Here is a 138,902-nt window from a genome sequence, read left to right as displayed (position 1 = left end):
ATTAAAGTCCAAAGTCCTCCAGGGTTAGAAAGGGGTATGGCAACTGTTCAATGAGAGCATCAAGGTCTGATTGATCATATGTCTCTCCAAGTGACAGGTAAAGAGAACAAACAGTGATGGTATGACCCAAGGAAACACGGATGGCTATGGCCTCCAAGGGTATGTCGAGTGGCAAAGAAAGGTTGGTCACATGCTGATCAACTAACAGTGCCATCCCTCCATGCACTCATCCATGATACAGCCTGTTATTTCTGTACAAAAAAAACGCCAAAAGGTGACTGTATCAGCAGGTTTCAGAAATGTTTCCTGTAAGGAAAGACACAGAGGATGGTAGGAAGCAATCAGTGTTTTGATGTTATCCAGATTAAAACGTAAACCTCGACAGTTCTATTCTATCTAGGAAGCCATTTTTATTTATGTGTAGTTGAACTGGGTGGAGAACCCTTCTGTTTACAACATCATCTTTTTTCTTTACTGTTTTTATTCGAGAGAGGTCTATTGACCTCCATGGATACTGCCCTGGGTCAATTAAGCTGGTCTTTGATGTTGGAAGAGGATTCCAGTGAATGAGGACGTGAATGAATGATCGTTTTGCATCTTGGGGTGGGAGATGTATCTGAGGAAATGCTTGTACCCGGAAGTGAAGGAAGTGGATCTTGGGATTTGTTGGAATGTATGTCAGGGACAGAGATGGGTGTTGAAGTTGATTCATCAACTTTTTTAACCATGGAGGCTAAAAGACTTTTCATTTGTTTTGAGAACAATTCTTTTGGAGGCAGAGAGAGATCTGTCTGCACTCCCACTGTAGTAATGGAATGAACTGCAGCAGCATACATCCAAGTTGAAATGGTGAAGACCAACTTTCGAGCCTCAGGATAAGTAATCATAAAGAATTGTTTTCAAATGCTGTACCTCTTTTTCCTCCAACCATTTAGGGCAAGAATGAAAGTAGGATGGGTAAGAGCCATTGTAATTGACACAATGAGGGTCTGTTTCACACTCATAGGCATCATGGTCCTTGCCACTACAACGAGCACATCAAGGAACCATGACATGAACTCTTCGAGTGACTGAACCACTGACACTGGAAACATCCGAGAGGGTTTGGAATGTATTGCCGTACCTTTCAATTAAGATAACCTGTCTTGATGGTGGCAGATGGACGTAGTGACATAAATGTGAGAATGAGGACATTGGTGGGCATCATAATTCCATCTTTGGGAGTAGAGATACGCCTCACTGCAGACACTCGTTGAGTGAAGAAACCAGTGAGAATCTCTGACTCAGGGATGTTCTTCAAATACTTTGCAACAATAACTCCTTGTGATGAATTCAAAGTAGCATGAGGTGTAACCTCAATAGGTATATCCCCAACTGCCTTTGAATGCAAGAGGAATTTAGTGTTGAGATGTGGATGTTTCCACCACTATATCATTAGAGTGAAGCTTTTTGACTGACTTTGGAGAGCCAACAAGTCTTTCTAGTCCTTTCTGAATAAAAAGGAAGACATTTGTCCTAAAAATTTGTCTGAAAGAGAAGGTAATATAAGAAAATGAAGTGTTACAGATGTTGAAGATTGCTGCTCAGAATCTTTAAGACGTGGTCCTTTACCTATGGACTGTTTTTTACTATTTAATTTAAGTTTTTATTTGGAGGATCCATAATAAAAAAAAAGAATATTTCAGTGCCCACTGACCCCACCCACTATGGAGCCCTGTGAGAGGTTGCACTACAATGTCAAACAAGGACACTGCAGCAACGCCAAGGTTTTGTGAGTACTATACCCAAACACCAGCATCAGATACAATGTCCATAACACCTGTAGAAAACATCCAACACTGGTACTTGGTTGACCATAGCCCAAGTGCACCAGCAGATTAACCCAAGGGAGGCTGCCCCAAGGCTGCCCATCTAGAGGAATTCAAAACCAAAGTGGTGTGTTAGGGTTGCACCCCTCAACCACCATGATCCTCTCCTCCCCTTCATGGGTTACTACACACAACAAACACATGGGTGGATGTTTAGATCCCAAAGGAGGTAAACTGAAAGAACAAAACCTTCCCTGAAAGGTCCCCTTACTACATACAGGAATCCACACAGGGTAAAGGCGTGAATGAATAGTTGTTCTTCATCTCAAGGCCAAAGAAGGTAAATCCAAGCACACACCAAAAACTGGAGCCAAAGGAAGTGGATTCAGACAGTCAATGGAAGGAGTGATGGAGACAGAGACAGGAGCAGACATTTACTTGTCAACTCAATTATCTAATGAGGTCAAAAGACTCTTTATGTAATATGAAAAATACTCTTATGGAGGTACAGAAAGCAATGACTGCATAACCACAGTAATAACGGAATGTAGTAATGCAATGTATTTCTGAGATGGTGTAGAGACAACAACTTCAAGCCTCTAAATAAGAAATGTTTTTAAATGCTGTATCTCTTCCTCCACCACTCACCTAGGGCAAGAACTAAAGTAAAAGGGACAGAAACCACTACAACTGATGCAGTCAGGGTCAAGTTGACACTTGTAGGTATCGTAGTTGAAAATATCTGGAACTAACTTACAGTTCAGAAAACTTGTCTTTACAGTGGTAGGTGGATATGGCATTATAAAGTGAAATGAAAACTGGTAGACAGCATAATTCCTGCCTTACAAGTGGAGATACATCGTACTGCAGGAACAACTTCTGAGGAATTCAAAGTAACATGGGGAGTAACATCAATGGATTTATACTCTATGGCTTTCATATTCAAGAGGAGTTCACTGTAATTTAAGGTAGATGTTTACACCAAGATTTCCCGAGATGTAGCTTCTTGATTGATTTTGGAAAACCAGCAAACCCCTCTAAGCCCTTTTGAATAAAAAAGGAGAGAGAGAGAGCCATTTGTCTTAAAGGTTTGTCATACAAAAAATGTAGTATAAGAAAATAAGGTGAAGACTGCTGTTCAGTCTTCAAGATGTGGTAACTTAACAAATAAAATGTTTTTTTACAATTTTATTTTTGTGGAGGTATTTAGTGGATCCATAATGGAGATATATTTAGTGTACACTGACCCCACCTACCACGAAGTCCTACTAGAAAATGCACTACTATGCCAAACAAGAACACTGCAGCAACACCATGGTTTTATGAGCACAATACCCAAACATCAGTATCAGACACAATTTCCACAACACCCATTGAGAAAGTCCAACACTGCTATTCAGCTGACCCTAGCCCAACAGGACCAGCTAACTGACCCTGGGTGGTCACCCCAAGGCCACCCATATAAAAGGAATTGAAGGTCAAAGTGGTGAGTTGGGGTTGGATCCTCAACCATCAGGATCCACTCCTTTGCTTCATGTGTTGCCATTCATCGCAAACATGCAGGTGGATGTTTATATACCAGAGAAGGTAAAATGAACCTTCCCTGAGAGGTCCCTTCACCATGTATAAGATTACACCTCAAGAGGAAGTACACTACAGAGAAAGAATATTCTGTGAGATTCTCTCAAGATATATAGGAATTCAAGTCAAGAAAAGTAATCTCAACCAAGTTTATATCTGATGATTCTATCACTAACAGGGACTAAAATTTGAAATGTTATTGTTAAAAAAGAAATACAAAACTGTTACTTAATAAATATGAATGTTAAAATTGTTGCTCTTCAATTCATAATTGTTCAATATGGTAAATATTATGTCAGACAGAATGCAGTTTATGAGAAATAAAATGTTATTGAACATCTATGTAATGTAAACAATTAATTTATTATTTATTGATGTTAAAAAACTCATTCTAATGTAGATATTTTAGTTATGAGTATTATATCAAACTATAGTAGCTGAGAAATAAAGATTTTATATTTATATTTAAAATAAAACTATACATGTGTGTGTGTGTGTGTGTGTGTGTATATATATATATATATATATATATATATATATATATATACAAATACTATCTACTCTATTTACTTATGCTGATATTTAACTGACTACTATATTCTTCCTTGATGTGCATAGCTTTATGAGTAGAACTGTTTGCTAAATGTTTGCTCAACATTTTTGCTGCCTGGGAAGCACCATTATCTGATGTGAAACTCCTAATCCTATCTGGTCTAGACCTTTAGGTAAAAAGAAAAATCATTAAAGAAAAAAAATAAAAAAACAAACAAACAAGACTCACAAAGTCCAAACAGTACACAAAGGTCATGCCGCACAAATGAACATAGATCCTAATAATACTGGATGGTGTGCTATCTTTAAACATTAAAATCTAAATTATTAAGCAAAATATCAATAGATTCTGAAACTTCCTAAATGATTGTCACAGTTCAAGAGTTCTATCACATTCTGTTTTCAAAAATCAGTAAAGAGAAAACTGAGATGTGTGTGCCATTTAGAATGTGACAGTTTTGTTTTCAGAAATTCTTCAACATCACATTAAGAAATGCAAAGTATGCCTAAAGTAAAATATGTAATGTTAGCTAAAAAGGTTATTTAAATAAAATATTATAAATGATTCAGTAAATAAATCCAAAGTGGCTGTTCCATGCAAAAAGTTAGTACAACTTCAGTACTGCAAGAAGAGTTGAGCATATTTTGTGCTTTCTTAATATAGTTCCAGCCACAACATTTCATATTATACATAGGCTTTCTTAATTCATAAAACTTTGAACTGGATGAAGGTTTCTGTACATTTATTTAAAAATAAAACTGTAGCTAATGTTTATGAAAACAAATTATAAAATCCAAAAATGAAATACTTTTGGACTTCTAATTTAAAAACAATTTAAATAGCATATTCTCAATTTCCTTATTTTAAAATACACTTTATACAAGTTAATTCTGAATTTTAAATGGAAAACTAACAATTTATTCCTCAATTTATACTTTTAATCATAATAACTTAAAAAAGTTGTTTTCCAAATTTTCTAAAATAATAATTTAAAATGGATTAACTTGAGGTTTACCAGTATAATGTTACATTTAGAAGCACAACTTTTAAAATAAATGATAATTTACAATGAATGCAGACAAACAATTTAAAAAAGTTTCAACAATTTCTAATAAATTGTTTGCTTGGTCCTGTGTTATTAAAAAACTTTAACTCTAAACCAATGTAGTGTTAGCTACGTGTGTGTGTGTGTTTTCTTATAGCAAAGCCACATCAAGCTATCTACTTATCCCACCGTAGGGAAACAAACCCCTGACTTTAACATTGTAAATCCATAGATTTACTGTTTTATCCAGTGTGGGAGTTAGTTATGTATTACTTTTAAGTTATAATTGTAAAGTGTAACACAACAAAAATAAAACAAGGATATATACATGTTTATGAAACACCTATATCCTAGCTAATGTAATATCGTATGTTTAGGTTCAACCAAGTTGAGTGACTTTACTTTTTGCTCCTTTACTTTGAAATGTTGATCAGGTCTAGAACTTAGTACGTATTACCCGTTTTACATATTTAGTTAATATGTACTCATACTTTATTGAAATATGTCCAAAAGATTAGAGAAGATGTCCTATATACTAGTGACCTTTTTGGTTTTGACCAATGACTTTTAATTAAGAGTTAATCAGATAAGAGCTATTGTACATGGTACATCAAAATCATCAGTCTAATCTTGAGATGTATTCCTACAAAATCAAGGCAAATGGAAAGGTTGGTTGATTTAGTGTTTTATGGCACAAAGCAGATAGGCTATCTGCACCAAACATCCAGTAAAAAGTTAAAAGTAAATTTAGTAAAATTCATAAGATGAAATTAAGGTAAAACAAAACAGTTTAAAAAAAAACAAATAGCATAAAACCACTGTTTACATCTAGTCTACAACATTAAGAGAAAAACTACAGAAATTCAAGTTGTAAAAAACATTCTGTAGTGTAACTGTAACTATCATAACTCACGAGGAAGACTAACAGGTAAGTAAAAAACCACCATCAGTCACCTGAAGTTGGCCTTTCCAGTCCTGCTTCAGAGTTATTTGACATTGTGGCCATTTTCAAAATGAAAAGCAATAAAAAAGGTTTTAAACAATTTGTAGCAAAATTATAATAATAACTCGCCAGGATGACTAACAGGTAGTTCAAACGGTTAGTTCCAACAGCAGCATGAGTTGGCCTTTCCAGTCCTAGTTCCGAGTTATTTAATGTTACAACCAGTTTCTAATTTCAAATCAAACTAGATGAACTGTGATTTTTAAAATGTAGCAACATTAAAAGAGGTGTAATGTATACATTAAAAAACTTAAATGGCATTAAAAAGATTAATGGCCTTTAAAAAACTAAAAACATTACCAAGGTGGACAGTGTCACCATCACCAATAACACTGTCTAACATTATGGACAAATCTTGGGACAGAACATGTTTAAAATGGTGCCGTCATTGAGAGTCATAACAACAGCAAGAAAGTAAAAGGTGGTTTATTGTGACCCGAGTGTTACACAAACTACACACTGGTGCATCAGTTCACGAGTTGCCACACAGGGCAAACACGTGGGTAGATGTTTAGATCTCAGAGGAGGTAAACTGAAAAAACAGAATCTTTCCTGGGAGGTCCCCTCATCACGTACAGGAATCACACCGAGGGGTACACCAAAGAACATTGTTCATTTTCCAATTTAATTTATTACTTTAATTTAATTGGCTAGATAGAATTGTCAGCAGATATCAGAGGGTACATAAATCTGAAGAAGCTAAATATAGTCACCCTCTTACATACTGATGACACACTGACCTCTTATACCTGCAAATTAAACAAATGTATAATTTTGTATTGAAAAATAAAATCAAATTACTTTGTTGGTTTCACCCTGTTTTTCTTTAGCATTCATTTCTTAATTACTGGAAAGCTACACAATGGGCTATCTGTACTGTGAGTAGTCAAACCTCACATTTTAACACTGTTAGTCTGCAGACTACATCATTGATATTTGTATGATAATAAAACATTTACTGATAGACTAATAACAATAGCCATTTAATGGCCATAGTTCACCATCTTGCATAAGCTGGTAGTTTACCAGTATTATTATTGATTTACTAAGCATTTGATGCACATCAATAATAAACAGAAATATGATATTTTTAGAGAAAATATCAGGAAAAAATAACACCTGTATTTCTTAACAGATGTGAAACACTAAAACAAATAATAATGTATTATTACAAAACTACAAAATGTATTTTACCATACACAAAGTCACATAACAAATAAATACAAAATGAACAAAACTTTTATTTATTGTTTTAGGCCAAAAAATTCTCAAGAAAGTTACTATTATATCTAGACATCAATACTATACATTCAAGTGCATCCATTAGGAAAATGATGCACTGATAAGAAAATTTAAAAATAAATCCAAATACATTATTGTGGTTGTTATTATTTGACTAAACTGTACATGAAAAGATGACTAGTGTGGTTGCCATTAAGCTCAAAGCTACACAATGGGTTGTCCACCATATATTGAAGCTCAATTTTAGCATTGTAAGCCTGTTGACTTACTACTGAGTCATGAGGCTGAAAAGGTTAAACATGAAGTTTATAAAATGAAAGATTTTTTTCTCTATAAAATGAGAATATCATTTCATTTCCTAGGTCAATGGAAAGGAGAAAATCAATATGCCTTGCACTGCTTTAAAGTAAGGTTATAAAAACTAATGCGGGAATTCAACATGGTTGATTGATGTCTAACTACATTACCTAACAATTACTCAATCAAACAAATAAAAAAATAACAACAAAAGAATTAAATCATTTACCTTCTTTCAGAACTTAAATGCAACAGCTGGTACACTTTCTGAAGCAGCATCTATGATGTTATCCTGATTGTTTCCAAGCTGCAAGAATTATTCACCAAACTGCACATTTTTACTATATGGCTGGCAACAAATAATTTTAATCCTGTCCCACTTCTCCTTAATGGCAACTTTATCTAAGTGCTCTATATAAATAGTTTAAGGAAAATTTTGGTTACTAGTTAAAATCAAATGTTGATGATTTAACTGAGACAGAAAGCATTATGATATATTTAGTTATTTAATTAGTTTGAATCAGAGAAGTTAGTTTAATTGTTAAGATTTTACAGATAGTGATATAGAATTATTTGTCATTATAAACCTTGAAATATATTGGAAAATAAACAAAATCTAAATCTACTAAATGTTACTTGTTTTTGGACTACATCAACATTCTTTATACAGCTATAAAAGAAAAAAGAAAAACAAGCTTGAGAATAAAATCAACCACTTTCTGTAAACATTCGAACACCCATATTATTTTTTCCATTCCTACAATCAGTTGGGGTCATAAATACTACAGTTGAAAGAAAAGTCAAGTGCTGTTTATTCCTGGGCCACAATGATCGTCCCACCAAAACTTCAATTGTTGCATATCCAAAGTTTCTTTAGAAAGCATAATACAAGCTCTCAGTCATTTCAATAAATAGTTAAAATTTCAGTTTAACTATACACTTTTTGCCTCATTTGTTCATTATAAGAAATTTTCTGCAGTAACAGCAAAAACATTTTAGTAAGATAATATTTTTTTATTTACTTAAAATGTTTTCAAGGAAGATAACATTTCTTAATATTATAAAAATTTTCAATAGTAAGATGAGATGTTTTAAAACTCTTATGACCAGAAATTATTTTGTAACCTTAATTTTTAAATCAAACAATGAACATACTCAGATAAGCAACTGATGCAATAAACTAAATTACATTGATATCTAAATATTAAATGAACTACAAATTAATATATCACTTGTTTAAAGAAGTTTTACAATAAAATTCATTTATAAGAATAAACTTAGTGATTAAAAGTTAAAAAATTACTCATTTATCAACTGATATTATCAACCACACGAATCACCATTATTTCTGTAATTTCAATAAGCCCTACGGAAGCCAGTTCTCTATAGCAAATTCATACATTTGGTCATTTTTACACAAGAGAATTCTCAGAATTATCCTCTACTCTTTTTATTTAGTTGAGTTCATAAATTGACATTGCAATGAAAAAAAACATTAATAACTTTTAAAATATGTCATGGATTTACTTTACTTTTGTTTTACATTCTTGCATACTACATACCATTTATGTTAAAAAACTATTTTAATAAGAATATAACTTTCAAAATCAACAATTATTAAAAAAAAACAAATTTAGTAACTGAACAACCAAAATTAGGAAAACGTTTTTTTTTTAGAACCACCCCACTGTTTAACAAAATAAACACTTTAGTCCTTTGACATTCTTTTCTTGTTAGACCAGACTTTCAGTTTTATTTCTGTGATTTTGTTCAAGATTTCATTGCTGGTACTTAATATAATACATTTACCAAGTTGAAAAGTTTAGTTATTTAATATACAAGTCATGACAACATAATTTTCCTTTAAGACTGACTTACCAATATCAAGATAACTGATAAGGCTAGCCTTTTCCAACTGAAACTCTGCTTCAAGTCTCCAAGACTTATCTGAAGAACCAATCAACCATCTGCTGGTTGTTACATCTGAATAACCATGAAGCATATTTTCAACTTGATACTTCTCATCCTGGAAAAAAACCCAACAACAACAAGAATTATATATATATATCAGAACTGTAACAAAGGGTAGATTTTGACCTTCCAAGGTTTGGATCACATTATCAAATGAAGGTTCAAACCTTTGATGGTACTAATTTGAATGACGCATTGATGATATTACCACAATTATTAATTTATGTTTGATTGAAAACCTTTTCATTTCCTATATAAATGAAATAAAACATTCACATATAGTTTAAAAATACATACTTTTATATCAAATACATCAAAAGACCAAATTTTCTATGTAATCACATAAGTTTAACATTAAAACATTAATAGTTTCAAAGGAATAGTATAATTATTCTTAGTTTTTTAATTCATTATTAACTGCTTCTCTAATTATACTTTATACTGAACTGTACATTTGTCCTTACCTATGTATAATAGTAGAAAAATATTCACAACAGATAAAATGCTTTTGTACAAACTGATATCATGTGACGGTTACTCTTTTACACAACAAAACATTCCTAATGTAATTTTAGTACTATTAGTATTTTCAAGTTCTAGTTCTACTATCGTACTAGAACATGGAACTTTGCCCAAGTTTCATGCATATTAGTTTATAGATCTTCTGCTTCTCTTTATTTTTGGTATAATACAACGAATAATTTTTACATGCCTTATTTCCTAAAATCGTGCAGTAGTTTCAGATAAGTAAAACAATTTTAAATAATACCCGAGAACTGAAAGAAATGACATAATGTAAACGTACTACACCCATTTCCTGAATTTTGTGATCGAAACTTTTCAATTTTTCGCGAAATTATCATTACTACCCTCTTACAAACACAACTATAAAACACCAGAATAATTAAATGATGATAATATTATTTTATAATACGTTTTAATCCAATTTAAATATAACTATTTACATCTATGCACGAATCCAACACAATGTTAAAATGATCGAAATATATTGTGCAAGCCACATAATGAGATAAATCATTTCACAAGTTCTCAGTTACAAGTATTGAGGAAAAAGTCTGTGCTTAAACTTTCAGAACATATTTTCTCTAATACTAGAGGTCCGACATGGCCAAGCGTGTTGAGGTGTGCGACTTGTAATCTGAGGGTCGCGGGTTCGCATCCCTGTCGTGCCAAACATGCTCGCCCTGTCAGCCGTGGGGGCGTTATAACGTCACGGTCAATCCCACTATTCGTTGATAAAAGAGTAGCCCAAGAGTTGGCGATGGATGGTGATGACTAGCTGCCTTCCACTGCTAAATTAGGAGCGGCTAGCACAAATAGACCTCGAATAGCTTTGTGCGAAATTCAAAACAAACAAACAAACTAATATTAGTTTGAATTCGCATTGTTTTTATTCCAGCTTTTAAACATATAACCCTCTTTCTAATACTTTGTTGGAAAAGAAAGTGTTAAATGCTGTTTAAAACTATGTTTTACGACATCTCATATACACATACATCTAACAACAGCAAATCACAAGTTATTTTAATAAATAAAATCAAGTCTCCATGTGTAATTAACCATTTTTATTGTTAAAATATGGAAAAAAGACCTACAGGAGGTAAAAATTATAATAATCTAGGCATTTAAGGTTTCTTGTTTCTCTATCTGCTTTTTAGATAAAGCCAAATTGAGCTATCTACTGTATCTACGGTGGAGAACTGAATCATGGAGTTCAGCATTGTAAGTGCGTAGATATGTCGTTGTTCCAACTAACGCAGAAAAAGATAAGAGGGTATATACAGTAACGCACATGCCTTATAAACGATGCGTAATAGTTAATTAAAAATAATATAATTGTTTATTTCTTTAATTACTAGCTGGAATGCCCTTTTCCTGGATGGAATTAATCTAAATTCATAAATAATGAAAGGTCATCTTAGGGCATGAAAAGTTGCTTCCATTATATGTAATTGTAAAAACACAAAAGGCCCATAAAAAGTGCAAAATACAAAATATGAAGCCATAAATTTGCATGTATCTCCACATAGATCTAACAAATGTCATGCCAAATTTGGTGAAGATCCCTCAAGAGAGTGCAAAGTAGTGATAAATGACGCCCATAAAATTCACAATACTCGATATGCAAAATTCAAAATTTGTATATATTTCCGCATGGGCTGAATTAACCTCCATACCAATTTTGGTAAAGATCCATTCACACCCTTCTTGATGAGAGAAACCTACTTTAAATAAAAATGAACCTCATAACGGCTGGTATGGGTATTAAAACTGTTATTGATAAGCAGAGAACAACGTTTCGACCTAAGACGTTTCTCTACTTATCAGTAACGGTTTTAATATCCATACCAAACGTTTTAAGATGCCCTCACACCCTTCGAAGTAGTTCATAAATGTACAACAGACAGTACTATTATACTTACGGTATATAGGCTAGCTGGAGTACCCGTCCTTGGAAATTATGCAAATTCATAATTAATAAAGGCCTGGCATGGCCAAGCGCGTAAGGCGTGCGACTCGTAATACGAGGGTTGCGGGTTCGCGCCCGCGTCACGCTAAACATGCTCGCCCTGCCAGCCGTGGGGGTGTTATAATGTAACAGTCAATCCCACTATTCGTTGGTACAAGAGTAGCCCAAGAGTTGGCGGTGGGTGGTGATGACTAGCTGCCTTCCCTCTAGTCTTACACTACTAAATTAGGGACGGCTCGGTGCAGCAGGCTAACAACCTACTCACTTAAATCCCTGTTGAAGAATCCGCAAGCGATTGCGGCCCTATGTTCCTTGATGGAATCTAATGGTGATAACTAATAATTAATAAAAGATTATCTTCAGACAAAGAAGTGCCAAATAAAAGCCACCGATAAAGGCATATTTAGAAAATGTATGTATTCCCGCATTAATTTAATGAACCGTCATACCAATTTTGGTGTAGGTCCATGTATACCTTGCGAAATAATTACATGGATGTATAACAAACAACAGACTGCTACAGATAGTACTATTATATATATGACATTACAAGCAACTGACGAAAAGCGGTTTCTCGAAACTTCATTGTTAAATATATTTAAAAGTATTTCTTTGACACTTTAAATTGTACAGTAAGACAGGCTTCAACGTTCTGCAGACTAATACTATACAAGTACTGTTTATATTCTAGTAAAGGCCTGTCTGCTCTATCCTAGATTACACACTGCTGATGATCAGTATGAATACTAAATAGTTAATTAACATTAAAAAAATAGAAATCACATGTTTAAAACTAGTCACGGAATGTAATTCATCCATCCAAAATAAGACTCTATTACACTTCACAAGCCTCAGCAACATTACAGAACACCAACGGTACTTACAAACAAAATTCTTCATTAGGACCTTGAAGTGCAACGATTTTTAATTTACCTTTTGTTATTGGAATATTTCAGCTTCATAATACCCCGCCAATATAACCAGACAGGGGAATGCCTACAAGGCATCCTAGGAGAAAATATTGAGTAGGTAGGTGATATACAGCGCCAACAAAAATAGTTATTCACAGCCAAGTTTCAGACACACTTTTACAGAATAAAGATATGGCGTCACCGGAGATCTGTGTAAATCATCCTGGACAAAAAATGTAAGAGAAATTAAAAGTTTAATATAAAGCTGACGAAAAGCTTTATAATATAAAGCGCCACAATCATAATATTTGCAAGTGACTTACAATTTGTACTGCATAAAATTCAAAGTGGATGGTCATCAGATTGATGTCGGAAAGCGAAGTACAACATGATAGTTCATTACCTGAATGGGTGTGCCAGGCCATGCAGAAGTAAAGCAAAATGAGGAAGTTGCAGACTATTTTAGTGATGTAAACTAAGTTATGTTTATGTGAATGTTCGGCATCTGCTTTCTGCCAGTTGAATAATTACTTGCAGAATAAAAACCAAAGAAAGACTGAGTGCTCTTACTTTAACACGTAATCTTTATGACATTGCAAGCAATCTGAAACTGTGCGTAAGTTATTTATGGAGCAAAAGAATGGGGTTTGCTAATATATTGTTTTAATACTGTTTTAGAACGTAAATGATAGCCAATGGTTGAAACTGATAATAAGCTATCTTTGTATAATTAATAACTTCTCTACATGTAAATGATAGAGTTTGTTTTGAAGTTTGCGAGGGCTATTTGCACTAGTCGTCCCTAATTTAGCAGTGTAAGACTAGAGGGAAGACAGCTAGTCAACAACACCCACCGCTAACTCTTGGACTATTCTTTCACCAAAGAATAGTGGGATTGACCGTAATATTATAATGCTTCCACGATTGAAAGTGCGAGCGTGTTTGGTGTGACGAGGATTCGAGCCCGTGAATCTCAGATTACGAGTCGAGCGCCCTAACCACCTGGTAGAGTGCTTTGTTATAATAAAACAAACATTCTTATGCTTATTTTAGTATATTTCCCAGTGCAATGATACAACATGGGGTGTTTGTGGATTTTACGGGGACAACTATACTAATGTTTAATCTGTATTTCATGCAAAATTACTTCCAGCTTTAATCTAATAACACCTATATTTTACAAATTTTCTGGGTGGGACATGCCTCTAAACTCCCATAGCACTAGCATACTTTATTTAGTTTAGTTAGTTATCATCATTAGATTCCATCTAGGAACATAGGGCCGCAATCGCTTGCGGATTCTTCAACAAGTATTTAATTTAGTAGGTTGTTAGCCCACTGCACCGAGCCGTCCCTAATTTTGCAGTGTAAGACTAGAGGGAAGGCAGCTAGTGATCACCACCCATCGCCAACTATTGGGCTACTCTTGTACCAACGAACAGTAGGATTGACGGTCACATTATAACGCCCCCACGGCTGGGTGGGCGAGCATGTTTGACGCGACGCGGGCGCGAAACCGCAACCCTCGGATTACGAGTCGCACGCCTTACGCGCTAGGCCATACCAGGCCTAGCATACTTTACATGTTTATTTTTCTTTGTACAATATGTTTTGGCTTTTGATCTCAAAAAATAAAACCCCCTATAGAAACATTCCATGTACGGGCCTAGATATATCTCTATCTCACAGTTGGCACAACTCTCCTGACAAGATATGAACCTAATAAAGCGAAGATGGCAACCATGAAAGGTATTTATCAACAATAAACATGTAGAACATGAGAAGATTAAAATCTAGTACAAACTCAACTCGGATATTATTAATCACTTTGGTCTATTTGCATCAGCCAAACACAATCAAATGAAATTTCTACAATATATTCACAACATGTTATGATGTTAACACCTTTTAGAAGCTGGCGAAGCACGATATAAACCTCTTCACACCATCCTAGCACACCCACAAAAAATGCCCAATGCAGCCCACTCTAATCATCGATGGCTTGAAAATAGGTTTTCTGGGGGGTACTCTCTTTCCTCCCCAACAGTTAAATATAATTATTTATGCTTCTATCAGGCTTCACATCTACTTGGAATTGTTGTTTTTCGGGACAGCCTTGGTTACCTCTCCACGACACCTTTCCTCAACATCTTCAAGAAGAAACTCCAGCTCTCTCCGCAAATTACAAGTTATTTTAATAGCTAAAATCAAGTCTCCATGGGTAACTAACTATTGTTTGTCAAAATACATAATATTTCATTATTACTATCATTTGTCTCTACGTGCAGGACGAAGAGTAACAGTATTTTCTAACCATCCCAAGTTATCTTTCAGGCTTCAATCCCTTGGAGTTTTAAACCTAAATGCCTTCTATGGTTTGGAACTGTTAGGAAATTTAAATGATAAATGCAGTTAACTCAAATATTTTATTAAAAAGTAATTAAAAACGCGCTTAGTGTGAGTGGTGTAACCATTAATATTAGTTGTTGTTTTTTAATCCAAAGCTATGGAATTGTCTATTTGTGCTCTGTCCTCTGCGATGAAACGAACTTTAACTTTAACATTAAAACTCTGTAAACTTGTTGCTGATCCATTGGAGAAAAATTGTTAATGTTGTTTAAGGAACGCGCATCACTAGGTGACACTCTTGTGGGATAGGAGAAATTAAAATGTATAATATCTAAATTCTAGAAGCATTGCAATAAAAAGAGGTTTTTGCCTGATGAAAAACAAAAAATAACATGTTTTGGTTATTTTGGTTTAAAATGTTATACGATCATATAAGCAGCCCCAAGTAGAAATGATGTTATGTAAGTTACCTTGTTTTTTATTGTTATTATTATTTAAGGCTACATGGCCGATGTCTTTACAAAATACTAGCAGAATGTCGCCCTATGGACAGCTCTTCAGTCATGATTTTGATGAGCTGACCGGTGTGCTTCTCCGTCACGAAACTGTTCCTGCCTTATAACTGCAGCTACACGAGGGCTATCTAGTGCAAAACTGGATGGAAAGACAGCTACTTATCACCATTCACTACTAACTCTTGGACTACTCTTTTACCAATGTATAGTGGGATTGATCGTTACTTTATTACGTCCCCACGGCTGAATGGACAAGCATGTTTGGTATGACAGGGATTCGAACCCGTGCCCCTCAGATTACGAGTCGAGCGCCCCTAACCACCTGGTCACCACGAGCCACTCGAGCAAATCGATGTGTTTCTCTATTTCTGATTCGTTCCTGGCTTTTCATTCGACCGTGCTTCATAACTTTGTGAGCAAGTCTATCTCTTTCTTTAACTTGCCTCCTGACATTTGATTTTCTTTCATAAAGTTTCAGACTTTTTTTGTGATAAATAATTCTTTCGTTTGGCAAATTTTGACTGCATTATTTTCGATGTTTTCATCGCTTTATACTAATAGTGAAGAACAGATCATACTCCTCCAATAGAGTGTGTTTTGTTTATAGCAAAGCCACATCGGGCTGTCTGCTGAGGCCTCCTCTAATAAAAAAACTTAAGGTGAATTTTCAACAAAGTTAATAATTGCCTTAGAAATTGTACTTTGGTTAGGTATAATTCCTGTGTTTTAAACACTTTAGTTTTTGAGTAAAAAAATGAAACAAAATATGCGGGTCCTCGAACTCAAGTTCCTCTCGGTCGTTCAGCTGTTTCCGTGACGTATTACATCTATGACGAAATAGTTGCCAAACACGCTTCGTTGCGCGTCGACCATTTTTTTCCTTTCTGTGCTGGTGTTTTATGTAAATCTATCGGTGCTTTTTTCGGATTACATACTTTGTGAGACTATTTTTTGTCTTGATATTGCTACTTATGTTTGTTTTATAATAACATGGTTTACTGGTTGCTTATGTTTGTAAAAACGGTTCGGCATCTGGTAAAAGCTTTTTTCGTTTCCGTGCAACGAGAAGGAACTGGCAAGGTGGCGACAGTGGGTGCGGATGGTCAATAGGAAAAACTGGACTCCTTCACACAATGCAAAGCTTTGTCAAGATCACTTTAAACGTTCATGTTTTGTGTCGGATCCCACTGTTTTGGATTCCGTGGGTTTCAAGCTAGGCAGGTTGAAACTTAAAAAACCATCGGCAGTAGACAGAATCGTCCCCACCATCTTTCCTCGTATAGAGCTGAGGACTGATCTCAGCCTGCAGCGTATAGGCTCTACCCCGCTGAAGCCATCCCTTTCCATCAGGAAAAGAACAAACTTAAAGGTATGTGTGCAGTATAAAGCGATAAACAATAACTAGTATAGTATAATAATTTAAAAAGTACAAGTTTTTGAAGAATGTAACTAGACATACACATTTCACATTCATGAGCGTGTTTTGCATTTGTAGCACCTGAAAGTTAGTGAAACCTTGATTTCCTAGTCTAGACAGTGGAAAAATCTATCCCAGATAGAGTATATTCCACGTTTAAAAGCTGGTAGATCATTTTATAAATGTTTTTGTATCATTTTTACACATAGAAAAGTTTGAAAAATACCATTTTTCAAAGTTAACATTTCAAGATAAATTGAAATAAGATCATGTCTCGAACATGTTGAAGTAATCAAGTACATTTTATGTATTTAAAAAAAAACATTGTAGACTTGTAAACAATCAAATACAAACTCCATAGCATATTGCCATAACTCATCATAATAAAATTAATCTTAACACAGTACTTTGACATTGTCATATTAAATGTAAATCTCATAAACCTCATAAAGCATGTTGTTTTAATATATAATCTTATTTCTTCAGTATCACTCACAGTTCCACTACTCTCGCTCGTGGAACTGTCCTGATCACTAGAACTTGTCAAATCTGTGTCAAAAGTAACTGTTCTAGGTTCGTTCAGAGTAGGTTTGAATTGATATGGCACTACTCGACACTGTTCAGAACACAAAGTCAAAACAGACTCTGCCTCTGTTTCTCCGTATGCGCTGGCCATGTTTATTTACATTTAACGCGCTGGCGTTGGCAGTTTGTTTGGCAACTATTACGTTACAGTATTTTTCCTAGCGGCAAACGTAAAAACTAAAACATTCGGATTGTCGCTCAGAAAGGGCTCTTTCTGCACCAAGTTCTAGGTTTCATTTATTAGCACATATGTTTTATAAAAAAATGTGAACCTGCAAAATTAATCAGTACGAGTAGTTCTTTTGACTGCAAAGTTTTCTTTTTTCTGTAAAATTCACCTTTACTTTAAAATTCTGCATCAAGTGCACTTTACCACAATTTTAGAAGTTTTATTAAAAAAATAATTTAGTCGATAATAACAAATGTACAAAGTCAATATACATCATTAAAAATGGAAAAAAAAACATTATTTCTTCATTAAGGAAGGGATTTAGGAAACAAATGTTATGAAATAAGGTATTTATTTTATAATTTTAGCGAGGGTCTATTTTATAACATTTTTTCATTTTAGTGCGATATAAATTTATTATTGACTTACTTCTTTCAAAAAGTGGACAAATGCACTAAATGAACTTTTAATAAGAGACCCAACTGTAACAAAACTTTATTAGGGACTTCCCTTTATGATGTTGAAATATTGTACAAACTGTGGAAGGTTCGGTTTTGAATTTTGCACAAAGCTACACGAGGGCTATCTGCGCTAGCCGTCCCTAATTTAGGAGATTAAGACTAGAGGGGGGCAGCTAGTCATCACCACCCACCGCCAACTCTTCAACCACTCTTTTACCAACGAATAGTGGGATTGACCGTGACTTCATAACGCTCTCACAGCTGAAAGGGCGACCATGTTTGGTGTGATGGGGATTCGAACCCGCGACTCTCGGGATTAACTGAAATAAACAAATTTTACAAAATCAAGTTTTACCAACAAAAAAATCAGAAAAGTGCAGTCTAAAGTAGGTAAATTCCTTTGTGAATTAATCGAAATTAAGATCATTCATGAAATTAATTTATGGAGTTTTCATATAATAACTATTGGTAAAAATCAATTAGATTAACAACTTATAATACAAAGAAAAACCAACGCGTTCTGGTAACACTATGCTCCAACAATGGTTTTTATGTCATATCGCTTAACAACAAAACTAGAACATAATATTATTGCTAGTATATGTGATGAATGTATAGAATGTAATATACAGAAAAAAAGAAAATATTTGTTGACTATCTGGAGTGTCCGTCTCTTGGAAAGATGTTATGTAAATTCATGATTAATGAAAGGTTATCTTAGGATTTGAAAAGTTGCTTCCGTTATATGTAGTTGTAAAAATGCAAAAACATCCATAAAAACTATAAAGCACAAAATATGAAACCGCAAATTTGTATGTATCTCCCTATAGACTCAACAAACCTTTATACTAAATTTGATGGAGATCTATCAATATGGGGCAAGTAGTGATAAGAAACACAAAACTAAACATTTGTACACATTTCCTTATGGACCTAATGAGCATCTATTAATAGGAGGCAAGGTAGTGATGAAAAAAAAACAAAAATGGTCATAATACCCGCAAATCTCAAAATGCAAAACTGAAAATTTGTATGTATCATTGCGTGGGCCTAATGAACCTCCATATCAATTTTGGTGAATATCCATCTACATCTTGCGAAGTAGTTACATAGATGTACAACATACAGTCCTATTATATTTATATATATTTCTTAATTTAGAGTCTCCGTTGATTAAAGAGGTTTTTTTTTAAATTTAAAAAGTTGGTGGTATAACAGAAGATAATTTAGAAACAATTTAAGTTTAATATTGAATCGACAGTTTTAACTTTTATAAATGTTATGCTTTTGGCTAGGTAACTCCACACTGTCTTTACTTTAGGTTTATAATATCAATACTCACTACACTCGCCACTGAAATTTCGATGAGTTGACATTAATCGAACTATTCTAAGTAAATACAATTGGGCCTTTGTGATTCATATTTCTGGAAATAAGCGTGACCTGACAAACACTCGCTTTTATATAGACTCGATTGGTAGTTATACACAATGGCCGAGTATGAAGAAAATCGGCAACAAAGGAGTTGCTGTAACTGCCACCGAGATTTATTATTTTTAACATACATCGATTTTCACTTTCAGTGTTACTTCTTTAGGATAAATATATCACTTTTAATATATTACACAAACACACACACATGCACCAAAAATTTCCCAAAATTATCTTGATGTCTCCTACGTAATACAATCAAATGGTGAGTTCCACAAAATAATCTTAAAACCGTGAATGTCATTTCTACTTCTTATTGCTGTTTTTCAAACAATACTCAAAAACTAAATTAATTTGTTTGTTTTTGAATTTCGCACAAAGCTACTCGAGGGCTATCTGTGCTAGCCGTCCCTAATTTAGCAGTGTAAGACTAGAGGGAAGGCAGCTAGTCATCACCACCCACCGCCAACTCTTGGGCTACTCTTTTACCAACGAATAGTAGGATTGACCGTCACATTATAACGCCCCCATGGCTGGGATGGCGAGCATGTTTGGCGCGACGCGGGCGCGAACCCGCGACCCTCGGATTACGAGTCGCACGCCTTACGCCCTTGGGCCCCGAAATAAATTAATTAATAATGTTATGTATGCAAAGCTTAAGCTTTAAGTGTGTTACTTTGGACTTCAAGTTGGGATACTTTTTGTACTCAAGTATGCTCATAAAACAAGATGAATTATTATAAAACAAAATTCACTCATACACCAAAGATTGGTTGGTTGATTTAGTGTTTTATAGCACAAAGCAGCTAGGCTATCTGCGCCAAACGTCCGGTAAAAAGGTAAAAATAAATTAAATGTAGTAAAATACATAAAAGGAAATGAAAGTAAAACAAAACAGCATTGAAAAACAGAAAAAAGCATAAAACAAATGTTGACACCTAGTCTACAAATGTTAAGAGAGAAAGCAGAGTAAGAGAAGTTGTAAAGGACTTTCTATAGCATAATGGTAATGATCATAACCTGCCAGGAAGACTAACATGTAAGTACAAGAACCACCGTCAGTCACCTGAAGTTGGTCTTTCCAGTCCTGGTTCCGGGTTATGTGTCATTATGGCCAGTACCAAAAAGGTAAAGTAATAAAAGTGTTAAAAGACATGCAGCAAAATTGTAATAACAACTCGCCAGGACGACTAACGGGTAGTTCAAACGGATAGTTCAAACAGCAGCGTTAGTCACCTGAAGTTGGCCTTTCCAGTCCTGGCGTCGAGTTGTTTAATGTTACGACCATTTTCTAATTTCAAATCGAACTAGAGAGATTGTGACTCTTAAAAGGGAACCACAATAAAAAAAAAGGTTTTATGAAGAAATATAAAACACTTAAATGGCATTAAAAAGATTAATGGCCGTTAAAAAACTAAAAACTTTATCAAGGTGGACAGCGTCACCGTCACCAATAACACTGTCTAATGTTATGGACAAACCTTGGGACAGAACACGTTTAAAACAGTGCCGTCGTTGAGAGTCGTAACGATGGCAAGAAAGTAGAATGTGGATTACAGTGATTTGAGTGTTACACAAACTACACACTGGTGCAACAGTTCCAGATAAAAGAAAATGATGAGTTAAAAAACTGTGACAAATGCGATGTCTAGTTAGAACATCTTCCTCCTTCCGAACCTTACGGAAGCAAGACGGTCAAAGCCCAATATGGGGTTTTATTTGGAAAAGCTTGTTGTCGCGTTGCTCACTCCAAATGGACTGCCAGCTGGCACGGAGCAGAGTTTTGAATATAGGACCATAGTCCATGTACGGAATAGGCAGAATGGTGGTAATGCCAGAGCAGATAGATTTAGCTGCCATGTCTGCAAGCTCATTCCAGCGAATACCAACATGGCCTGGTATCCAGAAAAAACTGGATAGAAGTAGATGTTAATGAGAAATGGGCCAATCGGTTCTGAATATCAGTGAGAACAGGGTGTGAGCAAACGTGAAGCGATTCCAGGGCCAGTAGAGAACTAAGCAAGTCAGTGTAAACAGTGCAGTTGGAGTACTGCTTAGCTTCACTATGATCCAGTGCAAGAGATATGGCATACAATTCAGCAGTGAACACAGAAGCTGTAGTTGGTTTGTTTTTGTTTTTGAATTTCGCACAAAGATATTTGAGGGCTATCTGTGCTAGCCGTCCCTAATTTAGCAGTGTAAGACTAGAGGGAAGACAGCTAGTCAACAACACCCACCGCTAACTCTTGGACTATTCTTTCACCAAAGAATAGTGGGATTGACCGTAATATTATAATGCTTCCACGATTGAAAGTGCGAGCGTGTTTGGTGTGACGAGGATTCGAGCCCGTGAATCTCAGATTACGAGTCGAGCGCCCTAACCACCTGGTAGAGTGCTTTGTTATAATAAAACAAACATTCTTATGCTAATTTTAGTATATTTCCCAGTGCAATGATACAACATGGGGTGTTTGTGGATTTTACGGGGACAACTATACTAATGTTTAATCTGTATTTCATGCAAAATTACTTCCAGCTTTAATATAATAACACCTATATTTTACAAATTTTCTGGGTGGGACATGCCTCTAAACTCCCATAGCACTAGCATACTTTATTTAGTTTAGTTAGTTATCATCATTAGATTCCATCTAGGAACATAGGGCCGCAATCGCTTGCGGATTCTTCAACAAGTATTTAATTTAGTAGGTTGTTAGCCCACTGCACCGAGCCGTCCCTAATTTTTCAGTGTAAGACTAGAAGACCGCCAACTCTTGGGCTTCTCTTTTACCAACGAATAGTGGGATTGACCATAACATTATATGCCCCCACGGCTGAAAGGGCGAGCATGTTTGGCGCGACGGGGATGCAAACCCGCGACCCTCAGATTAGATTACGAGTCGCACGCCTTAACACGCTTGGCCATGCTGGGCCATGAGAAGCTGTAGAGGAGATTTTGCACGCAACCACCGAACCGCAACAAACCATGGCAGAGCCCACAGAGTTACCTGATTTGGAACCATTCGTATAAATTGGAATGGAATGATTGTTCAGTAAATAAAAGACGGTACTTCCAATCGGGAGTATCTGCCTTTCTCAGATGACTTAAAGAAAGGTCACATTTGGGGACTGAAATAAGCCATAGTGGGATGAGCTGACCAGTGGATTCTGCAATGTTATCCAATTTCGCCTGGATGCGAAGGCCAAAAGGAGTAATGGCAGATCGTCTGTTCTGAAAAAGTATGGCCCACTGAGAAAGGAAAACACATCCCCAGGTGGGATGCTTTGGTAAGGAACAAACATTTAAAGCATATACTAAAGACAGTAGCAAATGGCAGAGGTGCAAAGAAGGTTCCTGAGACTCTATACATAAGCTCTGAACTAGAACAGTAGATTTCAGAAATGCTTCCTGTAAGGAAAGACATACAGGATGGTAGGAAGCAATCAGTGTTTTGATGTCATCCAGATTTGAACCTAAACCTCGACAGTTCCATTGTATCAAGGCTGGAGAACCCTTCTGTTTACGACCACGTCTTTTTCCCTTACTGTTCTTATTCGGAGGAGATCTATCGACCTCCATGGATCCTGCCCTGAGTCGATTGGGCAGATCTTTGTTGTTGAAAGGGGATTCCAGTGACTGAGGACGTGAATGAATGATTGTTTTTGCATCTTGGGGTGAGAGAAAAAGATGTATCTGAAGAAATGTCTGAATTTGAAAATGGGTGTAGAAGTTGATTCATCAACCTTTTTAACCATGGAGGTCAAAAGGCTTTTTATATGTTTTGAAAACGATTCTCTTGGAGGCACAGAGAGATCTGTCTGCACTCCACTGTAGTTGTGGAACGAAGTGCAGCAGCATATGTCCGAGATGAAGTGGGGGAAAGCAATTTCCGAGCCTCAGGATAACTAATGTTATGAGTCGTTTTCAAACGCTGCACCTCTTTTTCCTCCAACCATTTTGGGAAATAATGAAAGTAGGAAGGGTGAGACCCATTGCAGTTGACACAATGTGGGTCCGTGCCACACTCATAGGCATCGTGGTCCTTGCCACCATAATGAGCACATGTCAGGGAACCACGACATGACGTCTTTGAGTGGCCGAACCTCTGATATTGGAAACATTGGAGAGGGTTTGGAATGTACGGCCGTACCTTGCAATTTAGATAACCTGCCTTGATGGTGGCAGGTGCACATGGTGATGTAAATGTCAAAACGAGGATATCTGTGGGCAGTGTAACTCCATCTTTGCGAGTGGAGATATGCCTCACTGCACAAACTCCTTGAGTGGAGAAACCAGCGAGAACCTCTGACTCGGGGACGTTCTTCAAATCCCTCTCATCAATAACTCCTCGTGATGAATTCATGGTAGCGTGAGGGGTAACCTCAATAGGTACATCCCCAATTGCCTTTGAATTCAAGAGGAGTTCACTGTGTTGGGATGTGGATGTTTCAACCAATATGTCTCCAGATCAAAGCTTCTTTACTGACTTTGGAAAGCCAGCAAGTCCCTCTAGTCCATTCGGAATAAAAAAAGGTGGGCATTTGCCCTAAAGGTTTTTCTGAAAGAGAATGTAATATAAGAAAATGAGGTACGTGTGTTACAGATGTTGAAGATTGCTGCTCAGAGTTTTCAAGACGTGGTCGTTTACCTATTGACTGTTTTTTCTCTATTTTATTTAATTTTTTTATAAGAGTATCCATAGGAAAAAAGGAAAATTTCGCTACCCACCGACCCCCCCCCCACCATGAAGCCCTACGAGGGGATGCACTACAATATCATGCAAGGACATTGCAGCAACGCCAGGGTTTCGTGAGCACTATACCCAAACATCAGCATCAGACACAATGTCCACAACACCCATTGAGAACTTCCAACACTGGTACTTGGTTGATTTCTAGCCCAAGTGGACCAGCTGATTGACCCAAGGGGGCCACCCAAAGGCTGCCCGTCTACAGGAATTCAAGGTCAAAGTGGTGTTTTAGGGTTGGACCCCTCAACCACCAGGATCCTCTCCTCCCCTTCACGGGTCGCCACAGACGTGGGTGGATGTTTAGATCCCAGAGGAGGTAACTTGAAAAAACAGAATCTTTCCTGGGAGGTCCCCTCATCACGTACAGGAATCCACACCGAGGGGTACACCAAAGAACATTGTTCATTTTCCAATTTAATTTATTACTTTAATTTAATTGGCTAGATAGAATTGTCAGCAGATATCAGAGGGTACATAAATCTGAAGAAGCTAAATATAGTCACCCTCTTACATACTGATAACACACTGACCTCTTATACCTGCAAATTAAAAAAAAATATAATTTTGTATTGAAAAATAAAATCAAATTACTTCGTTGGTTTCACTCTGTTTTTCTTTAGCATTCATTTCTTAATTACTGGAAAGCTACATAATGGGCTATCTGTACTGTGAGTAGTCAAACCTCAAATTTTAACACTGTTAGTCTGCAGACTACATCATTGATATTTGTATGATAATAAAACATTTGCTGATAGACTAATAACAATAGCCATTTAATGGCCATAGTTCACCATCTTGCATAAGTTGGTAGTTGTACTGGTAATATTATTGATTTACTAAGCATTTGATGCACATCAATAATAAACAGAAATATATTTTTAGAGAAAATATCAGGAAAAAATAACACCTGTATTTCTTAACAGATGTGAAACACTAAAACAAATAATAATGTATTATTACAAAACTACAAAATGTATTTTACCATACACAAAGTCACATAACAAATAAATACAAAATGAACAAAACTTTTATTTATTGTTTTAGGCCAAAAAATTCTCAAGAAAGTTACTATTATATCTAGACATCAATACTATACATTCAAGTGCATCCATTAGGAAAATGATGCACTGATAAGAAAATTTAAAAATAAATCCAAATACATTATTTTGGTTGTTATTACTTGACTGAACTGTACATGAAAAGATGACTAGTGTGGTTGCCATTAAACACAAAGCTACACAATGGGTTGTCCACCATATATTGAAGCTCAATTTTAGCATTGTAAGCCTGTTGACTTGCTACTGAGTCATGAGGCTGAAAAGGTTAAACATGAAGTTTATAAAATGAAAGATTTTTTTCTCTATAAAATGAGAATATCATTTCATTTCCTAGGTCAACAAGGTAATATTCCTATGAAACCAATTTGAAACTAATTTATATATATATAATGTATATATTACTGTCACATAGGGTTGTATTAGACAGCTACAGCTACATTCAAAATAATTATCCTTGAAATTCTTCAATACTTGTATGCCAGATGCACAAGAACAGGCAGAACATGGTCAAGTCATTATGAGGTAATTACCAAAAATATGAAAACAGGTAATGCTAAAAATTTTATAAACTATAATCATATTAATAACCAATAGATATGATTAGTTTTGGATGCTCTCTATAAAAACACAATATATACATAAAAGAAAAATATTACTTTTTATCAATTGTCTGTTTAATGATCCCTGTTATTTTAAAACTAATTAATTATTTATAAATCTTTTTTGCCTCTGAAGCAGGAAAGTAAATAATGTCAGAAGGATTAAAAGATAAGGCAGGTTTTTTTCAATCAATCTTAATTTGCTGGTGAACAAGAGTTCTGTCAGCACACCTTGATTGAGTTAGGGAAGGCAGTTTTACATCAAAAGATTTAGTGAATGTGCCATTTCCTATAACTTTTGGAATAGAAAAACAAAGACTGCTCTGATATGGAGAACTTCTTCCCCTTCTTGATTTATCAATAGATATCTCATCATTCTCTAAAAAATCTTTGAAAGAACTGTCTGAACTTTCACTGGATCTTCTGGTGAAGCCTCCATATGTATTTGACTTATTCTTTCCTGGGTTTCCACTGGACATGTGTATTGGAGAAAACATTTTGCCATTTTCTTCTTTAAATGAACTTGCTTTATCAGAAGAACCAAATGCTTCTGGATGCATCCATTCTCCTTTAAAAATGCTACCACATTTGGGAATATAAGATTTTCTTAGAGAGATACGTTTGAAGAAACTACCCTCCTTTAGCTGCTGCAATTGGGTTGATAGGTAGGAAATAGTCCCACATTTTAAGTCTAATTCTTTTTGGAGGTTTAAAATTACTTCATCTCTAGCTGCGAGCTCTCGATAATACTGTGATTCTTGGGTTTTTAACTGCTGCTGCAGGGTATCATTATGCTGGAAGGAAGCTTTGAGCTCTTCTGCTAATTCCTTGTTCTTATCTCGCCATTTTATAACTGCAGATTCTAGAGCTTCAACATTACTTTCATGAAGAACTAAACAAAACATAAAAACCACTATTTTAAAATCCAGACACTTATTCACACAGACATTTTTTCACTCATGGGGCAGTCGTTAGGGTTTTTTGACCTACTTTGATGTTACTTTGCTCATTTCTCGGATATTTTATTATACATAGAATTTTAAAAAGAGAAATTAAAAAAAAGATATATAAAAAACTACTTTGTGTTCTTTGCAAGTCTTTATTAATATCTGACATGGTCAACTTTTCTAAGTGAATTTACAGCATAAAAATTTGTTAAAATGGGTTACTAAAGTTTGAGGGTGTAAGTAAGGGGATGAGAAAACTGCCTTACAGATAAATATTTATCCAAAATTTATGTTTTTTTTATTGACATAACATTTTAGAACACTTATAAATTGCCTTTGATAAAAAAAATCTACTTACATGAATCAAACTTAAAACATGAACCTACTAAGTAATGTAACTAACTTCATAAACCAGTCTAACAAAGAGCATGAAATGTTGTAAAACAAAACCTATTACAGTTATAATTTGCAAATTCATCAGTTGGGTAACCTCACTGTTATCAATACTTTTTGCCATAATTTCAAACTTATTTTCTTTTAAAGTAACCAATCAACCCACTTACACACTTCTATTTCTCTTTCTCCCCACCTGCAACTGAAGCTACTATAAAACAATGACTTTTTTTCTTACCTTGACATATGGCAGGGGACTCTTGTACAACCAATTTCAACTGCAGCTCTGCAAAGAAGCATTAAGTTCATTCACAGTGCTATTCTTATAACTTTTATTGCTATATAAATTACTAGTGACTGATGTGTGGTGTATTCATTCAGTAGGTCTGATACAAATACATTAGAAAGAAATTATTCATTTGAATTGGTTCTGGAAGATTTCCAGTGAATTGTATCCATGATAAATCTCTACACGTATACACAGATTCCTTTTCTTATTTTTTACTGTGCAATGTAAATATTCTTAAAGTTGGTTAATACTTGCAGTCATATAACTTCCTTCTTTGATGTATTGGTCTAAATATTCAAGCTGATCTGAAACATTGTACATGTATGTTTCAATACATAATCATAATTTTAATGAGTAGTATGATGAATATGTCTTTGCCTGACTTGTTAAATAAGATTTTTATAGAATATCCTCAAGCAAACCTACCTACAGAATTTGTTCTCCTCCACATTTTGGAAATTGTTCCAACATAATTGTTATGAAATCTCTTAAACAGGGAGTTTATAAAAAGATATTGTTGTATGTACCAGTAACCCAATAAACAGCAAGATATTATTTAAAAATCAGGAAAAGATTGAAAGTTAACTCCTTTTCCTTGAATAGACTAAATTTTATTGTGATAGTGTTGATGCATAATATCTGTTGTTATACACTTATAATACTTAAACAAATAGTTTTGGTGACTTCAGGAATGTTTTTAACAGTGAGTGAATAAAACATCAGGCTTCATTTCCCAAAACTTCTTTGGGTCACTTATCAACACATGAATGACTTATATTAGACTAACACATTATATTTAATATCATAAGTGCCTGTGACTGTTATAAATGGGTACAGAAAATAAAAAAGTGCGACTTAAGCAGTAAATAAAAGAACAAAAAAACAAGTGACAAGAAAATTAATACAAAGAAAATAAAATGAGTATTAGAAGAAACTTTTTTATTTTGCAATTAAAATATCATAATTATCCAATACACGTTAAATATAGAGAACTGTACCTCTGCATTGTGTCTGCAGTTGATCAACTTCTTTGTGAAGCCCTTCCAAGACCTTTGCATGTTCAGCCTGAAGAAAAGCAAGTTGACTCCAAGTCGCTCGGACCTGTTCCTGAAGCCGTTGGAGCTGATTTGAGTCTTCAGGAGAGAATTTGGAATATTCTTTGACAAATCTTTTTAAGGGGGTATCAGAGTTAAAGTGCAAAAGTTTAGGACTAGGCTTAACAATATTTTGCTTTTGTGGCATATTATAGGACACTGGAGAGAATTCTGATACTGCTGCTATTTCACAGTGTTTGAAGCCTTTGTTCTATACACTCTTTTCTTATGTATGTTATTTTTACATTAGCTAACAATTACATTAATGATGGTAGCTCCATATGTTACCAACCTAAAAAATAAAATAAAACCAAATTTTACTAAGACACAATGACAACAATGTATTGGGAGGATGAGATTATGAAACAAGTAAAGAGTCAAAACTTAAAAATCTTCAATAGGTAGTTTCAAAACACGTACAATAATACAATAATGAACTGTAAAGTATATTCCTGTCTTTACACTTCATTCATTTCACAGAATTTAAAAGCATAATATTAATACTGGGTCTCACTTTAAAGACTACAAAAATCAAAGGCCTTTTGTTCATTAAACACTAGAAGTAGAAACTATTTTACTGAGAAAACTGTACACATGCAGTAAGTCGTAAACATTACATAGAAGCAAGTTTTTCCCTGTTTCGTTGCATAGCTGTGACCATCACTTTCAACAATGGTAGCGCACAAAAGTTTGCTATAAGTTATTCATTTATTGCATTCCGAAAATTATTAATGTTAGATTATGAAACAACAAAAAACACGAAAAGGCACTTTTACTTATATTGTGATATTATACACTAAATAACAACTTACTTCTGAGTTTCTATCGCGTATCATTCGTATCCTACAGCTGTTTAAAATGACGCTACTTCCGTAATACAAACACAGACGTCTGCATCTGCCACCGGAAGTATGAGATCATTCTAGGATGCACCTCCTAAATCAAATCATAAATGACTCACCGTGATTTTAATGACGTATGATATCAAGTTTATTGAAAATAAAGAAAGAGTACACACAATGGTTTGCTTTAACACGTGTGAAACGGTACGTATACTTTTTCCTTTTCTAAATAAACTCTATGCTTTATACAATTTCAAATAGCAGTTATTTAAGTGATCTCTTGTTCTTTTGTGGGTTTTTCTTCTTCTTATGTATATATTATATATAACCTGGCGGGACTGTAACACTGGTATGGACGTCCATTGTTTTTGTTTTGTTTTTATTTTAGTGTTATAATCCTTCAGACTTCTCGTTGATCTATTGAGGGAGGGTGTGTTTGTTATCACAACGCAAGCACTAATTAATAATTCTAAAAACGTCGCCAATATCTTTTCTAGTGTTGTACTTGCAAGAGGCCAGTTGAACAAAAAATGAGCAGTGCATTTTTTAAATTTACAACGTTCCAAATTTTGACAACAGTCAAGGAACGAAGTATCATTTTAATCGTTAGAACTTACAAATTAGTAACTTAACATACTGTATTATGAACTTGATCGAAGAAATTCCATTACATTCCCCGTGTATTAAAAGTCAAGTTACAAAGATATATTTTAATGCACAACGTTTCAAGTTTGTTGTAAGTCAATGCATAAAGTAATATACTACATTCAAGGGTTGTTAAAGGTGAAAGTGCAATATGGTGTTTTGACGCACAATGCTTCCAGCTTGTTAGAAGTAACAGCACAAAGTATTGTTTTAATATAAAACGTTTCAAGCTTCTTATAAATAGAAACACGAAATAGTGTTTTAATCGACAACGTTTGTAGTCTGTTATAACTCAAAGCACAAATGTTTTAATCTACAATGTTGGTGGTTAAAAGTAAAAGCACAAATTAGAGGTTTAACATAAAAAAATTACAGTTTTGTTTGAAGGTAAGAAGCGAAGTGGTGTTTTAATTGTGACATTTATTATTATATATTTGTATTAATATCGATATTGGTTTCAGTTAAATATTTATTTAGAAATGCATTTAACCTATACTGTTAAATCTGTATTGAAAAATTCCCGTATATTCACTAATGTTGTAAAAGATACTTGTGTGTAAGTATCAACAATGTACTATGTGTACATGTAAATACTAAAGATTGCCAATACTGTTGCCAACTGAACTTTTGAGAATTTCGCCTTAGGTTCATAAACCGACGCGCCAAGAAACAATATTTATTGTTTTTTGCTACTGTTGGTATACTATAAGCCTCGGAAGCTATAACTGTGAGTAACACTTATTTATCGGGAAACTACAAATATTTGACCAGGAACGTTTATCGATTTCGAACATTACAAACCGTTTCACTTCAACAAATTAACTTCGTACGTTAGTTTTCAGCTGCGAAAATTTCACATTTGAAGAGCTAGCTAGCTCCCCGTTAAATGAATTGTATCAATTCAGAATTAATGCGCTCGTAGTGAACCTTCTATAAGATATCAAGGAAGTTCCATATCGGATAGAAGATTCAACAAGCTTGATATATCAAATTTTCTTTCTTAATACAAATATATTTTAATGTACAAACAACAGTACAGTTTATAATAATGGTTATTACAAACAATGATTTATATACAAAAATTTTACAAACTCACAAGCAATATTTATTCAACATTATAATATGATATGTCTACCATTAATTAATTTCTAAATTTATGTTACAATTTAACTCAGTTTCATTCTATTTGAAACTGTAAAACGTAATATAATCTACAATTTTCCGAGCTTGTTACATGTGAATGTGAAAAGATATTTTTTTAAATATACTACCTTGAAGACTTGTTAGAGGTGAAGGTAAAAAAAATAGTATTTTAGTGTAACATGATGCATGCCTGATAGAACTTAAAAGTGAAAGCACAGTGTTTCAGTCTTTTTGAAAGTGAAAGCACTAAGTAGAGTTTTAATATGCACGTTTGTTAGAAGGAGAAACAAAAATATATACTTTTTTAAATTTATTATGTTGAAAGCGTGTTAGAGGTCAAGGCACAAAGTAGTATTCGTAACTATAACATTCCAAACCTGTTAGAGGTGAAGACACAAAGCAGTCTTTCAATCTACAATGTTCCAAGGTTGACAGAAGTGAACGCATACATTAGTATTTTAATCTACATAATGTATAAGGTATAATGTATTATTTAACGTAAAACCTTCTAAGATTGTTATAAATTAAGGAACAAAGTATTATTTTAATTATGTCAATCCCAGTTTGTTAGAAGTCAAAGTACAGATAAGTGTATGAACATTCTTAGCCTGTTAAGACTCAACGTATAAACTAATATTCTAATTTATAATGTACTAAGCTTGTTAGAAGTCAAGATAGCATTGCAGTGTTTTAATCAAGAACGTTCCAAACTTGTTAGAAACTAAGGCACAAAGTAGTGTCTTAATGTATTATGTTTTAAGCTTGTTAGAAGTAAAGGCGCGAAGTTATAATTTACAACTTTCAGAGGTTGTTAAAGGTTAAGACACAAAGTAATGTTTTAATCCACAATGTTTCATACACGTCAAAATTCAAGGCACAAAGTAGTATTTTATTTTAAGACTTCCCAAGCTTGCTTAAAGTCAAGGCATAAAGTAGTGCATAACGTTTGAAGACTGTCAGAACTGAGAGCACGAAGTAGTAGTTTAATCTATGACATTCCAAGTTTTTGAGAGTCAAGGCAGTAGAGTAGTGGTTTAATTGAAAATATTTCAAGCTTGTTAAAGGTACAAACTCGAGTTTTAATATAAAAATTTTAAGCTTTTAGAATTCAAGACACAAGGTGATGTTACAACTTACTATGCTGAAGACTTGTTATAGATCAAGGCACAGGGTAGTATTTTCAGTTACAAGTTAGTATGAAGTTAAAGCGACAAATTAGTGTTGTAATATACAATATTTCAAGCTAATTTTATTAAAGACACAAACTTGAGTTTTACTATACAACGTTCCTAGCTTCTTAGAAGTCATACCATCTAGTATTGGTCTATTCAAGAACTTTCAAAGCTTGCTAGAAGACGAGGAAGGAAGTAGTGCTTTAATTTACAATGTAACGTTTTAATTTACAACCACCCAAACGTTTCAGTAACTTCAAGACATCAAGCAGTGTTTTAATGTAGAATTTTCATCGCTGTTAGAAGTGATGGTGAAAATGTAGTATTTTAATCTACGACGTTCGGAGCTTGTTAGGAGTCAAGCCAAAATGTAGTTTACAAAGTTATCAGCTTATTAGAACTCAAGGCGCAAAGTAATAATTCATTCTACATCGTTCTAAGCTATTTAGAAGTAAGGTACGAAAATAATGTTTTAATCTAGAACGTTCGAAGCTTGTTTTAAGAGAAATCAGAAATAAATATTGTTTCAGTTTATAAGCTTGTTTTAAATTTTATGCAAAACAACATGAAGGCTACAAACACTAGCCGACCTTAATTTAGCAGCGATAGACGATATGGAAACCATTTAGTCAACACCACACACTGCCAGCTCTTGGGGTACCCTTTTACCAACGAATATTGGGATTGTTTGTTACATTACAATGCCCCCTCGGCTGAAAGGGAGAATATTTTTTCATTTGAAGGAGTTCGAATTCGTGACCCACAGATTGTGAGTCAACTGCTCTAACTATCAAGCTACGGCAAGCTTGTTCAATTTACATCGTTCCAACTTTGATACAACACAATGTACAAAACAGTAGAATTTTAATTTATTATGTTCCACGCATTTTAGTAGTCAAGGAGGAAGAAAGTGCTACTATGTTTCACGCTTATTAGACATTACGGCACAAAGAAGTGCTGTTTTAATAAATATCGTTCCAACTTGATAAAAGTCAAGTAACAAAGAAATATTGTTTTATTCTACTACGCTCCACGCTTGTTAAAAGTGAAGGCATAAAATAGTGTTTCAATCTACAACGTTCCAAGCTTGTTAGAAATTAAGGCACAAAGTGATGTTTAAATCTACAACGTTTGGGATTTGATGAAAGTCAAGGTATAACACAGTATTTTTATCTACTGCATTCTTCGCATCGTAAACTCAAAGTAGAAATATACGTTTAATGTACAATGTTCTAAGATTGTTAGAATTTAATGTCAAAATTAATGTTTTAATTAATAACATTCCAAGCTCATTATAAGTCAGTGCACGTAGTAGTTTTGATATACTATATTTAAGGGTTGTTAGAGGTCAATATGCAATGTAGTGTTTTAAAGTATAGAATTCCAAGCTCGTAAAAAGTAAAGGTAAAAATAGTGTTTTAATCTGTAATGTTCCAAGCTTGTTAGAAGTCATGACAGAGAGTAGTGTTCAAATTTACAACGTTTAAAGTTTACAAGAAGGACGTAGTGTTTTAATCTGTAAGGTTCCAAGCGGGAAAGTATCCTAAGTAAAAAGTAAACTTACAACCACTTAAATTTTTTAGTAATCAAAGTCAAAGTAGTGTTTTACTGTAGAACATCTCAATCATGTTAGAAATGAAGTTGAAAAGTATTGTTACAATAAACGATGTTCCAGTCTTTCCAGAAGTCAATGTATAAAGTATTGTACAACTCAAGGTGAAAAGTAATATTTTAATCTACAACTATTCAAGCTTCTTAGAAGTGGAGACACAAAGGAGAGTTTCAATATACAACGTTTTAATCTTTTGAAGAGATAAGGCCTAAAATATATATTTTTTTACTTTTAACATAAAACGTTCTAATGAATCTAAGCTGTTAGAAGATTGTTTTTAATTTCGCGCAAAGCTACACAAAGGCCACCTGTGCTAGCCATCCCTAATTTAGCAGTGTAAGACTAGAGGGAAGGCAGCTAGTCATCACCACCCGCTGCCAACTCTTAGGCTACTCTTTTCCTACTGAATAGGGGGATTGACCGTTACACTATAACGCCCCCACGGCCAAACATGTTTAGTGCGATGGGGATTCGAACCCCCTACCCTCAGATTACAAGTCGAGTGCCTTAACTACCTGGTCATGCTGGGCCAGAACTTAAGCCACAAAGTAGTATTTTAATTTACTGTGTTCAAATTGTTGGAGGCCAAGACACGAAGTAGAATTTTAATTACTACTTTTTAAGCCTATTAGAGGTGAAGGCACGAAATAGTGGTTTACTCCACGTTGTTCAGAGCTTATGAGAATTCCAGGAGCAAAACAGTGTACGACTTGTTGGAACTGAAATCAAAAAGTAGTAATCTACAACGCCTCTAGCTTGTAAGAGGTCAAAGCAAAAAGTAGTGTTTCAACATAGGAAGTTCCATTCCTGTTAGACGGCAAGATGAAAAAAAGTGTATTAATCTATATTTCAAGGTTTATAGAAGCTACGGAATGAAGTAGTGTTTTAATCTACATCGTTCGAAGCTTGTAAAAAGCCAAAGTAAAAAGTAATGTTTTATTCACAATGTTCCAAACGTAATACAAGTTAAAGCACAATGTAGTTTCTTAATACAAAAATTTTCAAGTTTGTTAGAAATCAGACACAAAATAGTGTTTTATGTAAAACATAACAAGCTTCTGAAAAGTCAAAGAGCGAAGTAAGGCTTTTTAACCAGAAAGGTTCCAGGCTAATTAGAAAACAGGGTAAGAAGTCGTATTTCATTTTACAACGTTCGAAGCGTGTTGAAACTTAAGGTCGAAAGTAGTACATTAATCTGCAACGTTCCAGACTTGATCTAATTGAAAGTAAAAAGTAAAGTTTGGCCTACGACCATTTAAGCTTCTTAGTAGACAAATCACAAAATAGTGTTTTAATGTAGAAGTTTCCATTCCTGTTAGAAGTGCAGGTGAAAAGTAATGTTTTAATCTTCGACGTTACAAAATCGTTAGAAGTGAAGGTTTGTTTGTTTGTTTGTTTTGAATTTAGTTCAAAGCTTCTCGAGGGCTATCTGGAAGGTAGCGACAGGATGATCTTTTTCGGTGTTAATAGATGTTTTTTTTTTTAATTTCGCGTAAAGCGACACTAGGGCTATCTGCGCTAGCAGTCCCCAGCTTAGCAAGTGTAAGACGAGAGGGAAGGCAGCTAGTTATCACCATCCCTCGCCAACTCTTTTACCAACGAATAGTGGGATTGACCGTAACATTATAACGCCCCCACGTCTGAAAGGGCGAGCATGTTTGGTGCGACTGGGATTTAAACCCGCGACCCTCAGATTACGAGTCGAACGCCTTAACCCACCTGGCCATGCCGGGCCAAGAAGTGCAGGAGTGAAAGTGCAGTATGTTCCAAGCCGAGAAGCTCATAATATAAAGCAGAATTTTATTACAGAACGTTTAAAGTTTGTTAGAAGTTAAGGCACAAAGTGCAAAGTAGAAAAGTCACGTTTTAATCTACAACGTTCCACATTTATTAGAAGATGAGTCATAAAATAATGTTTTAATTGTTTGTTTTTGAATTTCGCACAAAGCTACTCGAGGGCTATCTGTGCTAGCCGTCCCTAATTTAGCAGTGTAAGACTAGAGGGAAGGCAGCTAGTCATTACCACCCACCGCCAACTCTTGGGCTACTCTTTTGCCAACTAATAGTGGGATTGACCGTCACATTATAACGCCCCCACGGCTGAAAGGGCGAGCATGTTTGGCGCGACGGGGAATGTTTTAATCTCCTACATTCCACTCTTCAGATAAGTCAACGGATCAAATATTGTTGTTTTTTTCTAATTTACACTGTTACAAACGTATTAGAAGTCAAGGAACATAATTAGTGTTTAATTTTACTTCTGTTCAGACTTGTTAGAAGTTAAGGCACAAAGTAGTATTTTAATATAGAAAATTTCAATTTTGTTACCACCCACTGAAATATCGATACGTTTGCGGACTTACAATGCTAGAAACAAGGTTTCGATACTTATGTTTAGCAGATAATAGACAGCTCATTGTGTAGACCAATATTGTAAGAAGTAACTTCACAAAGAAATAGGTTTTTAATTTATAGTATTCCAATATTATTAAAACTTGAGGAACCAAAGATTAATGTTTTAATTTATAACGTTCCAAACTTGTTAGAAGTCAAGGCACAAAGGTTTGCTGTAATATAGAACGTTCTAAACTTGTTAAGGGTAAAGTAAAAATGTTAAGTTTTAATCTACAACCAACATTCCACACTTGTTGATTATGGTACAAAAAAAAATGTTTTAGTCTACTATGTTCCAAGCTTCATATAAGCTAATGCACAAAGACGTAGTTTTAATTTGTAACGATCTAAACACTTTAGAAGCCAAAACAAATATTTTTTTTTAAATTTAATGTTAGATTAAATAAGTTAGTATTAAATAAATAGTTAGTAGCGTGTTAATGTATAATGTTCCAATCCTGCGAGAAGACACTTAGAAATAAGGCTTTGATTTATGACTTTTGTTAGAAATTAAGAAATGATGGTATTTTGAATTACTAAGTTACAGACGTTATATAAGTCAAAATACAAAGGAATACTGTTTTATTCTATAATGTTCCAAGCTCTTTAGAAGTCAAGGCACAAAGAAATGTCCCCCACTAGGACAGCAGGTAAATCTTTGGATTTACAACGTTAAATTCCTCTTTGTGTACACAGCAGATAACCCAATGTGGCTTTGCTATAAGAACACACACACACACACAAATGTTTGTTATGCGTTAAAGCGCAAAGAAGTTTTCATTTTCCAATATTATTAGATCTAAAGCAGAAAGAAGAATGGCTTTAATTCATAATATTATAATTCTTTTAGAAGTTAAGGATGTTGTTTGTAAGTAAGCACAAAGTTTCATAAAGGGTTATCTGTGCTCTGCCCACCACGAGTATCAAAACTGGGGGTGAGGCGAAGTTAAGGCAAAAAATGTAATGTTTCAGTTTACAATATTACAGTCTTATTAAAACATTGGTAAAATGTAGTTGTATTTTAAAGTACTGCGTTCCACGCTTTTTAGTAGTAAAAGGACGAAAAAGTAGTGTTTCAATTTTTAAAGTTAAAATCTTAATAAAGCTCAAGGCGCCACGTAAAAGCATTTTAGCTTACCCTGTTCCATACTTTTTAGTAGTGCAAGTACAAAGGAGTTGTGGCCCGACATGGCCAGGTGGTTAGGGCGTTTGACTCGTAACCTGAGGGCCGCGGGTTCGAATCCCCGTCACACCAAAACATGCTCTTCCTTTAAGTCGTGGGGGCTTTACAGTGTTCTGGTCAATTCCACTGTTCGTTGGTAAAAAAGTAGCCCAAGAGTTGGAGGTGGGTAGTGATGACTAGCTGCCTTCCCTCTTGTCTTACACTGTTAAATTAGGGACGGCTAGAACAGAGAGCCCTCGCGTGACTTTGCGCACAATTCAACACAAACAAAAACAAAGGAATAATGCTTTGATGTAGTACGTTTCACCCTTTTCAAAGTTGATAAATTAGCGTTTTAATTTATAACATTTCAACCTTGTTAAAGGTAATTGAAGAAAGAAATGTTTTAATCTGATTCGTTCGAATATTGATATAATTTAAGGTATAAAGAAGTAATGCTTTAATTTATAGCTTTCTAATATTATTAGACTTAAGGTACAAAAAAGTAAGGCTTTAATTTAGAGCGCCTAGCAAAAGTATTCACCCCTGCAAAGTTCCACACTTTGTTGCTGTCTGAGCTTGAAATCATAAAACTTTGAAATTGGGCTCTATACTTAGAATCAACACAATCTACTCCTCACTGAGAAAGTTAAATAAACTCTGATGTTATGTTAATAATTTTGAATTTTAAATAAAATTAGAATATTCTCAATTGCTTAAGTATTCAATTCCTTTGCTACGGTAACACTAAATCAGTTCAGGTGTAGAAGATTGATTTGAAAGGTCACAAAATTAACGTAACGGGTTTCTGTTTGTGTGTAATAAGTTATTTTAATTTATGTCATTCTAATCTAGTTAAAACAAAGTACAAACCAGTAGGATTTCAATTTACTATATTCTATGCGTTTTAGTAGTTAAGGAAAATGGATATATTGCTTTGAAAAACTACTCTTTACACTTATTATAAGTCAAAGTACAAATTAGCAGTTTATAATTTATAACATTTTAAACTGTTAGAATTCAAGGAGCAAAAATAGTGTTTTAATCTACAACATTCCACACCTTCAGGAGACAAGGCACGAAGAAATAGTTTTAATCTACTACGTTCCAATCTTCTTAGAAATTAACGCACAAAATAAAAATAAGTTTTAAACTTTAACATTCCAAGCTCTTTAAAAGTCAAGGTACAGAGAATTATTGCTTTAATCTAATATGTCCCGAGTTTGTTATAAATTAGAACACAAAGACGTATTTTTTAAACTTATAACTTTTCAATCTTATTAGAATAAAAGCACAAATAAAAGGGGATTTAATATATAATGTAACAACCTTATTAGAAGTTCATGCATAAAAATAGTAACGCTCCAGTTTAGTTAAAACTTAAGATAAAAGTAGATATTTTAACTTACTGCGTTTTACCTTTTTTTAGTAGTCAAAAGAAAAAGAAGTAGTCGTTTAATTTACTACTACGTATGCTTCTTGTTGTTGTTTTGAATTAAGCACAAAGCTACACAATGGGCTATCTGTGCTCTGCCCACCACGGGTTTTGAAACCCGGTTTCTAGCGTTGTAAGTCCACAGACATACCGCTGAGCTACTAGGGGGATGTATGCTTCTTAGAAACCTTGTAACAAAGTAGTAGTATTGTAATTTATAACGTTCCACGCTTTTTAGTAGTCAAGGCACTAAAAATTGGTCTTAATATATAATGTTCAAGTTCTTAAAAGTCTAGAAACAAAAAATATTGTCTTAATTTACAACGACCCAATAATTTTAAAAGTTAACGCACAAAAGATTTTACGTTTCAACGTCATTATAACTCAATATACAAAGTAGTATTTTAATCCAGTATGCTCCACGCTTGTTATGGGATACAATGAAAATACTAGTAGTTATAATACTATCTAGAAATGTATTTAAAACAAAAAAAAAAACTGTTATAGCGTGATTGCCTTTTACAAGCACATCACACAGTAACTCTTACTGTATCACGTAACTTATGAAACTGAAAAAAAAAACATTATAACCCGAGCGCTTTCAAAAGGTGGACCTTTCTTCTTCAGGGACAGTCTGGGAATGCTCAGTATAATTGAACGAGTGATAGATAAAAATTTAGTTTAGTAATATCATAGAGGGCATCGTACTTTCCGAGAATTGTTTATTTCTCTGTGTAGTGTTGTAAGCGTCTCATTACAATACAATACAACTCTAATGCTTCTTCATTTTAACTTTTTGTGACGCCATTTTGGATCGAAAGTGAAACAATTTGTAAGTAGGTCAAATGCACGTATGGTGCTGACATCTAGCGTTGAAGGTAGGTATTATTGAGAACGAATTAACTCGTTTGTGGCACTGTGTTACCGATCGGTTTGGACGAGTTATCTCGTCTACAGCACTGAACAGGTTAAAGAAATTTCTAGGCCTAGAGAGAGAGAGATAAGATCAAGAGAGCACAAGTTAAGTAAACTCGAAAAACGTTAAATTAGTGAAAGTGAAGTTAGACCGCGTTACTGTTAGTTTAGCCATACAGGCAATATCTAAACTGAGTTTCACATTAGTACTATAATAACAGAGATAAAGGAGAATAATTTGACTTGTCAAAAAGGGGACAATTATTTAAAGTTCTGGATAAAACTGTGGTAAAAGGGTAATTGAACCAATGTGTGTGGAATAGTAAATTTTACATAAAAATTGAACCAAACTTTTTATTTAATGCTTGGCATATAACTGTGGTAAACCACAGGGTAATGTAAGTGAATTTATCACTAATTATATTGTAATAACAAAAGAATCCCAACCCACATCCAAACATTGACAGGCCTAATAATAATGGCTTATGACAAATATAATTGCAATTCTTTTATTTATTTGTCGAAAGATAAAATGCTAAATTTTAGAGAATATTTTTGTTTTAACTCATTAAACAAAGCATGTGAAAATAACAACATGAAAACTATTAAAATAATATAAAAAGCAGAAGAGAAACAGTCACTATGCAACACCTAAAAACATATAACAACTGAAATAAAATATAGCAAAGCTAATTTAAAATGTAAAGTAATAAAAAACAAAAGAAGCACTACACTGAACGACACTGTAGAAAATATTTATTAGCTGCTGCAACTCTTGTAAATTTTATACATATATATATATTTTTTATATAAAGCTACTCATAACTATCAGTATCAGGTACAACTTTTCCTTTTACAGCTGTATGTAGATCATGAAATGAAAAAAAACAACATTCTATACTTGTGTTTTAAAACCAAAAATAAAAATAGCTACTACTACTGAGCATGCTTTTCCTACAGAAAATATAATGTTTCAGTTGTATTTAAAACAAGCTTCCTATAAAACTTTTATCAAAACAACATGAATAATTAAATGTTCAAGTGAATTCCTTTAAGAGGAGGGTCATTCCATGTCAAATCATCCAAGGGGCTGCTGGTGACCCCACAGAATGAAATCTGAAAAGGCTGAATAACTGGTGACATGGTCAAACCGTGGCCTGAAGTCAGGCTATTTTTAGCTAAATCATACAAAGTTGCATGCAACTAAATTTTTGTACAGGAGATCTAATAGGTTTTTAATTACAACAACTGCTGATTTATCAACTGATATGTTATGGGAAATTTAGAAACAAAATTCAGCTTTGTATCATATTAAGTCTTAGAGCTATGACTTATTAAATAAACCAATGTTTTCTATGATTTTGAGTTTTCAGGTGATTTTACAGCCTCACTATGAAAATCCTAAGAGAGATAAACTTGGTTTGAGACCATTTTTGAATTCTGTGAGTTTAATTCAGTCGGTGTAGCAAATTTCAGCCTTCTACCACCAGTACTCCTGCAGCTTTAAGCAGCCAAAGTTGCCCGAAAATAAATTTGCCAAAAAAAAAAAAAAAATTTTACAGGGCTATAAATCAGAAACTATTAGAGATATTGATCTAATCTTTGGCAATTGTTCATTATATGGGTAGATGAGCATATGTGAATTTTTTCAAGGCATTCTGAAGGGGTTACCTGGAACATTTTCCAAAATCTGGATGATTTGACATGGAATGACTCAGGAAAATATAGAACTTTTGTACATGAAACATGAATAAGGTAAGAATAAAAAAATGTCTTCACAAAAGTTATGATAATATTATGTTTTAACAATAAAGCTGAACAATGGTTTTTCTTTGTAACACTTTAAATGTTGTACTTCTCATAAAAAACAAAACCATATATTATTATATATTGGAAGGTCAATACAACACAGCACTTCTAAGCCTGAAAATTGTTAACAAATGTGAAAAATTGTTAACCATTTTTTGCTCAATACACAAAAAACTGAAATATACAACGCACCTTAATTATTTCTAAAGTTGTTGACTCATATTCTAAAGAAAACAAAGAATAAAGCCATATTATGCATGCATGCATATATATACACATACATACAGAGAGAAAGAGATAGAGGGAATATTAATACTGAACAGTCAAATAAAATAAAATAAAACAAAATCAAAAGAACAGACTGCATTGAAAACAGCAAATCCGAACCTCTGACTAATTATAATTTGTTATAAATAAAACTAAGCTCAAACAACATAAAAAACACTGCACCAATTGAAAAGATCCCGAGGGTAAAGGACCTTTTGTGGAATATAAAATGTACCCTAAATTTTAGAGGTGACACAGAAAGAGGACTCACATTGCAGTCATGACACATCTTTTATCAGTCTTAACCTCTGTTTGCCAGTCTCACATGAAGAATAATTAAATAATAAAAAGAATAAAAATAGAAATTAGAAGAGTGAGATGTGGGTGCTCAAGGCCCCAATGTCCTACATCTACATCACTCTTCACTGCCTGCAGATAGTTGTAGGCAAAGTAAAGAAGAAGAAGAAAAAAATAAAGAAAAAATAAGATATTACCACTTGGGGGAAAGTAAGTTAAATGAACTTACCTCTTTAAGTTGGCATTCCAGTTTCAAATATGGTGGTAAGGGTCTAATTAATAGCCTAGTAGAAAAATTATACTAGTATAAAGGGTCCCAACCAGTTACCTATACTAATTAATACAACTCCCAACCACCACCCATTAAGTCCACTGTAACTACCAATTTTCAGACTCTAGATAAGCCTTTAAATACAGTAAGGTGTTCATCTGTATAAAGTAGTGTCATGTTGTTATGGACTTTGGCACCTACATCTCAGTCTCCTAAATTCTACTTTTGTTCCTTTGATTATTTTATTATTAATTATTCCTTATGTGAGACTGATGAATGGAGGTTAAGATTGTTATCAGCCATTTTCAACAAAATGTGACAATTAAGACTAAATGATGTCTATACCTTTTTCTGTCTTCTCTGGGATCAACTTTATATTTTAGTAGACACACTGATAAAACTAATTTATTCCCTCAAGGAAAAAATTGTTTAAAGTTCTTTGGTCATATAAAAAAAAACACTTGGTTTAAATGTGACAAAAATGTCCATACTGTTACTTGCCAAAAGTGGAGACTACAATAAAAACGTTCTACAATTTCCTGACATAAATGGTGTAAGTGTATTTTATGTGACTATTAAAAAAATTATTTCAGGTTTCTGAAAAAGGATTAATAATTGTAGTTTAGCTTATATTACATAATTTACCCAAGAAAGATATATGGCCCACATTTCTGAAATGAATGTGTCTTTACCGTTACCATGGATAATGTTTGCCAAGGAATATTCACCAACATCCACAGAGATGGCAGCACTTTAGCTCATATGAAAGACCAGATTTTCAAGCCTTTGACCTGACACCTCTTAAAAGTCCTCAAAGTTTTGAGCATCCTCCATCTCATCAAAAAGTTGCAAGAAGAAAGAAGCTATGGAGAGGGCAAAGTTTGCTTACAGAAAAATTAGGAGCCAGGAGGAAACAATTAAGAACTTGAGGAATGAACTGAAAAAAATGAAAAGAGAAAACAAGAAATTATTATAACAGCAAACAAATATACCTCAGGACAACACAGGTTTGAACACCAGTGGTAGAAATACTCAGCATGCAGATCCATCACCAACAAAAAAGGCAAGATTAATGGTTAGATCTGACAACATGAAAGATATTCACAAGCAGCTGACATTTGGCTTTGCACTCTCAGATGAAATAAAACAAAAACTCAAGGACAATGTAATGGCTAGAAAAAAGAAGAGGTCATTTCGAGATATTAAAGGGCAGTTTCCAAAGAAATATGGAGTGATGAAGAGAGCTGAAACAGACCTGGCAATCTCAAGGAGATAACTAAAGAATAAACAGAACAAGATCAACAGAACACTGGTAATGGATGAGGATGGAATGCTCAACAAGATTCCAACAGCAGTGTCAAAACTAGTGAATGACTTTTATCACAGGGATGATATCAGCAGACCTGCTTCTAAGAAGAAAGAAACTATTCCACAGAAAAAAAGAGAAGAGACTGAAAAGATACCTATGTCACACATTAAAAAACTTGAGGATGAAATTTCTGGCTGAAAATCTGCAGGTTTCCATTTCTTATACTTCCTTTACAAGGCTTCATTACTTTTATGTTGTTTGTACAAATGTAAATAATACGGACACCACAGCATGCAAACTGCATACCAATTGTGAATTACTTGCTTCAAAGCTGAACTAAGTTGGGGTTATAAAGAGTAGAAATGTCAATGATATTATCAACTCTATTGTTTATTCAAGAACAAATATATCCTATATGTATTTAAAATGTACCAAATGCAGTGGTAATATAAGTAACATATATGTCACTGGTACAGACATTGAGTCATTCAGAGAGCCCATCGAATACTACCAGTGGTAAAGTAAATCTGAATCACACACTAGTATCAAATGTGAGGTCATTTCAGTAAACATAAGCACTGAAGAACTGTTAAAAGATTCAGTTAAAAATGTTTGTAACCTGTTTGAATCTCAATTACAAGAGCTGCTGCCACACCAGTACAGGTTATATCATCAGTACCATGAGATTAGAAAGCTTAAAAATGGGTTAGCAAGTGATGTATGTCTATTGCAGTTGACTTTAGCCAAAATTATGAATGTAAGCTAGGTACCAAAATTATGTTGATGCATTTTGGAGCATCAAAGTGTCAGTTAGCATTACACACATGTCATGCAATTTTCTGCAGTTCAGTTGTGGGTATATTTACAAAGTGTTACTGTATTCTGTCTGAAGACACAAGACATGGGGCTGGATCAGTTAGGGCCCACTTGAAAACAATGCTCAAAGACCTCAGAGAAAATGGAGTAAACAAGGTTCACTTTGTTTCTGATGGGCCAACAAGCGAATACAAAAAAAAAATCTAATTTCTTACTCCTGGCCAACATTCCATTCAGTTTGGGATTTGAATGTGTGACTTGGAACTTTCTTGAAAGTGGTCATGGCAAAAGGCCAGCTGATGGTATTGGAGCAGCCCTTACAAATTCAGCTGATTGGGTAGTGGCACATGGATGAGACATCAGGACTATTGATGACTTGTTTGAAAAATTACAGGGGAACATCAGTGTAACAATAGATAAGATATCAGATGATGCACTAGCAGATATTGAGCCACATTTGAATATGGTACCATCAAAATCTATAAAGGGTACCATGAAAATACATCAAATTTTAGTCAATGAGCCAAGTTCTCTGCATCATCAAACACTGTCATGTTATTGCAAGGTATCAGGTCATAAATGTGATTATCATTCCCCAAAAACAGAATCCATGCCCATAATTCCTGTTGATCCCCCATCAGATCTCAGCAGAATCAAAAATAACCTGATGGTGCAGCAAATAAACCTTTTTGAAAGAAGATTAGCTGAAGGCCATGATGTAGAAATTCTTAATATTGGGGCCCTCTCACCTGATGAAAAAAAGGAGTACCTTCTATGGAAGGTTTAGAAAACACAAGCTAGCCTCAAACCAGTTCTTGAGACACACAAGTATTATGCTGTGTTATTCACCAGGGGTGTGAAAAAATAATTTTAAACTGGTCACTTAATTTATTTAGAAAGCATGAAATTTAAATTCCTTGAATGGATTGGTGTTCATTCCCAGTACATATTCAACTGGCCAAAACGAGATGATATTGTCACCAATGTTGACGAGAAATTCATACTGAAGGAGGTGATATTCCAGGGACCACCCCCATTCAACTTAGATATGGAACAAGTCACTAGCCTTAAGGTCATCATGGCTAGTGTTTAATAAGTTTTTGTCTATTGTGAAGTTCTAACACAATGTACATGTTTATGACACCACTTACATAAAGGGACAATGATTTTCGTTTCAATGTGGGTGCACAAGATCCTGCTATTAATGGATCAGTATTAATTAGCTGCTGTTTACCATGTTCAAAAGTTGTTTCAATAAAATTTTTGTTTTAAATTGTGCAATGCAGGTAATTTTGAAGTTGATGGGACAATTTTCATTTCAATATGGTTGCTCAAGATCCTGCCATTCATGGGCCAGTATTAATTCATGTTTACAATTAGATACTATTCACAAGTTGATTTATAAAATTCTTGTTTTAATTTCTATAATGCAAGCCATTCTAATTTTCTGTTTTACATTTTCTGACATTTTCTAACGTTTTTAATGTTGTTTGTTGGTTTCTTATTCACCCCACTTGATTTTTTTAAAAATAAAATGTATTCATAATATTTCTGATGCTTTCAGTTGTATTTCTCTGATATTTGGATAGTACAGATGTGATAAAAATTTTTAAAAATCATCTACCCTAGTATCTACCTACAAACTTCATCTACCTTAGTATCTACCTACAAACTTCATCTACCTTAGTATCTACCTACAAACTTCATCTACCTTAGTATCTACCTACAAACTTGGCATCAGCTCATCAATTCTAACCTGTATTCTGTTCCAGATTACATCATAATGTATAAATGCATTCATAGACATACATTATGCAAACATTTTCCTTCATTTCATGGCAACAGTAGAGACATGTCTCTCCTGTTACTACAGTAATGGTAATGACAGTATTGTAAACCAAATTTTCAATTATTATACCAAATTAGGATTTTCTAGTGTTGCAGTTTCACAGAATTTAACAAATTATAGAAAATAGTAAAATAAACCTATTATTGGCAAAAAGAAAAAGGAAAAAAAATCATTACGTCTTTACCGTTACTGGCTTGTTTTGCTGAAAATGGCCTTTTACGTATCCTCACTGCAATGTGCGCCCTACTTCCACAATCACCTCTGAAACCTAGAGTACATTTTATATTCCACATTATTGCCTGTATTCTGAGGATCTTTTTGATTGGTGCAGAGTTTGTGACTTTGTTTGGGCTTGTTTATAACAAATTACAGACACACACACATATATATATAAAATGCACATACACTTTAACAAAAATTAAAAAAGGCTTGCTTAACTGATATCACATTATTCTTAAAACTTTCCAAAACTAAGTGACAAATCTTTAACAAGTGCAAATTTCTAATTTTACAGTTTCCAAGCACGAATTATATATCACTCTAAGATTCCTTGCAGTTTTAATTCTGTTAGAACATTGTCCAGGTACTGAAGGTCTGGATAACCATGGCCTGTGATATTGGAGCCAAATTCAGTCTTATGGTGAATCTCATTCCAAGTTACTGTGTTTGGTTCACCAGTTGTAGAAGACACCCCAACAGTAAAGATAAGACGGCGTTCCCATGCCTTCACTAAAAGTCTCAAAACCTGTTGATATGTATCACTGAAGTTACCAAAATATGATAGACATTTTTAAAAAAAACTTCAAAATTTGCACTAAACAGATTTATTTCTAACTAAGCACAATGTTAGTCTAACTGAAGTAGAAAACGTTTTCCAGTTGTATATGTAAACATATTTTATAACATAGATGGAACGACCTTGTACATCCACCGAAACTATTTACAACATATATTGAACAAATAATTTAAAAAAGATACACTTTACACATGGTCAAAATTTGAGTAAAACAATATTTAATTGAGTCTTAGTGAAGGCTAATTGCTTGAAATGCTGATTGCATCTTCTTTTTGTAGTATCTTTTCTGTATTTTCAAATATGATTTTTAACTGTTGTTACAGGTGTACACAAAAATATATTTCAAAATAAACACAAAGTATGCACAGATTACTCAGCAATTATTTATTCCAAATATAAAGTCTCAGGTTACAACAACAAACAAAGTTACTACAATCCAACATAGTACTGAAACTGATGGTGTGTACACACAAAACAACAAAGAAAGTTACTAGCCAACCAATGCAGTATTGAAATTGATGGTGTATACACACAAAACATCAAATGAGGTTACTAGCCAACCAACATAGTATTAAAACTGAAGGTGTATACATAGAAAACAACAAACAAGTAGTTTCTGAAACTGATGGTGTATGCACACAATACAACAAACGAGTAGTTACTAACCAACCAATATAGTACTGAAACTGATGGTGTATACACACAAAACAATAAACAAGTAATTACTAACCAACTAAGTTGACTGCCAACTGGCACAAAACCAAGCCTTGAATACAGGACCATAGTCTATGTATGGAACAGGCACAGCAGTTATGACAGGTTTAGCTGTGGTGTCTGCAAGCTCATTCCCGTGAATACCAACATGGATTGATATCCAGAAAAACAGGATAAAAGTAGATGTTAAAGAGAAATGGGCCAGTCAGTTTTGAATATTGGCAAGAAGAGGGTATGAACTAACGTGAAGCAATTCCAGTGCTAGTAGAGAACTAAGTGAGTTAGTATAAATTTGAGTACTGCTTAGCTTCTATATGGTCCATGGCAAGAGAAATAGCATACAGTTTAGCCGTGAACACAGAAACTATAGAGGGGATTCTGAATGCAACCATCGAACCACAGCAAACCATGGCAGAGCCCACACAGTCACCTGATTTCAAACTATCTGTACATATAGGAATGGAAAAATAAATTGAAAGATGTTCAGTAAATAACAGAGTATATCCAATTGGGAGCATCTACTTTTCTCAGATGACTTAAGGATAGGTCACATTTGGGAACTGTAATAAGGCATGGTGAGGTGGGCTGACAAATGGGAACAACAATGCTATCCAAGGACAGACTAATTCATCCAACTGTGTCTTGATAGTAAGGACAAAAGGAGTAATGGCAGATTGTCTGATCTGAAAAAGCATGGCCTACTGAGGAAAGAAAACACAACCCCAGGTGGGATGCTTTGATAAGGAACGAAGTTTCAAAGCATATAGTAAAGACAGTTGCAAATGGCAGAGGTACAAAGAAGGTTCATGAGACTCTGCATATAAGCTCTAAACTGGGGAAGTGCAGTAAGCCCTGGTGCAGAGCTGAAGTCCTTGATGATGAATGGGGTCCAGCATCTTTAAGGTTGAGGACCTGGCAGAGCCATAGACCAGTGATCCATAGTTGCATTTTGATTGAATAAGAGCATGATATATCTTTAGCATAGAACATTGATCTGCTCCCTAAATGGTGAAGGACAGAACACAGAGGATGTTCAGTGCTCTTGTACATTGGATATGCAGCTGCTTAATGTGTGGTATAAAGATCAACTTACTGTCAAAGATAATCCACCAAAGGAAGCGGATCTTTGGATTTGCTGAAATGTATGTTAGGGACAGAGATGGGTGTTGAAGTTGATTCATCAACTTTTTAACCATGGAGATCAAAAGACTTTTCACTTGGTTTGAGAACGATTCTTTTGGAGCCAGAGAGAGATCCGTCTGCAGTCCCACTGTAGTAGTGGAACGAAGTGCAGCAGCATACGTACGAGATGAAGTGGAGGACAGTAACTTTCGAGCCTCAGGGTAAGTAATGTTTTGAATCAACTTCAAACTCTGCACCTCATTTTCTTCCAACCATTTAGGACAAGAACAAAAGTAGGATGGGTGAGAGCCATTGAAATTGATGCAATGAAGGTCAATTTCACACTCATAGGCATTGTGGACCTTGCCACTGCAACGAGCACGTCAAGGAACCATGACATGAACTTTCTGAGTGACCGAACCGCTGACACTGGAAATATCTGAGAGGGTTTGGAATGTATGGCCATACCTTGCAATTAAGATAACCTGCCTTGATGGTGGCATGTGGACGTGGTGATGCAAATGTCAAAATGGGGATATTGGTTGGAATCATAATTCCATCTTTGCAAGTGGAGATACGTCTCACTGCAGAAACTCCATTGGTGAAGAAACCAACAAGAATCTTGGACTTGGGGATGTTCTTCAAATCCCCTCGCAACAATAACTCCTCGTGATAAATTCAAAGTAGCATGAGGCGTAACCTCAATAGGTATATCCCCAATGCCTTTGAATGCAAGAGGAGTTCACTATGTTGAAATGTGGATGTTCCTACCAATATGTCACCAGAGCAAAGCTTCTTTACTGACTTTGGAGAGCCAGCAAGTCCCTCTAGTATCTTCTGAATGAAAAAGGGAGATATCTTCCCCAAAGATTTATCTGAAAGATAATGTAGTATAAGAAAATGAGGTACAACAGATGTTACAGATGTTGAAAATTGCTGCTCCGAGTCTTCATGATGTAGTTGTCTACCTATGGACTGTTTTTCACTATTTTAATTGAAGGATCTATAATAAAAAAAAAAATATTTCCGGTGCACATTAACCCCACCCACTATGGAGCCCTATGAGGGGACGCACTACAATGCCAAACAAGGACACTGCAGCAATGCCAGGGTTTTGTGAGTACTATACCCAAATACCAGCATCAGATACAATGCCCACAACATCTGTTGAGAACACCCAACACTGGTAGTTGGTTGACCAGTCGACTGACCCAAGGGAGACCACCCCATGGCCGCCCGTCTACAGGAATTCAAGGTCAAAATGGGCCTGGATCCCTCAACCACCAGGATCCTCTCCTCCCCTTCAGGGGTCACCAAGCACGGCAAACACGTGGGTGGATGTTTTTTTTTTGTTGTTTAAAATTAGAGTGCTTTAATTGTGCGAGTTGTAATGTCAGCAAACGTGGAAGTGTGTTTTATTGTGTTAAATGAATCTGGTTTGTTCTATGTGAATTCTGGAAAGTTATCGTAAATTATTTTGCGTATGATGTTGGTATTATGTAATTTACATAATTTTTATTTAGTAATGATTTTAGTTTTGAGTGGATTTAAAATCAGCAGAGATTTTACATCTAATGGCAAGTTTTATCCAAGTGTGAATGATTTTTGAACCTAATTCAATGGAGAAGTGTAAACTGCAGTGTAATGCTGCATTTTTATCTGGTTTATTAGTGTCAATTATGTTTGTGGGTTGTGATTTAAGGTTTTTGTTCTAGTGGCTGTGTGAGAATTTTCTGACAAGAAAGGGATGCTTTATGAGGTTGTTTTCTTCACCTATGTTGTTATTTGAGCAAAGTTTTGAAGCTGTGTTCATAAGGTTTTTTTTTAATTAGGATTTGTGTTCTACGTTGATGTAGAAGCCTGTGTTAGTGATTTTTTCAGTGAATTGTGGTTTTGAGCTGTGTGTCAGATCCAATAATTTCAATTTTAAGAAAACATTACCACTTATCATTTTTGTGTACAATAGTGAATTTAATATTTTGGGTGAAAAGCATTTATGTGTTCAGAGAAAGTGTGTATATGTTTTGTAGAAGTAAATGCAAGCAAAGTTGTTATAAACATACCTGTACTATAATATAGGTGGTTGAAACTTGGATTGTTTGGGTTGTCGTTTGATCTGGGTCATAAATATGTTGATGAGAACAGATGAAACACGACTGCTCATGCTTAAACCATCTACGTGAAGAACGTTTTTGTTATTGTAAATGAAGTTGATTTTTGTTGTTGTAAGTTCTAAAAGGGAAACAAAAAGTGTACTGTTAATGTGAAATGAAGGATTTGATGTCATTAAGGTAGAGGTACAGTGCAATATTACTAGCCTAGCTTCCTTGATGAAAACTTTAGTTAAAATAACACAACATTAAATCTTGCCATTAAGACTTTAGTTGATTTAGTGTGTTTCTAAAAGTAAACATATCCTTAAAAACGGATCTACAGATGTTTATGTATGGTGTGAGAGCCCAGGCTATGCAACTCTCAAAACTGTAGTTTTAGATTTATACACAAACAGTATAGACCATATGAGGCTGTCATATTCATGGTGTTGGTGTATAAAAATGCCATACAGTTGTGGTGCATATGAACCATGTTTCTGTAGATAAAACTTTTAAGCACTAAAATTATCTTTCTTCATATCTAATAGGGTTCTGTTGGGTTGTTTAGGATAAATTTGAATCTCTTTTTATTGATATATTTTGTATTGTTGATGATTACAATAGTGTTGTTTTTATCAGTTTTAAAGTTTAATGTTAGTATCTTTCTTCAGCTTGTAGATCCATTTCATTTTATTGCTTGTAAGATTACTTTTCAGTTTATACGTTGGGTTGAATACATTAAGGGTTATGTTAAAGAATTCTTTAAAAAGGGTATTTAAAATAGTTCTTGGGAACTTCAGAAAACCACAGTTTGTTATAATAACCTATCATAAAAGTCCTGGATTTCATGTGGTTGGAATATTTCTAGTCAAAATATAGCAATTGTAAATAAAGAATTAAATAACAAAATGAAAACTAATGAGGCCATCTTAACTGAACAAAACAGTCCTACTCTAAACCAATACTCTGGGATACAAAGATACTTTTACTAAGCTGTTAACCAATTTCTGATCATATGACATTTTGTTCGATATTGTATGTAATGTTCCTGTATCTCTGAAAATTACTTGTGTCCAATGATGACTAAAGTTTGTTGAAATATTGTACATTTGCTAATTAAGTTGTTTTAATACTCATTCAATTTATCTCCAAACTTTTATTTTCTAAAAGAGAGTCCCTTGCTACAAAAATAACTACAGAGTATCTAGCTGTCTAATAATACTGACAATGTCTGTACTGAAAAACACCTATCCACCCAAGAATGGCAGAATGAAAAGTGTTATAATCCTGTGTTTGATACATTTCTTAACCAGATATTTACACATAAAAAAAAAACAGAAATATGATCATTACAGACAAAACACTTTAATCATTTATTTATTTATTTGAAGTGCTTTGTAACTGATGCACAAAAATGTTTTACTTCATATCTTACCAAGAAGTCTTGCTTGGTATAATGAATATATATTCCTTTGTTTTCATGGTTTTCAAGATCATACACCTTAATGACTTATTTGATGTATGTGTATTATTGAAAGGGGAAAGTGTTTCAAATCTTCAATCACATAGGACACACAAAACTAATAAACAGATGTAGCAGTCCTAGCAAACTAGCAGTCAGAAGAGAGTATAATAGTATTTTAACTATACTTTTCCTTTATACATATTGTCAATGAAGGTTTTCATTTAATACCAGATAATGGATCATACTTTGCTATCCTAGACATCATAAATCTAACTTATATCAGCTTTAATCATTTAAATTTGAAGATGAATCACCTATTATGCACCAATCAGTCAATCACATAAATAAAGGGTCTTGGTGAATTATGAACCAACTTAAGGTATAAAAAATGTCTAAATTTTCCAAAAGAAATATGCTTATCAGCACATTCTTATTTATTCCTTACATAATGGTTTCAGTATTTAGAAGTCTTCTTTTTTCTTTCATAGCACAACAGTAATATATCCTAATCCTAATATTTTAACCAATATATATTTAATTGGCAATACCTGTAATAATCAGTTTAAAATATTAACTTTTCCAGTTTGGTAATAAAATCAATTGGTCATATTTCCTGTTGAAAGTTTCAATGTAGCTTACAATTTATATTTATCTATGTTTTTGCCAGTTCCAAAAGAAATTATAAGAGAAGCAAAGTGAGGCATCTCACTAACTTTTCTTCCTTTATCTGTATTGGGCAGGTAACAGTGCCGTGGGAATCCACGAGCTGTGTAAGGTTTATTAGGGTTAGGATGCTCAGGACCCTGAAACAAAAGATTGTTAAATTATATTATTAATTTTGAACTTATAATAATATATTAATTAAAAATATCTGGCATATCTGTCTAAAAAGAATGAACACTGAAATTGTATCAACATCCTGTCACTAGAAGAAACTAACCAGAGGATTATTTTTTAAAGTACAGAGTACCTCTGTCACAATAAATTAACTCTTTTGCCACAAGTTTGGTTGAATTAATCAAGTTCATGATCTCACATTGACCTTAATAGTTTCCATTTTATAACTGGTAATATGTTTTGTGTACTTTCACAAAATTTCACAAGCTTTCATCAACTATTAAGAATAAATTCTAGACAAAAAAAATAAGAAATGTTAATGATACACTTCCATTAAAAATTTCTTTGTGAATATATGGAGTCAAAATTCTGACTGCTCCATGTGGAAAGTGATGTCTGTGTTAAGATTAAAAATATTATTCTTCATCTGAAAAAATCTCAAAGACTCCCGAGTACTTTTTACAAGCATTTTCTATTTTATGTTTATTTTCTATACTCTAATATTATTCAAGGTTGTTTCAGTTTGACTGACCTTGTAATCACAACAAAAAACAACTTAAAAATAATTTACTCATTTTTTTCTTTCTAGAATGACTTCAAACTGTAACATGAAACTACATTAGTTTATCCTGAACAGCTTTACACTTGTAACAGTATATATCTATTATACTTAAATTTTATTGTTTTATTCTCATTTGAACCATAATTAACTGATGTTTCCACCTTAAGATTTGTAAATCATTTAGCAAATAGGTAGCTTTCATTACCCTGTCAAATTACATATCACACAAGCTACTAAGTATGTTGTTCTCAAATGTACCTCTTGAAATAATTTTATTATTATTATAAAAAGTTTCTCATTCTTTGATAGTAGTTACTTGTATAAGAACAAATAAAGAACATACATGAAAAAAGAAATAAAGTAATTTCACAGATCTTTTCTTCCTATTGTCAACTCTCAGTGACAATTAACTCTACTTTTATGTACCAATGGTAGTAGGGCACTACACAATTTTTTATTAAACTACATAATGCACCAATGAACATAGAACAATAACATGAAAAATCAGAAGATGTTCCTTAACTATCACAATTTCTCTTGCTTTCTGACTATGTAACAAGAACCACTAAAACCTTGAATAAGCTCTTAAGTGTGCTTCCTGTGAAATTAAAGTTTGATCTGGAAGTGAAATAGGCAATTTTTATACAGAAAGCACCATAATGCAATATTTCCTTTGATAGATTAAAACAGCAGTTTTCTATTGGTTATAAGTAATATAGAGCTAAATGTCAGACAGTACTACTGCAGTTTCTAAAAGAGAGGATGTGACAGGTAAGCATGGTAAGAGGTGACTGATTTTTTATTTAATGGTTTTGTACTAAATACAGTCAGAGGCTATGAAAATTATGCCTTATTTAAACAAAGACAACACTATAATGCAGCATATCCCAAACTTTCTTGTCTCACAGTGCCCTTAGTATCTAAGCAATTTTTTTACAGCACCCCTTTTACGGCAAACCAACAGTTCCATTTATTAAGTAATTAGGTCCAAACAACTTAATATTTAATAAGTATTTATGTCTTAACAACTTAGTAGCTGTTTGAAAGAATGATACACATAAACTGAAAGTAAAAACAATATTTTTATTTCATATTTAAATAACCACAATTACTAATGGGATGTGTGCACCTATTGGGCACTCCACAGCTTCTCAAACCTTGGAATCAAATTGAACACCACCACCCTCATTTCCTGTTCCACATTGATTTTCGTAAGGTACTTGCTTTTTATCACAGCAGCAACTAAAAACCCAGCTTTCCAGAGATGTAATGTAGCAAATGGAAATAGAATTCACTGAGTTTTAGCACTCAGCAGTGGATATTCATCTTTTACTGATATCCAAAACTCAGTTCCATGCTGCCAAATTTTGTTTTTAAAGTCTTGTCACAAGACAGCTCAATAAGATTTTCTTCTTCTGCAGTGGTTCACTCAGATGGAGCCTTAGCCTTGAATGGGTCTTGGATCCATACAAACTTCTCCATGTCTTCTGGAAAGTAATTTTCAAACCAGTCATTGAGCTGTGTTAGATGCTCCTCAAAAACAGCTTTTAATTTGTGGGTAAAATCAACCTCATTGGATGTAACAAACTGCTGCAACAGGAAAAAACAGTTTTTACCACCACCTTCATTCATTTTTCTTCTCCACAGTTGTAATTTTTTTCTGAAGGCTGAAATCTTCACTGCTAGTTTCAGAATCTGTGTATTGCTTCCCTGCAGAAAGAGATGCAACATATTCAGTTTTCCTAAGAAAATGCACAGATATGCTAATTTTGCCAAAAAATCAGTATCCAAGAAGTTCTTAGCACATTCGTGTTCTTCTTCTTTGAGATAAGAGTAGAATTCCTATTATAATTCGAACACACAGGACAGTACATTCCTACAGGAGAGCCATCACGAGCTACAGTAGCACAACAAGGAGGTGTGCTCAGATCCCATATCCTCACACAGTTTTTTAAAAACTTCACCACTTTCAACACTCTTTCCAGGACTAGGTTTAGTGGAGGACTCAGGTGCTTTGACACAAGAACTTAATATGAGTGCCTGCAATCTTCCATAACAGCCAGACATAGAGCAATTACCATTAGTACAGATGCCAATGCATTTAGTCCAGTCTCAGTTGTTTTCACACATAAAAGTGTCAAGGATGTTAAGTCTTGAGCCTTTGTACCTACAGTGATACTTTTACAAAAGAGAAGGTCTTCCATAATTTTGTCACCATCCATGAACTGTGTGTAGCATATCAAAGGAGCATCCTTGTTACTATCTGTTGCCTCATCTAGCTGTAATCTGAATTCCATCTTTTTCATTTTTTCAATTAGCTAATCATTGAGGTCTTTGGCCATGTGTTGGATTATATTAATGATAGTATTGCTGGATAAAGGCACCTTTGAAAGCAGTCTTCCAGCACATTCATCAACTATAATGTTCATCATATCCACTACAGCCAGTAAAATTAGTTCTTCTGCAATGATGTGAGACTTTTTACATTTTGCAACTTTATGTGCAACCTCGTAGGATGCTGGCAAAGCAATGCTGTTAGGATGATTGGTCACTAAGTAGCATTTTAGTTTACTTGGAAGCATGCATTCTGGAGCCAAAACGTTTAGACATAATACACATTGTGGATGCTCTTCATGATTAACATCTACCAAAGTAAAACCAAAATCAAGATAACTATTATCATATTTCTGATATTTCCATTTCTTCACAACTTTGCCACTGGTCTGTGATTTGTCATCCTTTTCTTCACTCTCACACTTCTTTTAAATGCTAAAAAATCTTTTCATTTTTATGCACAAGGACTAAAAATCAACAAAATAATTAATTCACTGAACTTCGTTAGACCTCACAAACACTCGATCACAACATCCTTCAGTCATTTCATTTACTGAAGGACCCAGACAGATGACAGATATTTATACAAATATCTAAGAAATGAGAAAGTTCAAGAAGTTACTGGCATAGCCAAAATATGAGGTCTGTTCAAAAAATACGCGGACTGTTTGAATTGCGCGGCTCCAGTTGGTTCCAGGGGAATCTGCTTGGTGTCGCTAGGTTCGCACAGATCAGCTGATTACGACGCCATTTCCCGATTGCAGATATCTTCATTTGTGTATTAGCTACGCAGTTTTAAGTTAAGTGCGATTTTTTCGTTTGACGGATTTCAGAATGAATGACCTGAAGGAGCAACGACTTGCTGTGAAATTTTGTGTTAAACTTGGAAAATCTGCAACTGAAACTTTTGCTATGCTTAACACGGTTTACGGTGAGGTTGCTATGAAGCGTACGGCATGTTTCAAGTGGCATGAATGTTTTAAGGATGGTCGACAGTCCATTGAAGATGATGAGCGTCCTGGACGTCCTTCCATGTCAACTGATGACCCACACGCCGACAAAATCAACACCCTGGTGCGGGAAATCGATGTCTGACTGTCAGGGAGCTTGCTGAAGAGTGTGGGATATCAGTTGGATCTTGCTACGAGATTTTGACCGAAAAAGTGAAGCTGCACTGCGTTGCTGCGAAATTTGTGCCTCAGAAATCGTGAGTTTTTGGCCAAACACTCGATCACTTTTCTTCCCCACCCCCCTACTCACCTGACCTTGCTCCTTGCAATTTTTTCTTGTTCCCCAAACTCAAAAGACCCTTGAAAGGAAGAAGATTTGAGACGATTCCCGAGATTAAGGCAAATGCGACGAAGGAGCTGTAGGACATTACAAAAGAAGCGTGCCAGAACTGTTTCAACAAGTGGAAACACCATTGGAATAAGTGTGTGTGTTGAGGAGGAGAGTACTTTGAAGGGGTCCCAGACCTGTAACTTCTAAATAAAGTACATTTTGTTTTATGACGTCAGTCCGCGTATTTTTTGAACAGCCCTCGTACAAGTAAACAGAAACATATCTTTAACATTTGAGAACATCATTGAAAGGAATGTAGCGTGATCTAATGTTAAAACTGGGAACTACCTCGAGCTAGTAGTTCATTCAGTGTCTGACAGATGTCAATACTGCTGTGTTTCCCTCGAAAATTTGAAAAATTCTGCAGCGCAAAATTTGGGAAACACTTCTACAATGAGTAATTTATATTACATTTCATACTTCTTGGAGGAGTGGAAAACAAATTAGAGAAGATGGAATGCCTAAAGAGTAAATGTCACAATTCTCATATGAGGGGAAATTCATGATTTTTTAAAACATACTGTCATATACAATTATGAACTTAAAACTTACATACTATTAAAATTTGAACTATTAGCTATATTTTTATGCCAAATTTATTTGTATACCGTAAAAAGAAAGTAGTTTAAATTTTGAATGCAACTCACTACAACATCATGGCATGCACAGAAAAAGATGCCTGTTAATGAAAGAGTTAAGGAACAGTTAAAAGATGAGAGAAAGAACAATACCTCAAAACTGTTGATTTTATCAACAGATGCAGGGTAGATGTCAAACAGGACTTGTATGGCAATGTAATAATCATTTGAAACATAAATATGTGAATTTTTCAACACTTTCAACAAAAAATTCTAGATAAATGTCATAATTTATCATGTGAAAAAAGTAGCATCAAATTATGAAATCTGTGTGAATGTTTTAGGTGTGGTAAAATCTAGTTGAATTACAAAATTCTCTGCAGAACAAAAGTGTTAGAAAGCTATGAAAGTCAATGTTACACAGAAAGCTGCAAAAATCAATGTTACTCAAAAAGCTATGAAAGTCAAAGGAAAACAGAAAACTATGAAGTCAACAGAACACAGATAACTACGAAGGTCAATGTTACTTACAAAGCTGTGAAGGTTAATGTTACTCATAAACCTCTGAAGGTATGTCATTGTGGCTGCTGGTTATAGATGCAGTGTTATACGTTCATATTGATAACTAGTTATGGACACAGAGTTGTATGTTCATGATTGTTACTAGTTTCAGACACAGCACTACAGATTCATAATGAATATCAGAGAAAAGATGTTACATACTTATACTTTTGTAGTACAGTTTTTTCCCCAAAGTTTTTCTTCATAAATCGCCCAAAGATTTTCAATAGGATTTAAGTCCAGAGAGTTTCCAGGCCAGTCCAGCACCTTTATTCACGTTGTAGTCATAAAATTCTTCAGAAGTTTCAATGTGTGGCATGGAGCCAGATCTTGCTGATAAATGCCAGATCCATCTGGAAATCTCTTTTTCAATTCTGGAATGACCTTTCTCTGCAAAACTTCGATGTACTGTGGTCCTCACATCATATACCTCTATGATATGTAAGCCTCCAATGCCACAGCAGCTGAAAAAGCCCCAAACATCTTCTTCAAGAGATGTTTTACAAATTGATTGATGTGAGATTCTCGAAGTTTCTCACCTGGAGATCTGAGAACATGCAGACTTCTTTGACCATGTACTAAGAAATGAGTCTCGTCACTGAATAACACCTTCCTTCATTGTTCTTGCACCCAGTTCTTGTATTTCAGACCTCATTGATATCGTTTTTTTCTTCACTGAGTTGGTAAAAGTTTTTTGACTGGTCTCCTTGCCCTTCTAATGCAATTTCGAATGACAAAATATTCCTCAAAATTTCATCATATATCCCAAAAATAGATCAACCATACTGCAAAACACAGTTAATGACACCGTCTGGGTGAAAAAAAGACTATTAAAGGAAATCAGCGAGTCCAGTGAGCCTACAATGGCTGCCATGCTGAAAATATTGTAAAATGACCATTTGTTTCAATTAATTTGCACAAGGGTGTAAGAGGTTTAGTATGTTATATTAAAATAATTTTGGAGTCTCACTATGTCATTAGGATGTAAGTTGTTACATCCAATTATATTTGATGACTTTGTATCTTAAAATAGCCCTGTAGCACAGTTTCCACTGCTAAAGGCTTTAATGTTAGGATTTCATGCCCAAATCATATCCCTTCTCTTTGGCTTTCCATAAGCCATCAAGTGTATGAGGATGATGGTTTCCCAGCATTCACTTCTATTGTAGAGAAATTTAGAGACTTCACTGGAACAACTTTATTGTGAATAAAATTAATACTAATTTCATTTATTTCATGCTAGAGATATTCAAACATTGAAAGAATATTTTATGTAAGGAACATGCATCATTTCTCCAAATCAAGATGTGTTTTCTTTGTGGTGTATACATGGTTGGCTTCTGCCATTGATCTTTGTGTTCCTGGATTCTCACCTACTACAAGATGCTACACTTTTCTTACAACATTTGAGGTGTAGATTGGCCAATAAACCAAGCCGATCTACATTCAATTGTTTTCAATGCCATTAAGTATAAGATATATCTCTCTCATCTTTGAAATTCTACATTCCTTATCTAAGTATATGAATATTTTGTAAAGAAATTATTGTCACATGTACTTCCTAAATGTAATCAATTTTTAGTGGTGTCATATTACCTATAAAACACCAAACAATGTCAAAATATAATTCTGATACATTACATTCTACTATGAATTTACAATCACTTCACCTGCTGATTTGCATATTCAAAACTATTTTAATGTAACATAATCAAACTTTCAGTATTAATGCTATTTGCATCTATTGGCATACCCACCAGAGCAATAAGTTTGCAGAAAAAATATTAAAACAAGAATGATGAAAGATGTGATTACATTTCTAAAGCTCGAATATTAAGGATAGTTATAATTAGAAATTTCTTGTGGTTGCTGTATTTATAACTTATGAAATTCAAAAGTAACCAGATCCTTTATTTTTAAACACAGCTTACCTGGATACCAGCAGAAATATTGTAGATAATGTGTATAGTACTATAACCAGGGAAACCAGGAAGAGAGTAAGGTATAAGATGAAAATCCATTGATCCTGGAGGCTGGATACCTGTTTTTTCACCATAAATTGTTTTACAAGTAGGACACTGCAAATGGCCATCCTAAAAAAGACAGTTTCAAACAATTTATCTCTCTGGGTTCTATAATATTACTCTATATAATAATATTCTATAATATTATATAATATTACATTTATTAATTGGTAAGTTCTTAGGAGAGCATTAACGAAGTGTGCATAGGGTTAGTTCAGTAGTTTTGGAGAAAAAATATTAAATATGATACTGAAAATACACAAAACTAGGTAAGCTCTTGGTAACATATACAAGTCAGTTGTGCATAAAAAATCAGATGTGTTACAAAAGTATTTGTACTCAAGATATGTCTGTGAATTGATTGTCCATCATACAGTGTACACACTATATTTGTATAACCCCAAAACATATGAAATGCATATCTTCATTTTTTTTTTCACAATCACTATTTATTCATCTCTATCTCAACCTGTTGATAAATCAACAATGTAGTATGAAATAAACAGTTGAATAACTGGCATCAAGTACATAATCAAATGGTGAGTGGAACACTGTGAAAAGTCCTGAGTTGTTTAGGTTTACTTCCATCCTTACACATAAGGTTAAGCAAACAAAACATTCACATTCTTCTGATAATTTTTTTGGAAGTCATATACATAAAAAAATAATTTCAAAAATAGATAGTTAGCATTACTACAGTTTAAAACAAACTCCAATGTCTATAGTTTCCTGCCCAAGTGATTATTTTGGCTTAAAGGCAAATAAATTTAACAAAAGTCAGTCATGGATAAGCATATAGCCTAAATTATATTTATTTGAAAAAAACAACAAATATTTTAATTATAATTTTTCTGTGACATATGTTAATTTGTTGAGCTAATATTAAGCAGAATAGACTATATTTACTAAATGGAAAGCAACTCTTTTTATATTATACTACCCACCAAAGGAAGTAAGTATAAGGGAATTCCTAAAACTGTCTGACAAATATTAGCACTATTATGGAAAGGTATAATTTTTCTACACTGAAAATAGATACATACCTTCTCTCACATATAAAACTTCTCTTGATTTTGGACTGATCTTTAACACAAAAAATTAATTATCATCTAATCCACTAGCTTTTTTATATCACTATGTTTCTGTTGTTCATTTAGCATTCCTAGCATATGCAACAACCCTCCACTGATAAGAGCATGACATGCACTCTTTCAGGAGCTGCCTCCCTTTATATTACATTCTGTGTACCTCACTTTTAAGATTGCCCACACCATAAGAAACAGAAACACTAAAGTGTGGGTGGAAATGGAGAGAAGCATGTGAGAAAAAGTAATTATCTGCTGGGAATCTATTTTAAATGTGGAAAAATGATAACTTCCGATATGACATACATCTTCCTTCACAAATAAAGCTAGAACCCATGTTGAGTAGGTAAAGGAACTAGGAAAGAATAACAGACTTCCTAAAAGAAAGCATTCCTGGAAAATTTAACAAGTGTATGGTAACTGTATGAAAGCACACTAGAGGAGGACTGTACCACTTTTAGAACAGGTATGCCCTTCACCAGTGAAGAAGTAAAGTATGACAAAAGAGGCAGTATCAAGAACCTAACCAATAATGGAAAAGCCATGGAAGACATGGTAGAAAGACTCATCCCAGACAAGATTCCACACCCGATCCTTGGCATTACAAGGTGGAGAACAGTGACAAATAATCAGAACTATATAAATATATATATATACATACACAAATCATAACCATAAGTAAACAGGGTGAAATATTGCAAGCAACTACAATTACAACGATGGGAGAAAGCAAACACTGATAACCAGACCAACTTCCACATTAATTGTGAGAGTCAAGAAATATGCCAAACTTAGAATTATGGGATGGTGCTTAATAATCAACTCAACCATAAGAACAGGGTCATATCTTGTAGTTGGTATTACAAGAAGGCACTGAATAACAGCTACTCAACTATGTTCTCAGAATTGTGAGTAGAATGTGTAACATTTGCTCAACCATATGTAACAGGATATAACATGTTCTGCAACCAGTATTACAAGGTGGAAGAAATCCTCTGAAACCAATCAAAGGAAGCAGGGAAAAAGACACTCTGCAGCTGGAATTACTAAAAGGGGGGACATTTACTGATCTTAATTGTGGGAATAGGGTACTGTCAACTTGAACTCATTATTATGAGGAAAATCCAGCATTAACTGGTCCAGTTTCCTCCCACATTTGACTCCTTGGAGGGAGAAAGGTAAAGGTTTCCAGCTCCATCCTCTTCTCAAAAGAACAAAGAGAGAAACTGTAGTATATGTATATCACACTCTTGAGAAAAGCTTTCATGGTCCACCATTCCAGTGACTAGGAACTGGAAAATGGTAAGGGAGGGTAGAATTATAATGGAGAGTCCAGAGGAACAACACACCAGAGAATGTATTCTCACATATTATAATTTATTGTATTATGCATGTTAATGTACTACTACTTCAAATAACTGAAAATTTGAATTTAGTAATTAATTAACTGTTAATATGCATCAAATTTATGTTATTTGCCAACAAGACTGATAAGCACAATTTCCTTTTTTTAATAAATATATTTTAATGTATTAACATAAAAAAATACAATTTAAAATAATGGTTATTACTAATAGTTATTACAAATGATGGTTTATATACAACATTTTATGAACTTACAGACAACACAGAGTCTTATATCAGCTCTAGAACTAAATATTTTATTAATGATCCAAGTCCATGATGAACTAAATTAATTCTGAGTTGATATTTTTGCACCTCGCTTGAGCTAATGTCTTTCTTGACTAGCCTCTCACCAGATAGAAATTTGTTCCTTCCAGCAAAAATATTTAATGTCCTCACAGGAATAACAACATCCAAAGTAGTTTACTGAGAGTTGAACAGTTTGTAATGGTCAAAATCTATAACCTTCCTAGTCTGATTCTGTATTTTTCCAATTAATAGACATTACTCACAATTATAGCTTCCTAAGTCTACAGTTTGCTGACGGCAGCTGTCTAATAATATTATCTTCTATCTCTTGGTTCTTTTTAGAGGAATAACATGAGTTTGTAGAAATTTTGACACTGTTTGAAATTGACATGTGCTTTCATCAAACAAATATTGTTGCTCTTCACTTTCAAGAATTCTCGAATAGCATATATATCACATACAAAAAAAACAACAACACACACAGAAACAAGTGTAGGCACTAAAATAATTGTACAACATTAAATCTGTTACAGTGCAATGAGTGACTGAAAAACCCTATTTTGAAAAGCAGGTTGTACCAAATTTATGAAAATACTAGTGGGAATGGGTAGTATTCAAGTTCTTCTTTATTCATGATAGTCCATGAGTGATAGTCCACCACAATGAAATAGATATAATGCAACATACATTGCCAACTAAGCTGCTTGTGATCATGCTGAACACCCCATCTCAACAGCTTGAAAATAAGCATCTGCTATGTTGAATTTGGTCATCCAAAAGCCTGGAATGAAAACCTGATAGAGTGACAGAAAGGATTCCTAGCGAAACGAGAAGGCTCAAGAAACTGGTTGAGAGGGACAGATTTATGATGGGTCTCCAATCTCTGTACTTCTTGGGAATGACACATATTCGAGAATAAAAACCTGGAAAAACTGGAAGTAGTAGTTTGATAGCATCTTTAAGCAGGAGCTCTGGCATAACCTTGAAAAGACGAATGCAAGAAACCAGATTATTTGATAGGGAGAAAGGATTACGGTAAGATGGAAGGGGAGAAGGAGACCTGAAGTGAAAAGAAAGACCTCAGGCTAAAACTTGGAAAATTCACTTATCTATGAAAAACATTCCCCAAACCTCCTCAAAGGCGTCAAGCCTGGCCAACACAGGACACGAACCCACAGTATATTCACCAGTATGGCTGATGCTGCTTATAATTTATACAGTTTACATGAAGATAAGGGCAAGAATGACTAGATACAAGTAAAGGATAAAGTGCAGATTTGGATGTGAAACAACTATATGATAAGAAGAGAAGATGGAAGGTTGGAATAAATGATTCACAAGTGAAGAAAGAGAATTATCTAACCTAGCCACTTAAATCTGTAACTCCAAAAAATCAATGCAACCCAAAAAATAGTATCACACACAAAAAAGGAGCTGCCCACAAGCACCTCATGGAAGATAGGGATGAGGTGAAATTCCTTAAGTGCTTGTCTCTCCCCAGCAGGCCTAAACAATAAATAAAACATGTAACGAGTGAAGAGGCAGACAAGGAAAGTATTGTCAAAGTTGACAACAAAAGAGAACCAAGTTTTTTTGGAAAAGCATTAAGAGAATGATGAAAAGCCTCTAATAACAGGTGCACAGAAGAGAGGTAACATAAAACACGAGTAAGAGCAAAATGAATCCTACAACATTGTGCCTAATAAAAAAATAAGAGCCTGAGAATTAAAACCCCATAGAGGTAAAAGAAGGATCAAATGTTGAGAAACCAAATAAGGATTAGGAAAACGATGAAATGTCACAGAATGTTGCTCAGAAACACAGGGGGGAGACCAGAACCAAACAGAATTTGAGACAAAAGTGTCTGAACATGACTCTCTATATCTGGGGATGGAGGAAAAATACCTAAGTAATCTGGAGAAGGGAGCTCACTTAACCCTATTGCCAGGGGTCATAGGTTAAAGGTCATGTCATCATGTTTTTGACTTGCCTTGAAAAATTTATAAATTTGTGTCACTATGTTTGGCATAAAATTGCAGATTATAAGGCAAATTTTAGTACTGTACATTATTTAATTTCTTAAATTAAAAATAAGTATTAAAAGAACATACCTAAATATTGATTTTTTGCATGTCACATGGTATGTTAAATGCAGCATTGATTAAAATTATATATTTGTGATGTTTACTAAAAGTTATATAGTTCTATATGAATTAGGAACCCAGATTAGTGACATTGACAAGATAGAATATAAAATAAGAACCTCTTATCTTTTCTATTTGCTGATTTACTGCTTCAAGAATTGAATCAGACATAATGGCTGCACCCATTTCTTTTCATTTTTTGAGACATTTGTTTATGTAAACCCACTTCTGTTTCTGCCATGTGAATATCAAATCAAAAGCTCAGAATGTTTCCCCATGTAGTTCTCTGAGTCTTTTCAAATTATTTGGGTGGAAAATCCTTTCTTTTTACTATAGATTTGATTAGGACAAATTGACACTTTAGTAAGTTTGAAATGCCATATTTTTTGAGACTCAAATACAGCTTAGTTACAAAGTGTGATAAATAATAGTGAAATTCTCTGGTACTGATATAGGAATTTACGACTTGTAGTTATTTCAAATGTATTTATAACTCCTAAATAAAAAGATAGAGAGAAAAAGAGTATTTCATTTCATATTTGATAGCAACTTACAGCAAGCAGCAAACAAGTACAAAGTTCAGAACTAGAAGAGATAATTGTTTGCTTTACTTCTTTATTTACTATCCTATACTTTAAGAAAAACAACTCTACAAACTTATTTGTAAATAGTAATAATGTATATACATATACAATGCATTATCACTGAAATGTGACTGTATTTTACAAAATACTAGTCCACTAAGACATAGCCAAGACAGGTCACTTTCTAAAGGCCAGTTTCATATTATTGCATATGGTAACATAAGTTCACACACACACCATGTCATTGCAATTTATGTGATGTTACTCAGGCATGAGTAAAAGGTCAGTAAAATAAAATATATATAAATATATAATGTTATGAGATTTAAAGTATTTGTGCTTTCATGTTATAATCTGTATCTATTCTAAAGTGAAAAACATAACTTGTATTTATTTCCTAATTTTTTATGGTGGTTATGAGGTTGATCAAATTAACAGACTCCATATAGTTAGGGTAGAGAAAAATAATAGGCAAAGTATAAAGTTTTACTAAAAATAATGGTTTGAAATGTAATTAGAAGGTTTTGGATGAAGAACAGTTTTTAATCATAGCATGAAAATCACTATGCACCCAGACTAGTAATGAAACAGACTTAATATTTTCACAAACAAATCTTTTGCAAAAATAGTTCATTAAAAAATCTGAATTTATGCATAAGTATGAATTGTAATTATTACTAAGAGTGTACTGAATTTTGTGAAGGTACATATACAACATTAAAAGTTATAGTATAAATACTTAACATATGCAAATATGTATATGAACATGTATTTTATACTGAACCTGTCTCAAAAAGGTTAACAGGGAAGGAGGAAAACCAAGTAATCTGAAGAAGAGAGCTCACTTAATAGGGAAAGGGATGGATCATAAAATACAGAAGTTGCAAAGCTGCAAACCTGAGTAATCAACTGCAGCAATAATGTTGAAGGTCAAATGTTCTCCACTGTTGCTTGGAAAGAGACATAGAAAGCAAAGGAGCATAAAAATCTTGCCCAGATTCTTCCTTCAACTCATGCCCCTCATCATCAGCTCATGCCATCTCACGTGGAGAAAATGATTAACTAGGCCCCATGTAGGAAGCTAACTCCTGCTAAACCAAAGCCTGCACCTTCACAATTAATAGTGTTGAATGCATGATTTCAGTAATAAGGTTAAACATGTCTCCAGACAAAATATGAGCCAATGTAGTAGAAACAGTAAACTGTGAGTTCATAATTTGCAAAAAAATGTGAGAAAAATATTTAATAAACTCTAAACTATAAGCAAACTAATTGGAAAATAAATCGAGAAAAAATATACAAATGGAAACAAAACAATAAATTTCCACACAAGAAATCACAAGCAAGTGAGAAACACATCCAACTAATAGCATGCCAACTAAGAAAGTAAGATATACAGAATATAATACAGAGGGAGCCAGCTGCTCAGGAAGTATGTGGAATGCTCCTATTGGTGGAGAGTTGTCTCATGCATTAGGCATACTAAATGAGTAGTGGGAACTGAGAGGTATATTTTATACCTTTTTAGCCTAGTGCATTAAGCGATAATTATGGTTTTAATGCATTAGAGCGCAGTTCAAGATTGAGAGAAGCTTTACATGTCAATGGAGGTATATATTGAATGGGAACTTAAAATTATATCTGTACACTGTTACCTCACTGCTATAAATATGAGAAATTTGTGAACCTAATATGGAAAATGAGAGGTGTAATTGTCTGTTGTGGGTGAAATGAAGGTCATTAAATAAAAACCAAGTAAAACAAATGATTGTCAACCACTGGGCTGTGAGACATACAATTATAGTTACAAGCCACCACAAGCTGGAACAATTGTAACTGCCCTAAACTAACGTGTCATCCACTACATATGTGAGCTTTGATATGCAAAACATGATAAAACCTTGCCTAATTAACAGGAAAGTGCAAAAGAGTGGTGTTGCAGCATGCATGAACAGCAAAAAGAAAATAGAGAAACAATCACAAGTCTTTTACAGCAAGTCTCGAGTCTTGATTCTCTATTAAAAAAAAAAGAAGAAAGAAAGATATTTGTACTCCTTAAGTGTGAAAGCAAATCTAGCTTGAGTGTGCCCAAAATGCATTCACAACACATTCTCCCTGCTGCTGATTAATCAGAAAATGGGGCACTGTGATGCACGAGTATCTCATTCCATTTGACAATGGAAAAGTATCCCCGAAACACAAGGTCAAGATGAACACAATGCAAATATCCCATAAAGAGCAAATAAGTTCTACGATCTTAACCAAATTCGGTATACTCCACAGTTAAATCATAAAATATTTAAAAATTTTGTAGATAAGAAATACATATTAATGGTGAGTAAGGTGTGTTGTATTTGCACATTGCACTAGCAGAAAAACAACAAATACAGCATCTTGCAAATGATCAAGAAATTACAAATTTACAAAGTGATAATATCACTAATGTAGGATGAGAAAGCAATGATATCACTTCCACACAATCATTAAATGATAAAATCACTAATATGGGATCAAAAAGTTATGAAGTCAGTGGTGCATGAACATAATATTATGACCAGGAAGCAATGAAATCTCTTTAACATAACATAGTAAAAAAATGATCAAATTGCTAGCTCATGATCATAAAGTGATGAGATCAAGATAAGCTACTGGCCTCCACTTAATAAACAATAATTTTTCCACATAAAATATTTCCAAAATGGCCTAACAATAACAATACTGTGAGTCAATCATACCAGAACAAAAAACATCACTTCCCTTACAACCTCTTTCTTATACTAACTGCTACCTACAGGCAATCCTTTTATAAAACAACAAGTCCCTAAAATACCTTTAGGCCAGAGTTGTACATCTCCTTCAAACAAGAACGGTGAAAGATGTGATCACAATGAAGTAATGCCACCAATCTTGGGTCATTGTCATAAGGGGATCCTTCAGTAAGTGTGTCACAGCAAATTATGCAGTCCTAGAAAAGAAGTACAACTATAATCAGTACATCTCAGAAACTGTCCAGTCTAAGATAAGTTCTTTTGTTTCATAATTTTTGTGCTATATAAATAGTTGCTTGCATATAGCAGTCCCTAATTTTGAACTTAAAGGCTAGAAAGAAGGTAGCTAATAAATAATACCCACCACTAGCTTTTGAGGTCCTCTTCTCTGACAGAATAATCAGATTTCACTGTCATTCTTATATTACACTCACAATAAAAAGTTTAGAGTGTGTTACTGCAAAAATGGACCACAAACCTTAAAACCTCAAATTCCTAATCTGAGCACATTAACTACTACTAAAACACACTTGGCATATCTAAAAATGTGTGTTATAATGATTTTGATTAGTAAGCATCAAATCTTTCAACTCTCAGTCTCTAACTTCAAGTGGCAACACCTGCTTGTACCACATTTTTAAGAAACACAGTTATATTTTTGCCAAAAGGTATACATTTATTTTAATATCATCTGAATAACACTGCAAAGGTTAAGCAACAATGATCAGTTTTTGAAAATGAAATTCCTCTTTTCTGGTAGTTTCACTGTTGAATTTTGTTTTTGCTATTTAATGTGTGAACTTTTACTAATTATGTACAGAATAATAAAACTGTATTGTTTGAAAGTCAAATGGAAATTTGTTTTATTGTTTTTTTAAGTTTTTTCTTTTTCTTTTTTTCCTAATACTGGTCTTTTTTAAATCTAAATTTAATAATTTTTCTCTAATTTATACAATCACTGTACCAACTTTTATCAAAACCTGTCAGCTGAATTCGTGGTATTCTGATCACAACTTGCAACACTAAGTATGAAACTTAATAAAAGCCAGTGAGGATTATACATACTGTAAATTACGGACAAACCAGTCTTACCTCTAACACATCCCTGATGGTTAATTCCTTTGAAAACTGGTCAATAACTTCATTGATGCTAGCTAAAAGATTAGAAATAAATTAGTTAGTATCCTCTGATAAACAATGATCCTAAGATTTGTTTTAGTGCAAAATTATTGAAACCTTGCATAACAAATTAAACTCTAAATGAATATTCAAGAAACAGTTATGACAAAAACTTGACAAAAAACAAATATTTTACTACAACTATAGTTCATGGCAAGTATGTACATAATAGTATTAATGCATTTGGCCTGGCATGGCCAGGTGGGTTAAGGCGTTCAACTCATAATCTGAGGGTTGTGGGTTCAAATTCCCCTCCCACCAAACATGCTCGCCCTTTCAGCAGTGGGGGCATTGTATAGTCACGGTCAATCCCACTATTCCAAGAGTTGGTGGTGGGTGGTGATGACTAGCTGCCTTCCCTCTAGCCTTACACTGCTAAATTAGGGACAGCTAGTGCAGATAGCCCTCTTGTAGCTTTGTTCAAAATTCAAAAAAAAAAAAACAAACAATTAATGTATTTACCACAAAACATGCACATATATATATATTTATATAGCATAGTGTTATACAATAGGTATATTATTTTAGGACAGTACTATAACTATCCCATACATTTTCAATACTACATAAAACCATATTTTCCTGAAGTCCAATGCTTCTCAAATGTTTTCAGATAGTGTTTCTCTTCTATTTGTCTGTGGTACTTGACATTCCAACCAATACACACACATGTACACTTAGTCAAATAAGAAAAATCCAATATACCACTATCACTAACTATTAAAAATTGTCATGTACCACAGATTCAAACAGATATGGAAGTAATTATAAAGTAATGTAAATTTTATGTGAGATGGCTGCATCTATTATTAGAAACAGTTCTTAACTATTATTAGAAAGATGCAACTGGTTATTGGAAAAATGCAATTCCATGCACAGTTGGATGAATGACCTTCAACAATAGATGAATGAGAATTTTATCCAATATTTTATGAGCTAAAAAAAAAGGCATCAGACAATGTCATCTAAAAGTTTGCAACACTAGGGGGTTGGCATCTCAAAAAGTTGCTTTACTTTATAAATACAGAAAAATAATTGTATGGTCACTTTCTTATTAATTTTTGTTACTCTCCTCATCCCTTCCCAGGATACACTTTGTACCCAAAATTCTGAGAATTACTGTTTAGTCTATTCTTCACTAAATACAAAAAAGAGCATGTTTCTAAGTAACTATTACAGCTGACTTGAAATAGATTGTATATACTAAAGAAACTTCTATCAATTACTTCATACCATTATACACCATACACTTGCTGTTAGTTAGGGAGTGGTATTATATATACACACACACACATATATATATATCAATTTTGTTTATGAACCATTAAGTGTCATGATGTATAATGCTCAAAGTTGGAAAGTATTATTTATTAAATGGTAATAAGTATTATTAAACAAGCAGTTCTATTTTATACATTTAATATAATTTATGGTAAAAGTACAAAAAATATTCCTTCTATTGCATTTCCTATGCTATAGTTCATAAATCCAGAATATTATCCACAAAAATACCTTGAATGAAACCAAATTCCAAATTTTTCTGTCATCTAAGAAAGCACAGAAGTTGAACTTTATTATTTTTTAAAGTCTGGACACATTATTTCTAATTGAACTTAAAATACATTAGATATTTTTATTTTCTCTAATATTAGGTAGTTACAATAAATATTAAACCAACACTAATATAGCAATATAAATTCAAATGGAAACTAGTGTGAAAATGTGAAATGTTGAAACTAATTTCTATTTAAATGTGGTATTACTGTGGATTTAAACTACTGTACATTAATTTACACTGTACTGTGCATTTACTTATTTTTTTATTATGCAGTTACTTTTTGATTTTTCTTTAAATAACTGCATATTCACTTAAACTGAAAGGTATAGCTATCACAGTTTATATTATAATTTGAAATGACATGAGGCTATTGTGAATGTTAACTTTTACAATATCCACCCCAAATACACTATTTTTATTTATTTCAAGAAGTTTATTTTTCTAAATCAAAATTCATGTAGAACTTAATTTTAGTTTTAAAACTTATTTTTTCACATACTATAAGTATGCCTTACTGAAACTTTATTTATTCTTATTTAATGCAAACAAATACATATATGTATATGAATAAAGCATTTCTTTTACTTAACTTTTAAACTGTTGAAATGAAAAGCAACATGTTTTAAGATAGCTCCAAACAAACAGAGTAAAACTTTGGTGTAAACACCTTTGTATTCTTTCATTACACAATAAAGTTTGTAATTATCCAGCTTTCTATTTCAAACTAATGACAAGCTCACTTACTAGGTTGATAAAGGCTAAACTATGCAGTTCTCAGATGTTAATAACATAGATTTTGTAAAGTTTGTTTGCTTTTAGTTCAGAATAGAACAAAAAATTATTCTGTTTTCAGAATAAAAGGAAAAAAAAGATGTTTAAACTCTTAATCACTTACTCTGATGTTTCTTTGATTTTTTGCGAACAGTCTTTGGAGGTTTAATACCAGGGACAGGTTTGAGCTGAGCGTCAGGAGTGTATGGAGGCCAGAAAATTGGTCTACAAGGTGCTTGGGCTGGAACTATACCTACACAAGTAAAGATTTTCAAAATTTTCACTGTGAGAAGAAGGTTTTAGGTTTAATGTTTCAGAGGCTAAAACTTAAAGAAAATAATATTGTTTTAAGATCTTATTATTTAGAGATACACCTGATATTGTACCATACTTAACAAATCTAATACCAAAAATAAAGATGTCACAAATAAATGTGTCAAAAACTAGAAATGCATACATTTTTAAATGCAAATGATAAATATGTCAAATTCATCAAATTAAACATCATGTAAAGCACACTCAGAGAGCTCTTTCATGTGTAGTCAGTAAGAGATGCAGGGTAACAGATGATATCATATCCCTCTGCACTGTTGTGAACAGTACTTTCTTTGGTTGATTCTTATGATAGGCAGAGATAGTTTGGTATTGAAAGTAGAAAAACAATAAAAAATATTAAGACACTGAAAACAAACAAACACAAACATGACACTAATAGAGACATCCATCACTAAAGCAGATTTAAATAAACAGTACAATAAATACATGTTGTTCTGCATTTAAGAATCCAAGGTGATGACAACAACATAAGTAAATAATGTTTGTTTTCAGTATTTCTATAATTTATACAAAGAATATAATGTAAGAACTAAGTGAATGCTTTACCTTTAACCTAATTATTTGGAAAATGTACTGTAGGAAAATCAAGACTGAAATACATGGTGTTATGCCACATGTATTAGTAAATACAACCAAATAAAATCCATTAAGCCACATTAGCAGTTTTTATATTAAAATTGTAAGAAAGAAACAAAAAAGATATAACATTTGAAATTTTAAGAACTTGCATTAGTTTCTAGTTTTGCATAACATCCACAGTCTTATACAATTTAAAACTTCAAATTTTGTCCCAAATTTTTATACTAGATTATCCACACTGATTTAAAAAGTCAGCAAAACCCTACTTTTTATTAACTTCATATGTTTGAAATTATTTCTGTGTGTTTATAAAATCCACATTAATAACATATGAAATTACAGATTTAAATTAATTATTCGGATGCATAATATTACATGTTGTTTTAATGTAAAATCAGGGCCAACTCTAGGACCAGGAGAACCAGATGACAATCCAGGGTACAACTGCCTTGGGGGTGAAAAAAACCTATTGTAAAAATTATTGACTGCATGAATACAATTTTTAGATCATACCTATGAAGTGCTTAATAGTGTCCAGTAGTGCCCACTAGTTTCTTTATGATGATTTAAGTCCTATTTTTACATACTTTGCACACACACACATGCCATTTCATTGCTACTATAGTTGAAGTGATATAAAAATGTTGAGAATGTGAAGCCAATAAAAAAAACTGAACAAAAAGTATGAAAATTGTACAAAATATACAGAGTGACAAATGCTTATTCTACCTAGGGTGTCATTTTGGCTAAAGCCAGTTCTGCAAGACCAAGATAAAATAGAATAAAACATTAAACACAGACACAAAGTTTATTGAAACAAAAACAAATTCAGATGATGTTATAAAAGTACATGGAAACTATCATTTCAGACACCTATGGTTTATAAATACAAAAAACAATTTAGATGATATAAGTATCATTTCAGACACCTATGGTTTATAAATACAAAAAACAATTTAGATGATACAAGTATATGGAAACTATTATTTCAGACATGCAGTTTTTTAATACAAATTCAGATGACAGTATGCAAGTGAATGAAAACTATATACAGTTTCAGACCAAAGTCTTACCAGCACTGACAAGTAAGAAAGTATACATTAAGAAACAAATAAAGCAACCTGTGATGATGAGAAAGCCATTTGAAGTAAAAATGTATTCTCAAGATGGCTGGTATGGCCATTAAAACTTTAATTAGAATAAAGTACATAACAATGTTTTGACCTTCTTAGGCCATCTTCAGGCTAATTATTTCCACACTACATCACAATCACCTTAAAGTGGCTGTGGATCAGCAACAAACCAACAGATTACAATTGTTAGTATAATTTATTTAATATAGATCTAACATTACTCCAAAGCATATATGATCCTGGGTAGAAAAAATTCAACAGAATACACTTTTTAAGGTATAAAAGCATAACTTTTCACTGCTATTTATCCATTCATTATTTATCCAATTGTAGCTATTGATTACTACCCACCTTATAATGATTTAAACTTAATTTGAAGCTAAGCTGTAGTTTATGTTAAAAACATTTGAACATGCAATTATTTATGTAATTGTTAGCAAGAACAGTTTAATCTGTATTGTACTATAATGGATATATGAATGTATGCATGTAACTGAAACAATAAATACAATGTAGCGCCATCTATTGAATAGTACCACAAAACAAATCCACAAAAAAATTTCCCACTTTGGATATTCATGATTTAGACAATTAGAAAAACGACTAGAGTATGTGCAACAATCATTTCTTTATTACAGAACACAATTTCAGATAAAAAGTCTGAAAAAATTATTTTTTCCGTAAAGGATACCACTTTTAATGTCTAAACACATTAAAGTTTAACACTCCTACGAAAAGACGTTTCTGGTCCTGATTTCTCCAAGCCCGTTCCCCTGGCTGTGGTTTTGCTAGATAGTAGATAGGGACAGTTGGAATCTCGTTAATCCATTCATTAATGGATTTAAATGGCAATTTCATTTAAATACAAAATTATTAGCCTAATATTAATAACCTTTCAAGTTGCTCTGGGGCCTATTAGGCCCCACTTTTCATAGGAGTGTTAAATCAGCACAATATGAACATTTTTCCTGTGCAGTATTTCTACAAAAAAATTCTTTTAGAAAATGTTTACTTTTCTGAATTTGTTTCATTGAGGTATGAATACTATAATCAGCTGCCCATAGGTTACATTAAATTTATGTTACGATTTTTTTTTATGTATTAACCATTAAACACCATCTCCCTCCAGATTGGATAACACGCTGCATTACTTAGTTCCAGAAAACAGTTTTCATATTACAAGTTCTTCCTTGAAACTAATAACATTTAAATCTACTAAAATAAAGAATACATCGTCATAACACATGTAGTAAAACAAGTATATTTGAGATGCTTTTTTGATTTTTTTAACCATATCAACAGGGAATATATTTAACTACCTAGTGTCTGACCTCATGTTTCATGATAATGATGCTTAGATCAAGTTGTGTAAAATTAGAACTTACCATTACCCAAGGATGAGCTGTTCTGACTTCCCTTTGGTGCAGGTACATTGTTCCTGAGCAGATGATAAAATGTATGTAAAAATACATTCCTAATTACAGAAAAACAGAATGTGATTTGAGTAATTTTTTATGAAAGAAACAAAATATTAGTATTATTTTTCTGAATAGTTGTTTATTATTTAAGGTTCTAAACTGTCAGAGAAAAACATCTCCCAAAGTTATTTTAACTGCTCTATTACTCTTAATACTCACTACAACCACTGAAACCAAACTTTTTTGTTTTAATAAATTGTTATTAATGAAATTTTACACAATTTTTAAAGAAGCTAATTTGTAACACTGATTTTATTGATGAAAAGTAGTTAAAAACCAGTGGGGCTCACCAATTTTTTGAAGATTTTGCAGGCACAAGTTTCATGTTCTGGGAAATTGTTGCAGGACTTGAACTTGGATTAGATTCTTTCACAGTTTTAGCTGCTTTGGCTGCAAGATTTGTAACATGGCTTAAAATCCCATGTGTTTTTTTTTCTTTTGTAACAGATCCTTTGGTTTTGTTACTGTACTTGTCCTCCTGATTTGCAGCAGAAATAAGGACTTGCCCACCCGTGTAAGTACTACGAATACTGCTGGTATTCACAGCATTCCTAACCAGTGGAAAAGCTGTTGTTCTGATTCGTCTCACTGATCTCATGTACCCAGTAAGGTTATTGATCTGATTCATAGGTTTGAAGTTTATCGTGTAGCTGTAGCCTTTCAAAATCTGACTCAGGTCGATAGACTTCCTTCCCTGAAGGATGAAAAAACTTATTAAAACACTATTTGTTTAAAACTCATATTTATATCAACATAATATCATTATCAAAGTTTTTCAAACAGACAAGAGATCAGTTTATTCACTTTTCTAATTTTTCAACATATTTCTATTCAAAATGTTTAGAACTGAGACAGAGAAAAAAATTGTCTATCATTGCTGTACCCATCACAGATAACAAAACCTCAGTTTTTAGTGTTGAAGTCAGTCTTCACACTTGCCCCTGAGTCACTGGGAGGCATGTGTATAAAAGATAACTGTTTTACCAAAGTAAATTTTCAGCTCCCAAACAAGTCACAGGTTTACCTACTTATTGCAAACAGTTTTATGAGTAAACTAGATACTTAATCAAATGAAACTTAGCAAATGGTTTTGAGGTAGATATACTTAAACTAATATGCATGTTAGTACACTTTTAACCAAAAAACTTCTACAAAATATTTGAATGTTATTGACAGTCAAAATTCTCAGCAAACAGTTTAATCCTCTATTTACTGCAGAATCAAAGTGCTCCTGTCAGAGCCTTTTAATAGTTATATCAAGATTTAATTACCTTCACTGCTAACCCTCTTGCTATGAGTAGATCAAAGTGCACATCACAACCTTTTACAGACTTGCATTTAAAAATTCAATTAACCTAGTTACTATTTTATTTTCAATGTATACAAATAAACATGGCATCAAAATGCAGCTAATAAATCAATTTCTAATATTACACAAGTTTAATTTTTTAGTTTTATAAGGAAATAACCAAAAAGTAATCAATCTTCCCAGGAGATCAGAATACAGGAAGTTAGCAAATAGGAATGTGACAAGGCAACAACAGAAGGGACAATGAGAAGCTTAACAATGAAAGACTAGTGGACATGAAACAAATTTGTAGGTAGGACAAGGTTATCTCAAGAAGACAACCCACAATGATGTACAGTGCCCCCAGAACATGGCAAGTTAGTTATGTTATGAACACATTCAAATGAAATAAGTCCAGAACTAGGTCTGAACACTTAATCTTCAATCCATGTGTTAAGGAATAAGAAATGATGATGAAATTTGGATCTACTGGAAGTACATACTTAAATATTAATTATGAGTGATATGGTAAGAAGTAAACAACTGTGTAATATTATTTTCTAATAGCCCATCAGGTAGTAATTAGCCACATCTAATTATTATAGTCTATGTGGACATGTAAAGGAATAATGAACTAGAATGAAACAGTTCCAACAATATGTACATGCTAAGAAATAATATATTAGAGCAGTTACTCTTAGATACAACCAATCTATATGCCATGACAAAGGAGTTGCATCTGACAGGAAGTTGTTATTCAAAAGATCAACAACCACATAATGAATGACTGAGTTCAAGCTGTGCTAGTTGCTATTTAGTGGTTGAGCATAAGGGTTTATACACTGTATAATGATAGTTATGATGGATAATAGTTCAATTTAAAATCAATTTAAAAGTTAGTTTAAAATTGCTTTGTTTTATTTAAAATAATTTATTCACAAATCACATTTATTTCATAAACATCCACATATCATTTTTATTTCATACATATAAAATATTATAAACTTACAAAATTTATTTTGTAAAAAATCTTCCATCTTTATTTGTTTTACATATTTGACAGAGTAACTTTGAATGTTCATGAGTCTGGCAGTTATTACCAAGAATGGTTTTGTTCTTAGTTCTCTGTGCTCCATTTTAGTAAACATTTACAAAATAACATGAAATAAATTCCACATCAGAGAAACTATAAGAAAATTGGAAACCAGATTCACTGAACATAATAAAAAACATTCCTTTTCTACCATCATTGCAACTCAAAAAATCCACAAAACACCGTAATTTTAAACAAAGAACCAAACAGTGGAAGCTGTGTGTCTTAACTGAACAAAACAGCCCAACCATAAACCAAAATTTCACCTTGAAATTTGAATCCTTTGATTCCAGTTCTGAAACAGAACCATTCCATTAATTTAAAAGAATCAGTAGAGAAATAAGAATAAATATCTGAACTAAATTACTGCTAAACTGTAGCCAATACCTAATAAGGCAATAAATACTCTATGAATAGAAATAGTACATTCACTGTAAAATGTTGCATTAAAACAATTTAAAGTAGACTAAAAGTTCTCTAATTTCCATGTTTAATTTATTTCGTTGCTATTGTCTACATCAATATCCACATCACGTTTCTACATCAACTCTTTTTCACAGCAATTTTCTGTTCTCAGTTTAAGATATTTACACTTTCTCAAATGCTTTAAGGCATTTCATTACCCATTCTTACTGTATGTAGTTGAGTCTATCACTCACAACTGTGAGTTAATAATCTTTCTTTCCTATTAGTAAATCTTAAGTTATAATATCATCTATGCCACTAGCTCAACATCTACTACATTCATTAGAAGAATACATTTTAATACTGTGAGCTCATTGAAGACAACAGTTTCTGAACTTCCTTAAGTAACTTTCAGGACCTTGGCAACATAACATTATGATTGGTAAATAGTCCACTTTAATGTATGCCTTGTTTGCTCTCACCTCTTTTCATGATGCATATTTAGCAAAGTGACAAGTAAAATAGATAATCATTAAACTTATCAATTATTAATTTTAAAACAAAAATAATACATAATTAGTTAAATTATAAAAATAAAACCAAAATGCAATTTAACTATCAAACTAATATGTATAAGACAAGAAACAAAAGCCATGTGCTTGAGATGCCACTCTCAACAATATCCCCTCTGAAAATGCAGACATCAGTTAACTTTCCTAACCTCATTAGAAATTATACAGCATGAAATTTTTTTTTTTTATTAGCCATAAACCTGGCATTCCATTTCAAACTGTTGCTTAGCAGCAAACATTTATTTTATAAGTGTGTATGGTTTAATTTGAAGTGAGAAAACTTTTACAATTATTATATAGGGGACAAGTTCTTGGAATGTTCTCAAATTACTTGTAAACAACTTGTATATACTGTACTTTAAACTTCTTGGGGAGAACATCTACATTTACACAAAACAGTCTCTTCTACACCAGAACTTTAAGGTGATGTTTATAACCAAAGGCATTTTATGCAAAAGAAAACACATAGTTTTAAATCATTATTTTTGAGGTTTCTTTTGAAGTAAAGGAATATTAACTTACATAATATAAAACTTTTGAATTGTAACATACTTGATAATAATAATTTCATTAGAATATATTGAGAGTAAAGTGATTCATTAGATTTTACATGTAACGCAATGACTTGTGTAGACTAAAATTTAAAAATGGTGCTGATCATTATAGGATTAAGCATGGAGATAAGTCAATGTACTAGAAGTATGGAATTCAACATAAATTACTCATCATAATATAGCTAATACACAGGTAAAGTCTAATTTTTGTAGCCTTTAATCTGATTTGTTTATGGATTCAAAAACTATAAAACCAAACACAACTGCTACAGCCATCTCTCACACCACATCCTCTCCTTCACAAAGTGCCAACAATTCTTTCTGATAGTTTACATCACTTATAATCAATATAAAGGAAAAGTTTTAGTCTATTAAATGACAATATAATGCTACAATGTTTCCAGTACAGAGTACTGTCCATTTCCTCTTCTGTTTGAAAGTTTATCTCATGGTGTTCAGATTGAGAAACAAAGAAAATTAATTTAAGCCCCTCTTGTCCTTGTTTAAAAGCCAGTTAAACTGTAATACTTTTAAGACACTGTTTGCTTTATGTGTGTAATTATTCTATGCTCTTTGGTGCAATACTCAAGTAAATAAAAATTATTCAGTGTACTAATCATTATACAACAAAGTAGATTTGCATTTCACCATCAACTGACAGCAAAAAACAAGATGTTAGAGGTAAGTACTGCATTTCTTATTTTTCACCTATATTCTTTACTTATAATTATAAAAAGTAGCTAAAATGGAAAAAAGTAGAGGTTTATTAGGTAAGATAAGGTTAGACTAGATAATAAACTGCTAAAAAAATCAAAGGAACAATTACATTTTCTTATATAATTTATCTCAGTTCCAAATGTGATATTTTTATTTTAGGTAATTTGTCTCATTTCAGTTCCATCTGCATTCATTTCTCAATGTGTGGTGAACAGTAAAACATGGAGAAATAAAATGTTTAAAAATGACCAATATCATCAAAACTTATATCCCATATGAAACAATACTTTGAAGAGTTTACATGCATTTATCCAAGAAACGTTTTAAATACTCAATATCTAGTGTGACCTCCACAGGCTGTGACACACTACTGATGCTGATTTGGCACACTTCGAATCAGTCTGTCAATGTTATCTTGGGATATGGGAGCCCACTCATCTTCCAGGGCTAATCAGAGTTCCTTTATGTTCTGAGGAGGGTACTCCAGAATGATAATTTAGATTTATTTCATACTTTTGTATAGTGATTATAAGATCAGTCAAATCATCTGAATCTCTAAAGAATTAGGGTAGAGAAAATAACAGATAAAATATAAAGTTTTACAGAAGAAAAATGTTTGAAATTTATTTAGGAGGCTTTAGAAGTAATGTAAATTAGATTTGAAAATCTTCAGATAAAGGAAAGTTTTTCATTTTATCATGCAAGTAACTGTGCACTCATAGCAGTCAATAACACAAAATAGAAAAATCTAGAAATATCTAAGCCTATAGTAACAAAAATATTAAACATAATGAGAAAAACATAAAACCTTCTAAAAGATGACATCAACAACATTAGAAAATCCTAGAACAATTAAACTACATACACAAATGAATCGTACAAAGTTATGCAAGGAATCTTGTCATAACTATTGCTTTCAAATTAACTAACTTTTAACACTTGTTATGAAAATTAAATAATAATTAAATATCAAAACATTAAATAAACTAAATAATAACACTCAAGCCAAACAGTCTTGTACATCTGAAAATAAGTCTTCTTCAAGAAAAATAATTTGCAATATTTTTTATGCTATATACAAACACTGTTTTCAGTTCATATACAGCCTTTTAAACAGTATACACAAACATTTGTTGTTCCCTTATTTGTTCTCTATTCACATAAAACATCTGGTGGGGCTTCACCTTGACAGGATTCCTTGCCTTTGTCTTGATCTGTGTTGCACAATGTCTGTCTTCCCTAATATATTTGTATATTGGCATTGTACATCTTATACCCCCTTTCTTCTGCTTGCTAATCAATTCTTCACTCAATTGTTTTAGGCCCGGTAGGTCTTCGCCTTCTATGACAAAGTCATTGTATACTGGTTCTCTATTTATGACAACTGCATCTGGCATACCTATCTGCACCTCTGTAGTTGCAATCATTAGGTTTTCTTCCATATCCAAGTATCTCTTCAACAAACTGGCATGGTAAATCTTGGTCTTTTCATCCACTTTTGCTATATAATATATTCTGTTGATAACTGCCAGCACTTCAAAACATCCTTTCCACTGCTGGGTGATTTTCTTGTTCCCTTGAAACATTGTTCTTTGGCCTTCTTTTTAAAAAAATGCTTCTAACTACCTTTGATGTGTTTAGGTTCCTCAATGGAACTGCTTTTACAGTTCTAGTACAGTATTCCTTTTTGATTCTCTGTACTGTAAGTCTTTTTTTTCTTTGTTTTATGCTCAACTTTTTCTTGGAAACTATCCCAAAGTTTCTGAAGTGAAAGGTTTGTCTTATGCAATTAACTCAGTTCTTGTGGACCTACATTCTGGATAACACTTTTTATACTTAGAGGGAATTAATGTCTATCTAATTAATGTATTTTTAATTTCTAATGTATTTGGTACGGACAAAGCAAAAAGAAAGCTAAGAGTGGCTTGATTAGTTCTCTATATAATTCTTAGAACATGAACTTCATAAAAGTGATTTTTACCATTAGTTATAAACATCAAGTTCAGCCAAGTACAATTGGCTGAGAAACTGAAACTAGGTATCGAAAGTGGGCATGCCGTCTGTCACAAGTTCAGAGAAATTTATTTTTCCTTTCTCTGAAGACAAATGTACTCCAAAAAACTTGAAAGAATGTGTAAACAGAACAATCAACCTAGGTTATTTATATATATGGAAGGTTAGCGTAAGTTAAGAACTGTTCACAAATTTAACATCTTGTGAATTTGTAGATCACGAGAGAATAAAACAAACATTTCCTTTGAAACATATGAATTAAAACTTAAATATTTTAAAACCTTAAACTATAATGTAAATTTTAATGCTGATTTAGATCACAAACATTGATTATAAAATAGCTTAATTAAATTTAAAATGTAACTAAGCAAAATCTTGTTACATGCACAGAAAAGGGTACCTGTAAGAAAGGAGTCAAATAATGTATTTTTATTATAAATAGTATAATATATCAAAGTATTTAAATTTTCTGAAAATAAATCATTTTAGGAAAGTTTTTATCAAATTTCAAACAATTTCATCCATTGGTTTCATTTTTGGAATGAAATATGACAAGAGCAAGCAATCTCCACAGACACGGCCTGGCATGGCCAGGTGGGTTAAGGCGTTTGACTCGTAATCCGAGGGTCGCGGGTTTGAATCCTAGTTGCACCAAACATGCTCGCCCTTTCAGCCATGGGGACATTATAATGTGATGGTCAATCCCACTATTCATTGGTAAAAGAGTAGCCCAAGAGTTGGCAGTGGGTGGTGATAACTAGCTGCCTTCTCCCTAGTCTTACACTGGAAAATTAGGGATGGCTAGCACAGATAGCCCTTAAGTAGTTTTGTGCAAAATAAAAAACAAACAATCTCCACAGATAGCAGATGCAGGGTTAATTTAAAAGGATGAATTTAAATAAATTTTCAATATTAACTTTTCCATGTCATTTAAACACATATTAAAGACACTGATGAACCAGATTTTCTTCCTTGATTGAGATATTTAAAAATATGTCAAACCCACATGACATATCCCTTCTTTATCATTCTGTCTTTCAAAAAATGTCAGTAATTCTCATTAACATTGTTAATGGAATACTTGTAACTAACAGGAATGTTTTTTGTTTTTTTTTTACTTTACAATATTCTTCACGTAGACTATTTTTGTTTTGCGCCAGTTTCAATCTTCCCAATCAGCTTTGGGCAACTGATGAAACTTTTTTCAAACCTTGTTTCAAACTTGGTTAGAAAGTGAGTTAAATTATAGTAGTTTTGGAATGTCCTGTTTTAGTGCCTGATATACTTTTTATGTACTAAAATACGAATTTGAAATAGACATGAATTACTTTGTGGACAATAAATACTGTCACAAAAAATAAAGTTAAGAGTGCCAAATAAAAATGACTGATGGCTTGCATTCACTATTCCATTATGTGTTTAACTCTTTCATTATGATGCGAGTCAATTCGATTGACCCCATAACCATTTTGTAGTTATTACAGTTTCTACACAATAACTTTTAATATACTTTACAAATCTTCACAAAAGTTTACAAACATTTAGCAAACATTACAAGTCTTTTGCACATAAAAAACATATTCTAATCTAGTATTTTTACCAAAGGTTTGTCCATGAATATATATATAAAGTATTTCTGAACTACTCCAAATGTAAATTGTTTTCCATGTTAAGATTAAAAATACTTTTCTCCATCTGAAAAATCTCAAATTTTACTTGCATGATCTCATAAACCTCCTAAACAAATGTTAAACATTTTTTTCAGTAACACTTTATATTTTATCTATTACTTGCTCTAATTTTATACAAGGTTGGTCAATTTGACTTAATGTGTAACCATTAAAAAAAGAAAAAAATTGAAATAAATCTATATCACTTCCTTTTTCTTTCTAGAATGATTTAAAATTTGTTTATCCTACCTAGCTTTAAACCCATAACAGTATACACGTATTTAAACTTTGTTGTTTTATTACCCTTTGAATTTTGTTTAATGACTGTTCCAGCCACGAAAAGTTGAAAATTACTGGGGAAATGTGCAAATCATGTTATGGTATCAAACTACATTACACAAGAACTGCTCATGAGTGTGCCTTGTGAAAACATTTGATAAAATTATTATTATTAATTTCACTAGATCTAACCTTAATTAATATAAAAAGTTTGATATTTTTATACTTCAGTTACTTTTATAATAATAATAATAAATACATTTTAAAAACAATAAATAAAGTAATTAGCTGAATCTTTTTTTTTCTGCTGACTGTTGATGGCACTTAACCCTACTTTTTTTATAATAATAACAGTGGTGCACTAATTTTTTTAAATTAAACAATGCATCAAAGAACACAGAGTAATAATAAGAGAAATTAAAACTTCATCTAATCTCTTTGATGAGTTTTCTTTAAGAATCAAGCTTGAACTGAAAGCAAAACTGACAATTCTCTTTATAGAAAACAATGTAATGCCTAGAGTAAATGACACAACTCTCACACTGGGGGAAATTTTAGATTTTTTTGAAAATAGGAACCTAAAATTTGTACATTATTAGTCACTGTTTTATACTGTACTTATTAGTATATCATTAAAACCAAGTAGTTTAATTACATTTTGAATGTAATTCATTAAAACACATGCACAGAAAAAGATGCTCATGGAAAGAGGGTTAATAAAGATAATGTTTCAAAAGTCCTGATTTTATTTTGAACTTGTTTGTACACATGAAACCAACTTCTGTTAACTACCTTTATCCATATGAAATAAAACTCATATTCAATTAAGAGATTACTGAACAAGTCTGAAAAAACTATGGAATATAAAAACTTTGTAATGCTGCACTGGCACATAAAAGTAAGTTCAAAAGGTAAGTTGTAACTCAGAAAACTCCTCTACCATTAACACAAAACTACACTTCCACGAGCTCAGAGACTCCAAACCATATTTATCCATACAGAATCTGTGAACTAGTGTGGAAGAGTTAGCAATGGATTTATTAATCTTCCCATGGGAAGGTTTAGGCATCCATATCACGATCTTTTAAGAGTTACGTTCAAGATTTAATTAAACTACACTATTATCAACGTAAATCAGTAAATTTCGCATTAAAACATAGTTTCTAGCTCGCATTTTAATACAAGTCTTAATTTATTAACATTAAAGTATACAGAAAATAATAAATGCTTCACTTCCCATATCAAAAGACACTTCTTAGGTAAAATCTTCCCATTTCTATATTTTCTGTTACTGCTATAAGACATTGTGTCTTACCATGAAATTTCTCACACTATACATATCCCTCAGCTAAACTGTCAACTTGTAGCATTCTGCTTTCAAAACTTCCCATAAATTCTCTTTCACTTTTGCTAATATATTATTTGTAACTAGTAAACATCCAAGGTTTCAGTTAATTGACAACTATGGAACACAAAGGACTTGAACTAATTAGATTTGAACATTTTGGCATAATTTTATTTCATGTCACTATTGGATCTCTGTTTGACCAGTTATGAGAATTATTTTAAACTGTTGAAACTTCATAGAATGGACGGAAACTGCCTGTTGTGAAGACACAAGTGTAGAGGACAACGTTTTGAAAGTCTTCCGCCTTTCGTCTTCAGGCCACTGAGTGTGTAGGTGTTGTCGGTCTTTTATAGTGTCCTGGTGGATTGTGGAGAGTATGTTATGATTGGTTGGATTATCACTGTTTCTGATTGGAGGAGAGATTTCTTGTAGATTCAACCAACAGCAGCCACAGGTTACTCACCTCCAAATCAGAATCTCTGTTTAGTGAAGGTTTAATAGTGTTAATATAAAATGATTCTTTGATTTTTCTTGTCTTCCAGAATTTGTCTGTGTCAATGATTCCAGTTTTCTCCCAGTTTATTCTGTGTCCAGTTGACATGGAATGCTCTGCAATGGCTGAATTTTGTGTTTTCATGAGTCTTGTACTGTCTTTGTTCTTTTATTCTTGTCACAAGCTTTCTTCCCTTTCCTCCAATGTATGTATCGTTTCAGGAACAAGGAATTTCATAGATGACATTTTAGACATTCTCTTTGGTAGGTCACTGTTTGTTTTTTTACCAGAATGGACCTTAAGGTGTTGTAGGATTTCCACTGGACTTCTATATTGAATTTTTTGGCTGTGCATTTGAGTTTCTTACTGAAATGTTATAGGTATAGTAGGTAAATGGTGGTAGTGGTGGTAACTTCATGATCTTTTCTTTCTGTCTTGGTCCTCTTCAAGGAGTTTTGATGAAGGAGCAGGTGTAATCATTCTGTTTAAAACTCTCTATGATCTTTTGGCATTCTGCTTCGATGGATGTCTTATCCAAATATTTTCTGCTCTCTTGTATAGGCATTGGATTATACCACATTTTATCAAGGTTTGATGATAGGACTGGAAGTGTAGGTATCTGTCCGTGTGTGTGTGGGTTTTCTGTATATAGTTGTGGTTATCTGTCTTGCTTATTTGCTGATGAGTATGTCAAAAAACAATAGACTGTTCTGTTTGTCTATTTCCACAGTGAAGTGGATTTTTTGTCTATAGAATTGAGATGTTCTAAGAGGGCTGGTAAGTTTTCATGACCATGGGGCCAAATAACAAAGTTTCATCATGAATACTCTGCCTAAACAATTTATCAAAGAATATTTTGAGCTGTTTTGACATTTGTTAGAAAGCCAGATAAATTATACGTTTTAGTATGTTAATAGTTACCTATACTGAAAATATATTTCTGATATGTTCTTGCCTTCTCTCACATAATAGCTTCTCTCAATCAGTGCCACCTTTCATGCATGCAAATCTTCTATTAACAAACTTGAAACTTCTAACTACCCCATTTTTGATGTAGTTCTACAGCATCTTTGCAGGTAAATAACTAAGTCACAACCCTCCAACAATAAATGCACAAAAATCTTTCCTGATGCAGATTACCTCCTCTATACTATTTATCCTAACCTTCAGTTCAAGGTTAAGCATAAAAGAAGCACCTGATGTGGAGAGGAAGAACATGAAGTGTGAGAGGGGTTGAGTACCATTAGGAAATATATTTTCAGTGGAGGAAAATATTAACTTCTGATGTTGTATCTTACCTATTCTCATATAATAGCTAAAACTCCATAATGAAGAGGTGGAAGGAAAGGTGCAAAAGCTACATAGAGAAGCATCCTTCAGAAAGCATCCAAAGAATGTTCATGGAGTGTGACCTCTGTTGACAGTTCAGATCACATCTGCACCTGGTATACTGTTAGCTCAATTAAGTATTAAGTATTGTATAAACAGACAGAAATTATTTGGAGCACATCCATCAATGTAGATATATCAGTTGGTCTAGCTCAACAGGAATTGAGATATAGAAGTTGACAGGATAGAGGGTTCCTAACCAAGTATAGTAATGGTGTGGAAAACAAAATGGATGTGTCCCATGGTTTGGAATAGCTAGGATGCATAAGACCATATTAGGTGGATCAACTACAGCTTCAGGTACTTATCATCCATTTTCCAAAAGAGAAAAGTCATGACCATCTTCACATCAAGCCTATGAGAAATAAGGGAAGATTTTCCATTCCATCTGACGAGATAGGGCATATGAGTGCAAATCTTCAACCATTGCCAGTCACTCAGAAACACACCACCTAAATGACAGTAGAAAAGGAAGTATGTGCTAGTTCAGTTAAATCCAAAAACAAGCAGACTTTTAGTTCATGATCCAGCTCCACGTGCCACCTGAATATACAAGTTACTGCCTGTAAGTCAGTTAAGCTCCTTATAATACTGTACACTCATGTTTCAGCTTGATGGAGGAGGTATGCCAGGGATACCCATACCAAACTAATACATTATGCCCATGGTAGGACAAGAGCTCTCAATCAACATATGTGTGAGAACTTATGTTGGCTGGTTCTGCTCAAATCCTAAACCTATTGTCCAGGAACCAACCTGCAGGTGATGGTAGAATAAGGGATTCTAACCAAAGGGGTGAACTGCATTCTTGTCGATCTACTCCAGTTTCTGATTCTATGGGAGAATCTACATTGGCAGCACACCACTACCCTACTCTTTACTAAACGGAATTTAACACATTTTGGAGGAAGTCTCCACGATCCACCACTAAAGCAGCTAGAAAGTGGTAAGAACTCCCATACTCCACTTGAAGAAGGGGGAACACAATGGAAAGTCTGGAAGAATGTTAACACCAGAGACTGTGCAACAGGTGGTTGTGGATACCTTATTTTGAAAACAAGCTGCCACTGACTTATTCAATCAAAAGAATGACTGGGGTGGGCAGATATCCCATTCTGCTTTACTCAAGATAGTCCATCAGTCTATAAAATCAGGTATAGGCATAATTATGAAGCTATATACAGTGAGAAGAATGTACTAGTGGTCTTGTGGAACACCAATCTCAACAGTGTACATTGTGAGCCTGGAGAGAGGTGTATATATAGATTAGTGGGTCCAACCCCTGATTTTCTGTGGTGGGGCATTCTAACCAACTGCTCAACTGGTTCAGCTTCTTACTACACCTAACCTTCTTACCTCAATCCATAGGAGGTGGCATGCCTGGGATACCCCAGATGGTGTGTATGTGCGTATATACACTGATGTTAAAAGGACATACAATGCAGGTTTTGTGACTAATAACCAGTAATTATACCTGCACATGTATTACTCACCATTGAGTAGGATTCACTACCTGTAAGGGATGTGATCCTGTCAGAGGAAAAAGAAAGACAATAAAAAGGTAAACTTACCTATATACAATTAACACCTTTGCCCCTGCTCCACCCCTGTAGGTTACAGTGCATGTGTCATGACATTTGGAGCATTTTTTCAAAATGTTTATTAAATAACATTTTTACTATTTACAACAATGAGATTGGCATCAAAACATAGTTTATAATTTAAATATTAAAGTTATGTTTTAATTTCCTAATTTGGAAGGAAATGTAAAGGAAAAAATTAAATATTGATTTTTGTGTGTCATGTAACATGTCCAGTTGTCTCACTGTACAGTTTTTATTTTATAATGCCCACCATACAACATATACAAGAATCTTATGAAACAGAAACATGCACTTGAGATATAGACAAGCTAAATATAAAATAAGAATTTACCACCTCTGTGAGTTGCTGAGATATCAATATATTTAGCAAATCTACTAGAGTGGTTCTGCCCTTCAAATCAATCATTTGAAAGTTCTTAACTGGTACCACCTACTACTAAGTAGTTCAAGTTTATAACCAAAAGAAAGAAAATTTTCCTCTCTACATAATTCTGACAGTTGTTTATAAGTGACTTGAAGATGTAAAAAAGAATTTTGTCAAAAATGTAGATGTGAGATCAATAAGTTGTTGCTCTGAATAGGGATGGTATTTTTTTTCAACCTACATGCACTTCACTTAGAGACCCTCCTAAATTACAGGGATTTTAAGGATACTAATATTGTAATTTGATATTTTTTTATTTTTCAAAAGTTAACGCTTGAAGCCTACAAAAAATTATTATTTCTACACACACTACCCTCAAGTTTAAACACGGCTTAGGATAGTTTGTTTGTTTTACATTTTGTGCAAAGCTACTCAAGGGCTATCTGCACTAGCCATCCCTAATTTAGCAGTGTAAGACAAGAGGAAGGCAGCTAGTCATCACCACCCACTGCCAACACTTGGGCTACTCTTTTACCAACGAATAATGGGATTGATCGTCACATATTAATGCCCCCACAGCTGAACGGGGAAGCATGTTTGGTGTGACGAGGATTCAAACCCACGACCCTCAAATTATAAATCGAACGCCTTAACCCACCTGGCCATTGCTTGGAATAGTAGATATGCCTGAGTGCAAAATTTCGTAACACGGGTACATACATAAAATTGATATTTTTTAATGTATTTCTCATTTACTTTCTATGTTTTAAGAAATATAACTAAACTTTAAACATTTGTGAGTAAATAGTAATATGTATATGCATATCTATACACCTGTAATGTACAGTACCTGAAATATTATACTTTTGAAGGCCAATACATAGTTACACCTATTGCATTTGTGTTATTCTAATTGTCTAAACCGAGGTAATTTAAAACCACATCATACCATGTTTGAAACTTGACAACTTTAAAACAAGAGGGTAGTAAATTTTACAAGTATGCACCCAAACAACACCATACATATGTGCTGCAAAATTCAACAGACATCAAATAGATGAGCAGTAGTACTGAAACACCTGTAATGTAAATGAATCAGCGAGGCTTATAACCTACAATGTTTACTGGACCAGCACAACTTTGAACGATATTTTCATACATTGTAATTGCAATTTTATTACCTTTGAAAATTTCTTTTGTAAGTATTGTAGGAAACATAAGCCACTTAAGTTCAATATTGCATTCTTGCTCTTGAGGGTAAACAATGACAGGATAAAATGTATGCTGAGATGGTCTGTGATGTCAACTTTGTTTACAGTGGGTTTAACTTCAGATATTTAAAGTAAAATAAACACAAATTTTATTGGATATGTTTAGTAGTTGAAACTCACAGGGTACATACTTTGAAACCTTATGATTAAGAAGTTCTAGAGGTTATACAAGTGAAATATGAGATTTTTGAGACAAAGTATTTTTAATCTCAGAATGAAAATCACTTTGCCCTCATACAACTTAAAAATAATCAACAATTTCATGAACAAATATTAATAAAAAATACATTCCGATGAGCCTAGGCAGTGTCGGTAAAGTTAAACTATCAAGTGTAGAATGGCAACAGGTGGAATATAATATCCAGATGAGGAAGAACCAGGCACATGATATAGGTAATAGGAGATCAATGTGATTAGTGTAGTCCACATGCCTAACTAGATGATTTATTCTAAAGAATGATGAAGATAAGCTGCTAGGGAGAAAGAAAGGTATCAAATCTGGTGAGGTAACACCTGGAAAAAATTTGCTGGAAATCAGAAGATAGTGATGTACATGCCAGCTTGATCCAGTCGTGAATCCAGCTCATGAGGGTAGAATGTGAAAGATTCCAGAGAAAGGATGGGTTCTATGGAACGAACAGCCAAGAGCAAGAACTATGAAAAGAAGCCATGCAAGCAATATAATAATGAAGAGCATGAACTGGACATAAGTCTATTAACACCTGTGAATGAAAATAAATGGGAAATGGGGAAATTGATGTGAAGAAAGAGATGCCTGTACAAGCCATCAATATTTTGGGAAAGATAATAGGAACTGGATAAAGGAAAACATAGATATGGTGGTAAAGGTTACATGAAACATCAATGGAAGATACATCTTACCTCCAACATCCACAGGCTAAAAGGATTAAAAAGTAAATTTTAAAGGACATATGGTAAAGGGAAAAGGTAGTCAAGGATTCAAAGGGAGGAAGAGTAAGGGTGTGGAGAGCAACAATGATATCCAAATCCAGTTAAAAAGTAGGGTGAAAAGGATGATCAATCTAGAAGAGATGCAATAAAAAGGAAATGGTGTGAAAAGAAAGCACTTTGTGGTACCTAGTAAAATAGAAGGTGTTAGATATGTAAGGTTGCCTAATATCCTGTAATAGAAGATACTGAGGAGTTATGACCAAACAGCCAAATAAAAAATTCTTCAATGTGAGGTATAGTTGATTAGGAAGGGCAGTGTCCATCATACAGACCATCAGTGAAAAGTTTGCCATTTTCTCTGATACAATACGAGTAAGGAAGGGCAACCAGAATGGGGTAAATTGAATACTACATCTGTAGATAATTCAGATCTCCTTGCAAGCAAATGGATAAAAGTCATGCATGAAGACTAGAGTGTGTAGTTTGTTTTTTTGAATTTCATGCAGAGCTACACAAGGGCTATCTGTGCTAGCCATCCATAATTTAACAGTGTAAGATGAGGGAAGGCAGCTAGTCATCACCACCCACTGCCAACTCTTGGGCTACTCTTTTACCAACGAATAGTGTGATTGACCTTCACATTATAATGCTCCCATGGTTGAAAGGGTGAGCATGTTTGGTGTGATGGGGATTCAAACCTGATATCCTCAGATTACAAGTCAAGAGCCTTAATCACCTGGCCATGCTGGGCCAGAGTGTGTAGAATGCAGGATGTAGAACCACTAATAACTGATGTTGACAGAGATTATATAGAGAAAGCAATAATGGAAGAGTAAGTTGAAGAAGGGTGATAAATGGGAATCAGGGCAGTTTTAGCCTGCCATGGTATTGTTTCTCTGCAGCCACCAAGTGAAATCATCCAGGAAAGAAGGGGGAGCTGGATAAAGGAGTCTGAGGGATTCTCGGCAAGGTTCCATCGATCATGCAGCATCTATTGAATGAGCATGACCTAAGGGTAGGTACAAGTATATCATAGAAGCCCACGTCTCCAAAAGCAAAAGGACCTCACATGCAGTGAAAGTAAAAGAAGTAACTAAAAACTCCACAAACTTTAGATAAAGGAGAGAAGGCTGGACCCAACTGATGTAGGAGTTGAGAAATACTCTCAAGTGGATGAAATATTGAACTTTGCCACTTTGATGATCCAACCAACATGAGGTACTTCTTTCAGAAGCAACTGTGTGTGTGTGTGTGTGTGTGTTTTACAGGCTCTGATGGAGCTAGCAGGAGTCAGTCATCTATATAACAATGGATATGAAAGCACTGGGTATGGGAGAGTTGATCACAAGCTCTGAACACTCAACAAAACAGCTAATATCCCACTGGCCAGCCCGAAGAGTAATGTGCAAAGCTGGTAAATGAACCGAAAATACCATCTGGATTATGGGACAAGAAGGATATTGAAGTAAGCGTCATCCACATATCTGGAGTGAATGCTTACCAAAGAGTGAGAAAAGACTCAATAGTAAAATAGGGGAGATCTAATGAAATAGTTGAGCTAAGACAAATTAATACCCAGACACCAACCCCCAGGTTTTTGGGAATTACAAACAACCTGAAGAAGTTTGACCAACTGATTCTATAGCATTCTTTGAGTAGGAGAGACTAGGCAACCTCAGAGAGATGCTGGCAAGTTGTAGGCTTTCAAGGAGGGGGAAAGGACACAGGAACTAGTGACAATGAAGGGAAGGGGATGGAAGTGAATGAAGATTCCTTTGAACAGCAGCTATAGAATCCACAGATCAGAAATGAACCCCTGTCATAGGTAAATCAACCTGGTCAGACATGCAGCTACCCTGTTAAAACTCACCAGTGAGGCACCAGTACCATAAGCAGCAGTGATAAACATGATGACTCAAAACTCTGAAGAGAGTTAAAAGTTAAGAAGATGTGGGATGGGAAATGGGAGTGGAAACAGGCAAAGACTGAGACAAGCTGGAAACCAAATGAGAAAAGGAAGAATGCTGTCATGCAAATTCCATTTGTGACATCAGGGTCATCTTCAAAATGAGAGCTGTATAAAAATGGTGCCACTTGAACATCATGCAGACAGGTAATGGGTAGGCATACTTGAGATAAAAATGCATCCCTACCTAAGAGATTCCAGCAGCAGACCTGCCATGTTTGGAGAGAAAAGACTAAAGAAGAAAATATGGTTGTAGGGGTCTCCTCTGCATGGGAAACTGTGGATAGACTCAGCTAGTAGGGACATAGTGGACAGGTACCTAAGAATAGAGATTAGTGTTAGTCAAAGTCTGGAAATTTGGAACTGGTAGAACCTGTCTCAAGAATTATGGTTGGCCTCCCACATTTGAATAAAAGACTCCAAATGTCAAGAGTCTAGAAAAGGAAAGTTTGTTTGGTAAAAAGCAAAGCAAAATGATCTAAAGATCTAGGGGAATGAGGCATGCTTGATCCTGCATATAATTGTGTTTGGAATTGGTCAGCATGGACCCTGATAATCAGAGAGAGAAAAAACAAAATTTTCTGATAAAAAAGTAGTATGTAAAAGGGAATGTGCAAGATCATACAAGATGGAGAACACAGATAAAACATAACATACTTGTGAAATCATATCTAAAAATGTTAAGAGAAACTTGGCAGCTTCCACAGATGACACATGAGATTGTATGATATAGGATGGAATGGAAAACAGAACTCCAAGTTCTCATCATTAAGACCAAGTTCTTCCAGAAATGGGAGAACTTGTGCAGGTTTGGGAGAAGTCAGTTGTCTCATGTAGTGTTTAAGCTCCTATTACGCTAAAGCCAAGACAATATCAGCCAAAAGTGTGGAACATAAATCCTGGAAATGACACTCGAAGTAGTAGTAGTCATGCTAGCAGCAGTCAAGACATGAAATACTGAATTCATGATTCAAGTGAGGTCAATTCAACAAATTAAATAGTGAAGTAAAACAACAGTTAAACTTTCTTCAATTTGAGTTGTGATTGAAATGCTAAACCATGACAAATTACTACTTTACAAAACAATGAAAAAAAAAAAACAAGCAAAATTCCATAACGTCTCAACACAATAGTACCTAAAGGAGAAGTACAGGTTAGGCTGAATAGTATAGAGGGAGTAGCGTGCATCGGGGAAGTTTGTCACAATTGTATTGGTAAAGGATTGCTACATGCTTATTTGCATGCATAGATGCAGTAGAATCACATTAAATACTGGGTAGGTGGAAATAAGATGCCTTATTAAAAATTTATTTTATATGCACGGAAATATGTTTCAGTGTGAAACAGTACAGAACAATTAACAAAGGGTTTAAAACATGCTCTGCTTTCTGTATAAACATGAGTCAAAGTAACCTTAAAATAAACCAAAACTCAGCTTTACAAGTCTCTAAACTAGTGTGGCACAGTTAAAACTACTAGTAGCAATTCAAGCTTGCAAAATAAAAGAATATTTTTTAAAAAATACATGTTGGACACCTACACCACAAACATTCAAAATCACAATTGTTTTTAATTGCTTTATTCAGCCTGAAGTTCTGAACACATGTAATGCAAGAATGATAATTTGAAGCCACATTATAAATGCATAGCCAAACAAATATGTAGGGATATATATCAATATTTTTTTTGTGATTACAAACAGTGTTGAAGTTATTGTTTGAAAACAAGTAATTAGTACATATTTTTAATTATCATAACTTAAAAGTGTAAATACTGAAGGTAGCCATAAAATTGTCACATATTATAACAAAAACACCCTAATTTAACTATGTTTAAATTGAAAGATACCTTAAGAGATAAACAATTCCTATTTATTATTTTTTAAAACAAAAAATTGTGAACCATTTATTTTTTGCAGTCAAAAATAGCACAACTATAAAACTCTACTCATTGTGTGACAGCACAACAGAATAACATGATCATTTTTCTGACCTGTTGAAAAGCACCTTCAATGTAGTTAGCCACTCCAATATCATAGTTTTCCCACACTCCATGTTGGTCCCCTGACCACTGCCACAGAATACCCCGAGCAGCTGGGCTTCCCTCTGGGTATATTTTTCTACGAACAGGGCATGAAGAGCCTTACAAAACATAAACAATAAGTATTTTAAACCAGATTACTGGTCTTAAAGATTTAATTACATGAACTACATGAAAGGTAACACTTAAGGCTAAAGTACTGCAGAAAATAGAATAGATAAAGAGGCAGATATATAAAATTAAGATATATGCATATTAGAATGGTCATTATTTTGTTACTCCTTATCTTGTTCAAACATGTATGTAATTCATCCTAAATTTTAATTCATATTGAATAGCATTTAGGGATTTCTCAAGGTAATAGAAACTTTACCTTGAAGCTCATGTTATTTTATGAATACTCTGAATTTTCAGAGTATTCCGTATTATTCAGAATATTGAAGAGCATTCTACAGAAAAAGTATCTGTATTGTATATTTTTACTTCTGGAAAATTCTGTATGACATGACAGTAGTTTATAGAGTTTCTGTGAGGGTATATAAGCTCTCAAGTAGATTATTCTGTATTATTTCAGCTGACAGTGTATTAGCACAACATTGCAAGTGGATACTGTAACAAGAAGTAAAACTATATTTTGATTGCTTGATTCAGAACAAACTAGCAGAAATCCAATGACCTTCAAACATACAAGTGTTGGGTGTGTGTTTTTCTACACTTGCAAAACACTGGAGAAAACAATTTCCTAAAGCTTGAAGGTTATGATATATGAGCTTTTCGGAAAAATACTTCAAAAGAGAGAGAGAGAGCATGAGAGAGTTAGAATGGATCATAACTAGACAATTTCTGATCACATGGATGAAATGAACCAAAATATAAGCTACAGCAAAAGCTCCAGGACATTGACAAGATTACACCTTTCAGCCTTAGACCAAAAACCCCAGATCTTCCAGTTGATCAACCCCCACACCCTATCTTTGAAGTCCATGAAACATGGAAACTAAATGAGGATGAGGAAGCAGGAAACCTGCCAATGTGTAAATCACATTTATGCACCAATGCTTATCAGCTACAAGGGTAGGAGGAAGGGCAATAAGAGTCAACAATAGATCCCTGCAAAATTCTACTGGTTGTGAAAAGTCCACTGAAGAGCCTGACCTAAGGGGATAAGGGCTATCATGGAAAAATACAATCCCAAAAGCAACAGACATTTGCAAGCTATAATCAAACTTAAAACCCATTGAACAAAGCCAAAGAGGAGAAGGATTGGCCCAACTTAGATGTATACAAAAAAAAAGAAAGAAAGAAAGAAAAACACCCCAATGGACAAGATACTGGATATGTCACAGTAAGAACTTCTACAACATGACTAACCACCCATTACAGCCTCCTCTAGGAGCAGCTGATAAAAGTAACAGGTGTACAACTGTTCAGAACAAGTGAACATTAGCCAGTTGACCAAAGAAAGAGAAAAGCACAACCTGAGAGCACAGAAGTGAGAAACATATGTGCTGAATGCTTAAAAATACATACAAAACTGAAGCAAGTATGAAGGGCAGTGCACAAAACAGACAACTCACTTTCTGGATAATAAACCAAAGGGTCACAAGTAACAAATATCAGAATATGCAAAGAAGTATTTGCAACATTTCTCTTTGTCATCAATAGACCTGAAGAAAATAGTCAGCTAAGGGTGAGAAATGACCCAAAGGTAAAATGGGACAGATTGAAAATTGGAATGAGGTGGGACAAAGCTAGTACACGCTATCATTCTCCAGTTTGGTGCAAGGATAACAAACAACCTGAAGAAAAATGATAAACAGGTGCAATGGCTTGTAATTACAGAAAGTCTTGCAGGCTAGTGGCAAGATATCAAGTTATGGAGAGGGAAAGGATCATCAGGAACAAAGGAGGTGAGGAAAAAATAATAGACAAAGTCTCTCTGATAAAAACCTGAAAAACCCATGAAACCATAGCGAAAGATTGACAAAGGGTAAAAATATAATATAGTTAAGCTCCCACTGGACTGCAACCCTGTGGTTAGTCACTGGTACTGTTGGCAACATGCCCCTCAACACTGAATAAAATAACTAGGTGAGAAATCTCTGGATAGGGAACTGGAAAGAAATTGGGCCTTGTCATGGCTCCAACTGTGACAAATGTGTAACCGTGGGGAAAAGGGTCAAGTGTTGATGTACAGATTACACACAAGATTCCAAAGTCTCAGATGCATGATCAAAAACAAAGAAAAAATACAGAAATCCTTAAAAGAAAAAAGCAGCAAACATAGCTGGCACAAGGTCACATCATGACCCAGAAAATCTTAACTACAGAGAATCCATGTGTGTCAAGCAACAGTTGAAGATGACAGGTAAGCCAACATGGAGGTAATAAGGTATCATAGAAAAACTGGAAGTTGGATAAAACATAACATATTCAAGAAATCATGTCAAAAAATGCTAGCTAATCAGGTCTAGCTGATTACTCAAAAGGGGTATGGAAAAATACAGCAAAATACAGTGGTGTGAAAGGCTATCAAATCCTCATCAGCTTGAACAGGTTTGACTTGTTCAGGAGGATTAGTGAGGCCAGTTTAGGAGATGAAGGTTGATCCATATAATGATCAATTTCATGGAGAATAATTGTAGATAAATCCAACAATGGGTTTCCCCACCTGCAGCTTGTGAAAATAGCGCTAGAGGTATAACACCATAGTTTTATGGCTGTGTTTATTTAGTTTCTTAGTATGCTGAGTTTCTGTTTTGTTTCATGTGCTGAGTCTCAAGGAATGTATAGTCCAGTATGGGTGATTTTTTGGTGGTTTTCTGTTTTAAATTGTGTATCGGTTCTTGTAATTTTGAGGTTAAGAAATGATATTTGATTACTTTCTTCCTGTTCACATGTGAAGTTAATGTTGGGATGTATAGAGGTAATGTGATAGAAAAAAATTAAGTGTGTGTTCTGCAGATGTGAATCCTGCAATCGTGTCATCTACATATCTGTACAAGTATAGTGGTGGATGTAATGCTGTGTTAATTGCTTGTGTTTCAACTTGTGTCATAAAAATATTGGACTCAGCACATGAAATAAAACAAAAACTCAACATACTAAGAAACCAAATAAATGCAGCCATAAAACTATGCTCACCAGATAAAATTAATGATGATTTAGACAAAATAAAACAATATTTCATTAACATCAATAAGTTTCCTCTACAAACCATATAAAACATTATAGACACACACCTAAGCAAAAAGTAAAATCAACTAACAGAAGTAAATATACCCCACGATTTAAAAAATCACGAAACCACATACTGCTGCATACCATATATTCCCGACATCAGGAGACAAATAACCAACATTTGGCAAAAACTTGTAACAATATATGACATTCAGTTAATACCAAATTTATTCAAAAACCAGGCACAAATGTAAGGTCTATACTATGTAAAAACTACACTGACAAACACAACACCAACATTATTTATAAAATACAATGTGATAACTGCCACAACTTCTATATTGGAGAAATAAGTAGAAAAATGGAAACCAGATTCAAAGAACATAAAAAGTCACCTTCACACATTTTTGAACACTGCAAATCAAATAAACACAACATAATCATAGAAAACACCCAAATAATAAACAAACAAACAAGCATAAACAAATGCAAAATTAAAGAAGCCTTACTTATACAACTCAAGCCCAAAATAAACTAAAACAAAGGAACACCTTTATACCTATACTAATAAATATAATCCAACATCTAAGCATGCCCTCTACATTCCTACACTCAATTACACAATCGTATTTAAACATGTGGTCAGCTATCGGTCAGTTACCTCTTTCTTTCTTTTGTGAACTTGACCGAAGAAGGTCGAAATGTTGTTCACTCCTCTACACAGAGCTTTCTCTACCCATACCAGTCGTTTTCACATATATTTTTTTTTCTACAAGTGGGTTTTCTCGTCATTACAGACAAATATTGTCGAATGAGAAGTGATAGGTCAATAGAATTAAATAGAGGGGATTACATGCATCATGACATAATGTCACACACTTATTGGTGGAAGGTTGAGACATGATGGTTTGCATGAGAGACATGTTGGAATCACTTAATTCCAATGGAGGAGAGACAGAAAGCTTGTGGTATCCATAAATAATTTTGCATATAGAGGGCAGCACTGAACAAGAATAGCTATTTATGTGAGGGGAGTTACTTTTGATTGAAGGTAGTCTCTCTTCTTGTTTGTTAAAGGAAAATCATTTTGTCTGGGTCATATTTTATCTATTTATGCAGGGATTAAAGTGTCCACATATTTATTTTGATACAAATATATTTCTTTAGTAGTAACCAGCCCAATACCAATAAACTGAAATGCATAGCTATCCTCCTTTATAATATAAAATGTGGATCCCACACTATCATTCACTATTTATTCAAATTCTGATGTTCCACACTATATAAAATCATCAACATGACTAGCTAAAACACCAACTGAGTCATGAAAACTCCTGAAGGCTCCTGAAATTCATTTTTCACAAAAACAATTTTCAACCAATAGCAGTATTACTGTATAGTTGCAGAATAATTCTAATATTTTAACTACCAAAGAATGGCATCATGCAATTAAACTGAGAAAGAAAGAGTCAGTAAATCAAATATTTCATTATAAAGTGGTTATTTCTAATAGTTTTTATATTTGATTAAATATTGTTTTCACTATTTTCAATGGAATTGTTAGAAATATTGGAAAATGTGATAACTGTAAAACAGTGCGCTACTAACTGAGTGGTCAACTGCCTGGTCATAAAATGTCAGTTGATAATTTGTTTTTTAAATATTCAAATAATCATATATTCTACATATTCTATACATCTAGTCAGTTTCAAACTGGCTGCTATTCATTAACATATTTTTTTTTGTAATTTATATAGCTAATTGCAGTACTCATCATTTATAGATATAACCTGTAAAATAACATAGCAAACATTTACATTAACAAAGATTTATCGTCACTCCAGGATCTCACTTTTCATAATGGCAACTTCATTATCTTTGTCAAGATAGGTATTGTAATTTTTTAAAACAATACTCTTGATCAAGATGAATTATATCTAATAATATCTCTTTTCAAGCAATAAATGTGTTCATTCGTATGCATTTACTGAATACTGCAACAAACTTAACAATAAAGCAATCCCTTGATAACTCAGAATTTGACAAAACTTGGCATCCCTGAAAAATATTCATGTTTTCTAACTATGCAAAAAGAGGCCTTACAAATTCTTCCAAGCAAAAGGCTAAATTTCTTACAGGAAAATTTCATTTATAACAAGAGAAATACACCTGTATATGTTTAAAGCACATCATGTCTTTTGATAAACATAAATATTGACTTTTTACTGGTTGCAGATGATATAAATTAAACATAAAAAAAACAAACTATTAATGAATCTTGAAACAGTATGTGACAAGTGTGTGCAACTGTAGAGGTCTGATTTTCTACCTGATAGCTCTTTCACCAAACAAAATTGAAGGCTATAAAAATTATGGTTTTTCTGAGCAATGACAATTTTATAGTGAATAGTTTACACAGCATTTCACGATTTTTAAGGAGGGGTGGATAAAATAGAGAGTAGAATATACCCAGAGAAATTGTGTTACATTGGTCATACTAGGGGAAATTCAGAATTTTTAAAAATGCTCTATAAAATTAAGAACGTAAAATGTATATACGATCAAAATATAGATTATTAGCTTAGATTTTATACTACGCTAATTGCTATAACATAACCAAAAAGTACTTTAATAAAATATTGAATGTATATCACTAAAATTTTGTATCATGTTCTGTATAGGTTACCTGGAGCAATATGGGCATAACTTGCTACATTCCAAGTTGCTGAGCAGTGATAAAATTTCATGTGGTACTGAAGCAGTCTCTCCCTCAGTTTCACTCAGTGTAATGCACATTGTTAATTACCTGCCACTGAATATTTTGTATTATTTATTACTTAATGCACTCTAAATCTCATTTAACACTCTTCTGGAAGGCTGTGCCCACCAAGACACATGCTGCCAGGTACAAGTGCCTCATACCTGGTAGGAAGATGGCTAAGGATTGAATCTTTATTCTCTGCTATACAAATGTGGATGGCACTCACTGACTGCATACAACAATTGTGTGCAAGGGAAGAAAACCAAGGGCACACAACATAATGAACAGCTTATTAGTGATCTACCGGGGGAATAAAACTACCTGGTTTATACAAGAGCTGTTCCACCAATGGTTCCACACCTATTTTGCACCTGCTGTAGTGAAGTACCAGGCAGATTTCTTGGGTGTTGTGAGAGAAAATGTGAAGGCCAACCTTCTGCTTGACAATGCTCTGCCCATCCCTCTTTGGAGCCATGGGGGCCACATCAATGCAACACTTATTGTTGTTAACACTAGTGCCTTGATTCAACCCATGGATCAGGGAGTCATCAAAATCTGCAAGCAACACTATAGGAAATGCATCTGGGAAAGTGTTTTTGGTGTTAGGAAATAAAAGTGACAAAGATAATGATAGAAGTGGGGCTTGCACTTTGGAAAAATTTAAAAAGTACAACATTCCTAATGAAGTGTTCAACTGTGCAGAGACATGGAAAAGCCTCAATGTATCAATCCTCATTAATGTATGGAACAAACTATTCAAAGACACTGAAGGCGAGGTAGAATTTGTTGAGTTTGAAACTTGCTACACCAAAGTAGCAAGATAAGTGTTTAAGGACAACATTTGTAGAATGGCTGGAGAAGAATAGTGAACAGTAGAGCCTTCATCATGATATAGAGGAAGAGACAACTGATAAATCTTTCAGAAAGGTACAGAAGAGTCAAATGACAGTGAAAATGAAGACCCAGTCCAAAGCCCAAGTTATCACATCTTTGGTTATACTTGGACAAGGCCTTAGAGACAGTTGAGCAGTTGCCTGATTTGGAACAGCACCATGCCACTTTAAGAGATATTAAGCATCAGCACAGCAATTACAAACAGGGAAAAATACTTGACTTTTTTAAACCCCTTTCAAAAAATGCAGATGAAATATTCCTTCCATCAGTACTGAAGCCTCCATAGATCTAGCTGCAGCATCTGGATATTCTTCCTCAGACACCAACTCAAGCAACGCCAGTTTCCTTCGCATTACCACAGAACCCTCACGATAGTTCAGACAGTGAATAATTTATTAAATGAAATAAATTTAAATAAACTAATCTTTAATTTCAATATTAATAATTTAGTGTATTGAAATCATTTTTAATTTTTAATTGATAAAGTACTTTTTAAGTAGTGTACAGAATTTACCAAAATGTAATAAGCCCTCCTACAATCATCTCTGTCACCTACCACATGGCACCATAAATTTGAATCATTATCTTTCTTGGCCTGGTGTCCTGTTAAGTTTTAATTTTTAATGTGTTTTTAAGTATTTTTTTATTTTCAAACAATAGCAATGTACAGTAGTTTATTTGGGCCAAAAACATTGTGATTTGGAGTGACAGGAAATTACCTCAACAATCTGGAATTTTTGATAACTCAGCATGGCTTTAGCCTCATATGTTATAAGTTATCATAGGATTACTGTAATTTGAGATATTGAAATATTTTGCTGTCACTTAAGATTCTTGATAACCTAGCTAAAATTGCTTAGATATAACATGAAAACATATTTTTAATGGAAAAGAAAGAAAGAAACTATGAAATATTCCAGATTTGTGGTTTGTTCCTCAGTCTTCTAAACTTCGTTCGTTCACCTCTATAGGTGCTCTGGCTAGTCACTTCCTCAATACATGTTAAATCACTATCCAAGATACTTTATTTAGTTCATATTTACATAAATAGTGAATAATATCCTTTACCTGATCATATTTAAATGTAATTGTTTAGACATTTTGTGATGTGACAGAAGAGCTGACAAAAAATGGCTGTACTAATAAAACCAATAAAGGGAAAATACATGCAAACAACAACAATAATTATATCCAGAAGGGATCACATTTTCTTGGTAAATATAACTATGTATTTTGGGATAGGCAGAAAAATTTTAGAAGATATCTATATATGTATTTTTTATATGTGGTACTACACACAGCAGTAAAGACACTGTTTTTTCAATTTTCTTAATAAATTACACTAAACAGAGGTCACAAAATTATAAAATTGTTGAAAAATTTATAATTATGATATTTTTGCTTAACTATTACATGTCTTTACACAGTAAATGTGAAGATATGATACATCTAGCCTTGACAATAAGTTGTTTAATTACGTTTTACAGCTCTTTTCTTTGCCATTTAGTTTTTACCTGTTATATCGGAGATTTGTAAGAATTCTTTAAGATTGACAGAATAATAAGTTAGAGAAGCTTCAGCATCTCCCAGGCGGACCATGTTTAAACCTTTCCCATAGGCTCTTTCAAGAAGCTGAGCCACTTCTGGTGGGTAAGACTTCCAGCGTGAATCAGCTCCCATCCATTCCCACACTACAGCCTGCAAAGCTAGGGCTACAGCCATGGTCCACACAGAAAAGTAATCTGTCAGAAACCGAAACTTTATCATTTATTATTAAGATAAAAAAAAAAGTAAATTATATTCACTTTTAGTAAGCACATGAGAATAAACATAAGTAGAATAAACTGTATATTTTTGGAAGGAATGTTTAAACTGAAGATCTTTAATGAACTATGAAAAAGACAAAAAATAGGAAAAAATGCTCAAGCTTTCAACCTATTAATATAGCCTTTTGTAGGGAAGCAGTGGAAAGAATAACTATGGTGCAGGAAGACAACTTATTCCATGTGGACCAGTGATTCCCATATGATGGCAAATAGGTATATCTAAACTTAGTAAAAGGAACCAATATGAATAAAATACCATTAAGGTAAAAAAAAAAAAATTGCTATGTCGGGAACACTGCCAGTCTCTGACTGGTTTATGCAGTGTAGCTCATCAGCCATGGTTCTAATGTTTGTTTATTGATTCCAATTGCAGCATGTTTGCATTCATTGCAAATCATTTTCAGTGGGACATTTTATGTAAGAAAATTAAGTGACAGATGGATTCATAATGAAAATAAAACTTAAAACAGAGATAAACATGTAAATGAACAGGTATGTAATAATATCACTCTCATTAGGCCTAACACAGAGGTGGTGTGCTCAAATTGGTATTAGTTTAGGACTATTATAGTTAAAAACCATTGACCTAAATAAATTGCATTAACAAAATATTCCAACATAAACCAAGGTCACTTATGATCTTTTTAAATTATCTTTATTATGTTTGAAAAAAACTATATTAACTATTAATTTTAATTTTTGTTCAGATTAATTACACATAACTTGCAAAGTCATCATGAAAAATAAAAAAACAACATTGGGTGGTGAAAGGACTTTAATGCATAGCAATAACAATGTTTGAAATTCCCATACTACTAGGAATACTTTTACTAAAGACACTTTGCATTGCTATGTATGTAGTGGTTAAACTGTGATTTTAAAAAGAGGTGGAACTACCTTTTGTGATCCATTTTGACATTCCAATCAAAGACAGAAATGCTAATGGCTTAAATTCATTTATGTTAGGGACAAATGAAATCTGCTTGTAGCTATTATATCTAATACACTTAACATACTTTTTACATATTATGAAAACTTCAGTATCATTTTCACAGTGGTAAAGTAATGAATTATTAATCATGGTGATCCTCAAACTTTAGAATTTTAATTATAAAATGTGCATTGGCCTACACTTCTGATAGTATTTTTGCTGTGAAGTTAAACTTGCTTCCAGTAAGTTGAACATTCACAAAATTTTTGTGTATTAGCCTTAAAATATCATTTTAATTATGTGTATAATATATACATTTTACAAATTCTACTGCAGTTCATGTTTTATCATCACCACCACCTTTAGAAAACTAAAATTAACAAGATATTAAATCTATATGCTTAGTTATGTTAATAACATTTGCTTTGTTTTAACATTCTAATATTTGGTATGTTTTAACAGAAACACTAGCAATGACAATAACTGTTGTGTTTTAAACAGGGGTGAAATTCTCAAAAAAAGAAAGAAAAAGAGGTACTCAGATGGGTGAAGTAGACCTGTTTTGTGGAGGAAAAAAACCTACATACAAACATAAAAATGACAAGGCAGCTCAAATTAGTCCTGGTATTAGTACTGCCTAGAAAATTATGTTATAGTACTTAATAGTGGCAGAATTTCATCTTTGGTTTTAATAAACAGTAATAATAGTTATAAAATCATATATTACATTTTAACACACCAATAATTATAACATCTGCTATGTTTTAACAGACATTAATAATCAGAGCCAGCCCAAGGATGATGCAAACCCTGGGGCAAATCAGTCTATGTAGATTTCCTTAAGAAGTTTGTCAAATTACAAAAGTTCATCAAACAATGCTGTGCCACTTACTGTCTGAAATCCACTTTCACAGCTTCCTTGCAGCAAACTCTGCTGTGAAACCCTGGTAATCTAATTTTGATGCCATTTGTTTGTCAACTGACAGAATGGTGTGTCCACTGAACCTCTCTTGAGATATATTTATCCTAAGGTATTTTTCATTATTATTTCTAATCACTAGGTGGTTCCTTCCCAATGATTTAAGAAACTGAAGAGCTTGAAGTGCAGTTCCTGTTTCTCAAGGAATGAGTTTTTGGAGCACACACAGCTCTGAGAAAAGATTTGTATTGTCAGTCTAGTACAAATCACCATCACACAATGTACTGTTCAAATTAATAAGGTATTTCTTCATATCATCTTCTGTCATTTCTCAAAGCTGCTTCAAATCATGGCTTGATCCATCGTGGTTAGAAAGTGGTACATTTCAGTTGTCTTCCCAGGCAAATTTGCTGGCTCATCCCTTGGAAACTATGTTCTTTTTTGTTTCACTTGTCATCTTCTGAATTTAGGTCCAACGTCCATGCCAGATGTTATTTCTGTTGCTGTTATTTTAACCGAGGCAAATCTAGTGTTCTTGTATTTCTGTAGAAACTCATCAAATCCCTTCATGTCTTTTACAGCTACATCAAACTGCAATACTCTGATTTAATGTGTCTTGCTCACAGTCTTTACTGCAAATAAGATACTACCACACAACTATTTTGAGCAAAAATTAAAAATCTTTTAGTTTATGGCTGGCCAAGGACTCCACTTTACTTCTGATGTTAGCATTTTCTTACACTGGAAATGTGTTTCCAATAGGTACTTACCTCCTCATAAAATAAAGCTATCTTGATCTTCTTTCTACCTTCTAATTACTGCTAAAAAAATTCATGCTCAATGCACCAGTCTATTTACCCCAACAATTTCATATCAATACTAAACATGTACATATCATGTGATTACTCTCCACTAACAGTATTGCACTACCTATACTGACACAACTAGCTCCTCTCCTACTCAATCTTCACTTCCAAGAATTGGCTGGAACTGAAAGAAAAATACCAGCTATGAGGAGGAGGGGTGGTAAGTGTGTGAAAACAGGCATGTACCTATCAAAAATTCATTTCAGTGAAGGAAAATGTTAACTTCCAAGATGGTCTTACATCTTACACAAACTTAGACTCCCACATTGCAAAGGTGGAGTGGTCAGTGTTTGTTTACAACATTGAAACCAAGTGGAAAGCAAACACCCAAGATGAATGGATATACTTCATGATTAACTGAAGCACACATGTGGGATACTGCACTACTTCTGGAACACATATACCCTTGTTCTGACAGGTGCAATTTATTGTACCTAACATTTCCACGATAATATAATTATACCCACTTATAAGAAGGGCAAAGGGGGACACTGATATTTCTCAACACCCTGATGAAGGAAGTCCTACTTTCCTTTAAAACTAAAAACCTATCATAATATATATTTAGAAAAAACACCTAATATAGCTATGCAGATATCCAACTCAACAATTCACACCAAGTTTCACAATTTATATTTGGTATTGAGAGATCGAGGATCAGACAAAATAAAATGTAGAATAACAAACAATATGGTTAGGGTACGTGTAACAAAATACATATACAAATGAATCCCAAACATACGTAAACAGTGCATCACACTTCACACAATCAGAATTACAAAGAGAAAGTTGGCATGCAACTGAAGCTGGAGAAACTCCCAAAACCACAGTTGGAGCAAAACATACAATGCACTGAACTCAGCAGTATGGGGTTCATTTTGTTTTCTCAACTTAAACATAAAAACAGGGCAATATCTGTAACTGGTATTAAGAGCAGAAATCCTGACTCATCCAGCCATAAATGCAGGTAAGAGACATCCTGCATTTAGGATAAAGAATATTTGCTCAATAATAGGGACAGTGTATGTACATCCTGTTGCTGATATTACAAAGCAAAGTCTCTTAACTTCAACTCTAGGAGCAGGGAACGAACCACATGCATCTGAAATTATTAAGAAGAGGGGCCTCAACTGCACACAACCATAGTGTCATCTCACACCAGGTATTATGAAGAGAGTTCCATGCATGCTGGACGTGCTCCAACTGACAACTCCCCACCTGACAGTAATAATCCAGGGGAGATGGAAGGAGGGAACCTGCTTTGTCCTTTTCTCACTGAGTAAATGTATGAAAAGTTAAGTCTATAATGCACTCATGAATGATCTACTCCAAAGGACAGCAAAGGCAAAAAGCCAAATACATAGTGATATCACAAATTTCATGAGAAAAAACACTATGGAGACAGCAACCTTCCATGGGTAAGTCAGAGTATGACAGCCTAATGAGCTGACATACTCAACAGATTAGTGTGACAAGAGATAAATAATAGAAAACAGATATAAATAATCATGAAAATGAACCCTGAAAGGAGACAGAATATGCCATATGACAATATCAAGACAAAGAAGTCAATCAAGATCAGATAACCGTTTTTATTCGTTTATAAGACGATTCGCTTATAAGACGGGTCCCAACTTCACCTGAGAGATTGTCGATATTCTGTTTAGACTCGTTTATAAGACGAAGGAAGGAAAGCAGGTAACAAGAGAAAAGTGAAAAAAATGGAAATTAATAGAAACCTAATTTTGGGTTTCAGATATACGATATTCGATTTCAGATTAGGAGAAAAATAGAAGAGATAGAAAAGTGAAAATAAATGAATAAATCCAAACTCGGTGTTCAAGCGTTTAATGGAATTTCATCAACTATTTTATTTACTGTATGATAAATATTCATATTTAAAACACATAACAAAGAACAATCTAACGCACAAAACTTATCACAACATATTTCAGTATCAAAGTATGTTTATGCTAACTTTTAAACCACATTTCTTCAAAGTATTAAAAGAGTTTACGTAAACTGCACTTTAATAGAACACAGCAAATCAGTATGCAAGTTATGAAATTCAAAAGCCTTCAAATTATTCGTTGTTGCTATCTCCAAACAGTTCATAAAACTGCTCCTCGGACAATCCATCATCGTAGAGGTCACATTCCTCCGTGTTCTCCTCCTGCTCTCACGCCATCTCTGCCGATAAACTCACTGAAAAGTTCATCATCCTCACTGCCGTCAGTGGAATTCGAAATTCCGCATTTGAGAAACGATCTGATAAACTGAGTGAACTAAATTTATTTTCTATGTCTGTAGACCTCGCCTATAAGACAGGCCCCCCAATTTGAGCCCGAAATCTCGAGGAAAAATCCCCGTCTTATAAGCGAGTAAACACGGTAGGAGAACAGGTGGGATATAGAATGTAGGAAAATGAATATGAAAATCAGACAGCCTGGATGGAAAGCATGGATCTTAGGAAGGCCAGTCTGAATAAAGAAAGGCATAACTGGAATTGAATAAATATCTGACTGACTACATCCTCAAGCAAGGTGGAGAAGGTTGGTTGTTTGGTGTTTTATGGTGCAAAGCAACTAGGCTATCTGTGCCAAACAACTAATAAAAAAAATTAAAAGGTAAAATTATTAAAACTCATAAAAAGGAATCATGTTAAAAAAAACAAAGTCTAATTTATGAATTAAAAACTTAAATAGCATTAAAAATGCCAATGGCCTTTAAAAATCTCAAAATGTTCGTAAGGTGGAGAGTGTCATCATCTCCAATGGCTCTGTTCAATGTCAGGGATAAACCTTCGGATAAAACATGTCTAAAATGATGCCATCATTAAGAACCGTAATGACAGCAAGACAGTAAAATGTGGGTTATTATGACCCGAATGTCACACATTGGTGCATCAGTCCCAGATAAAAGAAAACGATGAGTTAAAAAACTCTGATCAATGCGTAATCTAGTTAGGACAACTTCCTCTTTCCAATCCTTATGGAAACAAGATGACCAAAATCCAATAGAGTTTTATCTGGAAAAGCTTGTTTTCATGTTGCTCACTTCAAGTCGACTGCCAACTGCACGGAGCTGAGCCTTGAATACAGGACCATAGTCCACATATGTAACAGGCACAGAAGTGATAGTGCCATAGCAGACGGACCCAGCTTTGGTGTCGGTGAACTCTTTCCCGTGAATACCAGTGTGGCTCGATATCCAGAAGAACTGAATAGAAGTAGATGTTAAAAAGAGAAACAGGCCAGTTGCATTTGAATATTGGGGAAAACAGGGTGAGATCTAACATGAAGCAATTCCAGGGCCAGTAGAGAACTTAGCGAGTTGGTATAAATAGTACAATTTGAGTACTGCTTAGCTTCTATGTGATCCCAGACAAGAGAAATGACATACAGTTTGGCAGTGAACATAGAAATTGTAGAGGGGATTCTGTGAGCAACCACGAAACCACAACAAATCATGACAGAGCCCATAGAATCACCTGATTTTGAACCATCTGTATAAATGGGAGTGGTATAAATGGATGGTTCAAAAGATGTTCAGAATAAAAGACAGTACTTCCAATTGGGAGTATATGCCATTCTAAGATTACTTAAAGAAAGGTCACATTTGGGGATGGCAATAAGCCATGATGAAATAGGTGACTAGTGGATATAGCAATGCTATCCAAGGACAGACCCAATTCATTCCACTGTGCTGGAATACAAAGGTCAAAAGGAACAATGGCAGATTATCTGTTCTGAAGAAACATTGCCTACTGAGGAAAGAAAACACATCCCCAGGCATCCCTTTGATAATGATCATAGTTTTTAAGCACACAGTAATAACAGTTGCAAATGACAGAGGTGTAAAGAAGGTTCATGAGACTCTGTGTACAAGCTTTGAACTGGAGAAGTGCTGAAAGTCCCAATGCAGAGCTGAAGTCCCTGAAGTATTGGTGATGCTTTGGGCATTAGCTACTTCCTGGCCATCAGAGAGCAATACTGAGAGGAGAACAGAATTATACTGCAGGGGTAGAAATATCCTAAATTTTCAGCAGGACACATGTCCTGCTGCACAGTGAAACTTGCCAGACATTTGAAATTTTAGCAGGACACCTCAAAATTGTCACCGGACATTACTGAAAACAAGAAATCAAGTAGAAACAATTATTTTATAAAACAGAATCATTTTATTTATGGCACTGAAATATTATTTCAAAGCAAGTGGCAACAAGCCTTGTATCCATGAAAAATGACACATCAATCAAACTCATAGATTTCGTCATCCAGCACTGAGACATCAGCTGATGTAGACTCAGTATCTCTATTGTCTCTATGTGTGGGAGTTCCATGTAGACTCATAAATTGTCTGTTTTTTTACTGTCCTTCCACGAGGATTCTACAGACTTGCACAGTAATTCTGTGCTTGCAAGATCATAGGTCTTATTCTTAACTAATTTTATTGTCATCAAGTCATTAAGAGAATCGTTTGTTAGTTTGGACTGCCAGTCATCCTTAATAACTGCCATCTGGGAAAATCCACGTTCTTGTTCAGCAGGTGACACGGAAATCACCTGCATGAGGCATACCAAGGCCAACACTGTTGATCCAAGGAAAGGTTTACTGTCCTTAACAGTAATTTGACTTAACATGTGGGCCCACAATCCACTTGCACTACTAGCCAGGGACTCATCTGATTTGGCAAGTCTTGTGGCTTTGAGCAGTATCTCGTGTAAATCAGCTTGGCAAAGTTCAGCTGCAATGTTGAAACACTTAGCTTCTAGCAGAGCAGTGGTCCAATAGCATCTGGAGTTCATTATGGCCATAAAATGATAATGTTTCCTTGCTTTTAGGCCAGTTGCTTGGTTAAAAAATTTGAAAGGCACCAATAAAATCCTTATCAAATTCTTCAAATCTCTCATTCAGATATTGACAATTTTACCAATGAAGATGGCTGTTTCTTCAACCATGGATTGAGCAACTGTCTCTTTTGTGGCACTTTTTGAGCCTCTGGCCCTTGTCTGACTACTAATAGCAATCACCTTTCCTCTATGTAACCACTTGCCAGTTTGTTCACATGTTGTGAGCTCTTTAACAATTTTCTGTGATCTCTCAACATGATTCAAATTACCCAGCTTCTCTTTGCAAACAGCAAGTTTGTCAGAAACAATGTTCACAAATGCAGAATTGTCTTGCATTTTGAGACTAAGAGATGTCAAAACAGGCAGAACTGCCAAGAGTATGTCCATGTACAGGATGAATTTAAGGCTTGTCAAAGTACTGTATAATCCTGCAGCTTTTAGTCCACATTCCCCTTTGTCATGCAGCTTTATTTGATACAAATGCTCTGCTAAAGCTGGCCAGTTATGAGAAACTGACTCCAGAATGCACTCTTTGTAGGCCATCCACTGGGTTCCTGTCCCTTTTGTTGGCTTTACCAGCATCTTTGAGGCCAGCTCAGTTCTGTGGCGAATTGTCATAAAACTTCCATGGGTTTTCTAAAAAGGTTTGGATACTATCAAGGTAAGGGATATCCTTGATGATCTTCTTAACTGCAAGTTTCAATCTGTGACTAACACAGTGGATCCCTATCAAATAAGGTTTTTGCACCTTCAATCTGTTGACAAGTCCTTTATTTGTGCCAAAATTGACAGCTGCCCCATCAGCTGTTAAGCATACAATTGATTCAAACCAGTCAGGAAACTTGCCATATATGGACAATGCTGCAAGTACAAAAAATTAGTAGCCAATATTAGTTACTTTCTGTAAAAACAAAAATAAAATGTAAATTAGTACTTTGGAAAATTCAATTGCTCCATTATCTATTACACTAGTTGTGTTAGGTTAAGCTCCAATTCTGTCAATGGTAAATACATGGTTATTCTTGGTTTAAATCAATTGAAAAATGCTCAAGTTTTCACTGATGTATGTTAATAATGGAATGACTGTGTAAACATGAATTAAAACACAAATGTACATGAAATATTGTCCATTTTAATTTTTCTTAATTAGGAATTCAGGATAAATCCAGAAAATTCTCATCCCAAGTAATTAAGAAACCTTTACCTGAACTAAGTGCCTGTAGCAAGTGTTCAGAATCAGCCTTCTCAACTGGCTACAGATACAGGAAGTGGGTTACTGGGTAACAGTCACTGTCCAAGTATCTTACATAGACTATTTCCTACTCAATGTTGGCAGTGTCTGTTGAGCCGTCAGTCATAATGCCAAAGAATAATGAGGTGTGCAGACAAGATCTGACATTAATTCTAATTGTTTCTGCAATATACTTCGTAAAAATAACTGCTTGTTTGTCATTGGGATAATGTTCTGTTAAGTTCATACCAAAGTTGTGCTCCTGCGGCAACAGAAGCTCTTGAAAATCGCTGAATGGTTTGGCATTCAAAACCACATAAAGGGCAGTCCTGAACAGCACAAGCAAATGATCTTTCTTAGTCTGGTCAAGTTTGCTCAATTCTTTCATCATGGGAGTTAAATCAGGTGTTGCTTTTGCTGTATTAGCTTGACAACTTAGACTGTGGGCATGACTGTTTTCATGCTCCTTTACAGCACTTGCTCTCAGGTTAGAAGATCCTGTTATGAAGGTGTTCTTCTGCCTTCCACTACTTTGGTCATAATTCCTGACAAATTGAGCAAAACATCAGTCCGGTAGCATTATTATACTCCAGCCATGGTCGGCCTCTATTCCATTCATCCTGGAAATGACAAGTAGGCTTAGCACCAGTACTAGCAGTAACAGTTTTTGCTTTAACACTTGGGCTTGGGTCAACAAGCTTGGGTTTTTTTTCGGGGTTCCACAGTATTGTCTTCTGATTCATTAGTATTGCTCGTGAAACCAAACTGAAATAGATCATGAGACTTTCTTGTTTTTTTTACTATCAGATGCCATGGTCAGATCATTGTGAATATTTGGCAGTCACGTGACAATCCGGGATGGCACGGATAAGGTGACCTAAAAAGCGCATTTTGTGAGCGTTCACGACCATTTTTTAAAATTTGCTTTTTTTCATTGTCTTAAATTAAATCTTAAATTTTGCAAGTTATTTTCCACTCATTATAGAATTTGCGTTTAAGCAAAATCTTTGGGCTGTACATACACAGCTTTTGCCTCACTTATTTTTGAGGGGACGATGTATTTGTGTCCGATATGTTAGGAATATGACCACCAGTCATGATGTCCGGGGATAGATGGGAAAGTGCTGGTCAAACTTGATTTTTTAATGGACATGTCCGGCTTTAAATAGAAAATTTCAAACCCTGTACTGCCCACTGACCTTTTGAATCTTGTTCCATATAACTTTGGAACTGGAGGAGGAAGAGATGCTGATTGTGAATTTAATCCAAGATTCCTTTTGGCTTCAACATCCTACCTGCCGAGCATGTGCATGAGCCTGGAGAAAAGAGATGCAGTTTGAGATTTTGGGTTGCCTATGAAAGGAATATCAGGCCCACTTCTGAGCCTTCCGTGCCATGTGGCAGGCAGGATTTCACAACAGACAAGGATACTGTGGAAAACTTGTCAAGGTTTTAGGAATACACTGAGCAGCTGCCTTGATAATATAGTTAATAAATGCTGCTGTGCAGTTGTCTATTGATGGCTTACAGAAAATGGGAGGATCAAGTTTTGCGAGAACAGTGAAAGAGGGACAGTTGGCTTGATCCACCTTCCACTGGGCACACTGATCAGGTGGTATTGACAATGGCCAGTCTCTCTGAAAATGATAGGAAAATTATAACTGCCTCATGGGTTACAGTCAACCCTCCATGAAAAGTGGGAGAACAAATTGAGAGATAAGTAGTAGTAAAAGACTGACTAGGTGCATGAAAATTAGGACCAGCATTGAAGAGAGAAAGGTTGTGAATTGAGAGCATATGCTGTACAGAGCAACCCCTCCCATCAATATTAGCACCTCCCCAATGGGAATTATGTCCATTACAGTCCCCCAGGAGTAAAAAGGGAGATGGCAACTGTTCAACGACAGCATCAAGGTATGATTGATCATAAGTCTGTTCAGAAGACAGAGAAAACAAGCAGTGATGGTACAACCCAAGGAAACACAGATGACTATGGCCTCCAAGGGTGTGTCGAGTGGCAAAGACAGGATGGGTACATGCTAACCAACCAACAGTGCTACCTCTTCATGCACTTGTCCATCACACACAAACTGTCATTTCTGTACAAAGAAAACTGTATCAGCAAGTTTCAGAAATGGTTCCTGTAAGGAAACACATACAGGATGGTAAGAATCAATCAGTGCTTTGATGTCATTCAGATAAGAATGTAAACCTTGACAGTTCCACTGTATCAAAGTGGCCATTTTTATTTATGTGAAAGTGAACTGGGAGGAGAGCCCTTCTGTTTTAGACCACATCTATCAATATCCATGGATCCTGCCCTGGGTCAATTGGGCAGGTCTCTGTTGTTGGAAGAAGATTCCAGCAAATAAAGGTGTGAAAGAATGATGGTTTTGCATCTGAGGGCCAGAGAGAAGATGTACCCAAGAAAATGCCCATACATGGAGTCAAAGGAAGTCGATCTGGGGGTCTGCTGGAATGAACGGTAGGGACAGAGATGGGTGTTGACTTTGATTCATTAACTTTCTTAACCCTGATGGTCAAAAGACTTTTCATATGGTTTGAGAATGATTCTTTCAGACGCACAGAGAGATCAGTCTGCACTCCCACTGTAGCAGTAAAATGAAGTGTAACAGCATACATCTGAGGTGAAGTGTTGGATAATAACTTTTGAGACTCAGGGTAAGAAATGTTTTGAATTGTTTTAAAATGCTGCACCTCTTTTTGTTCCCCCACTTAGGGCAAGAATAAAAGTAGGATGGGTGAGAGCCATTACAATTAATGCAATGGTCTGTTTCACACTCATAGGCATTGTGGTCCTTGCCATCACAACAAGCATACTTCAAGAAACCACGACATGATATCTTTGAGTGACAGAATTGGAAACATCTGAGAGGGTTTGTAATATATGACCATACCTTTCAATTAAGATAACCTGTCTTGATGGTGGCAGGTGAATGTGGTGATGTAAACATCTAAAACTTAGGATACTGGTCAGCATCATAATTCCATCTTTGCAAGTGAAGATATGCCTAATTACACAAACACCTTGGGTGGAGAAACTAGCAAGGATCTCTGACTTGGAGTTGTTCTTCAAATCCCTCTCAACAATAACTCCTTGTGACAAATTCAAATTAGCATGGGGATTAACCTCAATGGGTATATCCCCAATGGCTTTTGAATGCAGGAGGAATTGATTGTGTGTAGGAGATGAGTTTTCCATCAATATGTCACCAGGGTGAAGCTTTTTGATTGGCTTAAGAGAGCTAGCAAGTCCCTCTAGTCCATTCCAAATAAAAAATGGAGACATTTGCCCTAAATGTTTGTCTGAAAGATAATTTAGTATAAGAAAATGAGGTAAAGGTGTTATAGAGGTTGAAGATTGCTGCTCAAAATCTTCAAGATGTGGTTGTTTATCTATGGACTGTTTTTTTTTCATTATTTTATTTAAATTTTATTTGAGGGATCCATAATAATGAGAGAATATTTTGGTGCCCACTGCCCCTATCCACCATGGATCCCTACAAGGGGACACACTACAATGTTAAACAAGGACACTGCAGCAACACCAGGGTTTTGTGAGCACTATACTCAAACACCAACATCAGATACAATGTCCACAACACCCACTGAGAACATCCAACACTGGTACTTGGTTGACCCTAGCCCAAGTGAACCAGCTAAATGACCATGGTGGGGTCACCTCAAGGCTGCCCATCTCCAGGAATTCAATGCCAAAGTTATGTGTTAGGGTTGAACCCTCAACCACCAGGATCCTCTCTTCCCCTTCATGGGTCACCACGCACAGCAAATCTGTGAATGGATATTTAGATCCCAGAGGAGGTATACTAAAAGAACAGAACCTTCTGTGGGAGATCCCCTCACCATGTGCAGGAATCCACACCGAGAGGATGGAGAAGGAAATAGCTCTTGAAGGACAGATTCTATATAGAAAACATAGACAAAATTTCACAGGGAGGATGAAAAATAGCATAAAGGACCACAATGACATCTCAATCAGGCAATTCAAATGAGTTTGGTGGATGCATGACCCATAAGAAACAGAAAAGGAGGGAAATAACATGGGAAGATAAAACCTTTCAATACTTGGAGAAACAGGCCAACCAGTATCTATACACAGTTGAAGTGAACAAGTCTTTGTCAAACAACTAGGTCAAGACTTGGGAAAAATGAGGAACAGAAGGATCAGAAAGAGGGAAACCATGTCAAAGAGGTCAAAGATGGAAGGTATACCATACCCTCTGGTAAATGCATATGGAAGAAGGTTATAAGGACATGGAAAGGAAAAATGCAACACTTGGAGTCAGTCCCTGTGCCAGGTGTAAAGAATTACGGTGGTGACATCTGACCAAGGCTGATAACTCGGTGACAAAGATAAAGGTAAGAGTAGGTGAGGTTGTACATGTAAAGGTTAGGGCACTGGGAAACATGATTGTGCCTGTGGAGTGATTTGAATTATCAATAGACCTTTGGAGAGAAGTTGAATAGGAGGGTAAGCATAGATGTAATTCCCCCTTCAAGCATGACTTAATGCAGCCACTCTTGGAGATTGTGGATGTGGAATGGAAAACCAAGAGAAAAGGAAGTTTGTAGTTCCAGTGGGTGGCAAAAGCATCAATATAAGGAGTTCCCATCTGAGAGCATAGTCACCAAAAACTTGTTGATCAAGGGACCACTCCATGAGGAGAATATTACTGGGTCAATATAAATGATCCACAACCAGATTCAGGGTGGCAGGCCCATAAGTTATGACCACCACTTTGTGATATAAGTGACCACTGTAAAGTTTTTTTAAGTGTCCTATCACCACCCTCCCTACAGGAGAGGAAGAGTGTGATGCAAATTTTAATGAACTGCCCTAAGTTTGAAAATGCTGATATGGTGAAAATACTTGTAAATCTCTTCAGAAATGCAGCAAGCATTACAACCCTCTGAAGATGTGTCTATAAACAGATGTAAATCCAGATGAGGTAGAGAAAGTGGAGAAGCCTCTGTGGTTTGATCCCTGTTCAGTCACCAAAACAAGTCAGCCTTGATTGGGGGAAGGATCAGGAATATGGTGGATAAAGGGATCCATGTAGAAGTTGCACTGAAGGGAAAAAATGTGAGCTTGATCCATGGAAATGAGAGTCTCAAAGGAAGCCCATGCCTACCAGAGAGATAAAACCTCATCTTAATCTCTACCCATATAACAACTCTTCTAAACCAAGAAACATCCTAGTATCCCTCCTCTGAACTCTCTCCAATAAGTCAATTTTTGTTGGGTAAAGAGACCAAAAGTATATATAGTACTCCAATGGAAAAAGGATATCAGGGCAACTAGAATCCGTCAATGCTTGTTGACAACTGTTGGACACTGCAACGTGATGCACCGAACATTGAATTCAAACAAAAATCAGGAGCAAAACACTTTTAATTATGTTGAACTTAATAGCGTATTAGAAACATAAACGCAATTAAATATGTTATTGCCAGTAAACAGTTAACTGTCTATTTCTCAGAGTTCTGACATGATGAAGCAAAACCAAAACTATATTTGTGCATACCCACCAGGTAATTGTCACAATCAGCAAAAACTTTTCAGGAAGCAAAACTTTTCCAAAAAATTTTTGTGCAGTGTAATCTGTAGAAGGATAATAACTTCTTAATTTGTAATAACTATGCCCATGAATTAAAGCTTGGTAACTAGTGGAATTTGATAAACAATCTTCAAACTTATTAATTGATTACATTCAATTAATCAATTACTACCATATGAGCCTTGAGTAGATGGAATAACTAAAAGAAATAACTATTGGAAACCCTAAATTTGATTAATTGATTATTTTTGTGAATCTTTACACTAATTAATTATACTGAACAACCTGTATTAATCAAAAATAATAGTAAGAAACCATAAAAATCATAATTTGGTTTACCTAAATAGTTAGATCAATTAAAAAAATGGTAGTAATCAGAAACATTACTACTGATTAATATTTTAAACAAAACCAATTGACATAATCAATAACCATCCTAAAATTTTACTTAAAACTAGTAACAGAGAATTGTTTTTATGGTTTGAGCAAATTATCTAGTACAACTGTTTGCTGAAATCCTTTGTTTTTCATTCACACTCTAGTATAACGATGTTTCAGGACAATAAGGGATCAACTGGTCCATCAAGACTGTTCCATCCTCTAGGCTAAACTAAAACTATTAAATAAATAAAATGAACCTCAAAGTCAGCCCTTATCATTCATATCCTTATCAAGCTTTCTACTCAACTCACTTAAATATACTGCCTCCACAACATCTGAAGGCAACTCATTCTAAAAACTAGCACCCTGCTAGTAAATTAAAACTGTCTATTTTATCTAAATTTATATTTGTATCACCCAGTCTTACAATATTCACAATTATGTGTGAAAAAATATAATACATCAACATTATTAATTCCCTTAACAATCTTAAACACTTCAATCATATCCCCTCAACTTTTCAAAAGATTTCAGTCTCTTCTTGTATGACAACCTCTCCAACCTGGGCAAAAGTCTAATAACCCTTCCCTTCTTTGAACACTTTCCAACAATCAAATGTCCTTCCTAATGTAAGGAGCCCAAGATCAAGCACAATACTTCAAATGTGCCCCAACCAGTGATCCATGTAATGAAATAATAGCCTGTTTGGACTCGTATTCAATATTTCTGTTGGTACAACCTAAAATCCTATTTGCCCTAACATTAGCAATAGTATACTGCTTTGATGGCTAAAGAAACTGATTAATCACTATACCAAGATACCTTTCGTAACACTGTCAAGAATATTTCCATCAAAATTATATTTATAATTCAACTGACTTCTTGTTTTTGGCAGAGAAACCAGACACATTAGTCAAACAGAAGTAACCATGTAAACAGTCCGTTACATGGTCTTTCTGTTCTCACCATATCATTGGGACAGCAAATGGCATTGTCTTTCGAGTGCCTCTGAGCCAAGCTCTCAGACAGACAGTACATTTGCACAACAAATGCAAGGCACTCATTCCTGGTCTTGATCACCAATTTTACAGCCAAAGTACAGATGATATGCTTTCTTCATAAAAGCAGTCATTGAGCGTCTCTGATGAACAAGTGTATACTTGCCACAAATATAGCAGAATGTATCGCAGCTGTTACAACAAGACATACTGACCAACACCAATCATCCTGTAAAATGTCTATAACATCTAACTTACTTGTTACAGTGCTACTGAAGCAATGCTATATTCTGAAACAATATGTACACACTATAAGGTCTATATTATTCTAATGAGCAGCATCTGTGTATGCAAGCCACTTTTATAGCCTGCTGAGACAGTGCCAAGCTGACTCCAGCCTGCCCAGGCATGCCTGGGCTGCATACTTCCACAGAACAGCTTCCAACCTGGCATGATTTCATGCCTGAACATGCCCAGACTGCACAAAACATTATTCATAGGTCTCTTACAGAAAAACCAAAAACTTTTGGGCACAAATTTAGGAAAAAACATGACAAAACTGAAGATTTCAATGAAACGTACGTGATGGGCAAATTTGGATGTGGTTTTCATGATCAGCAGCCAAAAATCTATAACGAACACCCAACAGTGTTCAAAAAGTAAAAGCTTTGTTATGCAGTGTAATTAACAAGGCAATTTTTGTCATCTCCATTGGAAAAAAGAGTAACATTAGCTAACCTCCAATCCTCTGGCACCTGTCCATTATTCAAGGACTTACAAAAAAAAAAAAAAAAAGCAAATGGTTCAAACATTCAATCTTTATCCTTTAAAACCTTGGGGAAATTTTACCTGGCCCATGAGGCTTATCATTCTTTAAAATTCCCATTTTTTTCTTAACAAGCTCAGAATTATTGCAATCCTCTTTCCATCTACAAACAATTCAAGATAAGGAATACTGTTTAAATCTTCATTAGTAAAGACCGGAGAAAAAGCAGAATTTAGTAACCTAGCCATCTCATAACCATCACATACTAACCTTTCTTTATTATCCCCCAAAAGCCTTACTGCAATTCTAAAATTTTGTTTACCCTTAATATAATTAAAGAAATCCTTGTTGTTAATTTTCATTTTTTAGCTAACCTTTTTTCATACATCCTTTTTGATGTCCTAATTTCCTGTTTGACCAACTTTTTCATCTTCTATATTTTAAATCTTCCATTAAACCAGTCAATTTAAGTTTCTTAAATTTGTAATGTTTTAACTGGTATCCCACCTAAGTATACATGTGATCCAAATGAATTACTTTGTACTCACAAAAATTAAAGATCAAATGTTAAGGATCAATTGTTCAAAGTCATTGTTTAATATTTTAGCACCCTCAAAACAATTAAAAACACTCATGTACTAAAGAAATTTTATTAATAATGCCCTTATCAATATCATTAATGTAAATCATAAAAAAAGAAAAGGTTCATGCATGTACTCTTATGCATGTCACATCACTGGAAACATAAGTGCAGCTTGACTCTACTCCATTAATTACTTTTAGCTTTCTCACACCCAACAACTGTAAAATCCAATCGATTAATAATTCCCCATGTTGGATGATGTAATTTTCTTGTCAAATATCAAATGTGGTACATTATCAAAATCTTTGAAAAGTTAATCGTATCCACATTTTTTCTATAATCCACAAAGCAAGTAACATCCTAAAAAAAAAGTCAACAGAAAAGATTTTTCTTCAATCAGTCCATGTCAACTTTCTTTTATGATATCATATTATAAAAAAAACTATTCTCAAACCCTTGTTTTATAAGACCAGTTTTTTTCTACTAGATAAGTAACAATAATTGTGCTACAATTTTTAGGACAACTATTATCATCCTCCCACTTAAAATTAAAAGTAACACTGCAATTTTCTAATCTTCATGCACCTACCCAGTGTCTACTGATCTATCCAAATTAAAAGGTTTACATATCTAATCTTTGACCTTTTAAATTTTTTTGAAAAAAACATTTTCTGATCCTAGTGCTTTATTTTCAATCTCTTAACTTCTTTACACACTCTTATAATTTACATCTACTTAATTCAGATTCCAATATTTTCTTTAGGATGCTCTGGGTCAACCATATTGCTCACATACTTTAAATTAAACACAAAACTGATTTTGGAATATTATATATTACCAGTGGTTACTTTGTGGGAAATGTATTTAAGTATACCCACTCTAAAAATCTAACAACATATAACATTTACATACGTGTTACAATTTCCTTTTTTCTCACTAAAGGTAAAAACACAAAGAACAAACAAGGTTCTTCAAACAGCTTTCTGTGGGAAGACATTTTCCACATATATTTAATTTTTAAAAATGAAACATCAACACATACATTAAGTACATCCAAGTTAGACAAATATCCAAACAAATAATTCATTTAAAGATAACACTGGCTCAATACGTTTTTTTATGTTTTTTAAGCAAATACTTTTATACATGTATAATGGTATTAATACAGTTTTATTTATGTCACAACCTAAGTTTTTGATTCTTAAAATTTCCAAAATTTTTCTTTTGTGTAGATTATTTTTCCACATGCAATATTTTCACATTTTTAAAACTTATTTTGCATTGTTTTCCAACATATTTATTTTAAATTACCTCTCTTCAGTTTTTGTGTGCTTTTATGTCTAGTCATTATCTTTGTCCACTTCTTTTGTATAAAACCTTTTACACCTTTGCATTCTATTTTATATACTATAACTTTACCATACCCTTCATTATAAAATATTTCTCAGGATGGTTTCTGATGTAATTACCATTTTAGGTTCTATGTTTAATTTGTGTTTCTTACTTAATATACACCATAGGCTAATTCCTTTTTTCACCTGTGAATGGTATTGATTTTAAGATGCATCTTCTTGCTTCTTTTTACCTCTCTTCTTCATACTTTTATTTTTACCCATTCTTTATTTATTGTTTTATTTATATGGAATAACTCTAATCTAGATGAAAGACTGAAAATATCCTAGTGGTTAGTGTGCCACACTATGGATTTGCAAGTCCATAGTTGTCCTCCTGTTATCTCCAAAATAAATCATCAGACCACACATTTTTGTTTTATAGGTGCACTATAAAAGTGATGATCAAATCCCACTATTCAGTCAAATAGCAGTAGTACAAAAGTTAGAAGAGTTCCAGTGGGTAGTTGATAGCTAAACTGGAGGGAAGGCATAGATTCATATTTAAGAAATACTAAACCAGATAGCCTTTAGTAGCTTTGCATGAATATCTGAAAACAAACCTAGGTAACATAAAATATAGTGTGCTTATCTCCATTAATCATGTTCCTTTATGCAATAAGGTAAAAGTAAAAAACAACTGATGCTTCTATACTATTACTCAGATTAAAAAACATACACCATTTCACAGCTATTTCCCCTAACAAGAGAAACATATAAGACTGCCCAAAATATGAATACTGGTGACTGCAGGTTAGGTTCAAAAGCTCAATTCCACAATCAGAAACCAATGCCTTAGCTAATTATCTATACAGTTCCACTACTTTCTGTAAAATGTAAATACATAAGAACTCTGTATTCTGGACCAGTCACATAAATAATTTTTGTCAAGGGAGGAAGTTGTGTATTTAATTATTACAAAACTATAAAGATAAGGGTTTATAATTCTCATTATCATCACTTTTTAAAGAGCAGAAGTTGAGAGTCAAATAAACATAGAAGTATGGAATAAAACAATTCTACTTTAATTAAAGAGCACTTTAATATCTGTAATTTTTCAGTATACTGACCTCCTGCAACTGGATGCAGACAGTAAAAGACAGCAAGAGTTGAAATGTTGTGGGTTAAAGCATTCAACTCCTAACCCTTAAACTGATCTTCTGTAACAGTTAAGTAGTTTCACATATACATTTAGATCATGTCCCTAATACATTTGAGTACTATAACCACAGAGACTAGCAATGGTTAGGTTTATTTTTTGTTAATCTCTTAATACACACTCCAGTTCTGGTCTTAAGCAGGGTGTTCGGAAAGTCACTGAGCAGTTTTGTAATCATATTTTATTCAGTCTATTTCAAGCCAGCAACTGATAGCAGTGTTTAGAAACAAAATAAGAAGGATCCACGCCTGTATTGACGCCAACAGGGGTCACTTTCAACATTGTTTATTATTGTCATTCATATTTACCTCCTGTATTCTATATTGAAACATGTCTGTTAATAAATATATAAGTGCACAGTGACTTTCCAAACACCCTGTACTTTCGCCAATGGTATGTAGTGCTCATTTTTATCACACCCACACACACACACTTTGGATTTACATAACTAGTATTATTTTTATACACACAAAATACACACACACACACATATATATATATATAAATTGGAAATCTCAAGTGTATACAACCTTTGGAAAAGTACTCTGTAGTTGCATAACCATCAGATGTATAGTTACTCTCTCAGTATAACAATTATGTGTTTGTGTTTTTTTATATCAAAGTCACATAGGACTATCTGCTGAGCCCACCGTGGGGAATCAAACCCCTTATTTTAGCGTTGTAAATCCTGAGACTTACCGCTGTAGTGGTGGGTGGCATATAACAATTAATATTAACGATTAAATGTTTCTTTGAAAACTTTCTCATACATAAGATTTTAAATTTTTTTTTAGTTTCTTTTAAATGCGCATGTGGTAATGTACTGTGAAACATGGCTAGTTTTCCTGTTGGCATAATACTCAATACTTAGACATTACATTAGACAGCCAATTTGCAGAAAATAAGAAATTAATCAGTTCAATTAATTTTTTTCTCCATGAAAACAAGTATGCGATACGCTATACGAATCTTATATCACTCTTCACCATCATGCCTATGTGTAACATTGTTTACTAGCATAAATTTACGAGTAAGACTCAAAAAGCGTAACATTTTTCTCTAAGTAATTTAGTATTTAATTTTGTGACTTTTTACTATATTACTCAGCCTATTATTACTGATAATATGGCTTTAAGATATCATAAACTTATTTAATTTAGTTTAAAATTGTTTACTTACTCTTGAATTGATTAAGTTATAAACTAATCTCGTTACAATATTTTCATATCAGTAACTAATGTTGCAATAGCATTCAGCAAATATATAGTTTCAAAATATTAAATAAAAAATACTCGAAAATTTACGGTTGACTAAAAACGGGTATCTTTGAAATTATAATAATATTTAGTTAAGAAATATATTATGTTTATAGAAACAAAAGTTTCTCAACTTACACTGAGCCCTTTCTTAGAAGTAACTACAGCGTCATCTGTCAATACCAAATATAAAGATACAATTAAAATAAGTAAAATGTATTTCTCAGTAACATATCATAAGTGATTATTTAGATAGTATGATTTTTGCATAATATATTAAACTTCAACAATAATTTATTTAATAAAAATATTGACTTATTATGATAGCTGGAATAAATTCATTATTCAATTAGCAATAAATACATTGAGTTTTCAAACATCACTTTGTGATATTTTTATTAACAGTTTAAAATTTAAAAACCATAAAGTAATACCTGATGTCTTAACTTTGCATTACAGCTGTAAGATTGATGGAGAAAGTTATTATAGTGATTATTTGCTTGCTTTGTTTCTTGTCATGCACAAAGCTACACAATGGGTTATCTGCGCCCTGCTCTTCGCTGATATCAAAACCCGATTTTTAGTGGTAGACACCCTTAAACTTGCAGCTCATCAAACCACCAAGGGGCTGTTTTAATGTGATTTTAAAACTTTAAGGGCTAAAGAGGAATGTGTTACAAGACGTCATCAATACTATATTCCTCGTATCCAATACTGACAACCTATATAAAAATGACTTAAACCTAAATATTTACAAGCAATTGTTATATTTTGGTCCAATAAATAAGTTTGAAAAAATACGAGGTCTGTTCAAAAAATACGCGGACTGACGTCATAAAACAAAATGTACTTTATTGAGAAGTTACAGGTCTGGGACCCCTTCAAAGTACTCTCCTCCCCAACGCACACACGTATCCTAACGGTGTTTCCACTTGTTGAAACAGTCCTGGTACGCTTCTTTTGCAATGTCCTCCAGCTCCTTCGTCGCATTTGCCTTAATCTCGGGAATCGTCTCAAATCTTCTTCCTTTCAAGGGTCTTTTGAGTTTGAGGAACAAGACAAAATCGCAAGGTGCAAGGTCAGGTGAGTAGGGGTGTGGGGAAGAATAGTGATCGAGTGTTTGGCCAAAAAGTCACGATTTCTGAGGCACAAATTTCGCAGCAACGCGATGCATCTTCAATGTTTCGGTCAAAATCTCGTAACAAGGTCCAACTGATATCCCACACTCTTCAGCAAGCTCCCTGACAGTCAGACGTCGATTTGCCCGCACCAGGGTGTTGATTTTGTCGACGTGTGGGTCGTCAGTTGACGTGGAAGGGCGTCCAGGACGCTCATCATCTTCAATGGACTGTCGACCATCCTTAAAACGTTCATGCCACTTGAAACATGCCGTACGCTTCATAGCAACATCATCGTAAGCCTTGTTAAGCATAGCAAAAGTTTCAGTTGCAGATTTTCCAAGTTTAACACAAAATTTCACAGCAAGTCGTTGCTTTTTCAGGTCATTCATTCTGAAATCCGCCAAACGAAAAATCGCACTTCACTTGAAACTGCGTAGCTAATACACAAATGCAGATATCTGCAATCGAGAAATGGCCTCGTGATCAGCTGATCTGTGCGAACCTAGCGACACCAAGCGGATTCCCCTGGAACCAACTGGAGCCGCGCAATTCAAACAGTCCGCGTATTTTTTGAACAGCCCTCGTATATTGACTGTAGCCATATATGCAGCAAAATGCAAACTCTCTCACAGACATACATGCACGGATATCTTAGCAATTTGAAATCTAAATTCTTAACTATAAATAATAATAAAACCAAGCGTGGATCATAATAAGTTATCTAAAGGGGAAGATATTTTAACTCGTGGGCTTCAGATTTGACCATTACTCTTACAACGCATTTGTCTAGAGTACGGAGCACAATTTTACAACAACGGACGATAAAACATGAATTCTTGGATTCATCATCCAGTCATGCTAACCGCTGTATAACGTAAACTACTTTATTATCTAGGCCCGGCATGGCCAAGCGAGTTAAGGCGTGCGACTCGTAATCTGAGGGTCGCGGGTTCGCATCCCGGTCGCGCCAAACATGATCGCCCTTTCAGCCGTGGGAACGTTATAATGTAACGGTCAATCTCACTATTCGTTGGTAAAAGAGTAACCCAAGAGTTGGCGGTGGGTGGTGATGACTAGCTGCCTTCCCTCTAGTCTTACACTGCTAAATTAGGGACGGCGCGGTGCAGTGGGCTAACAACCTACTCACTTAAATACTTTTGAAGAATCCGCAAGCGATTGCAGCCCTATGTTCCTTGATGGAACCATTTCAAAAGTCAGAAAGATTTCTCACCTGCACTCATTTCAATTTTTTAATCAATTTTAATTCCAGAACCAAAATATTTTCATAACTTCTAAGATTAAAAGAGCATGTAAGTTTTACTGAAAGTTTCACTAGTTAACCCTAATCTAGTTAACCATTAATCTAGACTCCCTTTACATTTATACGACAACAAATACACGAATAAATGTTTTGCTTATCAAACACAAAAGCTGAATAAAGTTGTGGTTGTTTTATCACAAAGCTGCACAATGTGCACCGCGAAGAATCGGACCATGGGTTTCAGCATCATAAGTTCGTTAAGTATCAGCTGACTCACTGGAGATAAACTAAGTACGACAACACTTGAAAAACTTCTTCTTATAAATGGCAAAACCTTAATAACTTAGTGTGGTTTATGAATTTATTTCATTGTTCGTTTGATTTTTAATATGCTGCATTAAATATTTTTAAGACGAATCTCGAGAACTTTATGTAACTCGATTCAAACCTAATTGTCACATATAACCTAACTGCTTTGCGCCATAAAACACCAAGCCAACCAACCTGATTAATCGATTTCCTCCATAGTTTTCAATATGTAAAGTGTACAATGAAGATATATAAACATGCGTGGATTTAACCTACTAATTCTATTATTCGTCGATAAAGAATAGCCTACGTTTATTGGTTACTACACATTTACTTCCTCATTAGTCTTAAATCACATTTGGCTGATAAAACTCTCTTATTACGGCAAAAAACATACCTTTTTGGAATAAAAATACGACGTTTTCACTCTCCTTTAGTATACGTTCTATGCTTCTAGTCATTGTGTGCCAATTCAACGGCCCGGCATGGTCATGTGGTTAGGAAGCTTGATTAGTAATTTTGAATAATGTAACAACAACATTACATTAAATTAGGCACTTCTAAACAGCCCAACGACAATTTCAAAATTCATTTTAGAATTGTTTAGAATTATTATTTGGTCAGTTAACATGTAAGGTTATTATCTAATCATAAGTATAATCATTAATTGGATTATAAGTCACAATTTTAAGTGTATGCCACAATCATCAGTACAATTTTGGAGGGCTAATACAAAATGCAAAATAATCTCACAGAGGGCATAACACCGGCTAAATGCTTCATAGTTTTGACCTATACACAATACACTTATACATGCATGCTATGTTTTATTTTTCAATGAAAGATAAATGAAATTAATGGGTAAATACCTGTGAAACCTTTGGTTTATCAAGTAAAATCCCTGATGATCTGTAGAATGGCTGGTTTCAAAATCTTTTGGGATTTTTTTAAATCCCTTACCAGACTCATAAGCTGCTACAATTTTCTTTCTGAAGGCCTCAGACAGCTCTTTCGCTCTCACCATGGTGCTCACTCTCACTTCAACAGTCAGGAACACACCAAACTAAATGTCTGAGGTTTAAATAGGGCAAGCCTCATTCAAAATGCTGAGAAACGATCTTCTAATCAATCATGTGCACCTGATTTGATACACCTATGTGTGAGTTGAGCCATTTTAAGTGTGAATAAATGTTGGGGTGTTCTAACTTTTTCCTCAGTTAGAATATTTATTTTTGTAGAATTACATTTACAGAAGATCTTGAAAAGTCTTTTTTTCAGTTTTAATTGTTTAGTTATATTCGTATAATCTTTCAGTATTGTTAAAATTGAGATTAATATCTGCATATCCAAAAATGTTACAAAAATACACAGGCTTCATAGGGTGCCGTAACTTTTTCACGTGACTGTATATATCGATATTGATACTGTAATTCCATCAAGGAAACTCCCCACAAACTCACAAGGTTGATAGGTTTCAGAAGATGAATGACACAGTTTGTAAAAGAGGATTTTTGGTAAAATAGTTCACAAAACTATTATTGAGTAATGTCGCATACAGTTGATCTAAGCTAAATAGCGAATGATATGGTCATGTTTATCATTTTATGATGGAAAGTGATTCAGATCCATTCATTACATGTATTGGGATATCCTTTCCAGTTTATGAAATATTCTTTGCTCTTATCTCATTGTCGTTCACACAATATTTCATCTACAACGTAGACGTTATTGGAAGCTTGATAGCTCCTAGTAATTCTGATTCATATTTATTTTTGTAAAATTACATTTGCAGATGATTTTGAATAGTCTTTTCTTCAGTTTTAATTGTTTAGTTATATTCCTATAATCTCTCAGTATTGTTAAAATTGAGATTAAATATCTATATATCCAAATATGTTACAAAAATGCACATGCTTTCATAGAGTGTCCTAACTTTTTCACATAACTGTATATTATGTATATATTAGGTTTATCAGGTATCTTTTGTCACGTGCACGTGTTTAAAAACAATAAATATAATATGGTAAACATAAAAAGTAAACAAGATCGCTATTATACATAATATCTGAACAGTTTTAAAATTTCTTATTTTAAGAATATAATCCGGAATGATTTCAAAATCTCAATGCTTTTTCCATAAGCTGTAATTGTGGTGAAGTGGGCCTGATAATATTTACACTCTGTATATTCTTGCAGTTAATGTTGTTTTTTCAACTATAGGTTACTTTAACATTGTGACAGGTTAGGAGTTGTTTATGATAGCCAAAGTTGCATGATATATGAGTTTCAGATCATATACGTATATCTAACAAAGGCTTACCTTGTTTTACAGGTTTTAACCCCGATATTTACTGAAAAACCAAGGCTCAGATCGTGAACAGTAGATTTTACTCCAGATCTTTGTGATCTTATTATAGATGTTATTTATTATGTTTGTTATGGCTCCAGCACACAACTGATAAACACAAATAAAATTTAAGCTGTAGGAATTTTCTTTTTCAAAAGATGGCGCTTCTATCTTATGGATTTGGCATTTCCCTGAAGATTTAAATTTTTTAATTTTTAAATATACAAATATTCTTTCGTCTATATGTTAACCTAAATTAGATAGTAATTATAAAAATGTAATATAATGCCGTAAATTATGGCTCATGGTGTAAATTTTTTTAGCAGTTTGGTCTTAGTTATGTTCGAAAATAGCCTTAACCCTAAAACAACAAATAACTGCATTAATTTTTCAGCAAAGTACATTTAGTCATAGAGGTTTCGATCAATTAAATGTAGTGCATCTCATTAAAACGGACCCATTATCTAAAACCCTAAATATTGATTTTGAAAATAAGCTAGAAAAACGTAGATTGCAATACATTCAATTTCACTCTCTTGATTATCTCACAATACGCGTAAGCAAATTGAAGTGGATTATATTACTATTTTAACATAACATAACGAATTGTTTGTTATGGAAAATAGAATTTTTTTCTTTATCTAACATACAAAAAAGCTTGATTTCTCGAAATGGCAGGAGTCATAAAAGCTAAAACACATTTATCCCACAGAACAGTAAATTACTGTCTACCCATTACGAACTTAGCAAAGGAGATGCAAGGCTACCATAAGGGATTCGTGTGCCGTGAAACATTTTTTAAGTGCAGTGTGTATTAGTATAATAAGGCTAAAGTAAAGACGTAACATGGAATCACCTAGCCTATAGCTAAGTGCATAAATGTATCCATTTAATTTTAAACTTAAATATCTTCTGAATTAAGCTATTTTCTATTGTATCACCAACGTTTTTAATAAACAACAAACTTCTTTAATCAATTGAGACTCTAAACAATATATCAACAAATATTTTTTCCGGCTTTATTGTCTATACATTTCATTTTATTGTCGTTGTTTTGAATTAAGCACAAAGCTACACAATGGGCTATCTGTGCTCTTTCCACCACGGGTATCGAAACCCGGTTTTGAGCGTTGTAAGTCCACAGACATATCACTGTGCCAGTGGGAGGGATTTTATTTTATACTTATAGTTCATAGACTAAGAACAATAACAGTTTATTCTTTTGCTGCTAAACAACATAAAACAATAGACATTCTTGGAGTGTAGTGTTAACAAAACGCATTGGCTATATCTAATGGAACTTGTTAACATAACTGATTTTTACCAATAATTGTTCTATTAATATCTCACAAGTTCATTTCACGAATGATCTTAATTTTGATTGGATCACAAAGGAATTTACCGACATTCAACTCTCTAAATTGCATTTTCTGCCTCTTTATTGATGAAGCTTAATTTAAAAAAAAATATTTATTTAAGTTAACTATAAAATGTGAGGTTAGGGTATACTGTGGAATGAGGGTAACAGTACTTGCCCCGTTATTTATGACGAGCTGTACACCAGTTTATTTATATAAGCATTGAAACTGCAAGTGAGGAATGAATTAAGATAGTCATATATTTTTCAAAATAATCAGTATTTTACGTTATCCATTGAAAGCAGCACGTACATGGGTGTGAGTGGTTTCATTAGCCCGAGCTTGCTTTTCTTACGTTTCCAAAATATATTACTTTAAATATAAAGTTTTATACCAAATATAAGCAAGAAAACAGAAAAAATAAAAACTTCCATTTTAGTTTAATGAACTACATTTTCTACTAAAGAAAGAAACTTGGTAGAAATTCTAAAGTTTTGTTAATTTTGCAGTTAAGTGCAAAGCTACACAACGGGATATCTGCTCTGTGTTCCCATCGAGTATAGAAACCCATTGTGCGCGAACTGGGAGGGTCAAGTTCTTTCAGTAAGTGTATGTGTATTGTTCTTATAGCAAAGTCACATCAGATTATCTGCTTTGTTCATAAAGGAGAATCAAATCCCTGATTTTAGTGTTATAAATCCATATATTTATTGCTTTACCAGCGAGGACAGGTCTTTCAGACCTCTTCTTAGTTTCGAACCCGTATCCCGGTGGGACAACGGTAAGTCTTCGGATTTATAACTCTAAAATAAAGGGTTCGATTCCCCTCGATCGACATAGCAGCTAGCCCGTGTGGCTTTGCTATAAGAGAAACATCCAAACATCTTTCAAAGCCTTCAGAATTACATCGATTTCGTTTTCAAAAAGTGCATATAAAAGTATATGTATTTTACAAGTGCATGATCAACAAAAGTTAATAATTTTTCAATTATGTGAAAATTTCTAATTTAACATTAAATACAAAAACGCAGAATAATATAAATGCTTAGACAGCAAAGAGTAAAATCATGAATTTATAGAATAGGTTTAGGCACAGAATAAAAGTGAAGATATCATAGGTTATAAATATCTGTCATTAGCAGAAAGGAAAATTATTTGAAAATGCTCTGGATTGAGCATATTTCTCTTTCATCCCGTGAAAATTAATTTAAAGGTACATGTACTCAGTGTGTAAGTGCTGTTCTACACAGAAACCTGTTAATTCAAGCTGTATTATCTGTATTGGCCCGGCATGGCCTAGCGCGTAAGGCGTGCGACTCGTAATCCGATGGTCGCGGGTTCGCGCCCGCGTCGCGCTAAACATGCTCGCCCTCCCAGCCGTGGGGTTATATAATGTGACGGTCAATCCCACTATTCGTTGGTAAAAGAGTAGCCCAAGAGTTGGCGGTGGGTGGTGATGACTAGCTGCCTTCCCTCTAGTCTTACACTACTAAATTAGGGACGGCTAGCACAGATAGCCCTCGAGTAGCTTTGTGCGAAATTTCCAAACAAACAAAAAAATTATCTGTATTAACAAACGTTTTTCTTTTTTAGAACGAATAACGAGAACTGCTATTTTCGCAAGTTGCTACAACTTCGGTCACGTTTCACTGGCAAACAGCCGGTTTCTTTCATCTCAGTAAGCCAGCAGCGCTAACTGTATCTTGAGTAAACTTGTCCCTCGGAGAGCCAATCAACGCTCTAAAAGTGCGCGTTATTTACTACTATTGGTGGGCTTGATAAGAAAAACCCAATTAAGGATGAAAAGAACAGTCTTGGTGTGGGACAGACAAGAACATCGAGTAGAAACGATCTTTATTTTGCTCTCAAACATCAAGGAGGCAGGGAATATGAACAAGAAATCAGTGTCCAAACGTAACTCTTATCACCAGACAGATATACTATGTAACTATATGGGCAACGAAAAAAACTAAAGGAAAATACATAATAACAGACATCCATAAAATACCTACACTTCAGGTTTTTTATTATGTTTTAACTTTGCATAATAAAACCAGGCTGATATTAATTATTATACTGATTACATGAATGTGAAAACATATCGCTGATATCTGTGTGAGATGTTATGACTCATATATTTAACCTCATTTGGATATAACTGATATAACTTAAATCCACTTATAGTCAAGGTTACCCAACGAAACTATTGTAACGTGACCTTGGTGATCACTAATTAAAATGTTGACTTTCTCTTACAAATTGTCTAATCAACAATATAACAGTTATATAACAATGCTACTGACTTTAGTTTTGTGCGTTCTGCCCTGTTTTTTTTTTTTTTGTTATTAGATGGTTAGGACAACGAATGATTTAGTTACCTGTTTACTTCAAAAACATACCGAACGACTCAATTGGCACAATTTTCCTCAAGATACAAAATCTGTAGATCATGACATATCAACACTCTCATTAAGTGAGTCCATAATAACTGGTCCTGTTACTGTTCATTTCAGAAGGATATATGTTGATGTTTGTTTGCATACAGTTAATTAAACGACCTTAATAAGATACGGATGTGAGTGCAACATTTAATTAACAAGTGTGTACTGTACAATAATTCTCAGTATTAGAGAAAAAATATTTGGACAAATTCTTTTATAGCAAAGGATATTTATTCTAAATAATACTTTTGTCATAAACGTGTTAATGGTATAGTGTATTTCACTTAGTCAACTATGGGCTGTTTGTGCTGTAAATGCAGCAAACCCCGACGTTTAGCGTTAGAAGCCCTCAAGCTTAACGCCAAGCCGGGTGAGGAATCTATAAACAATTCCAAAGGTAGCAAAAACTTGGAAGTCGGTTTCATAAATACGATTAACCATCAGTGATATAACAAGATCTCTCTAAGACTTCAATGAAATTCCAATTTAATCCAAGCATCCGAACTAAAAACAAAGGGCAAAGATATCTATATACTGAGAAGTGTAAATTATATCCAGATTGAAAAATGATAATATCAGATCTGATCATACATTTCTAATTAGCTGTTTTAATTTAAGTTTGCATTTTTAGTTTTGTTTTTCCCATGTTTTTTCCCATATGAAGTTTCTAATGCTCCATTGAAGTTGTTTGCACTCATAAGCGCAGATAATCTGAACCAAGACCTAACAAACTCCATTATGTGCAAGAACAACCGCAACTCTCGTTTAGGCCTTTAAATGTACATATACCTATTAGTGTAACCTTTGCATCAAAAGTGGAGGGGTTTAGTTTATACTGTTGGCGTACATGATGATATTCCGTCAAAGAGTGCTATTCTATTTTTGGAAAAGTGTGGAGGACATGTCAAAAACAAAAACATAACTCAATGAATATTTACTGCAAATCAATGTGACTTTTGCTGTTGCCTTTCAGAGACAAGTTCAGAAATGCGCGGCTTCACCTTGGCAAGTGCCACTCTCATATAAATTTTCGCAATAAAGTCTGTTCCTTTTCTTTGTTTTTATGTCTACCATCCTCGAAAAGGATTGCTCGCAAAGATACGTTGTAACAAACGGTATGAGTATCTCAAGGGCTTTCTTAGCAATAAGAGGGTACGCTACGATTTGGTAACACCAAAACGTTGAGAGCGTTGTTGTTCTGAAAAGTTGCTGTTGAACCTGGCTCTGCTGAAGTTCAATAATTTCGTCGAGGTATTTATCATTGACATCTGCTGTCGCAACACTAAACGTGAAAGGCTGTCTTACCCATGCTGGATATGACACTCTGGTGGGGAAGTATCCGTCGAGAGACTTTGCGAGCTCATCTAAGTGCATGGCAATTGCTTGTTTCAGTTCCCCGGATACAGAAATGTCTCCGATTTCAGACACATCTTCGATCTTACTTACATAGTCGTCCAGCAGAGGAAAGTTTGCGAAATTATCATTCTCTTTTCGTCGTTTCCATAACGATAGCTTTTTTTGAAAAGCCTTCAGGATTTCTTCTGCTTCGATGATGTTGATCCCACCGCCTTGCATCTATTGATTGAGATGATTGAAAGCATTGAAGATATCGGCCATATACGCCAAAATGAGAATGAACTCAGATTTTTCGAAGCATTCTGCATGACAATGTTGGTGCTCTCGCAAAAACAGGGTTAATTCCACACGCATGGCAAAAACAAGATTCAGCAACTTTCCCCGGGATAACCACCGAACGTTAGAATGGTACAGAAGTACTTCGAATTCAGAGCCCATTTCATTACACAGCTCTTTGAAGATGCGGTGCTTCAGGGCACTATTTTGCACGAAGTTCACACATTCCACTACAATTTTTAATACTTCTGCCAGTTTTGAAGGCAAGGTTTTTGTTGCCAACGCATGCCTGTGCAGAACACAATGCGTTACAGTGATGTGTGGTGCATCGGTTTTCACCAACGCACCAAAACCATAGTTTCGACCCAGCATGACTGGTGCTCCGTCCGAACAAACTGCAGAAACTATATCCCACAAAAGATCGTTGTCTCTGAAGAAGTCATCCACAAGTTTCTTCACGTCTGCTGCCTTAGTTGTTGTTGTAAGAGGCTTACAAAATAAAAAATCTTCTTTTATCTCGTTGTTCTTCACATAGCACACGAATAAAACAAGCTGGCTTAGATTGGAAACGTCGGTGGTCTCGTCGAGTTGAAGGGTGAATTTTGTTGGGCTTGAAATCAGATCTGCAACTAATTGAGCCAAGATGTCATCGCTCATGTCATCTATTCTGCTGCTGATGGTGTCATTTGAAAGAGGAATTTGGGATAACTTATTTTCAGCAGCTCTTCCTAGCATGATTTTCGCTATCTTCAACGCAGTTGGTTTTACGAGTGTTTCACTAATGATGTGGGGTTTGCCCTGCTTTGCGATCAAGTACGCAACTTTGTACGATGCTGTGAGGATCGGTTTGTCGATGGGTACAAAGCTGAGAACAGGCAAAGTAGCCTTTTCATCGAACCTGGCTCTCTTTACCTTGAATTCAGCAAGCGTTGTGTTCTTGTATTTCCCATCTCCATGGAGCTTTAGGGAGTGTTCTCTTAGTTTTGCCATGCTAGACTAGAATTTCTCAACTTGGCATTGCAAATCGTGCATTGAGGACGCTGACTCCCATCATGTTCCGTTATACACGTGAATCCATATTGCACGTATTCGTCCGACCACTTTCTGTTTTTGCTCGACATAGTTAGTATGAAGGGATTGAAAGATTAGGAAAATTCACAAATGACGCACGATTACTACAGTCACAAGTCGACTGCTAAGCGCAGAAGTTCCCTGCAGCACAGATATTAAGGCCAAGTGATGTGACGTGATCAGCCGCAGCCAATGATGGCCAAGTGGAGCATGACGTCACGAATCATACGAGTGGGGTGAACGGAACGTACACACACACAGTGTGTGTGTCTTGACCTCCGCCAAACCCGTCAGACTGACTCACCAAACCCGTGGGGTTCGATTGAACCCAGGTTAAGAACCACTGTTTTAAGCAAATTGAGTCTGCTAATATAAACATATAGTCTTGTAAATTCTTGACATTTTAGATCATTCTGGTTTTCACTGTGATTGCGATACTACAGCATCCACGAACATTTCTCAAACCGAAAAATTTCAACTTTTTTAATTTGAACATAAGGACATTTATATTTGTATCTTTAGAAGTTGCTGTGGGTATAATTTTCTGACTTATGGACTTCTCGTACAACATATGTGTTCATTTTCAGCTTATGCAGCACACTACGATAGTATAAGAATATTCGTCTGCAAGAAGTCCTGTAATCCAAACTATGATACGCAATTAATACACGGTAGCTACGGCACCTGAAGTTCGTTTAGGCAGGATTAAAGTAAATTAGTTGGGGAGAGACTCATCGAGCGTCCTACGCTGGCATACTTGATTCAATTTTGTTACTCATCAGAATTTCTAAAAGCCTACTGTCAAATTGAAATTCTTTTAGATGGGGTTTTCGTAACTGATCTATGAGATCTTAAGAGTGGTGAAATACATCAGTCAAAAGGATTTGACCTCCTGAACCCAAAAGTGAAATTAGTTCTCAAATATGTCAAGAGATACGGGGGCTATGAGCTAAACGTTTGTATTTAAAAAAACACCTCAGAGTCGTTTTATGAGCCACTGTCCGCAGCCAAACACTGCTAGTTACTATAGTTTAGTAAGTTCCTTATTATGTACGTGTTAAACACTGCTGATTATTACACTTTAGTAAACTGATAACTTATTGTATCAGTTTACTATAGTGCGCCCTATTATGTCTAAAGCACTTAACGACGCCGCATTTTTATTTAAAAAGTTAAAGGTAATAATCAAGGACGTCC

The 138,902-nt window shown here is 34.2% G+C and overlaps 2 protein-coding genes and 1 long non-coding RNA gene across 6 annotated transcripts; all 3 read right to left on the bottom strand.

Annotated features, from left to right (window-relative positions):
* Positions 1–7,948: 7,948 nt before the first annotated feature.
* On the bottom strand, positions 7,949–10,524 carry LOC143244721 (uncharacterized). Its single transcript, XR_013025291.1, has 3 exons — positions 10,306–10,524; positions 9,408–9,555; positions 7,949–8,400 (listed from the first exon to the last, which is right to left on the bottom strand). It is a non-coding gene; the product is annotated as an uncharacterized LOC143244721 (long non-coding RNA).
* Positions 10,525–25,591: 15,067 nt separating this feature from the next.
* LOC143244717 (uncharacterized) lies at positions 25,592–47,215 on the bottom strand. 2 transcript variants are annotated; one of them, XM_076489871.1, is made up of 4 exons: positions 47,083–47,215; positions 28,865–28,999; positions 27,816–27,863; positions 25,592–27,129 (listed from the first exon to the last, which is right to left on the bottom strand). In XM_076489871.1, exons 1-4 carry the CDS (start codon positions 47,189–47,191, stop codon positions 26,423–26,425), a joined length of 999 nt encoding a protein of 332 aa, XP_076345986.1. In that variant the 5' UTR covers positions 47,192–47,215; the 3' UTR covers positions 25,592–26,422. The 2 variants fall into 2 exon arrangements, with proteins under 2 accessions (XP_076345986.1, XP_076345985.1); XM_076489870.1 differs by lacking the exon at positions 47,083–47,215 and adding an exon at positions 29,773–36,897 and having other exon boundaries at positions 28,865–29,252.
* On the bottom strand, positions 41,020–126,371 carry LOC143244716 (E3 ubiquitin-protein ligase DTX4-like). 3 transcript variants are annotated; one of them, XM_076489866.1, is made up of 11 exons: positions 126,304–126,371; positions 104,921–105,148; positions 96,524–96,672; positions 76,884–77,287; positions 76,501–76,589; positions 73,192–73,320; positions 70,652–70,713; positions 69,622–69,756; positions 61,233–61,394; positions 53,802–53,891; positions 41,020–47,643 (listed from the first exon to the last, which is right to left on the bottom strand). In XM_076489866.1, the coding sequence occupies exons 2-11, from the start codon at positions 105,126–105,128 to the stop codon at positions 47,434–47,436; spliced, it is 1,638 nt and encodes a 545-aa protein (XP_076345981.1). In that variant the 5' UTR covers positions 105,129–105,148; positions 126,304–126,371; the 3' UTR covers positions 41,020–47,433. The 3 variants fall into 3 exon arrangements, with proteins under 3 accessions (XP_076345981.1, XP_076345984.1, XP_076345982.1); XM_076489869.1 differs by having other exon boundaries at positions 76,501–76,553; XM_076489867.1 differs by lacking the exon at positions 126,304–126,371 and adding an exon at positions 107,056–108,574.
* Between the last annotated feature and the right edge of the window lie 12,531 nt (positions 126,372–138,902).

The sequence above is a fragment of the Tachypleus tridentatus genome, chromosome 2 (assembly GCF_004210375.1).
Source record: "Tachypleus tridentatus isolate NWPU-2018 chromosome 2, ASM421037v1, whole genome shotgun sequence".
Lineage (NCBI taxonomy): Eukaryota > Metazoa > Arthropoda > Merostomata > Xiphosura > Limulidae > Tachypleus > Tachypleus tridentatus.
The sequence above is the reverse complement of the archived record's forward strand: the minus strand, read 5'-3'. Positions and strand labels throughout refer to the sequence as shown.

What these genes read in the sequence shown, in the direction of transcription:
- LOC143244717 (XM_076489871.1), bottom strand. Translation starts at nt 47,191, where the DNA reads ATGTGGAATATAAAATGTACTCTAGGTTTCAGAGGTGATTGTGGAAGT. An exon ending in AGCAAAACAAGCCAGTAACG is followed by an intron (nt 29,000 to 47,082) that starts GTAAAGACGTAA and finishes TCTCTCCTGAAG; the next exon opens with ACTCAAATCAGCTCCAACGG. An exon ending in ACTGCAGACACAATGCAGAG is followed by an intron (nt 27,864 to 28,864) that starts GTACAGTTCTCT and finishes GCTTCTTTGCAG; the next exon opens with AGCTGCAGTTGAAATTGGTT.
- LOC143244716 (XM_076489866.1), bottom strand. Translation starts at nt 105,128, where the DNA reads ATGGCTGTAGCCCTAGCTTTGCAGGCTGTAGTGTGGGAATGGATGGGA. An exon ending in GCAAAATCTTCAAAAAATTG is followed by an intron (nt 76,590 to 76,883) that starts GTGAGCCCCACT and finishes TTCTGTAATTAG; the next exon opens with GAATGTATTTTTACATACAT. An exon ending in CCATCAGGGATGTGTTAGAG is followed by an intron (nt 69,757 to 70,651) that starts GTAAGACTGGTT and finishes CTTCTTTTCTAG; the next exon opens with GACTGCATAATTTGCTGTGA.